This window comes from Chenopodium quinoa, unplaced genomic scaffold (genome assembly GCF_001683475.1).
Source record: "Chenopodium quinoa cultivar QQ74 unplaced genomic scaffold, ASM168347v1, whole genome shotgun sequence".
In the NCBI taxonomy this organism is placed as follows: domain Eukaryota; kingdom Viridiplantae; phylum Streptophyta; class Magnoliopsida; order Caryophyllales; family Amaranthaceae; genus Chenopodium; species Chenopodium quinoa.
Genome location: NW_018744718.1, coordinates 3,731,129 through 3,870,133, shown reverse-complemented (window position 1 = coordinate 3,870,133; position 139,005 = coordinate 3,731,129). Strand labels below are relative to the sequence as shown.

At 37.0% G+C, this 139,005-nt stretch overlaps 11 protein-coding genes and 2 long non-coding RNA genes across 17 annotated transcripts; 10 read left to right on the top strand and 3 right to left on the bottom strand.

Moving 5' to 3' along the window:
* Nucleotides 1-9: 9 nt before the first annotated feature.
* Nucleotides 10-4,626, top strand: LOC110703175 (MORC family CW-type zinc finger protein 3-like; the record flags this gene model as incomplete). The annotated part of the gene is given in 10 exon segments (XM_021880916.1): nucleotides 10-83; nucleotides 85-151; nucleotides 642-743; nucleotides 1,431-1,757; nucleotides 2,064-2,147; nucleotides 2,228-2,386; nucleotides 3,442-3,525; nucleotides 3,798-3,934; nucleotides 4,200-4,272; nucleotides 4,381-4,626. Coding segments are annotated over 10 exon segments (1,353 nt in total), but the record flags the coding sequence as incomplete, so codon positions are not given.
* Nucleotides 4,627-6,877: 2,251 nt separating this feature from the next.
* LOC110703172 lies at nucleotides 6,878-7,587 on the top strand. Its single transcript, XR_002507653.1, has 2 exons — nucleotides 6,878-6,992; nucleotides 7,217-7,587. It is a non-coding gene; the product is annotated as an uncharacterized LOC110703172 (long non-coding RNA).
* Nucleotides 7,588-30,409: 22,822 nt separating this feature from the next.
* Nucleotides 30,410-38,390, top strand: LOC110703474 (mediator of RNA polymerase II transcription subunit 15-like). 2 transcript variants are annotated; one of them, XM_021881294.1, is made up of 6 exons: nucleotides 30,410-31,097; nucleotides 36,775-37,341; nucleotides 37,426-37,480; nucleotides 37,570-37,788; nucleotides 37,881-37,973; nucleotides 38,363-38,390. In XM_021881294.1, exons 2-6 carry the CDS (start codon nucleotides 36,779-36,781, stop codon nucleotides 38,366-38,368), a joined length of 936 nt encoding a protein of 311 aa, XP_021736986.1. In that variant the 5' UTR covers nucleotides 30,410-31,097; nucleotides 36,775-36,778; the 3' UTR covers nucleotides 38,369-38,390. The 2 variants fall into 2 exon arrangements, with proteins under 2 accessions (XP_021736986.1, XP_021736985.1); XM_021881293.1 differs by lacking the exon at nucleotides 38,363-38,390 and adding an exon at nucleotides 38,140-38,297.
* Nucleotides 32,453-36,249, top strand: LOC110703174. The gene is made up of 4 exons (XM_021880915.1): nucleotides 32,453-34,797; nucleotides 34,877-35,144; nucleotides 35,273-35,323; nucleotides 35,431-36,249. Exons 1-4 carry the CDS (start codon nucleotides 32,453-32,455, stop codon nucleotides 36,247-36,249), a joined length of 3,483 nt encoding a protein of 1,160 aa, XP_021736607.1.
* Nucleotides 38,391-44,735: 6,345 nt separating the features above from the next.
* Nucleotides 44,736-45,975, top strand: LOC110703173. The gene is made up of 2 exons (XM_021880913.1): nucleotides 44,736-45,231; nucleotides 45,431-45,975. Exons 1-2 carry the CDS (start codon nucleotides 44,736-44,738, stop codon nucleotides 45,973-45,975), a joined length of 1,041 nt encoding a protein of 346 aa, XP_021736605.1.
* A 277-nt stretch (nucleotides 45,976-46,252) lies between these two features.
* LOC110703144 lies at nucleotides 46,253-47,032 on the top strand. Its single transcript, XM_021880890.1, has one exon. It carries the CDS (start codon nucleotides 46,253-46,255, stop codon nucleotides 47,030-47,032), a length of 780 nt encoding a protein of 259 aa, XP_021736582.1.
* Nucleotides 47,033-56,779: 9,747 nt separating this feature from the next.
* On the top strand, nucleotides 56,780-60,222 carry LOC110703472 (plant intracellular Ras-group-related LRR protein 4-like). 2 transcript variants are annotated; one of them, XM_021881291.1, is made up of 4 exons: nucleotides 56,780-58,127; nucleotides 58,386-59,302; nucleotides 59,414-59,603; nucleotides 59,838-60,222. In XM_021881291.1, exons 1-3 carry the CDS (start codon nucleotides 57,515-57,517, stop codon nucleotides 59,558-59,560), a joined length of 1,677 nt encoding a protein of 558 aa, XP_021736983.1. In that variant the 5' UTR covers nucleotides 56,780-57,514; the 3' UTR covers nucleotides 59,561-59,603; nucleotides 59,838-60,222. The 2 variants fall into 2 exon arrangements, with proteins under 2 accessions (XP_021736983.1, XP_021736982.1); XM_021881290.1 differs by having other exon boundaries at nucleotides 56,781-58,127; nucleotides 59,985-60,222.
* Nucleotides 60,223-60,315: 93 nt separating this feature from the next.
* Nucleotides 60,316-66,216, bottom strand: LOC110703473 (mitochondrial phosphate carrier protein 1, mitochondrial-like). 2 transcript variants are annotated; one of them, XR_002507680.1, is made up of 7 exons: nucleotides 65,796-66,216; nucleotides 64,924-65,273; nucleotides 64,789-64,832; nucleotides 63,672-63,886; nucleotides 63,460-63,584; nucleotides 62,459-62,577; nucleotides 60,316-61,124 (listed from the first exon to the last, which is right to left on the bottom strand). XR_002507680.1 is itself a non-coding variant. In XM_021881292.1 (6 exons), the coding sequence occupies exons 1-6, from the start codon at nucleotides 65,919-65,921 to the stop codon at nucleotides 62,526-62,528; spliced, it is 912 nt and encodes a 303-aa protein (XP_021736984.1). In that variant the 5' UTR covers nucleotides 65,922-66,216; the 3' UTR covers nucleotides 61,625-62,525. The 2 variants fall into 2 exon arrangements, 1 of the variants encoding a protein (XP_021736984.1); XM_021881292.1 differs by lacking the exon at nucleotides 60,316-61,124 and having other exon boundaries at nucleotides 61,625-62,577.
* Nucleotides 66,217-68,326: 2,110 nt separating this feature from the next.
* On the bottom strand, nucleotides 68,327-70,942 carry LOC110703471. The gene is made up of 2 exons (XR_002507679.1): nucleotides 69,537-70,942; nucleotides 68,327-69,431 (listed from the first exon to the last, which is right to left on the bottom strand). It is a non-coding gene; the product is annotated as an uncharacterized LOC110703471 (long non-coding RNA).
* Nucleotides 70,943-77,682: 6,740 nt separating this feature from the next.
* LOC110703470 (monosaccharide-sensing protein 2-like) lies at nucleotides 77,683-82,966 on the top strand. 2 transcript variants are annotated; one of them, XM_021881289.1, is made up of 7 exons: nucleotides 77,683-77,784; nucleotides 78,536-78,643; nucleotides 78,808-79,374; nucleotides 80,048-80,578; nucleotides 81,038-81,402; nucleotides 81,725-81,912; nucleotides 82,038-82,966. In XM_021881289.1, the coding sequence occupies exons 2-7, from the start codon at nucleotides 78,565-78,567 to the stop codon at nucleotides 82,480-82,482; spliced, it is 2,175 nt and encodes a 724-aa protein (XP_021736981.1). In that variant the 5' UTR covers nucleotides 77,683-77,784; nucleotides 78,536-78,564; the 3' UTR covers nucleotides 82,483-82,966. The 2 variants fall into 2 exon arrangements, with proteins under 2 accessions (XP_021736981.1, XP_021736980.1); XM_021881288.1 differs by lacking the exon at nucleotides 77,683-77,784 and adding an exon at nucleotides 77,798-78,166.
* A 945-nt stretch (nucleotides 82,967-83,911) lies between these two features.
* On the top strand, nucleotides 83,912-89,958 carry LOC110703469 (branchpoint-bridging protein-like). Its single transcript, XM_021881286.1, has 2 exons — nucleotides 83,912-86,372; nucleotides 87,239-89,958. Exon 1 carries the CDS (start codon nucleotides 84,056-84,058, stop codon nucleotides 86,336-86,338), a length of 2,283 nt encoding a protein of 760 aa, XP_021736978.1. The 5' UTR covers nucleotides 83,912-84,055; the 3' UTR covers nucleotides 86,339-86,372; nucleotides 87,239-89,958.
* Nucleotides 89,959-92,656: 2,698 nt separating this feature from the next.
* LOC110703468 (RING-H2 finger protein ATL80-like) lies at nucleotides 92,657-93,781 on the top strand. The gene has a single exon (XM_021881285.1). The coding sequence runs from the start codon at nucleotides 93,077-93,079 to the stop codon at nucleotides 93,617-93,619; it is 543 nt and encodes a 180-aa protein (XP_021736977.1). The 5' UTR covers nucleotides 92,657-93,076; the 3' UTR covers nucleotides 93,620-93,781.
* A 53-nt stretch (nucleotides 93,782-93,834) lies between these two features.
* Nucleotides 93,835-102,668, bottom strand: LOC110703467 (MLO-like protein 10). Its single transcript, XM_021881284.1, has 15 exons — nucleotides 101,918-102,668; nucleotides 101,550-101,607; nucleotides 101,169-101,374; nucleotides 99,617-99,733; nucleotides 98,349-98,409; nucleotides 98,144-98,232; nucleotides 97,099-97,173; nucleotides 96,910-96,998; nucleotides 96,744-96,793; nucleotides 96,573-96,613; nucleotides 96,326-96,499; nucleotides 95,323-95,358; nucleotides 95,136-95,203; nucleotides 94,968-95,028; nucleotides 93,835-94,485 (listed from the first exon to the last, which is right to left on the bottom strand). Exons 1-15 carry the CDS (start codon nucleotides 102,083-102,085, stop codon nucleotides 94,111-94,113), a joined length of 1,668 nt encoding a protein of 555 aa, XP_021736976.1. The 5' UTR covers nucleotides 102,086-102,668; the 3' UTR covers nucleotides 93,835-94,110.
* Nucleotides 102,669-139,005: the final 36,337 nt, after the last annotated feature.

Below are 139,005 nucleotides of genomic sequence, written 5' to 3'. Positions count from 1 at the left end.
AAGACTGTAGGCTCTGAGATTCCTATGCTATCTGTAATTGATGATGGTGTTGGAATGAATCACCAAGAGATATTGAGGATGATTTTTTGGGCACAAAGTACCTGACGAAGATAATCAAGATTGTATTGGAAGATTTGGTGTTGGTTTCAAGGTAAGCTTTTCATCAAATGTTTACTTTTACAGTTTTGTCCTTGGCAACTTTCGGAAGAGATAAAATATAATGAATCAGTAGATGAGATTCTCTTGGGCCAAAATGTGTATCTGATCTTCCTAGCCACTGTGTCTTCTGCTGTACTCTATTTCGTTGGACTTCAGAATGGCATGTGTATGCTCAATATTTGCTTGGTAGCTTTAGCTCCCTGATGCATTCTTGTCTGCAGGTGACTTTGATAATGACAGAATTCACAATAAAGTAGATAGTTAGGATTTCCCCATGAGGGAGCATGTTTTTGTTGCATCAGAAATGTGAATAGGCACTATCTGCAGTATCATATTAATTGAACTCTAAGGGTTGTTATGTGGCTTATGTTCATGAAGTTTCATGAACTCATTCAACGTTTTTGGATCTCTTGCTTTTGTCAGTTTGTATTGGGACCTTTCCTCGTCATCTAATGCTAGGTTTTTTTTTTTTTTTTTGTCAGACAGGGTCAATGAGACTGGGCAGAGATGCTCTAGTCCTAACACAGACAACACATTCTCGTTCTGTTGCTTTTCTTTCGCAATCATTAAATGAAGGAAAGGACGTAAGCCATCACAAACTTTTCTCCCCCTGCCCCTCACCCACTTTATTGCTGTGTAAAATCTCTGTAAAACTCCTGACTCTTGCTTTGTGTGTATACAATGTTGTTATGTTGCTTTTCTTTTGCAACCATCAAATGGGGCCGTGGAGTTAAAAATGTACCCCACCACAAATCTCTCTTTCCCTCCCCTTTAATTCCGTGACTTTATGTCAACTTAATTTCTTCTGTGTTGCTTGTGTGTATATGTCATGGAATCATAAAAGGTTTTGCTGAATACAACAGAGTTCATGTTGGATTAACAAGATTCGTATAATTTATTACTACATATTATTAGAGTTGTTACTGTATTAGATGCTAATTTCAGCAGCTGCAAATGTTTGAATATCTCTTTGTCTTGTATGAATAAGTTATGGTCAATTTTAAAGCTTATCTCTAAAAGCACTTGGAAGTAAGAAAAAGACCGTAGTTTCCCAAATTTCCTGCTGAAACTGCCTCAAGTCGCAAAACTAAATTTTCAAGATGACGCTTCTACAGCCCATGGGCATTACTGAGTTGTTCACAATTTTTACCAGGGACTATGTGATGTATATTTGTGTGGTTTTTTTCTTTTGTGGTTGAGTATACTGTGTGCGCAGTTTCTGGGTATTATGTGGGTACTTTTCATACCGGCATGTGTCTTCCACGATGCAGAATGTGGAGATACCTGTTGTCAGCTACTGTCGACAAGCTCAGTGCATGGACATTGATACAAGTGTACAGTCTGAAGCACTAGCGAAGTACAACCTGAATGCGATGAAGCAGTTTTCACCATTCAATGAGTATTTAATTGGTGAAAAGGCTGGCCTATTTAGAGGAAATACAGGAACGCAGATCTATATATGGAATTTGGATAAATGGGGCGCAGAGTACACTTTGGAATGGCAAGCAGGCTTGCGCGGTGGGAGCACCTTTCACCAGGGTGACATATATATTCGTTCTAGACGTGTAAGAAAACGTCCTGGGCAGACAAGTAGAAAGGTTAGGAGCACATTCTCTTCTAATATTTCGTTCTTCTGATGCTATTTACTAAACAGATTGTAAGATCAGTTTTGCAAATTTTGCTTTGTCTTTTAGTCTAACAATAACTTTTTTGTGTTATCGTAACTTATCAAATTAGATGCTTTGCCTTTTTCTGGAATATATTTCTGTTTTTTCATTTTCGATGTTGATATCTAAATTATTAGTGACGTACCTGGTCAAATTTACATATGGTAGATGTGGCTATGCTTTTATGATTACGGTAAATACTTATTGCTTTTTTTCTCCACCTTCGTTCCTTTCCAGGTTTCTTTAGATTATTCACTTCGTTCTTATTTGGAAGTCATATTTTTAGAGCCTAGGATGAAGATATATGTTCAAGGCTCACTGGTAATTCCATTAACTTTCTCTGCTATTATGGGTTATTAAATTCTATCTGTTTAGTGGTGAATTGTAACTCCGCTTGACAGGTTAGAAGTCGACCCTTGGCCAAATCTCTTAATAATACTGCTCACCATAATGGGGAAATAATGGGCAAACAAGTCCGGCTTACTCTTGGTCGCTGTCAGATAGAGTGGGATGAGGCAAACTGTGGAATATTCTTATATTGGCACGGCCGTCTAATAGAGGTCAGCAAACATTTTCATCTAAATGTGGATGGCTGGGGATTTTTTTTCTGAACATTCTTGTTCATTGCATGCTTCCTCATTTCCTTATCATCGTTAAGCTGCAACTTTATGGGTGTATCGTATATGTCATGCTTTAGTGGGATTAAGTGATATTAGTGTGGGTTGGTCTCTAAAATAGCGTAGATGTCATCGCAATATTTTCTTATCAACAAATAGGAGTTGATGTTGATGCGTGGGTGGCTATGTGCATAGATACATGGCAAAGTATGGAACAGTGTTGCCAAATTGGCTAGTATGAGATTGGATATGTGAATTTTAGTCACTACTGAGTATTGTCAATTTAGGCAAAATGTACCACATTCATGTTTAAATGTTCTTTCTCAATTCGCAGGGGGGGGGGGGGTAGGGAATCAGGTAATGTGTATGCCTGGGTTTGAAGGAACATAAAGTAGAATTGTTCACTGTTATTTGGCCAATATATCTCGTAGTTTGTATAGAATGGTTTCTGTTAAAGGGGTTTTACGTTCTGATTTTAAAGTTTATATGGAGCTTGTAAGAAATAAATTAGAAGATGGGTTTCCTTTCATTGACAGAAGTAGCCAATGTATCGGTTGTTCTCAATAGATTATGTAAATAGTCTTTAATCACTATATATATCATGTGTTCTCTACTTCTCTCTTATTTAAATAATTTTCATTGGTTTGAATATGTGCTTAAAGATGAAACTCTGTGATTAAATCCCCTAAGGTAATAACATGTTACCTCTTCTAATGTAGTGTAATTATATTTTGGGAGAAAAATTTATTTTAATAGGAGAACGTGCCTGCTTTTGCATGCTTTTTTAATCACAAGAAAGTGGTTGATGGACTAAACTATTGATCTACTTAAAAGCTACTGTAATTTGTAAGATTTATACTTTCTACTGATCTTTGATCGGTTTTACCGAGAACTCGAGAAGGCCTACGGTTCGAGTCCGTATAGCCCACCCCGTTCTTCCTCTATCCTTAACCAAAAGCTAACTTATTCTCTCTCTTACCGTCTTTCTTTCTTTCCAGGCGTACAAGAGAGTAGGTGGCATGGTTCACAGTGCTGATATGGGTCGAGGTGTAATTGGTGTTGTAGAAGTTACTGAATTGATGGTGAGCCCCCCCCCCCCCCGTCCGTAATTTATATCATTACACCAATGCTTCTGGTGACGCTCTTGTCTGAGGTAGAAAAGGATCTTCTTAGTGGGCTGAGATTCTTTCTGGGTATTCAATATCAAGCAATTATATATGTTGATAATGCTGTACATGTCATTATGTAATCATGTATTCTACAGCCATTATTTATAAGGTTTGTCTTTCCCTTTTTTAAAAAAATTATGATTACTGTTCTGCTAAACTATCGTTTGTTCATCTTTTGGATTCAGGATGATGGGAATGGTGGTGTTTGGGTTCATAACAACAAGCAAGGATTCCAAGATTGTGAGCCATATGCTTTGCTTGAAGAATGGTTGGGAAAGCAGGCAGATGAATACTGGGAAAGTTTTTTGATCCAGTACAGCTGGTATGCTATATATTCTACTTTATGCTTGCATAGTTTTTCTCTCTCTATGCCTACACTTGTTATTCCAGATGAACAATGGTTACATTTACATTTTTTTAATGTCGTTCAAAGTGCTTATTAATTAGGCGGCTTGGAAATTTATTAAGCTTTAGCTCTTGGATAGATTAATATAACGATCGAGATAAAAAGAACTGGAGCAAACTTAGTTTACAAGGTGGAAGTTTGGACCTCAGTAATGGCAATTGTTGTCTTTTGCAAATCCTAGGGGTCCAAGTGGAATGTTGGGCATAAAGCCACTAAGTCACTCTGGTGTTCTTTTTTTTTCCTCTTTCCTTGCTGTACCACTACAACCCTACATGTGCTTTGTCAACTGAAATCTAGTGTCAACTGAAATAGTCTTTCATGCAAAACCTATGTCGGAATTCACTTCTTCTTTTTTTTTGTAGGGTTGTGTGTTCCGGCCTCCCCCTCCTGTTAGCTGTGTTGGCTATTTTAAAACTGGCAATAAGATTATGGCAGAAATAAGTCTTGAACCTTTCTGGGGAAGGTTTGTTGATGGGGTTTTTAAAGGTGAAGGTTGTAGGATCAGAAACAAAAGGAAGAGTGAGGAAGAGAAAGACTATAGATGTAGGAGTGGTATAGATAAATGGGCCATGACGGCCTATGAATGGCCTTGGAGCAACTTAACTTAGGCTTTCCAGTGGCCATTAATCTCTCTCCGATCTATATTTGGCAGATGGGTTTTTTGGATTTTCCCGGGGGTTAGGGGGAGGTTGAACACTCCTACCCCCAAGTAATGAATATTCCTGTAGCTAATTGTTGGGGTGCCAGCTGACTGACACTGGTCAGGTAAAAAGCAGTCAAACAAAGCTCTTTCTTTTACCTGCTATTAGCCTTATACACTTTTGATGGGTTTCAATGTCAGCCTATGTGGTTAAATAATGACAATAATGATCATTTGATGTCGGTGCTTAAGGTTCATTGGAAGAAGAGTTATTACATAGTCATTCCTTTTATTTTGATAATTCTTTTTTTGTTGGTAATGTAGCATTTTTTAGATTGTGAGCCAAGTTTATTTGGTCTTTTTATTGTCTGTTAATAGTATTGTCTGGTGAGGTGCTATGTGTTCAACTACGCTGCATTAAGATCTAAGAAGTATTACTTACCTGGTTTTCTGTATTGCTTTAGCAATGTGACCAGATAAATTGTTGCATTGCTTGTTTACTGCTCATTTTAAGTTTACTTATTATATCAACCCTCAACTGTCTAAATTGCTGACAGTATGTATAGACATATAGTGGTGCTTGAAAGCCAATGAGATTTTTCAGCAGTTTAGGTCATATAACTTGCTTTTTATTTTTTTGTTTGTATTTGTCAGAAAAAAGGCCATGCTCGATACAAGCCTGATAATGAATGGGTGCAGTGTGACAAGTGCAGGAAGTGGAGATTATTAAATGCTGATTTTGACAGCATGAATCTACCTAAAGACTGGTATTTTTCTTTTAATGATTTCTTTGAATTAGAATATACAGAGTAATCAAAATTCTGCTCTCTTGCTTTTCCTGTCGCTCATGAGAATGGTCAAAGTTTCAAAATTTAACTGCTCCAAATTTTTTGTAAGTTGTCTTTGTAGGGATGACACTTGCATAATTGCGTGAGTGATAAATACAAATTTTTTAACAACAAAAATAAGGAAAAAAAATTCTGATAAACTGTACCATGGTGCTGAAGGTGTGATGATAAACTGATACATATATTTGGCTTTACAATTCCAAACTCTCTATTGCTCATTTTGAGGAGGGGGGAGGGAGTCGTCTTGTGCATTATTTACTACACCACATGCAAAAGGAAAAACTACCTACCCATTTGATACAACTCCTAATCAATTTAAATGCGACAAATGGGACAATATTTCAAGTATGGAGGGAGTAGGATTTAAACTAAGACGAATCAGGCTCTTTTCCTAAATTTACAAATGTTATTAATGGTATGGCTCAATTTTACCCTGCCCTTGGCATCCAAGGCAGAAGTATTGCGATATTGATGATGTGTTCTCTTACTAATGCATTTTACTCTTTTCTTCACTCCCCCCTTTTTGGTCTATTGCAACAGGTTCTGTTACATGGATCCTTCAATGGAAGATGTGAAATGCCTGAGCAGAAAGCCTGGTCATGGAGTAATCACAGTGGAGCTGAAGAGGTCATCTGGTCATGATCCAAGCAAAATTGCTGACTCTGAAGGCTTACAGATTTGTAGGGCCCAGTCCTATAGCAGAAGGTATCTACTTAGCCTGCCTTGGCTAATTTTTTTTTTTGTTATGAGGATGGTGGTCCTTCATTTGAATTACTGGCCTTGTTGCCCGATTATTCTAAGAACATGAAGTCAAAGTTATAATTTTTATGCCGAAACACAAACACTATGTTGAACATCCTTACTCCTTTTTGTATTGCCTGCGGGTCCCTTCTGCACCAATTTGTGCTAGTTTCTAACACCTTGAGTCCTGGGGTGCTTTATGGCAGTTAAGGCCACAAGGGGAATGGATCAGTTTGGCTGTATCTGTGTGGTAGAACGAGAGTGGGCTGTGGGGGGTTAATGGGAGGGTTCTATAACTCCATTTTCATAAATCAAGGTATTTGATTAGAAGAAATCCTGTCTCCCTCCTCATCCTCTATCACTTGCCACTGCTACTCACCACCTCCTTGACTCCTTCCCTCTCCATCATCTCATACTCAAGTGCTCCTTGCTCCCAAACTCCTCATGATCTCGCCATACGGCATACCACAACCTAAGAATCTTAAGCCTGAAAGATTATGCTTTCTCATATGTGCTTGATGAATAACATTTAACCTGAATTTCAGCCCACCTGCTTGTGGAATTGTGGAAATGATTGTGTTTCATTTACAGAATTATTTTTTTTCAATTAAATGTGCTTTTTTTGCTTATCCAATCTTGATTTACATTTCATGTGTATTTTATCTTTTAGCAAAGGGTGAAGACAAGTCAACCCAACCAGCAGAAGGTGATGAAAAAACTCCCACTGTTAAAAAGGCCAGAAGAGGTGCATCAATTGCTTGGAATTATATGTAGATATCATGAATTTTGTCACATTTTTAATCTTTTGCAGGAATTTATTTTACTCCCTCCGTTTCATATTTCTCTTCTCAGAATCTTTTTGTAAGACAATGGTCAAAAGTAGGAAGAACAATATAAAATGGAGGGTGTAATAAAATGTATTTTCTTGCATGCCCACTTTTGACTTATTATTTGTGTATCTTATCCTAGGAAAGGGTCAAGACAAGTCAACTCCACCAGCGGAGGATGATGAAGAGATTCCTGTCATTAAAAGGCGTAAAAGAGGTGTGCAAAATGCTAGGAAGTACATACAGGATTAGTGAGTTTCATTTCAGCACATTTTGAACTATACAGAAGATTTGCTAACACACATTCGTTTTGGATTTTCTCGTGTATACACTATTACGGGGTGATCTTTTGCTAGATAGTACTCGCCATTTTGGCTTGTTTTACTAGACTAGATGTTAATATTTGCCATTTTGGCTTGTATATACCGCATGGTGGATGAAAATATTTTGTATAGGAAGGCCATTCACATGCACATTTAATTCATCTGAAGAATGTAAAGCTCATTGCTGTTACTGGATCTTGTTTAGATAGAATCATTTAGCAAGCTCATTTGAAGAATGTTTAGATAGAATCATTTGAAGAATGTAGAGCACATTTAATCTTTTGGAACATATCGTTTTACAGAGTACATGTTTACGATTATTTATGTTTTGAATAGGACCTAATCAAACCTAGTGCTTAATTGCTGTTTATGTTCCTTGCTACAGTAATTACTTTGTGTATTGTGTGAAGGTAGGTTTTCATATTGGCCTTATCATCTTACTGCTTATGTCAACGCTTGCATTGGTCGCATGTCGTGAAGCCAAACCCGCTGCTATGCCATAACCAAGTCGTGCATATTTTGTTCACATTACAGCAAAAATTTTATGAAGAATCTGGCGAACGTGAGCAATGTCCCGCGTTATAAGTTTTTTCACGTTAGGTTGTGTCCAATTAAAGAAAATACTTGTATATTTATTAAAAACTTAAACTCCTTAAGATTCCAAGAACTATCAAACTTATTGATACATTTTATATCCAATTCTGTTATTAAATGATTAATTTAGAGATACATTGTTCGATTTCAATTTTAATCTCAAATCAACTTTAATTTACTCAAATAATCTGTAAAATTATAAATGGTTATATGTGAGTCCTTTTAACAGTTCTTGAGTTTCAGCAACCCACATAAAACCCAAACATCCAAATTTAAAGTTTCAAACAGATTCTATGAATCAAAATTTCCTTTTACCAGTAAAATTTTAAAATCTTGCTAACTTGCAAAATAATTTATTTAAAAAAAATGTAGGTTCCAAATGGAGCAGATGTGAGCATAAAAGGAACAACATCTGTAACGATGAGACCCTGAATTATAATTTACCAGACTCGTAACTGTATCAGCTACTTTGATTTTAAGTCATTAATTCTGATACTTGACTAATGTCTGGTTTTCTATGCAAACATATTCAGTTTCAACTACGATATCAATTTCATTATATGTAACGCGGGCTAACTATAAACATTAAATTAACAAAAAGGTAAAACTATCCCAACCCGGACAGGGATTTTTACCGTAGTAAAAGGGTAAAAAATCCGGAATATTTTGGGCATAAATGGTTGGGATAATTTGATGTAGCTGGTCATGGGAGATGTACAGAAAGGGTTTTTTTTTACTTAATTAAAATTTCTATACACTACATTACCAGCATTTCAAAATTCAATTTTCCAAAAAAATAAAATCACCTTAATTTAAAAATCATCAAAACCCAGAAAAATAAAAACCCTAATTTTTGAGAAAAATTCAATAAAAATGTATCAGATCGGGACAACGGTGGGTTGCTAGAGAGAAAACATCCACCAAGTCAGATGATCGAATTTTAATTTGGCTGGTCTCAGGAAGCATCTAACACTGGATTAATCTAGATACCGCTTTTCCAGCAATTTCATTTACACAAAATTGAAGAGAAATAACAGAAATTTGGGGGTTTTGCAATTAAAATTATTCATATATAATGAATTTGTAGGAAAAAATAAAAAAAAGGATAGAAAGAAATAAAATTAGGGTTTTCAGATTAAGGTGTGAAGATGGAGATTCATGGCGTCGACTTGGTTAATTATGAGAAATGATTAGCATGTATTTATATGAAGACAGGGAGAAAAGGGGTTTTAGGGTTTTGAAGAGAGAGGTTTTATTGGGTTTTTGGGTCGTTTCTTGTTAAGGTTGGTTGTGGGCTTTGTTTGGATTTGTTTATTTGTTACAATTTTTTTATGGGCTTATTGGTGTGTTGTGTTGATTTTCTGCCAACAAAATTATAAAACACTATTATGGACAAATGGTGTATGGTGTTGCAAAAATGCAAAAATGTAGGGATGCGGAATGTGGATGTTGAGGTGTCAATTTTGAATGATCGGATCGGGTCTGATGAGATCGGGTGGGTCGGGTCAATTTTTTAAAGTTGAGTCATGCTAAATTATTATGTTTATACGAGTCCAAATCTAAATCGAATATTTTTCGGGTCGATTTCGAATCGGGTCGGGTGTGGTTTTGACACCTCTATGTGGATGAATCCAATTGTTTGTTTGTTTATTACATTCGGCTAGGCTTATTTTAAGTTTGAGAAATTTGAGTTTAGTTTGTTACTCATTGATTCTTTGATGAGATTTTTACAAGGGACGTGTCAATTGTAAAACGTATATAATTATTGTAGTTTTGATGAAAGAAAAACTTTATTAGTTTAATTTGATACGTTTTTGTTATGTTAAATTCATTCTTAGTATCTTTAACATTTTTCACTAGTCCAACTTTTGATGAAACAAGTTTGGATTTCAAACAAACCTCTTCACAAGGTAATGTTTGATGCGGCTCGGTGGCTGGTTTCCTTCTTTTGCAATCAGTTCCCGTCCATGAGGTCCTTCAAGAAAGAAAGGGTCGATTATCTAATGATAATGAAATTTATTTTTTAAGAAAGAAATCCTATGTCTTTGTTTATTACTACATATAATGGATCACTATACACAAGCAATATGAGTATTCTCTTGCAAAAAATACAATATAAATTTATTATCATGATCATTGTTTACTATCACGTAACAAATTATTCATGTGGGTAGTAGCCTAATAGGTTTATACTTTTTATTTTTTTTTCCTGTAGTCCTTTTTTCTTAGCAGGTGTAAAACACAGAGAAAACACTACAATATACTACCAACCTCGCAATTTATCATTTATCATTCCAACTATTAATTTAAGATTACATTGCCAATTAGGCAATTAGGTCTGTAATTTATAGGTCTGCCTTCTTATCTCTCTTACTTTTCAATAATTTTCTTGATTATAATTTAAAATAGAAAATAGCCATTTTCAGAATCGGATAAGGTTTTCTCTAGCAAGGGTCTTTTACTCCATTATTTACAAGATTTTAGTCTGCCTAAAATCAAGCAATATCACCCGAGGAATAAGATGAATAGATAAGAGCACAAATTTAAGACTTATCTGATTTATAAAACATGTAGGAGTAATTAATTTAATTTTATTGTGGTCAATCTACTTGCATTGATCTTGAGTCATCGAATATAGTCTCCATCACCTATTGATCTTGAGTCAGCGAATATAAGTCTCCATCACCTATCTAGCTACTTGCATATGTTGCACATATAATAATCCATCTTCAATAAAATGTACAATGTGTACAATAAACACAATTAATTAGTTGCGTCATTATCTTTGATTATAGATGGAATTGATATATTTAGATCGATTTCAATTAAGATCAGAAATGGATTCATTACATCAAATGAGAAAACCTAGCTAGATAAGATCACTTAATCATTTTTTTCAATGTTTATAGTGTGTGAAAGAAAAGTCATCTACAAATATAATTCAATGTATATTATGTAGGGATCGGAAGAGGTCACTACGACTCTCACAAAATCACCAACTCAAGACAATCAACCAATAATTCAAACAAATCAACCCAAATTATTTCACAACTAAATAACCACACACAATATCAGCAATAATGCAGTAGCAAAATAGCAATAGCACCAACAATACTAGGAAGAAAAGATAATAATCAACACACTAGACTTTTACGTGGAAAACCCCTTCGATGTGAAGGATAAAAAACCACGGGACCGTTAAGGAGTCCACCCTAACTTCTCTTATTGATAATTGAGGGTAAAATAAACCCAAATCAGTCTACAAAAGGTTTATACACCCACCAACAACAACAAACAACAAGAGATGAAAAATAGAGAACAAGAGGAGTAGAAATCACCCAAAAACAGCACTTCTGTCCAAGGACGATTATGACCAAACCAGAGCTCAAACGACGATCTCCACCGTCCAAAATGAATCCTTGATGTCAGGAACAAGCTGTCAAAATTTGAGGATGATCCAACGGTTGAATTTCCGGAAACAGCCAGATCTGTAAAGGCTGTCCAGAAAAACCGAGAATGAAACTCTCTCTATTTCTCTCTTTTGTGTGTTCTAATTTTTGTGAATGAATCCTCTCATCACTTCACTTGGCTGCTGCCCTAATCTCACAAACATTTTTTACCCCAAAGCTTTCTAAGAAAGCCACCAAAAAAAAATAAGCCCAAAAGGACTTACTACTAACTAGTAAAAATGTAATAAAAATTGACCAAGTAAAAAGAGCCAAATACAAAAAACATTTTACCACCAATTGGGCTGAACCCATAACATATTATCCTTCTTAGGTAGCGTATAATTCAATGGATTTGGTGTCAATCTCTTTCAAAACGTATACAAGTATATATTATGTAATATTTCATACTCGCAACTCGTGGTGTATATATTTAGCTAAATATTGCATGGCGCAAACATGACGCATGTTGAGTCCCTTAGGTTTTGATTGATAGTTTTGAATGATGACAAACAGCTAAGGGAAACAGGTCTTTGAAAGTGTTCAATACAGTTGGGGGAACCAACTAAAATAGAACACTGTTTTCCTAGATAAGTTATTGATTATATGAGTTATCTATTGAACTAACTTATCTATATACAGGAAACAGTTAGATGATAAATGTGCTATGTACTGGTGGGGAACCAGTATGAACCGTTTCCTTGACTGCTATGCGGAAAAGCAGTCACATACTCTTTATTGTGCATTAACCATGTTACATGTGCAGTAGTTGAGTTGATTCCAAGACTTGGAGCATAGAAGCCTTTCGAAGATATTTCGAAGAAAGATTGTTTGCTCATAATAGAAGTATTCAAGGAAGATTCAAGTCTTGAAGATTACATGAAGAAAAGACGATTTATGCTTTAATATGTTATCTAGGTTTTCATGTAATATGCTCCGTAGTATGCTTGCATGTTTGGGTTATATAAGTGCTTAAAAGTATATTGAAGTATGATATGAAATCTGGTACAAAGTTGGAACAGGTTTCATAACATGTTTCAATTCAGGGAACCAGGTTGGGGAACCAGGTTCACTGTACGAAATATTCGAGCTGCCGTTTTGGAAAAAGATTTTACAAAAAGATTTTTTTGAAAATATTTTGTGCAGCTGGAAATAAGATGAAATATTCTTGGTTACCTAAAAACTAGGAGTATTTATCTTAATTGATTCTATCTTTGTGATTAAATCAAATAAGATAAATACTTTCCTAAAATTACAATATATCTTATTCTCTAAGATTGTGTGATTTAAGGAAACTAGGTTTTAGGAATCTAAGCTTATATAAACTCATCTTATTTCACATATTTCGTGTGCCTCTCCAGAAATTAAAAAGAGCAATTATTTGAGAGCATATACTTAAGCACTAATCCCATTCATCAAGTCATATACAAGAGCATTCTAGTACAAAAACATTCTCTCTTAATTAGCTTCGTAGAAGTGAGATCAAAGGAGAGTTCTTGATTCTTGTATTGAGTCTTTAACAAAGGGGTTAAAGGCTGGGTGAGTGTTTGTGAGTTCAAACACATTGGGCTTACGAGTGTAAGTCGAGAGCACACTCGGAGTAGAGTGTGGGGTTTGCTGGTTCCCGGAGTAGGGAAACAGCAGAGTGTTCTTTGTCTTTGTTTTTCGGAGTAGATTAATAAAGAACTTAGGATAGGAGGACGTAGGCCTGAGTTGGCTGAACCTCGTTAAATTTGTTGTCTTCTTTATTGCTTATTTATATTCCGCTGCGTACGGGAACCAGCACAACTGGTTCCTCACACATAATCCGAAAAGAAGCAAAATTAGCCAACGATTACTTAACACTCAATTCACCCCCCCCCCCCTCTTGAGTGCCCATTGAACCTTCAATTGGTATCAGAGCCTAAGCTTCTCGAAAGAGTAACATCTAGAGGAGTTAAGAATGAGTACTCAAGAATTAAGTGCAATCGGTGATGACAACAAGTCACCCAAGTTTAATGGAAATAATTATGCTTGGTGGAAGAACAGGATCCAGAATGTTATCATGGGTATTGATTATGAATGCTGGCTCGTAGTTAAAAATGGTCCTAATATCATTCTCAAGACAGATGTTGAGGGGAACCAGGTTCCCAAGAAAGATAGCGAATTGGTCACTGCTGATCACAAGTTGCTGGAGAAGAATGCTAAGGCAATGTCAATACTACAACAAGCAATAGGTGAGACCGAAACAAATCGTATATCTGGCTGCAGTAGTGCTAAGGAGATATGGGACACCCTTGAACTTGCGTTTGAGGGAACCAGTGAGGTAAAACGGTCTAAAATTGATTTAATCATGTCTAAATATGAATTGTTTGCCATGAATAAAAATGAAAAAATCAATGATTGCTTTCGTAGGTTTATGACTATTGTAAATGATCTTAGATCTCTTGGTAAAAATTTATCTGACGAGGATCTTGTGAGAAAATTATTGCGTAGTTTAACAGATGCATGGACAGCCAAGGTAACAGCAGTATACGAAGCAAAGGATCTGTCTACCTTGTCTCTGGAACAGCTGATTGGTTCCCTTATGACTCATGAGATGCTGATTGACTCTAAGTCTGAGAAGGAACCAGCAAGAGGCATGGCGCTTAAGGGAACAGTAGAAGATGATGAAGATGAAATTAGCATGATTGCAAAAAGATTTGAGAGATCTCTTCGAGATCAAAGAAAGAATTTCAAAGGTAAGCATTTTAAAAACTATAAAAAATCTAACTCTAATTCTTCTTCTACAGGATGTTTCAAGTGTGGAGAAAAAGGACATCTTATTCGAGATTGTCCTAAGTGGAATGACAAACAGTCTAAATTCGGAGATAAACAAGCATACAAGAATGCCATGATAGCTTCCATGTGGGGAGACTCTGACTCAGGGTCAGATGAAGAAGAAGGATCACCCAACTCAGATGTTTGCCTAACTGCCTTTACAAACATCAAGGAAAACAACACTGGTCCAGGAACCAGAGGGGGAACCAGTACATTCAACAAATGCTTTATGGCAAAGAAGGATGTACTACATGAACGCAAGGTAAGCTTAGAGCAAATTAGAGAAGATATGCATGAATATGATAGAGAAAATACGCTTGCTTGTATTGATTCCTTACTAGATGAATGCTATAAATTAAGTGAAACATACATAATTTGCAAAAGAGAATTAAAAGAAAAAAGTGGTGAATGTAATATTGCTATTGCTAGCTGTGATCATCTAGAAGGAGTCTGTTATGAACTAAAAAATCAAGTAGCAGAACTAGAGGTTGAATTGGACAAGTGTAAAGTGGAACTAGAAAAGGAAAGATCGTTTGAACCAATTGATGGTGAAGAGGATCTGACCTCCTGGTTCCCTAGAGACTTATCAACCACTAGCGATACTCTTGATTTTTCAGTAGCTATAAGTAAAGCAAATTCATGTACTAGAACTTCCTTGTTGAAGGCCTTTGAAACATTGGCTTACAACCTGGAAAATTCTCACAAGGAAATTGCTTCACTTAAAGCTGCACAGTTCACTGTTTCCCCTACAGGTACCAGTGTAGATGTCAGTAATATGATTGATAAGTATGAAAGTAATATTTGTGATTTGCATGCGGAAATCAATCAACTGAAAAAGGACAAGCAACCAGTGGTTGTTGACATGTCTATTGACCGTATGGTTTCAAAGCTTAATCTACAATTCGAAGCTTTAAAAAGTAACTTTGATTTTCTTAAAGAGAAAAACGAATTGTTGACTAAGACACTTGAAACCAGAGAAAAAGAACTTAATGATAGTCATAGACATGTGGAAAAATTATTGAATGCTCAAAAATCCTTAAATTACCTGACTTCATCAAGAGGAAACAGAGGAAAAGTTGGTCTCGGTTATACTAGACAGAGAACCAGGACTAACTGGTCTCCCAGAGAAACCACCTGGATCAAAGAATATCAACGAGGCAAGTATGTCATGACTAAAGAGATGCATGTGTGTTTTCATTGTGGTAAAAATGGACATAAGATACATGAATGTCCAGCTAAGAAAATTAGTGCTAATAAGAACAGCAAGGGTGCAAAGTGTGTTTGGAGAAGAAAGGATCAACAAGTTGTTAATATTGTTGAAAAGGGACCCAAGTATGTTTGGGTTCCTAAATCTAATGTTTGATTTGCTCTTGCAGGCTAGAGTGAAGGGAGACACCTATTGGTATTTGGACAGTGGTTGCTCAAGACACATGTCCGGGGATAAAGATCAATTCCTTTCACTAGTGGCCTTTGATGGAGGAAGTGTCACCTTTGGGGATAACAGCAAGGGAACCATCACTGGTTTAGGTAAGGTTGGTAAGACACTTTCTAACGCAATAGATGATGTTTATTATGTTGAAGGCTTGCAACATAATCTCTTGAGTATTTCTCAATTATGTGACAAAGGTAATAGAGTTGAGTTTCAAGCCAACCTATGTCACATAGTTAACTCACAAACAGGAGAACTTGTATGTGAGGGAACCAGGAAGCATGATGTTTACATCACCTTCTTAGATAAAATCCCTCAAGACAAGTCCATCTGTTTGAGAGCTGTTTCTGACAATAATCAATGGATTTGGCATAAGAGGTTTGGACATGCTAGCCTAACACTTCTAAACAAACTTAAAATACGTGACTTAGTTGTAGGCCTTCCTAACATTAAGTATGAAGCTAATAAAGTTTGTTCTGAATGTGTAAGGGGGAAACAGGTCAAAATTTCTTTTAAGCCTAAAACTATTATGAGTACCAACAGACCTTTCGAACTTGTACATATTGACTTGTGTGGTCCCATGAGAGTACAAAGTCGAAGAGGTCATAGATATGTCTGTGTTATGGTTGATGATTATTCTAGGTACACTTGGGTAATGATGTTACACACAAAGGATGAAACGTTTGAAGAATGGGTAACATTGGTGAAACAAGTGGAGAACCAGCTCACCCACAAGCTGGTCTCGGTAAGATCAGACCATGGTACTGAATTTGATAATGCTAACTTTATTGATTATTGTAGGGAACATGGAGTTAATCACAACTTCTCAGCCCCTAGAACACCTCAACAAAATGGTGTTGTAGAAAGGAAGAATAGAACTCTTGAGGAGATGGCGAGGACGATGCTCATTGAGAGTGGTCTCCCAAAGAGTTTTTGGGGAGAAGCTGTTGACACTGCTTGCTATATATTGAATAGAGGTCTCATTAGACCAAAGTTAAATAAGACTCCCTATGAACTTCTTAAAGGTCGAAAGCCCAACATCACATACTTTCGTGTCTTTGGATGTAAATGTTATGTGCATAATAATGGGAAGAATCAACTTGATAAGTTTGATCCTAGAAGTGATGAGGGAATCTTTCTTGGATACTCTTCTCACAGCAAAGCATATAGAGTCTTCAATAAAAGGACTCTTTGTGTTGAGGAGAGTGTCCATGTCATTTTTGATGAATTTAACATGTCTTCTGAGATTGCGCAGGTACAACCTGATGAAGTGATTGGATTGATGGATTTCACGGGGAACCAGTATACTGGTCCCACGGATGAAGTGCAAGCAGATCTAGGCCTACCAAATACTCCACCAGATGATAATGATGAAGTGCCTAGAGAAGAAAATGAAGATAATGAGGACTCTGAAGGGGAACCAAGTCCTGATGGTTCCTCAAATAATAGACAGGTAATGAGTTCAGGGGGAACAGAAGAAGGTACCACCCCTGAACCTGAGGTAAGTAATGATAGAGGAAACAGCATGAATGTGAATCCTCCTGGCTCCTCAGAAGAAGGAGAGATCCATGAACATGCTGGTTCCCAACTTAATGAGAAAGCACAAAACAGTCTTAATTTTAAAAGTTATAGATATCAATCTTCTCATCCCACTGATCAAATAATTAGTGATATAAATAAGGGGATTCAAACGAGAACAAATGTTTTTCAAAACTTTTGTGCTTTCTATTCTTTCCTGTCTAATGTAGAGCCTACTGACTATAAAATGGCATTGACTGATCCTGATTGGGTACTAGCTATGCAAGATGAGTTAAATCAGTTTCAGAGGAACCAGGTTTGGCACCTGGTTCCCCGTCCCAAGGAAAGATCAGTCATTGGCACTAGATGGGTCTTTAGAAACAAGTTAGATGACCTTGGTACTATAGTCAGAAACAAAGCAAGGCTAGTGGTGCAAGGGTACAATCAACAAGAAGGAATTGACTATGATGAGACGTTTGCACCAGTAGCTAGGCTAGAGGCTATTAGGATTTTAATTGCTTATGCTGCTCACATGAATTTTAAGCTGTTTCAGATGGATGTAAAGACTGCCTTCCTCAATGGATATTTAAAGGAAGAAGTATATGTGGAGCAGCCACCTGGTTTTGAAGATGCACTGTTCCCCCAACTTGTGTACAAGTTGGACAAAGCATTATATGGGTTGAAACAAGCTCCGAGGGCTTGGTATGAAAGATTGTCCAATTTCTTGATGGCAAATGATTACAAGAGGGGAACAGTAGACAAGACCTTGTTCATAAGAACCAGGGGGAAACACTTGATTGTAGTACAAATTTATGTTGATGATATTTTATTTGGTGCTACTAATCAGGTTTTATGTGATGAATTTGCTAATCTTATGCAGAGTGAATTTGAAATGAGCATGATGGGAGAACTAGGATTCTTCCTAGGGCTGCAGATTAAGCAAATGGATGATGGAATAATGATCCATCAACAAAAGTACTTAAAAGAGTTGCTGAAAAAATTCGGCATGGAGAACAGCAAAGCTTATGATACACCTGTTCTTCCATCTACAAAATTAGATGCTGATCTTAAGGGAAAAGATGTTGAAGCTTCTCTTTATAGAGGAATGATAGGTTCTCTACTTTACCTAACAGCTAGTAGACCTGACATTGTGTTTTCTGTTGGTTTGTGTGCTAGGTTTCAAAGCAATCCAAAGGAATCTCACTTGAAGGCTGTTAGAAGGATACTTAGTTATCTTGTAGGAACAGCAAATCTGGGATTGTGGTACCCCAAAGGCAGTACCATTGATCTTATTGGATACACAGATGCAGATTATGCTGGTTTCTTAGTTGATAGAAAGAGCACATCAGGTATGGCACACTTTCTTGGCTCTTGTCTAATTTCATGGGGTTCTAAAAAGCAAAATTCAGTGGCCCTATCCACAGCAGAGTCTGAATATATAGATGCAGCTTCATGCTGTTCCCAGCTACTGTGGATAAGGAACCAGCTGAAAGATTTTGGTGTTATTTATAAAAGTGTTCCTATTTTTTTGTGATAACACTAGTGCAATCAATATTTCAAAGAATCCTGTGCAACACTCCAAGACAAAACACATTGAAATAAGACACCATTTTTTAAGAGACAATGTGGAAAAAGGATTGGTGGAGATGTTGTTTTGTAAAAGTGAAGATCAAATTGCTGATATCTTCACAAAGCCTTTGTGTAGAGAGTCTTTTTGTAGGTTAAGAGTCCTTTTAGGTCTAGTTAGATTTTAGGTATTGGCTTCAATTACTTCCTTCAATGATTGGTTAGAATGGTATTCTCTTGTATAGTGTGTGTACATACTTATGTTGATATCTTTCAAGTTTTGTGTAGATGGTTCAAAATCTCAAAAGGATTGAGAATCATTGTTGTAAGAAACAGGTGAAATCAGGCTGAATTGCCAGAAACAGCGTGACATGGTTCTATACAGGTACCAGCAAAGGGAAACAGCAGACCAGCTCTGATATGTCATCCGATAATATCTTTTATTTTCGGAAGATTACTATAAGATATTTCCTTTTGGAAGGAATTTATCTTATTTCAGTTATTTAATCCCATATAAAAGGCAAACATATCATATGCCTTATTTATAGTTGGTTGAGATAATTATGGTAAAAGATAATTACCAAATTTTTGATTTCAATTTAAAAAAAAAATAAAAAAAAATATATCCTTTACAGTTGCTTTTTATTGGCTCAACTAACTCTTTTCTTTCCTTCTTCTCTCTTTGTGCTTCATTGTTAAAAATATACACTAACCCTTTGTGCAGATCATCAATCATCATCACTCGAAATTCTCTTTCTCTCTCTCGTATGCTTTAAATTCATCATTGTTCATTCGGTTACTGTTCACTCAAGGAACCAGCTCAGTCTCAGGGGGAACATCAGAAGGAAGCTCAAATGTCCTTAAGCCCGAAGTTGGAGGAAATTCGGAAAAGTCAGAGTGAAGAGGATGAAATAGAGATTGTTGGTTACAATGAGGAGACACTCATTGTTAAGACCATGGTACGAAGTAGAGTAACTCAATCTTCATTAAAGAAGTTCACTGAGAAGGTGTAGGAGGAACAGTCCATTAATTCTCTTCCGGAAACCAAGAGAAAAAGGGTACCAGCAAGAACCTTTCACACCACAAAAGGGTGGAGGTCTTTGCTTGATTGATGTGATGCTAGTCTTGTACTCGTTATGCAACAAGGAGAACTTTATGAATAAGTGCGGATCTCTCATGATTTATAAAAAAAAAAAAAAAAAAAAAAAAAAAATAGAGGAACCAGCAGGTCAGGAAGTGGTTTTGAAACAGATTGGGGAATCACAAGAATATGCTTAGTAATGTAATGATTTTGGTTTAAGCAGAGCATGGTGACAAGGATGAAGAGGAATCAGATGATAATACAGAAGATGTTGCAAAGTTCGAGGAGGAGGAAGGGAACGAGAATGATGATGAGGAGTGATGCTGTTTCTGTTCTTGTTTCCTCACCCTCATGTTTATTCTAAAATAACTGATTTTGTTGGTCTGTCTACTTCTCTCCATTCCATGAACTTTCTTTTTGGATGGATTTGGGCTTCTTTGGTTGAACTTTGTTGGCTTGTATGAACTACTAACTCTGCTATGGTATGAACTGTTTGACTAATCTCTTTTTGCAGCATAATGCTTGAATGGTGGTTGATGCCATTGTATGGATAAGCACATTAACTTGTGCACATTGCTTTTACTTGTGGATACTTTTTAATGATGCCAAAAGGGGGAAGTAGTTTGAAGTTGAAGCCTAAGGTTTAGCTAGTTTAGATTGAGTCAGTTTGAGGTTTAGCTAGTTTAGATTGAGTCAGTTTGAGTCTTTTTATTTCGTATTTTCTATTTTCTGTTTAGGGGACCAGTTAGCCTAACTGACTTGTTCCAAAGAGTTTTGAGTCCTTGAAGTTTTTGACGGTTTTCTTTTTGAGCATGTCCACAGGTTCAAGAACTTCAAGAGTTTGTCATCATCAAAAAGGGGGAATTTGTTGAGTCCCTTAGGTTTTGGTTGATAGTTTTGAATGATGACAAACAGCTAAGGGAAACAGGTCTTTGAAAGTGTTCAATACAGTTGGGGGAACCAACTAAAATAGAACACTGTTTTCCTAGATAAGTTATTGATTATATGAGTTATCTATTGAACTAACTTATCTATATACAGGAAACAGTTAGATGATAAATGTGCTATGTACTGGTGGGGAACCAGTATGAACCGTTTCCTTGACTGCTATGCAGAAAAGCAGTCACATACTCTTTATTGTGCATTAACCATGTTACATGTGCAGTAGTTGAGTTGATTCCAAGACTTGGAGCATAGAAGCCTTTCGAAGATATTTCGAAGAAAGATTGTTTGCTCATAATAGAAGTATTCAAGGAAGATTCAAGTCTTGAAGATTACATGAAGAAAAGACGATTTATGCTTTAATATGTTATCTAGGTTTTCATGTAATATGCTCCGTAGTATGCTTGCATGTTTGGGTTATATAAGTGCTTAAAAGTATATTGAAGTATGATATGAAATCTGGTACAAAGTTGGAACAGGTTTCATAACATGTTTCAATTCAGGGAACCAGGTTCACTGTACGAAATATTCGAGCTGCCGTTTTGGAAAAAGATTTTACAAAAAGATTTTTTTGAAAATATTTTGTGCAGCTGGAAATAAGATGAAATATTCTTGGTTACCTAAAAACTAGGAGTATTTATCTTAATTGATTCTATCTTTGTGATTAAATCAAATAAGATAAATACTTTCCTAAAATTACAATATATCTTATTCTCTAAGATTGTGTGATTTAAGGAAACTAGGTTTTAGGAATCTAAGCTTATATAAACTCATCTTATTTCACATATTTCGTGTGCCTCTCCAGAAATTAAAAAGAGCAATTATTTGAGAGCATATACTTAAGCACTAATCCCATTCATCAAGTCATATACAAGAGCATTCTAGTACAAAAACATTCTCTCTTAATTAGCTTCGTAGAAGTGAGATCAAAGGAGAGTTCTTGATTCTTGTATTGAGTCTTTAACAAAGGGGTTAAAGGCTGGGTGAGTGTTTGTGAGTTCAAACACATTGGGCTTACGAGTGTAAGTCGAGAGCACACTCGGAGTAGAGTGTGGGGTTTGCTGGTTCCCGGAGTAGGGAAACAGCAGAGTGTTCTTTGTCTTTGTTTTTCGGAGTAGATTAATAAAGAACTTAGGATAGGAGGACGTAGGCCTGAGTTGGCTGAACCTCGTTAAATTTGTTGTCTTCTTTATTGCTTATTTATATTCCGCTGCGTACGGGAACCAGCACAACTGGTTCCTCACACATAATCCGAAAAGAAGCAAAATTAGCCAACGATTACTTAACACTCAATTCACCCCCCCCCTCTTGAGTGCCCATTGAACCTTCAACGCACCTAATATTTATTTCATCATGTACTGAGTATGCTTTACTATATCTTCTCTCAATATAAATAATCTTTATGACTCATTTAATTCAAAGTTTAAGTTTATTACTTTATTAGGTAAAGTATAGTGTCTGACCATAAAATTACAGTGTAAACATTAGGATGAATTTAACAAAATCACGTGTACATTGTTATTATACCTTTTTTTTAAAAAACAATCATTTGTTATTATATACAAGTAATTACAAATAGATATCAAACAAAAAAACACACACAAATAAAAAAAAATTAAAAAAACAGTTTATTATAGATAGATAAGTTCTAAAAGGCTGTCATTAAAGTATGATCTCCATATTTTATACGAGTATAATAAAATACATTAACTATCAATACTTTAATTTCTAATTATAAGTTGCATTGCTTTATTAATTTTGTAGGAAAATACATTATTACGTGAGTAATATATTTATGAACAACAACTTTCCACAATAAGGAAGTTTCCAAGTGTTGACGCAAAAAGTGGTATAGTATGTGTCAATGTGTGTGTTATGTTGATAAATGAGATGAAATTATTAGTATGAGAATCGTAGAGCAGTGCACGTGAGGGTGCATGGGGTGAGATGCACCGGAATAATAACAAGAGATGGATGAGTAACGGTTATTCGGGTGGGTGTAGTGTTGCCAGCTCTTTTACACTTGGATTTCCTCATCTATTCTCACTCTTCCTGTCCTTCTTCCTCCAAGCTAACATCTGGCCCCTCTCTATACCTGCCATCTGCACGTATTACGCTTTTTATCATCAATTAATAGTCGCATATACCGTACTTTTTTATCTTATTATCTCTATTTCAAAATAAAAGCCTCTATTTATCTTTTTATATATATTATTCACATAATCTATTTTGATTCGTGTTATTGATTTATAAAAGTACATAGGAATATTACTATTAGTTAAAACTTAAAAAGATACTTCAAACTTCATAGAATTTAAACTTTAATTTATTACGAGTACTCCTTTTAATGTTGTAATATTAGAAAACTAGGTTAAAACCCGTGCGATGCATGGTTTATACAAAATCTATTTTATAATTTGTACATTTATAAATTAATGGCTATTATACATGAATATAAATAAGAATTATGCACCTTGTACAAAAATATTTAAAAATTTAGATTTTCATCAAAATTATGATATAATACTTATTTAACGTCATGTAATACATATTTCAATGTGGGAGGTCAATTATTAGTGTGCTATTTAAAATTGTTCAATTTCCTATAATAAATTGTTCAGTTGTACGGAGTAGTTGTAATGCAGAAGGTTCTAATATTATTCAAATTTAAAAAACGTTGTATATGGTAGCTCCACAAAAAAAAAAAAAAAAAAAAAAAAAAAAAAAAAAAAAAAATTTAAAAAAATTAAATAAGATGACTTCATCCTTGTATTTAGGTGAAAATTTTTTTATTAAGAGGGTGACATGTAGACAACGACAACGTCAACATATTCTAATTTAATAATAGTTAATTGAATAGATTTCACAATATTATCACACATATTACACTCTTCTATTTGCCATTACCCCCCAAGTCTTTCTTTCACACCGTTATATGGACCATTCAACCTTAACCTACCTAATAGGTTAGCGTAAAATACGGTATGTCTATAATCTACATATATTATCAAATTAATGTAACGGATTAATTAAGCAATATCATCATCATTGTATTAGTCCAAAATGTGAGATATTTACATGTACTTATAAGTATAAGTTAGTTACACAATGATTGGCATTAGCAATAAGATCAGTTAAACAATAATTGACATTTACATAAAGTGTAGATTTTTTAAAAAAATATATAAAAATTAATAATGATATCATACATTAAATTGGCGGGAAATTTTTTAATGAGGAATCAACACATAGGATAGGGAGGGGGGTTGATGATATCAGCAATTTTGTTTTTGTATTAGTTAATAGAATAGAAGAATTAAATATAAAAGGTAAATTGTATTTAAATGTAATTAATTATAATATTTTTTTTTTTAATTGCTTGAATGTTAACTCCGCTGCTATAGAGTCGCGGCGACCGAAACTAGGGTTTCGACTGTTCGTGTGAGCTTCTTGTTGTGTCAAGTTTTCTTCCCGTCGAAAGGGCGGGGTTTCTGGGTGGCGATCGAGTCGTCAAGTATGGCGGAGGATATTATCGATAAGTGGGCGAATTTACACATAACTGAGGAAGAAGGAGAGCTTGCTGATCTTGGTGAACGAGATTCGGAGGATCGAAAGAACACGTTGGACCTTTCGCTCGTAGGAAAGGTTGTGACGAGGAGAACTTATAATTTTGATGCTCTTAAGAAAACCCTAGCGCAAGTCTGGGCGATTGCTAGGGGTGTAGTTTTCAGAAAAATCAAAAACGATCTTTTTATAATCCAATTCTTGCATTGGAGAGATAAAAAAATTGTTTTGGATGGTACACCTTGGAGTTTTGATAATCAACTAGTACTATTGAAAGAAGTGCAGGGGGATGAGCAGCCGAAAACTATTGATATGAAATATTGTCCGTTTTGGGTGAGATTGTACAACTTACCTTTTGATAGCAGGACTGATGAGGATGTAAGGGTAATCGCAACGAAAATTGGCCCGATTATGGAAATAGAGAAAGATGAAATAGGATGGGATACATCGAGAAGAGTTAGGGTTATGATGGATGTTTCGAAACCGCTACAGAGAATTCAGAGGATAAGGAACAAAAAAAAGGACGATTACAATGATCCAACTGAAGTATGAACGACTTCTGTTGGAACAACAAGTGTGTAGTGTGTGAATTTTGTGAAAAAACTCAAAGTCCCACATTGGTGGGAAATGAGAGTTTTACTCTCTTTATAATATAGAGAGTGGGCTAAAGGGGTGTGGCCCTTGGGCTACCCACATTTTGTGGAGAGGGAGGACCTATATGGTAAACCATCTATCACACACACGCGCGCCGAACCGAGCCGGGTTGGGTCGGGTCGGGTTTATTAAATAAACTTATTTTTTGGACAAGGCTAATTGCGTGATTAGTTCCTTGATTTTTGCTAAACGTTTTAGACTGATTACATTTGACTGTTTTTTCAAAACTGATTAATGGAGCGTTAATCATGCAAACGTTTTCACTGATTTTTTGCTAAACGTTTTGCCACGCATTAATCTTATGTAACCGTTTTGAACGTTCAACTTATGACCGTTTTAATTGCGTGATTAGTGCCTAATTAAACAACAGCAGTTACGTTGCAATTTTGCCTATAAAAGGCGTGTTGATTTCCTGTTTTTAAGACAAAAAAAAAAAAACAGAAAGCAATCTTCTTCTCCTCTCTATTTTTCCTCACAAAAAAAACCCTCGAGCAGTTTCTTTTCTTTTTGGTGTTTAGTTGCCCGGTGGTTTTGTGCAGTTCCACCGGTATAATTACAATAGAGAAAGGCTGTTTTATCCTGGGGAACATCCGGTTTAGTACGAACTGCTTGCACATTTTCAGGGCAGTGCCGTGAATGTTCTAAACAGAGCGACATAGTCCGCGACTCAGTCTAATTTTCGGTAACTTTGTTCTTACTGTTTTTGTTCCCGCAGTTCTGTTTTAACAATTTTAGAACATTCATTTTCTGCCTGTCTGAACTATATGTCTACCGAAGATATTACTATGTCTGCTGACCTTAACAAGCCCTTCCGTTTTGAAGGAGCTCACTTTAAAAGATGGAAACAAAAAATGCAATTTTTCTTAACTGTCAAAAAAGTTCATTCTGCTTTAACAGCCCCTCAGCCCTTTATTCCTGATAATGCTCCTGAAGATGAACTGCCTTATCTGAATAGTGAAATCGAAACCTGGAATGAAACTGATTTCATGTGCAAAAATTATATTCTTAATGGTCTGTCTGATAACCTCTATGACTATTATAATATGGAAAACACTGTTAAGGATTTGTGGGATGCCCTACAAAAGAAGTATGATACTGAAGAAGCAGGTGCCAAAAAGTATGCTGTCAGTAGGTACCTAAAGTTTCAAATGACTGATGATAAGTCCGTGGAAGTGCAATCCCACGACCTTCAGAAAATAGCACATGAGATAATTTCCGAAGGTATGGCCCTTGATGAACAATTTCAAGTTGCTGTTATTATTGACAAACTGCCTCCTTCCTGGAAAGATTTCAAAAATAATCTCAGGCATAAGACTAAGGAATTCTCCTTAGAGAGTTTGATCACTCGGCTCCGTATAGAAGAAGAATCCAGAAAACAGGACCTAAAGGAAGAGATTTTACAAATCTCTGCTAATAATGTTCCTAGGCGATCTGCTGCAGTACTTAAACCTGCTGGTAAGAATTTCAAACCTCAGAACCGGAAGAATAACTTCAATAAACCGAATGTTCAAAAGAACAATGGAAGACAACAGTTTCAACCCCCTAAGAATGGTACTGGTCAATTTCTATGCTATCGATGTGGAAAACCAGGCCATATGGCACGAAAGTGCAGGAACATGCCTAACCCTGGGCCTCCGCAGGCTAGCATGATTGAAGAGCCTTTTGTGGCTATGATTACTGAGATCAACCTTACTGGTGGATCAGATGGGTGGTGGATAGACACTGGTGCCACACGCCATGTCTGTTATGATCGTCGGATGTTTAAAACATACACTGAAAAGACCGATGATAAGAAAGTACTGTTGGGTGATTCCCACTCCACTAACATTGCTGGTGTTGGAAATGTTGAGTTGAAGTTTACTTCTGGCAGGACTCTCATTCTGAAAGATGTGTTACACACTCCGGAAATGAGGAAGAATTTAGTTTCTGGTTTTTTGCTTAATAAGGCTGGTTTTATACAAACCATAGGTTCTGATTTGTTTACTTTAACTAAGAATGGAATATTTGTAGGAAAAGGATATGCTACTTATGGCATGTTTAAACTGAATGTTGAAGTTAATAAAATTTCTAGTTCTGCTTATATGTTGTGTTCTACTATTAATGTTTGGCATACTAGACTTTGTCATGTGAACAAAAGACTCATAAAAAATATGAGCAATTTAGGCCTTATTCCAAATATCTCTCTCAATGACTTTGACAAATGTGATTCTTGTAGTCAGGCTAAGATTACAAAAACACCTCATAAATCAGTGATTAGAAATTCAGAACCATTAGACTTAATTCATTCGGATATTTGTGAACTAAATGGAACGTTGACCAGAAATGGACAACGATACTTTATCACCTTTATCGATGATTGTTCTGATTATACTTGTATTTATCTGATGAAAAATAAGAGTGATGCTTTTGAAATGTTTAAGTTGTTTATAACAGAATTTGAGAATCAGTTTAACAAGAAAATAAAAAGATTACGAAGTGATCGTGGAACTGAGTATGATACTGATGCTTTTGTAGAATTTTATAATTCACATGGTATCATACATGAAAGGACAGCTCCTTATTCCCCAGAAATGAATGGAAAGGCTGAAAGGAAAAATAGGACCTTTACAGAATTAGTAGTTGCTATTTCCTTATATTCTGGTGCTGCTGATCATTGGTGGGGTGAAATCCTACTAACTGTTTGTTATGTCTTAAACCGTATTCCAAAAACTAAGAGTAAGGTTTCTCCCTATGAAATACTTCGTAATAAACGACCTAACATTTCTTATTTCAGAACTTGGGGTTGTCTAGCATATGTTAGGATTCCTGATCCTAAAAGAGTTAAATTAGCTAGTAGAGCTTATGAATGCGTATTCATTGGATATGCTATTAACAGTAAGGCATATAGATTCTTTGATTTAAATGCTCGTGTAATTATTGAATCTAATGATGTTGATTTTTATGAGGACAAGTTTCCTTTTAAATCTAGAAATAGTGGGGGTTCGTCCTCCTCTATTATTCCTAAAGACAGGTCTAACTCACAAGACTTGGATGCTGAACCCGAACTAAGAAAGAGCAAGCGGGCTAGAGTAGCAAAAGACTTCGGCCCAGACTTTGTAGTTCTGAATGTAGAGGAGGATCCTTCTACCCTCCAAGAAGCTCTAACCTCAGTTGATGCAGATTTATGGCAAGAAGTTGTGAACGACGAAATGGACTCACTTGAGTCTAATCGAACTTGGCATCTAACTGAGTTGCCACCAGGCTGCAAGTCAATTGGTTGCAAATGGGTCCTAAAAAGAAAGCTGAAAGTTGATGGGACCATTGATAAGTTCAAAGCCCGTTTGGTAGCTAAAGGCTACAGACAAAGGGAGAATGTTGATTTCTTTGATACCTATTCACCTGTAACTAGAGTAACATCTATTAGAGTATTAATATCTCTTGCTTCTGTTTTTAATCTTGTAGTACATCAAATGGATGTAAAGACTGCATTCTTGAACGGTGAATTGGAAGAAGAAATCTACATGGATCAACCGGAAGGATTCGTTGTTCAAGGAAAAGAGCATCTGGTATGTAAGCTAGATAAATCTCTTTATGGTCTCAAACAAGCACCTAAACAATGGCATGAAAAATTTGATAACTTAGTCATCTCACATGGTTTTAAGATAAATGGTAGTGACAAATGCATATATGTAAAATTTGAGAATGACATATGCACTATAATTTGTCTATATGTGGATGACTTGTTAATTTTTGGCTCGAACATTCATGCTGTGAATGATGTAAAGCTATTGTTGAATGCTGAGTTTGATATGAAAGACCTAGGAGAGGCTAATGTAATCCTTGGAATTAAGATTACTAGGACAGAAAATGGAGTTTCTTTGGATCAATCTCATTACATTGAGAAAATCCTAAAGAAATATAGTTACTTTGACTGTAAACCTGCTAGTACACCTTATGATCCCAGTGTTAAATTATTTAAGAACACTGGTGATGCCGTAAGGCAATCTGATTATGCGAGCATCATTGGCAGCCTTCGGTATGCCACTGATTGTACTAGACCCGACATTGCCTATGTCGTGGGATTGTTAGGCAGGTTTACTAGTTGTCCTGGTAATGAGCATTGGCATGCTATTGAAAGGGTCATGAGATACCTTAAGAGGACCATGAACCTAGGGTTGCATTATGAAAGGTTTCTAGCTGTACTAGAAGGCTATAGTGATGCTGACTGGAACACCTTATCAGATGACTCTAAGGCTACTAGTGGATATATTTTTTCTATAGCCGGTGGAGCTGTATCTTAGAAGTCTAAGAAACAGACTATTTTGGCTCAGTCCACCATGGAGTCAGAAATGATAGCACTAGCTACGGCTAGTGAAGAAGCAGGTTGGTTAAGAGGCCTGCTAGGTGAAATTCCCCTATGGGAAAAGCCATTACCGGCTGTCTTGATCCATTGCGATAGTACCGCGGCTATTGCAAAAGTTCAGAACCATTATTACAACGGTAAGAGACGACAAATACGTCGTAAGCACAGCACTGTGAGAGAATATCTCTCTATCGGAGCTGTTAGAGTGGATCACGTACGCACTGAGAATAACTTGGCTGATCCTTTGACGAAAGGATTAGCTAGGGAGAAAGTCCATTTTTCCTCTAAGAAAATGGGACTATTTCCATTGGAATGAACCACACATAATGGTAACCTAACCTATGGACTGGAGATCCCAAGAAATAGGTTCAAAGGGTAATAACAAGTTATGGTGTGATATGAGTTGAATATGTTCAAAAGACATAATTTCCTGAAGCGATCTAGGATGAGTTAATAGGAACTCTTAATGAAATCTATACTCCAATTTGGAGTGGAGTACCAAGCTACAGGAGTACTCTTGATAGATTCACCTATGTGAATGTGGAAGTTAGGCCGCTTCCTATGAAATGTGTGGCAGCATTTCTAGAGCATTCACTACACTGGGATAGACGTGCATGGCCGAAATAGCACGGGTCTAGAACAACACCAAGAGTAGGTTGTGTGTGGTACGTTGTCAGAGATAGGGTTCAAAACTTCGAGTCACCCTTGTTGAATCTGAATCGTACTCACTACGTAGAAGTTCAAGTTGAAAAACACTTCTGTTTATGCGCAACCTATATATGTATGGATTCTGCTCGAAAATGTTTTCAAAAAAAATTCAAGTGGGGGATTGTTGGAACAACAAGTGTGTAGTGTGTGAATTTTGTGAAAAAACTCAAAGTCCCACATTGGTGGGAAATGAGAGTTTTACTCTCTTTATAATATAGAGAGTGGGCTAAAGGGGTGTGGCCCTTGGGCTACCCACATTTTGTGGAGAGGGAGGACCTATATGGTAAACCATCTATCACACACACGCGCGCCGAACCGAACCGAGCCGAGCCGGGTTGGGTCGGGTCGGGTCGGGTTTATTAAATAAACTTATTTTTTGGACAAGGCTAATTGCGTGATTAGTTCCTTGATTTTTGCTAAACGTTTTAGACTGATTACATTTGACCGTTTTTTCAAAACTGATTAATCACTACAAGAAAAACGGGTTTGGGCGACGAACTTCATTAGTATGGGCAACGAAATATGTTGTCGTTGCACAAAAATGTTAATATGGGCTTCTAATCCAATTTCGTTGCCCAAATCTATATTTTGGGCGACGAAATACAATCCCGTAGCCCAATATGACTTTTGTGCCACGAGTATATATATATGGGCTACCAATTTTTGTTTCGTTGCCCAAATTTAATAAAACGACAAATTAATTTAATTCTACAGTCGCCCAAAACTTAAAAATAAGGCGGAAATTTTAATTTTTATTTTGTAATTTCCCACGTTCACAAATTAGTATAGAGTTCTCTCGCGGTTTTTCCCAAACTAATGAACTCTTAATTCTATTCAAAAAAAAAATGAACTACTCTTAATTAATCAGGTATTCAACTCCCACCTCACCTCTAATTCAATCTTCTCCCTAAAACGAAACCCTCGTACTCTACCTCTAATTGCATAATCTTCTCCTCAAATCAGGTTTTTTCGGTGGCCGCTCCGATCTAGTCTGGTTCTCTCCGACGCGGCACACAATATCTTACACTACACTCGCATCTAAAGAGTATCTATTCAGGTAATTCTCATCTACAAATTCGGTTTTTTTTTTTAACATTTCTGGGTGAAATTTGGTCTTTGAATTGATATAATCTGCTATGTGAGTCGATTGATTTAACATGCAAGGTAGAAATCCCATTTTATTTGTCGAATTATAGGAAATTTGAGCGTTTTTATAAAAGTCGATTGATTAATCAATGAATCATGTTAACAATGGTTTTGGTTCGTTGTTTATTCTCTTTCAATTTTGTTGCGATTATGTGTTTTTGGTTCAGATATGTTTAGTTTCTTGATAATTTTGTAGTAAATTGTATTGTTGTTTTATTTACAATTTTATTGTGATTTTCATTGAGAATTTCTTGCAATTTTAGTTGATTGATTATACTTTATATCTAGCAATACTTAAAATGATCATTACATGTAATTTACATAATCAGATTAATATTTGCATTGATAATATTCATTCTGTTGGACATATCTTGGGATTTTTCTCATACAGTGGGTCTAATTTAAAGTATTAAAAGAAAAGATGGATAACTTGACTACCTGCACAATCTTTTGATACTTAAAAATGGAATGAGATTGATGTAATTGAGCTGTCTTTGCCTAAAAATTGAGCTGCTGCCTGTTAAGAATCTTTAAACTATATGTTAGAATATATTGGGATATATTCTGAATTTGTATATTTGTTATATATGTTAGGAGTATAATTAGCTTTAGATGTATCCCTTAATTAGAGCTAATCAGTTTGTATACTCTAGCTAATTCCTAGCTAATCAGTTTGTATACTCTGCCTAACTTCACGCTTGTAATCTTGTATATAAGCCAAGGATGCTTAATGAATTGAGGAAGGAAAGATTCCCCATAATTCTTTCACTATACAATCTCATTCCAGTTAAAACTATAACTTTGTGTCAAAAAAAGTTAAAACTATAACATAATAACCATATTAATATTTGCATTGATAATTAGGTATGTTACATCTAAAGGGTTCAAAAGATATATTTCCCTTTAATTCAAATATCTTTATACTAGGCACTAAACCAAATTTATAATATTCAATTAGAAATGTCTTAAGAAACAATTAAATTGGCACGACATCATTCCATAAGATTTAGTATTAGTTAGTCTAAAGTCTAAACTTTAACAGACCAATATAAATAATGCAAGTAATAAAGTTTCAAGTTTAACTTGAAGTTCCTATTATATAAAAAATTAAAACCTCCAAATTTTTCATCACTTGTGTTGGTATGTTTGTTTTTGTGATGAATCTAATGATGTAAGATTTTCTTGTTCACACGGTTAATAGCTAAACTATCTAATGTGATCATTTTTTGTCGCTAATGTTTTTTTTTTTAATTATTGTTTGTAAGAATGAATATGGATCGAAGTTGGATGAATCATAATGGTGTAAAGGATAGACAAAAAAAGGAGTACATAGCGGGTGTTAATGAATTTCTACGGTTTGCTTTTAGGGGAATAAGTGGCGAAACAATGTTGAAATGTCCTTGTCTTAACTGTAGATTGGTTATGTCACAAACTCGTAAAAATATGCTATGTCACTTGCTAGTATATGGCATTGATCGTAGTTACAACCCATGGTTGAGTCACGGAGAAAGTGTAGAGCAAATTGATAAAAATAAAGATCAAGGGTATGTAGCAGAGGTTTCAGATAATGAGAGTGAGGATCGTCCTTTTGATGACATGGCTTCATTTGTTTTCGATGCAACAAGCGCGTGGAATTCTATAAACTCTACATCAATCAATGAAAATGAAAGAACCACATATATAGGATCAAGTAGTGGCACTAGTGAAACTCCTATGTTGCTCCAAAAATTAGTGGAGGATATGGAGGCTGACTTGTATCCAGGATGTAAAACATTTAAGAGATTGGAGTTTATTATGTCATTGTTGCACATTAAAGTTAGCAACAAGTGGAGTGATAAGTCTTTTTCAATGTTATTGAATGCATTGCATAGGGCGTTTAATTATGATAACAATTTGCCTTCAAGCTCTTATGACGCAAAAAAATATACTAAAGCGCTAGGGTTAGATTATGTTAAGATTGATGCATGCGTCAACCATTGTGTTTTATTTAGAAAGGAGTTTGCAAATGAAGTTAAATGTCCTAAGTGTTCAGCACCTCGATGGAAGCAGGATATTTCTCAAGATGATGAGAATTCAGACGATGAAGATGAGGGTGTCCATAGAAAAACACGAGTACCTCAATTAGTCTTGCGCCATTTTCCACTTATTCCAAGGCTCCAAAGGATGTTCATGTGCTCCAAGCTCGCAATGCACATGCGGTGGCATAATAAAGGACATGCTGGTGATGATGACGACAGTATTATGAGACACCCAAGAGATTCAAAATCGTGGAAGTCTTTAGATGAGCTATATCCCGAATTTGCTGCAGATGCACGTAATGTACGCTTGGCTTTAGCTAGTGATGGGTTCAATCCCGGGGCGAACATGAGTAGTAGATATAGCATATGGCCTGTTATGTTAGTACCTTATAATTTACCTCCTTGGATGTGCATGAAAAGTGACAACATGATGTTGTCATTATTAATTCCCGGCCCTAAATCTCCTGGTAATGACATAGATGTTTTTTTGCAACCTTTGATAGATGAGTTGAAGGAATTATGGGAGAGTGGGGTACAAACCTTTGATGCCCATAGTAAGGAGACATTTAATATGCGAGCAGTGTTAATGTGGACAATTAGTGATTTCCCAGCATATGCCAATTTGTCTGGCTGGAGCACTAAAGGGGCGAAGGCTTGCCCTAATTGCCACAAAGACACAAATTCCGAATGGTTGAAACATGGCCACAAATGGTGTTATATGTGTCATCGTGTTTTTTTAGAACCAGATCATAAGTGGAGACTTAATAAGAGGTTCTTTAATAAGAAAGTTGAAAGGCGCGCACCACCTAATCCATTATCAGGGAATGATGCTTTGGAGCAGCTACATGGATACCCTAATGTGGAATTTGGTAAAGATAATAAAGGGAAACGAAAAAGAGGGGAAAGATATATTGTTCACCAGTGGAAAAAGATTAGCGTTTTTTTTCAATTGCCTTATTGGAGACATCTGTTAGTTCGACACAATTTGGATGTGATGCATGTGGAAAAAAACGTTTGTGAAAATATATTAGGCACATTGCTTGACTTACCTGGAAAGAACAAAGACTCTGTAAATGCTCGGTTGGATTTAGAAGCCATGAAAATGCACGATGATCTTCGACCGAAGAAAGTAAGGGACAAGTATCAAATACCGCGAGCCCCTTTCAACTTGACCTTACATGAAAGGAGGAAAATTGTCACATTTTTATCGAAATTAGCATTCCCCGATGGTTATTCATCTAACATTTCTCGATGTGCTTCTTTGCAAGATGGAAAAATCATAGGAATGAAAACTCATGATTTTCATGTTTTCATGCAAGATTTGCTTACCCCGACCTTTCAAGGTGTCTTAGATGAAAAAGTTTTAGAACCTTTAAGAGAGCTTAGTTTGTTTTTTAAGCAGCTTTGCGCTAAGACCTTAAAAGTAGCCGACTTGGAACGAATGGAAGCAAATATAGCAATCACATTATGTAAGCTAGAACGTATCTTTGTTCCGGCTTTCTTTGATGTGATGATTCATCTTCCCATACACTTAGCTACAGAAGCAAAATTGGCTGGACCTGTGCATTATCGCTGGATGTATCGATTTGAAAGGTAAGTTTAATTTATTGTATGTCTAAATATCTAAAAATAAAGTGAATTTTATTACACTTATTCTAGTCTTTATTATTAGAGCAATGCGGACATTTAAATCATTTGTACGGAACAAAGCGCATCCTGAAGGTTCAATTGCCGAAGGGTATATTCAGAAGGAATTATTAGTATTTTGTGCTAGATATCTCTCTAAGATTGAGACACAATTCAATCGTTTAGATCGAAATGAGGATATGAACTATCCACAACTTCATAGTCTTTCGGTGTTTTATAACACCGGCAAGACATTGGGGAAGCCAAATTTAAAGCAATTGAGTATTGAAGATTGGAGAAAAGCTCAATTGTATGTTTTGCAGAATTGTGAAGAAGCACAACCTTTTTTTGAGTAAGTATATAAAATTATAATTATATTATTATACGATTATACGGACTAAATGTTGCTAAACATTTTTTTTTTGTTCGTAGTGAGTATTAGAATGACATAGGCCATCGAGATGTTGAATTCTGCAAGTGGTTTGAGAATAGAGTAAGATAGTGCTTTATTCCTATATATATATATATATACACACATAAATACATTAAATTCTGCACATATATTCATTTTTTATTTGTATTTATATTGAAAATAATTAGATTATACAACTTTGGGAAGATAAGGATGAACGAGTTACAGAAGAATTATTGTGCTTGGCACGAGGGCCAATGAAGCGTGTTGTAACTTTTGATGGATATGTTATTAATGGGTTTAGATTTCACACTAAAAAGCGTCAAAGACATCGAAAAACTCAAAATAGTGGCGTTGTTGTATTAGGGGATGCAGAGAGTGGAGGGAAGGACTTTTACGGGACTTTAGATGAAGTTATTGTTCTGGAGTATGATGCCTTAGAAAACCGAACAAGTCCTAAGGTGGTATTGTTTAGGTGTAAGTGGCTTGATGTATTCAGCGACGAAAGAGGGATTAAAAAGGATAAATTTGGGTCTACGCTTGTCAATGTTTCTCGTACATTGCAAACAAATGAACCTTTTGCATTAGCCTTTCAGATTGAACAAGTTTTCTTTATCTCTTCTCATGATGAGCGACATTGGAAATATGTAATTAAAGTTAAGCCACGTAACTTTTTTGATTTCCCTAATGATGAAGACGCTGAACAAAATGAAGATCTATGGAATATTGTGGAAGAAGGAGCAACTAACCTTGAAGAGTTCACTGCACTTAGTGATGAGGAAATCAATATGGTAAGAGATGATGTTGAACCAGAGTTGGTTGATGCAGAGGTCATCTTAGAATGTACTAATAACATTGTTGACACGGATAATGACGATGAGCAAGAAGAGGAAAGTGAAGAGGATGATGAAGACGATCTTGATACAAGCTCTAGCGTGCATGAGATAGATGAGAATCTTGAGGATATAGAATCTGACAGCGATAGTTCTACAGATTCCCCTTCTTAGTTTCTGGTAATTGATGTTTTCTAAACTAAAATGAAGTAAATGAGTCACTTAAATCATTTTTTCTACATTAATAAATATATTGTATTGGTATAATTGCAGTTACCCAGCATCCGCGGAGAATGTTGCAATTTAGGCGCTACTACAATCTATAATCAAATCTTTGTTGCTCTTAGTTAGTAATTTGCAAAACTATTTTTATGCATTAGTGGTTTTCAGCTAATATGGTGACAAGTTAATCACTTGACATAAACTAGCTCTAGTCTTTGTTTTAGTCTGTTCTTTGTGTTAGTTTCTTTGTTTTGTAGCAGCTTTCTTTTTTCAATTTGTTTGCTTTTCTTGTTTTGTTCTCTCTTGTTTGGGGTCTTCCCTCCATTGCAATGCAACTGCTAATTTGTTGAGTAAGTCTTTTCATTTATATGTTTCTTTACATAGATTGGATTTGATGGAGTTTAGTTTTTCATAATTTTATGCTGCTTTTATACTTATTTGAATATCACTAATATTATGCACAAGAAATTGTTATAGGAAAATGGCAATTGAGCAAGTGCAGCGGGATGCATCACAGTTGCCTAAGACAAGGCAAGCGTCAAGTACAAGGCAACATGTGCACAATGTGCAACAACAGAATACAAAGCAGCAACAACAACAAAATGCAGAACAGCAACAAGAAACTGTCCAGCAACAACAACTGCAGATTGTGGGGCAGCAACAACAAACTGTCCAGCAGCAACAACAGCAGAATGTGCATCAGCAGCAACAACAGCAGATTGTGGGGCAGCAACAACAACCGAATCAGGAGCAGCAGCATGATGCAGAAGCATCAACTAGTGATCAGTCCAGAGAGCAAAGATTGACATACCGGGAGAAACGAAGGCTTGAACAAGCTGAACATCGACTAAAGTTTCCTGATCGTAAGAGGCGTGGGCCAACTAGGGGTAAGAAATATGTTACTAAGATGTGGAATCCTAATTCTGAAGAAAAGATTAAAATAAATTTCATGGATGAGCTTCGACGGGTGGTTGGTGAAAAGGCAGATGAATTCATATGTGATTGTAGCAATTGGGTGAAAGAATTTTGTCCCCTCAAGTCATTGTATGTGCTTTAACTTACAAGTTTTTTGAATATATGCTGCTAAAGTTAATTTTCATGACTCTAAATTTACTTTATTCATGACAGGAATTGGACTAAAATGGATTCAGGTGCAAAAGAGAGGCTGTATAAAAAGATTCGAGTAAGTTTTGGAAGTATTTGAGACCATGAAAAATGTCTGAATGTGTTTAGCATATATGGATGCATATTTATTATGATTTACGTTGGCAGGCTAAATATGATTTACCTGATAAAGTTGCTGGTGCTGATGTTACTGATGCGTTGAGCTTTCAGTGCTCCATGTTGTATAAACATTGGAGATTTAGGCTTAAAGAGAAATACTTTAGAAACAAGTCTATTGCAGATGCTATAAATAGCAGACCAGATAATATTGATGCTAACCAATGGACATGGCTAGTATGTGAGTATTGGAATGATGAAAAGCAAAAGGTAAAATTCCATTTGACTCTTTTTTTACCTGACCATTAGTTGAATTTATATTATGATAATCTGATAGTGCCTTGTTTTTTTATGGCTTGTAGCGTATTAGTAAAGTTAACACGGATAATAAGCTTAAGCAAACTGAAACTCCTGCAAATGGTGCAAGGTCTACCGCAAGAATTTTCCATGAATTGGTACGGCTTTTATATTTTTACAATGATTTATATAATAATTTGTTTAAAGTGGTGCAAATGAATAATTTCATGGTAGATTAGTTCTGCTAGCTTTTGGACTGTAACTATTATTTGAGCACTGATCACATTTCATTGTATAATTTGGCATTGCTTATCATAAATGCAGATGAATGTGCAACAAACTCAAGGTAGTCAAGAACATGAAGGATCATCAGATAATCCACTTGAAACTCAACAGGATCCTCTGTACATCACCTTATTTGAGAAAACTAAAAAGTAATCAATAGTCCCTTGGTGGTTTTTTTTAGTATTTTTTTATATAAGTTTTTTTAAATTTTATAAATCATTGAATTGAGTTGTTTATTCTTGTGCTTGAATTAATATGCTAGGCATAAAGACAAGGGATTTGAACCTAATGTTGAAAAAGACTATGAAGCGCTTAGAAACCTTCATGAAAAAGAAGTGAAAGAGCATGGTGAAGATACACTAAGTGTCAAAGCAGCATACATGGAGGTTTTCAAACCAAAGTCTGGATATGTCAAGGGACTTGGTCCTGGAGCTCGTCCACCTAAGAAAAGAAGAGTTGAAGGAGAAACTAATGAAGTTAGAGTGAAATTATCAGCTGAGATTCAACAATTAAAAGAGGATGCCGCAACACGTGAGGGTGTACTTGTATCTCAGATTGAATCCCTGAAGGAATCTAATGAAGAGCTTAGAACCTCAAATGAAGAGCTTATAGCATCAAATGATGAGCTTAAAGCGACCGTATCTAGAATCAACATAGAAGCTCAGAAACGTGAAAAGAAGCTCAGAGATGATATGATGAAAATGTTTGAGCAACTTTAGGTATGACACTTACTCATCTTCTATTTGAGATATATATTTTTAGTTATTATAAAAAAAATATGTTGTTGTGTGTTGTTGCTGTTATGGTTCTTGGTAGTGTCTATTAGCTTTTTATGAAGTTTATGAAGCAAGCATACTGCATAGTTGGATGGAGTATGCAGTCAAATATAATTCACTTCTATAAACATGTAAAATATAATATCTCCAAGATCTTACTCTTTCTTGGAATTGGACCTAGTCCTTGTATACTATGTCTATGGTGTCTATCATCATCCCCATCACTCTCCTCTGTAGAGCCTGACTGTTTCTGTAGCATTGGGTTCTTTCTTACATCCTTTTTAGCATAGCACGTGTCTTATCCTTAAACCTCGAACTTTTCCTTCTTTTCTTTTGTTGCCTCTTTTCGACCTTTACAAGCCTACTATCATTAGGACATTGAGAAGCACTGCTGGTTGATTCTGCTTCATATTTTATCGTCCTTTATTTTTCCTTACCACGACTGTGTTCATCTCATTGTCCTGACTATCACCACAACTTTAACTGGAGATAAGTGCATGGAGCTATTATATGAACCTGTGAAAGAGTAGAGTTAATAGATGACTCCTCTGCTCAGCCGACTATATGTATTTTAAGTTGTCGGCTGAGTATGCAGAATCCCCTCTCGCCTTTGTGTTCCTCTATCTGCAACTTTGGTTTTGCATTACTTGTATTTTCATAGGAAGTTTTAGAAACATCAGATTTGGTAACTTACAAGCTATACTGGCGGAAGATGAAGTTATTCTCGTGTAATTTATTGCCATTTTACAATTACAGTGTAAATTCTAATCAATTAGTACTATGTATGATAATCTTATCGATCTTAGACACATGAGGCTTGTTAGTAATGTTAAACTCCATTGATTCACTTAACGTATGTTCAATAACATAAGACAACTCTTGTTCAGAAAGAGGGATAATTATTAGTTGACATAAAAAAGAGTTTTTTATAGGTCGATGTGTATTTTGCAATACGAACTATTACTTTTCTGATTGTGCTATCATATTCTTCTCCTAGAAATTGAATAAACAATTGAAGCAGGAACTTGTGACTCTCCCCTTCGATGAAGTACATATGCTATCCCCTTTCCCTTCCGAAAAATAAAGCTCTGGCAAAATTTAGCATAGTATAGTTTAGCATAACACTTTTCATTTCAGTACTTGCTTTTTTTTATTTATGTAGAAACTTGGCATAGTTTAGCATTCTTTTCCTTATCATTTGTTATTAGGGTTGCTGCTGTGGTAATTAACAAGATTAATTTGTTAATGTGCCATGTGTTTAGAGTTGGGATTGATTTGTCTGGGCGTTTGTACCAAACATCAGATTTGGTTTCTGGTCGTTGTTTGTGCAAGCTTTCTGGTGTTAGAGTACTGATAAAATACCCTTTCAGTTCAAAGATATTGTTGTGTGATGTAGGGATAAATGGTTTTAAATCTGATTTCTATTATTGGGATCTTTGGGCATATGCATATTAGCTTCTTTACCAAGCTTAATTCCGAGCCAGTCACAAAATTTATAGCTTCATCTGAATATAGACCGGTTTTAAAAACCTGATATAACTAGTCAATATCTATTGTGCGTTGGTCTGGCTCAGGTCAAAAAGCTTGACCTAGAGCCTGATAACATAACCAAACCTATAACTGATCCTGTGGCAACTTAGTAGTATACATTTTGAGTGTCGAATTCTAGATTCAGGAAAAAAGCTTGTGGATTTTTTAGGCAAGCATTGGGTGGAGGCCCGTGTTCATCATCAATGAATTTTCGTGAGGTATGCTTTATCATTTGGAATGAATTTTTCTGAGGTATGTTGAGTCTCAAATTTTGTAGGACAAAGGTATATTATTTTTTTGAAAGGAAATGTAAATTCTTCTTGCATCCCCTTTGATATATCCTCATTCGCAAGGTGAAAATAACTAGTATATATTTTTGTGAAAATGATTGCATGATTTATATACTAAAATATCGGATGCTTTCAATAATTATTTTGATGTTACTAACTTATGTTTCACTTACATAGGAATAACATGGGCTAGCAATGAATTCGAAAGATGGATGATCGCAACTATTGAAGGTGGTATATATGAGCAGCGTTGAGAAGGGGTCGATGTAATTAAGTTTGTAATTAGTGTTATTTTATTTAATTTTTAAAGGATCATGTACCTTGTTGACAAAGTGGGATTATCTTATAATTTACACATTTTCTTAATATGTTTTTATAAATTAAACTATTTCATATAATAATTATTCAAAATGTTTGGTATTTGAATTCATTTTCAGATTTATTTGTTTTTTAATAGGTTGTACTACCCATAGTAAGAAAATAATAAAAACACTCGACCCTATTAAAAAGCATATGATCGATACCGACAAATATGGACAACGAGTAACTTTGTTGCACAAAGTACTATGGGCAACGACATAACGCTATTGGGCCATTGGGGCAAAGATGGGCGTCGATTAATTTCGTTGCCCAAAATATTATGGGCAACGAAAATAATTTGTCGCCCAAAGTATCAAATATAGGGCAACGAACTTGGTCGTCGCCCAAAATATTATGGGCGACGAAATGAACAGATCATAGGCAACTAACTTGTTCGTTGCACAAAGTAACCTTTGTGCAACGAAATAAAAATTCGTCGCCCAATATGTAATGGGCTTCGACCTTAGGGCTTCAGACCCATGTCTAGACCCATTTCGTTGCCCAAGGGTTTGGGCGACGAAATACTGGTTTTGGGCTTCGAGTTTAGTGGTTGCCCAAAGTCGAATTTCTTGTAGTGAATGGAGCGTTAATCATGCAAACGTTTTCACTGATTTTTTTGCTAAACGTTTTGCCACGCATTAATCTTCTGTAACCGTTTTGAACGTTCAACTTATGACCGTTTTAATTGCGTGATTAGTGCCTAATTAAACAGCAGCAATTACGTTGCAATTTTGCCTATAAAAGGCGTGTTGATTTCCTGTTTTTAAGACAAAAAAAAAAAACAGAAAGCAATCTTCTTCTCCTCTCTATTTTTCCTCACAAAAAAAAACCCTCGAGCAGTTTCTTTTCTTTTTGGTGTTTAGTTGCCCGGTGGTTTTGTGCAGTTCCACCGGTATAATTACAATAGAGAAAGGCTGTTTTATCCTGGGGAACATCCGGTTTAGTACGAACTGCTTGCACATTTTCAGGGCAGTGCCGTGAATGTTCTAAACAGAGCGACATAGTCCGCGACTCAGTCTAATTTTCGGTAACTTTGTTCTTACTGTTTTTGTTCCCGCAGTTCTGTTTTAACAACTTCCGATTTTTTGTTTCAGGTGTGGGGTTCTGGGCTATCAGGAAAAGGATTGCACCCTAAGTGATGATGAGGAGGATGGTGGTGAGAGACAATAGGGGCAATGGTTAAAAGCATCTTCGAGACGTGGGCAAAACAGAAAGACTAAGGAGGTAAAGCGATTAAAAGCGGCCTCTAAGAAACTAGTGTTTACCCCTAAACCAATGCATGATATAGAAGTGAGGATGGGGGATGAGGCTCATTGCATGAGTAACATGGAGACTGTGACGAGGAAAGCTCAATTGGATATGATTCTCGATGTGAGTAGTAATAAACACATGTTGCGCCCTATAGAGAATTCCAATATAGATTCAGGTATGCATGGGGAAAAGATCCAATTAAATGATAATGTATCTGACCCTACTACCCAAAATTCAATGGCTAGTGCTGAGTTTCATAATGAGGTGATGGGGAAGGATATTTCCAGTAAGGTTAATGAGCAGTATGGTAGTGTGAAGGATACGGGGGAGGATAGTTTGGCAAGCACTAAGGCCACTCTGTTGAAGACTGAGACGAAGCAGAGTAAGAAGAAGGAGGAGTGTAAGAGAGGGTGGTATCGCTATGATAGAATGAAAGAAGGGCACGAGGAGGGGAAAGGACGTGTGGATAATACAGGTGTTGTGGAGCAGTGTGGGAAAAGGAGCTATAAGGAGATGAATATAGATGATCACAGGGTGGAAGAGTGCATGGGGAGTGAAAAGAGAAGGATGATACAGAGTACTTCTTCTGGGGACTGGAATATCCAAGTAGAGGGTGTTGGTATGAGCTAACCCCTCGAACAGCCATGAAACTCCTAAGTTGGAACGTCTTCGGGATCGACAACCCGAAGACGGAACTAGCTCTCCGCGACCTATGCTGGAAGGAGAGGCCAAAAATTGTCGTTTTGATGGAGACGAAATCGAATATTAGTTGCTTGATTAATGTGCAAAAACGGTGTGGGTTTGACAACGGAGTTTATGTGGATAGTAGCGGGCGATCTGGTGGGCTTTATCTTTGGTGGAGGGAGTGAAACGTTGAATTGGTGTCAAAATCTGAGCACCACATTGAAGCTAATGTTTGTGATAGCAATGGTGTTGCACTTTGGAGGGCGATGGGCATCTATGGATGGTCGGAATCGGAGAATAAACATAGAACATGGAACTTGATGAGTACATTGAATAATAATTGCACAATCCCTTATATTATGTACGACGATTTCAATGAAATCCTCTATCAAACAGAGAAGGATGGAGGCCCAACTAGGAGGGAAGGCGCTATGGAGGCATTTAGAAGTGCGATATCTGACTGCGGGCTACATGATCTGGGATATAAAGGTAGTGTATTTACATGGCAAAGGGGGAGGAGTGTTGAGACGCTGGTTCGAGAAAGGTTAGATAGATTTCTTGGTGATAACGAATGGTGTGTGAAATTCACCCAGTATAGTGTGCGACATTTGGTTAGAGTAGCATCGGATCACTCTCCTATTATGCTTGATACAATTAGCTATTTTGAAAGAGGAAAATCAACAAAACTCTTCCGATTTGAGGCCTTATGGCTTTCTAAAGAGGAATGTAGTAAGGTGGTAAAGGAGGCGTGGACTGATAATAATGGGGCTTCCCCTCACGTCAGAATAGCTGGGTGTACCGATAGCTTAAGAAGATGGGCACGGAAGACTTTCGGTGACACTAAAAAGAGGATAAGAGACAAGGAGAAAGATTTGCAAGATGCCCAAGAAGGCCGGGTTGATGCGAGAATGCTGAAGAGGTGTGATGTGTTAGCAAGGGAAATCCACGAGCTAAGGAGATTGGAGGAGTCTTATTAATTTGCAAGGGCAAGAGCGAATGAGTTGAAAGACGGGGACAAGAATACTGCGTATTTCCATCACAAGGCAAACCAGCGAAGAAGGAAAAATCGAATTGAAGGCCTGTTTGATAACAATGGGGTATGGAATTCTGATGAGATGGCGGTTAAGGGGATTATTGCAGAATACTGTAATAAGCTTTTCGCTACGGAGAACCCTACTGATATGGAAGCTGCACTAGAAGGCTTGGAAACAAAAATAACTAGCGAAATGAACCAGTCCCTAGATGTTGTTCCCACGGCTGAGGAGATATCAACTGCCCTATTCCAAATGCACCCTAATAAAGCTCCAGGTACAGATGGTATGTATGCTCTTTTCTTTCAAAAATTCTGGCATATAATCGGTCCTGACATCATTACATATGTGCAAAACTGGTGGAATGGTATTTGGGATTTACAGGAGATTAACAGGACTTGCGTTGTCCTAATTCCTAAATGTAACGATCCTAAGTACATGAAGGAATTTAGGCCGACTAGTTGTTGCAATGTTCTGTATAAAATAATCTCTAAAACACTGGCTAACAGATTAAAGCCCTTTCTAGATGATATTATTTCTGTTAATCACAGTGCTTTCATACTGGGCCGATTAATTACTGATAATGCAATGATTGCTTTCGAGATTTTCCATGCTATGAAGAGGGGTGGTGATGGAAGGACTGGGTCGATAGCCCTAAAGCTGGATATGAGCAAGGCATATGGCAGGGTGGAATAGGCTTTTTGGAAAAGGTGATGTGTAAGCTGGGATTTTCGGATCAGTGGATCAAACGAAAATTACAGTGCTTATCCAGTGTATCCTTCTCCTTCAAGGTGAATAATGAGATATGTGTTTCTGTAATTCCTTCCAGAGGTCTGAGACAAGGCGATCCTATTTCTCCATATTTGTTCCTTCTGTGTGTCGATGCTTTCTCTGGCTTACTATCAAAGGCGACGCATTATAAACTCATACAGGGAGCTAAAATCTGTAAATCGGCTCCGAGGATTTCACATTTATTTTTTGCAGACGACAACATCTTGTTTGCAAAGGCGACTCCTAATGAATGTTCTAAAATAGCTGAAATAATCAGTGTGTACGAAAGAGCATCCGGTCAGAAAGTTAACTTAGATAAAACGGAGATTGCCTTCAGTAAATGTGTTTCTCCTGAGAGACGGTTTACTATAATTGGCACATTGGGGGTCAGGGAGGTCGATAAGCATGAGAAGTACCTTGGACTTCCTACTGTTATTGGCAAGTCCAAAAAGGCTATATTTACAGGGTTGAAAGAGAGGATATGGAAGAAATTAAATGGGTGGAAAGAGTTGTTTCTATCGAGGCCGGGAAAGGAAATTCTAATCAAAGCAGTTGCCCAAGCGATCCCCACGTATATGATGAGCCTGTTTCATATTCCAGGCGGCTTAATTGATGAAATACATACCATTTTGAACAGATTCTGGTGGGGTACGACGGCTGATAAAAGGAAGGCTTCATTGGCAATCGTGGGATGCTCTTTGTCGTCCAAAGGCTCTTGGGGGCATGGGATTTAGAGATTTGAAATGCTTCAATCTCTCGCTTCTTGCTAAACAGATATGGAGGCTACAATCCAACCCGAATACATTGCTGTTCAAGGTACTAAAGGCTCGCTACTTCAAATACTCGAGTATATTGAAGGCAAATAGGGGGCACGACCCTAATTACATTTGGAGGAGCATTTGGGGTGCAAAGGGGTTGTTCAGGGATGGATTGGCGTGGAAAATTGGCAATGGTCGAGACGCAAATATCTGGTCTGGCACTTGGTTAGTCAATAACAGGCTTCCTGTTCATCTTCAGAGGCCCCCAGAGTTTGATGAAGAGATGAAGGTATATGAGCTGTTGACAGAGGATGGGCGAATGTGGGATGCGATGAAGGTACGGCAGGTGCTAGGTGAGGATTTATGTGGCTTGGTCCTTTCTCTTCCTCTCCTAATCCATGAGACAAACGATACAACCTTCTAGTTTCAATCGAAGAATGGTGTATTCTCTGTCATATCTTGCTATCATCTGGCAAGGAAAGGTATCATTGAGGCTATTGATACAAGCAATCTGGATAACCTATGGCATTTAATTTGGAGCAACAAGGGACCTCCAAAACTAAAACACTTCCTGTGGAATGCGGCGAAAGGTAATCTAGCTGTGAAAAGTCGGTTAATGCAACGACACATTATTAAATAGTAAGTGCCCAATTTGCGATTATGAGAATGAAACTATCATACATGCATTATTTGAATGTACTATGGCTAGAGACATATGGCAGCATAGTCAATATAGGGGGTTAGTAGAGGAGGCTCCTACGGAGTCATTTGCAAGCAGATGGGTTTGGTTAGATCAGAAGGTGCAGGGAGATGGAATCAACCAAATAGCAGCTCTTATATGGGTTGTCTGGCGATGCAGAAATCTGTTCCTATTCGAAGGAATTCGAAGCAATCCGATAGTGCTGGCTGGGAACCTCTGCAAATGGGTGGCTGACTACTGTACCTATGCAAAATGCGTGTTTTATCCTCACAAAAGGGTGGGAGTCAAAAGCAATAGTGAATGGATTCCCCCTCCAAGAGGTGTGCTTAAATTGAATGTGGATGCGCACGTAGGTAGTGCAGGGAAGGCAGCTGTGGGTGTAGTGGGCAGGAATGAGGAAGGAACTATTATATTAACTGCTACCCAACCAATTTTCCAACAGTCTCTAGAGATTGCTGAAGCCGTTGCTGATAGATATGGGATGATCATTGCCAGAAGATTTGGGTTTGAGAATATATGGATCGAGTCGGATTCTCTCAACGTGATATCAACCATCTCATCTAGTTCGAAGGGTTATGCCCCAATCTTTAATGTATTTGATGATATAAGGCATTGTAGAGCTGGATTTTATAGTTGTATTTTCTCTCACGCTAAATGTAGTTGCAACACTGTTGCTCATCTTGTTGCTAGGGACTTTACAGGGGATCACACAAAGCTCATACGCTTTGACTCTTTCCCCCAAAGCATTGTATCTTTAGCGAAGATGGATTTACCGAATTAATATAAATGCTCTAACATGCCTTTCAAAAAAAAAATTATAATTTTTAATTTTTTTGGAAAAATTACTTTTTTAAAACTCGTAAATATTTTAAACAAAGGATTGATTTTGTGTCTAACTGTTGTGCGACAGCGGAAGCAAAGGTCGAAAACAAACAAGAAAACAATAAAGAAATTCAATGCAAACAATAAGAACAACACCAAGAATTTACGTGGTTCACTATCGATGTGATAGCTACGTCCACGGGCACCGAGATCGAATGATTTCACTATAAACTGCAAAGATTACAAAGATGATTCTTGTATTTCTCAAGAACGGCTCTCACTCTATCTCTCTTAACCCTAATACTGATATTAGGGAGGTTTTATATTAATCCCTAATTAAAAGATACTTGGGCAAAAAGATAATAAAATAAGATAACCTAAAACTGCAAAATCCGCGTTCCGTATTTTTCCTTCTCCGCCCGGTCAGACCGGGCAAGGTCTGCCCGATCGGGCGCGAGAAGAAAACTCCATACGAATGCTTCAACGTATCCAACCCCCACCGCCCGGTCAGACCGGGCAAGGTCTGCCCGATCGGGCGAAGGCTCGCCCGGTCGGGCGAAGGCTCGCCCGGTCGGGCGCGAGAGCAGCTTCTTCAACGAATTTGCCAGGCACCTCTTCTTCTTCCGCCCGGTCAGACCGGGCAATGTCCGCCCGATCGGGCGGACAAAGCTACGAAGTACGAGTCACCTAATATACTTATCAACAATCTCCACCTTGACGAGAACTCGTAGTCAGCAAACGACCCCATCAAGACATAGTGAAAAAACATCTCAAGCCAAACCCGATGCAGGACTCATGCATAAGCCATACATCCCGATAAGTCTTCAACCAAGACCCATCACATACTCGTCTCCAAGTATAACAACTCATAATGCTCCACCTGCATCACAAGCCCCGGGCAAGCTCCACCTTAATGCCAACACACCTACACCAGGAGCTCCCCAACTTCGCCCCTCAGGGCCTACTACATCACGTAGTAATCAATATTTAGCAAGTCTAAGCAATGTTTAAACTTGCTAAACGGAACAGGCTTAGTGAAGAAATCAGCCGGGTTGTCAGCAGTCCCAATCTTCTTCACCTTAATCCTCTTGTCAGTACGTAAGAAATGATACCTGACATCAATGTGCTTCGTCCGATCATGGTGTACTTGATCTTTAGCTAAGCAAATCGCACTTAGACTATCACAATACACTGTAGCAAAATCCTGTGCAATACCCAGTTCACCTACTAGGCCTTTGAGCCAAATAGACTCCTTAGCTGCAGAAGTTAGAGCCATATACTCAGCTTCAGTAGTTGACAACGTAACTGATGACTGCAATGTAGACTTCCAACTAACCACAGAACCACCCAAAGTGAACACATAACCAGTCACAGACCTCCTGGTATCCACATCAGCTGCATAATCAGAATCACTGTACCCAGTGACCAAGCATTCCCTACCATTCCCGTACACAAGACCAATATCAGTTGTCCCTCTCAGGTAGCGAAAAATCCTTTTCACCCCTTGCCAGTGTTCCCTCCCAGGTCGAGCCATAAACCTGCTTACAACACTCACGGCATGCGCAATATCCGGCCTAGTACAGACCATAGCATACATCAAACAACCAACCGCATTTGCATATGGAACTCTAGACATATAAGACAACTCCTCCTCTGATTGAGGTGACATAGACAAAGACAACTTACAACTAACAGTAGTTGGCGTACTTATAGGCTTCGATTTTTCCATCCCAAAACGAGACAAAATCTTTTCAATGTAGCTTTTCTGAGTCAAGAAAAGCTTACCTCTAGCCCGATCCCTGTAGATCTCCATATCCAAAATCTTCCTAGCTGCACCCAAGTCTTTCATGTCAAACTCCGAGTTAAGCATCTCCTTTAATCTAGCAATATCAGATTTATTCTTTGTGGCAACCAACATGTCATCAACATATAACAAAAGATAAATCATGGAACCATTATCCAGCTTACTATGATACACACAGCAATCATATGAATTCCTGTCAAAACCTTGTGAAACCATAAAAGAATCAAACCTTTTGTACCACTGTCGGGGGATTGCTTAAGTCCATACAATGACTTTAGCAATCTGCAGGCATAGTGTTCCTTTCCAGGAACTTCGAATCCTTCGGGCTGCTTCATCAGAATCTCCTCCTCCAAATCGCCATGAAGGAAAGCCGTTTTAACATCCAACTGCTCCAGCTCAAGATCAAAATGTGCTACAATTGACAATAACACACGGATAGAAGTATGTCGAACCACAGGTGAGAATATCTCAACAAAATCAACCCCTTCTACCTGACTGAACCCCTTAGCAACTAGCCTAGCCTTAAAACGTATTTGCTCAGTTTCCGACAACCCTTCTTTCTTCTTGTAAATCCATTTACAACCCACAAGCTTCCTCCCTTCCGGTACTTTTACCAGTTCCCACACTCTGTTCTTGTAAAGAGACTGCATCTCTTCACCCATTGCGGCAAGCCATTGCGCAGACTCACTACAACTAATTGCTTGTTTATATGTGGCAGGTTCAAATGACTCTACATCATCAGCTACACTCAATGCATAACCTGTCATCGCATCAACACAGCAATTTCTTCCCTCCATCTCTTCAATCAATCTAACAGGCTTCTTGATAACTCGTTTAGGCATCTCAAGAATGGTGTCAGGTTGACTAGATGACCCCTGATTAGATTGCTCCACCTCATCCCCAGAGTTAGAATGAGTAGGAGTAATCTCAGGTTCAGGAGTACCCGGCACTGGAACATCAGCATCATCATCAATATATTGTACCCGAGGTAAATCAGCAATGGTAGACTGATGTACCTCAAGTACCCCATCTGTCTGTAATAAATTGTCTCCTTCCCTTCTCAAATCTGAAATCTCTGCATTTTTAATTGAATACATGGTGTTTTCATCGAAAGTAACATCCCTACTAAGAATGACCCGACCCTCCGAAGGTGAAAAAATTCTAAACCCCTTCACACCATCCCCGTACCCAACAAAACACCCCTTCTTGGCTCGTGGATCCAGCTTACCCTCAATAACATGATAATAAGCAACACAACCAAAAATCTTCAAATTCGAAAAATTAGGCAACTTACCACTCCAGATCTCAAACGGAATCTTGGAATCAATTCCAGAATGAGGACCCCTATTAATGACATAACAAGCTGTTAACACAGCTTCACTCCAGTACCTCCTCCCAAGCCCTGCATTAGAGAGCATGCATCGGACTCTCTCTAGCAGTGTCTGATTAACCCGTTCTGCTACACCGTTCTGCTGTGGTGTCTTCCTGACAGTATGATGCCGACCTATACCCTCATCTGCACAGAACTGATTAAACTCGTCTTTGCAAAACTCTAGCCCATTGTCCGTTCGTAGCTTCTTGATCTTCCTTCCTTGTCGATTTTCCACCAAAGCTTTCCATTGCTTGAAAACTTTGAAGGCCTCATCCTTTGACTTAAGCAACCTAAGCCATGTGTATCGGGACTTGTCATCAACAAATGACACAAAATAGTGGTAACCTCCCATACCTTCAACTCTAGATGGACCCCAGCAATCTGAATGGATGTAATCGAGCACTGCATCAGTAATGTGAGCACCCTTGCTGAACTTTGACCTGTGTTTCTTACCAAACACACAATGCTCACAAAATTCAAGGTTGGCAACCTTGACCCCGGATAGAAGACCCCTCTTGGACAATAGCTGCATCCCCTTCTCCCCCATATGACCAAGCCTCATGTGCCAAATCTTAGTCATCTCCTGGTGAGATACAGATGCGCAAACCGCAGAACTAGGCAGTGTAACACCCTCAAAAACATAGAGGGTGTTCCTTTTGATACCCTTAAGTACCAACTCAGAACCTCTGAAAATACACAACTCCCCATCTGAAAACACACCATTGTACCCCAATTCATCCAGGGTACCCAATGAAATCAGATTCTTTCCTAAAGCAGGAACATGCCGTACATTAGTCAAAGTTAACCTCCGCCCATCAACAGTCCTCAACCTCATGGAACCAATACCTGTGACCTTACATGGAGCATTGTTACCGACTATAACCATACCCCCATTGCGAGGTTCATATGTATCAAACCAATCTCGACGTGGACACATATGGAACGAACACCCCGAATCTAGAACCCAGTTATCAGATAAATCATCAGACCTAGCAGAACTGACTAATGCTAAATCTTCCTCTGAATTATAGCTCTCATTCGGTTTCTCTTCAACTACAGCAGCCTGGGACTTGTTTTTCCTCACCGGACAATTATTCCTAAAGTGACCCGGTTCTTTACAGTAATAACATGTTTTAGTAGTAGTTTTACTAGATCCATCCTTGCCGTTTCCAGCACCCGACCCAGCATTGTTCCCCTTGTTAAACCCCTTATTCTTTTTAGACTTTCCGGACTTAACAAACAACCCACTACCATTATCCCCATTATCACTCGTAGCTTTCATTCTGAGTTCCCTAGTATGAAGTGCTGCCTTCACTTCTTCTAAGGTTATAGAATCCTTACCAACAACAAAAGACTCTACAAAATTCTCAAAGCTAGACGGTAGAGATACAAGTAAAATCAACGCAGCATCCTCATCATCAATTTTAACATCTAAATTACGTAAATCAAGCAAAATAGAGTTAAGTTTTTCTAGATGTTCCCGTAAGGAAGTACCTGACTGCATCCGGAGGCTAAACAACCGCTGTTTCAGTAATAATTTGTTGGTCAACGACTTAGTCATATACAATGACTCCAGCTTCAGCCACAATCCAGCCGCCGTTTCCTGATCAGCAACCTCCGTGATGATTTGATCATCAAGACTAAGTAATATGGTAGAGTGTGCCTTCTCTTCCATAACTTCTAACTGCGAGTCAGTCGGTCCGTCTCCTGACTCCGAAGTAGTACTCTTTGGAGCCAACGGACGCCATATCTGCTGTTGTTTTAACAGAGCCTTCATCTTAATTTGCCATAGCCCGAAACTATTTTTCCCGGTAAACTTCTCAATTCTTATTGTTGAATCTCCTGCCATTGTTATCTTCAAGAAACTCTCCAAGGATTGAACCTGAGCTCTTGATACCAATTGTTGTGCGACAGCGGAAGCAAAGGTCGAAAACAAACAAGAAAACAATAAAGAAATTCAATGCAAACAATAAGAACAACACCAAGAATTTACGTGGTTCACTATCGATGTGATAGCTACGTCCACGGGCACCGAGATCGAATGATTTCACTATAAACTGCAAAGATTACAAAGATGATTCTTGTATTTCTCAAGAACGGCTCTCACTCTATCTCTCTTAACCCTAATACTGATATTAGGGAGGTTTTATATTAATCCCTAATTAAAAGATACTTGGGCAAAAAGATAATAAAATAAGATAACCTAAAACTGCAAAATCCGCGTTCCGTATTTTTCCTTCTCCGCCCGGTCAGACCGGGCAAGGTCTGCCCGATCGGGCGCGAGAAGAAAACTCCATACGAATGCTTCAACGTATCCAACCCCCACCGCCCGGTCAGACCGGGCAAGGTCTGCCCGATCGGGCGAAGGCTCGCCCGGTCGGGCGAAGGCTCGCCCGGTCGGGCGCGAGAGCAGCTTCTTCAACGAATTTGCCAGGCACCTCTTCTTCTTCCGCCCGGTCAGACCGGGCAATGTCCGCCCGATCGGGCGGACAAAGCTACGAAGTACGAGTCACCTAATATACTTATCAACACTAACTTATATAAATTGTGTAGTATAAAACGCAAAATCGTCATTAAGAGTACTTCATCAAAAGCTTGATGCTGAGTTTTTTGAAATAAGTCTCCGCTCGTTTGATTTATGTATAATTTTGATATATCTTAAATATATGGACTAAAGAATACAATAGTATTTTTTAAACGTGTAGTACGTGGTATATATGATTTAAAATTAATTAATATATAAAAATTAGACAAAGAGGTCGAAGCTTGATTATGATACGACTGACATGTCTCGCATAAACTCCAATTGTGATAGCAATGTAGCCTATGTTGTCATTAGAATAACAAGTCATCTTAATTTATTTATTTTTTTGTTTTTACCTAGTACTACAATAGTTTTCATTTTTTACATTTGGGAAGTTGTGTGATTATTTTGCTAATAGTCATTGATCATAACAGATAATAATATAGGTTTGACCTTGCTGTACTTGTGATAATTTTGCTAATAGTCAATGGTCATAACCGTTGATATAAGTTTGACCTTGTTGTACTTATTGTATCGTCATAAGATGTGGTATATGCGGATGTTTGCTGGTCAAGTAGATAGTAATGTTTTGGAGATGTATATCCAAATACTAAGCTATAATTCTACAAACATCAACGTCCTTTATGACTCTTTATGCACTATCGTTAGATCTTAATAAAAAGAACAAATATGCTAATTAAGACCGATTCTATCATTGCATGTTGGTAATGGTAGAAGTAAAACAATCCTTAATATTAAAAGATCATAAGATCAGATATTGTGTATATATATTTACATGTCATACTATATGTCAAAATCCTTAACGAGATTCTGGACCGAGTCAAGTCATACATAAAAATTAAAAAGAATCCATTTATCTAGTTTTATTCAAATCGGGGGCAATTCAAATCGTGCAAATCTAATCCCTTGCATATAAACATTTGCACTTAATTAAGTTGTCGATAGAAGACTCCGTAGCAAAGTAGCAATATTGATTAACTTGGTAACATAAAAGAAATATACAAATTCATATAATACATGGGTGAATCCCACTCGTACTTTTAAATTCACCAAAGATAGAGGTCTTGTACTTACAGTCGTCCTTAAAGTGATTAGTGTAAATCATTATACACGTAGTATAAATTATTAAAGAGAATCAAAGTGGATTGCAATTAAAATAATAATTAAAAATGAAGGAGATAATTGAGAAAACACTTTTATATATTAAGTATCTAGCTAATTGTCGATCAAGGCAAAAGCAAATAACATTTCTCTTTAATGATTTATACTACGTGGTGGGGGTGGGTCTGGGCAGGTGGGGTGGGGGGCTGCTGGGGGTCTATGGGTGGTGGTTTGGGTGTGTGGGGGGTCTAGGTGGGGGTCTGTGCGGGGGGGTGGGTGTGGGCAGGTGGGGTGGGGGGCTGTTGGGGGTCTAGGTGGGGGGCTGCTGCGGGTCTGTGCAGGGGGTCTGTGGTGGGGGGTGGTGGGCTGGTGGCGGGGGTGGGTCTGGGCAAGTGGGGTGGGGGGCTGTTTTTTATTTATTTATTTTATATATTAAGTATCTAGCTAATTGTCGATCAAGGAACCACCACCATCCAACCTCGACTAACCTTGGCCATGGTCTTTTTCTTTGTAATAAAGTTATTAGCACCTCTATTTCAAATTAGCTGCAATAGTTTGACTTTTACATAATTCATACGTAAATATTGTGATGGTAGAATATTTCAATATGTAATAGTCACATGTTACACTATAATTTTATTTTTGAATTAATCTTAATTAATGGAGTACTAGTGTATCATTATTGTATTAAATTTTTTGGGTAATGCTATATGTAACCCTTATTAAATACATTCTTGAAAATTGTATAAATTTAGGAATTTATGACAAAAACACGCGTAAATCAGTGTAATTATTGTTTATATTTTTATGATTTCCTAAATTTATACGATTTTCTAGTGTGTATTTAATGCTTATATGTAGCCCTAAGGATTATGTATAACATTTTCCTAAATTTTTTAATTAAAAGTTAAAAATGAAAAGAATGCAACTTTTGTGAAATAGGGAAAATATTAAATTACAGGAGAAGGAGTTTGGGCTAAGGACAATTAATGAACTTCAAATTATATATGGTAAGCTATGCACATGACATGAGTACCCTTTAGGTTTTAAATGTTTAGATAGTTTAGATTGACTTAACCTTAAAAGGATTTTAATGAGTTGTGTAAAACGTAAAATAACATTAATTGATAGTCCATTTGCAAACTAAACTACATTAGAAGAAAAAAATTATACTTTTTATATGGTATAAATTTTCATGCCTGGCGAATTTCATTATGACACGGTTTTAGTTGATACCCCTTCCCCTTTTTAAGTGCAACAGTTGTATGTGGTGCACTGTTCATTAAATGAATTTGACTTTTTTTTTTTTCTTTTTTTTTTATATCGTACAAGTAACACTTTGTATATGTTATAATATCGTGTGTATGTTGTGGGATTGATTATAATATATATTTCAACATGTGTAATCCAAAGAAATAAAAAAAATTACGAGTATGGGTCAAATTTAAGTATTGGTGATTGATTGTGAATGTGTTCATCAATTAGCTTCATTTAAAAAAAAATATATATAATAACATAGGAAGTACATTGTTGTCTGATATCGATTGTTATTAAGTGTAAGGAACAATGAAAATTTGTGAATATACTTATGAAGATAAATTTTTTTCCAAAAAAAAAAAAAAAAAAAAAAAGGTTGACGTCAAAAGGAGATTGAGAGTAAAAAATTTGTTAATTTTCTCTGTTTTTTCGAATTTGTCCTTTTTTCATAAAAAAAACTCCTTAAAAATGGGGTTGAGACTTTACTAATTAATTTTTTATTTTTATTAAAAAAAAAAAAGAAAAAACAAAGGGAAAAAAAAAGTGGTCTTGAAATTTGACGCTTTAAGAAAACCAGTGGCGGCTCGCAAATGTGTAATGTGTTGATGAATGAGACAGCGGCAGAGGAACGTTCACGAATCACGATTTGTGAGTAAGTGAGGGTATTAACGTAATTTACACAACTTATCCGTATATTAATACGACGAAAAATACCACCATGAAAAGAGCTGTATCTTGTTATGAGAGGCATCAAATAAATCTCTTATAAACTTTCATCATTACTTTCTTTTTCATCTAATAATATCAATTCCATTAATACTCTTTTCTATTTATCAAAATTTGTTGTATATATTGCTTGTCCAAGGTGCTTAAGGCAAATTACGAATATCTTCCCATTATAAGTGGCGGAACTATAAAATAATTTAAAAGGTGATCAAGTTAAAAAAAAAAAAAACCTATTGCTAAGAACTAACAGGGATAACAACACTATTAGACCTTTATAAATTATTTTTTCAAATACATAGATAAAAGTTACTAATCTGTTTTTTCAAGTATAATACTGTATTTTTTGCATTATATATTTTGTCAATTTGACTTATTATTTTTTAAACAATGTATAATAAACAAATGCTATCATATTCATGTAGAATACATATTGTTTAATTAGCATTTTATTATTTGTATCAATTAATTTTTAAAATATTAATAATCAAAATTACATATTGATAAAAATGTTTGGTCAAAGTTTTGCCCTAGAAAAAAGGAGTATATGATATACTTTACTCATTTTTACCCTACTTATAAATTTGAGATATTTTTTGGTGATTTATACATGAGGAAATACATTTTTTTTCCTTTAAAAAACAAAATTCTATATTTTTAAAGATAAAAGTAGTTGAATTTATGCATTGACAAATATTCATATTAATCATATATATATATATATATAAATGGTCAATAAAAACTGGGTAACTTTGATAGTTTGATACAATACTATTTTAAAAATTTACATTTAGACCGATACTCTGTGTTACAAAAATAAAACTACGAGTATTTTGTATATAATAATTTTTTTTTCCTGTATTTATACTAATGATAAATTTATGGATAAAATTTGTAAAGTGTGACACCTAAAAAGCTTTTCATAAAACCCAGATACTAAAATAAGCAATTCTAATATTCTTATCAAAAAAACAAAAATAATTATAAATTATAAATAATTCATTCAATCTGCGAAAATTATAAATTAGCACAAAGCCCTCAATCCAACTGCTGTAATTTGAACTGAAATTCAGTTCTTCTCCTTCTTCCTCTCACATTCTCTCTCCTCTTCCTCATCTTCTTCTTCTTCTCTCTCTGAAATTCGGAATTTCATTCCATTTTCAGTTTCTTCGAATTTCGAGCTGCAAATAATAATAGTTATTATAATAATCATACCAAACAACGAGAATAATTAATCTAATCTCGTTTTAAAATCTCGATTTGTCGGTTTCTTACCTCGTTTTTTTTTTTTTGGTTATCATCTTCTGCAACTTATTTCTTTCCAATTTTATCTTCCTTTTTCCTCCCATAAATTTCTGCATTTTTCTGGATTCTATATTTAATTTCATAATTTTTTTTTGTTTGTTTTTTTTTTCCTTCTGGGTTTTGAATTTTGTTTTCTTCAAATAGTAAACCAAACAAACCCACTTACTATATGAAAATTTACCAATATAGATTCTAACAGCTAGCGGCTTTAATGGAAGAATAGCTTCTTCTTTCCATTTCTAGAAACTTCCAGAAAAAAATTTCATCTGGGTTGGTTTGTTAGTTTATTTGTTGATTTTCTTCTAATTTTCGATCTGGGTATTACTTAGTTTTAATGGATAATTTCTCAACAACGGCGGCGGCGAAGACGGTGGATGGGGTGGTGGGGGAAATTATGAGGATGCACAAATCTCTACCCACTCGTCCAGACATTGAAGAAGTTGAAGCTGCGACAACTTTAATCAGAAACATTGAAAGAGAAGATCAGTTGAAATTGGAAGCCATTGCTAAGCAAACTAAAGGTAGAGCAGTACCAGAAGAGCTGTTCTTTCTGTACCAAGAGATGCAGAAGGCTTTAGTTCAGTTTCAGAGCAAAGAACAGAAGAGGGATGCTGTGAAATTGCTTGATCTTGAGAATGCACACAATGTGTTCGACGAAATGATTCAGAGAGTTTCTCAGTGTATTTCTCCTTCTGCTGATTCTGGGCAATCATCTTCTTCAATGAAGAAGAAGGATTTGAGTGTTGGGCCAACTGGGCCTGTGTTAAAGTCAAGGGATTTGGATTCTTCAGTTGCTTCTACAAGTTTTTATAATTTGGAGAAGAAGGCGCCTGTTAAGAGTGAGCTGTTTACTAGGGATGATAGTTATGTTAAGAAATCTAAAGCTGCTACTGCTACTTTCCATGTTGATGGGTTTGATTCTACTCTCAAGATATCCAATTATTCAGGTAAAGATAAAGTTTCCTTTTTTTGTCATTAATTATAGTCTTTATTGTTGTTTTTTGAGTGGACAATGATATATTTGCTGACTTTGAGGGGTTGGGCAATTGTTTTTGTTGAATTTTATTGGTGGGATTTCATGGTAAAGTGTAAATTTTTTGATTTGAATGAAATTGATTTTGGGGATTGGTTTTTCTGACTTTTGAGGTTGTCTGGGTTTTGCGCATTTATCAAGAAATTTTCTGTTTTGTTTTTGCTGTTTGTAGCTCAAGATGCTGCTGAGAAATTGAGTTTGATTAAGCTAGCTAGCTTAATTGAAGTGTCTGCAAAGAAGGGTACTAAAGAGCTAATTCTCCAAAACAAGTTGTCTGATCAAGTTGAATGGTTGCCTGATTCCATTAAGAAGCTATCAGGTTTAATCACTCTTGATTTGTCAGAAAATAGGATTGTGGATTTACCTGATACTATTGGAGGGCTTTCCTCGCTGTCGAAATTGGATTTGCATTCAAACAGGATTACTGAGCTCCCAGATGCAATTGGGGATCTCTTGAATCTTGTTTGTCTGGATGTCAGAGGAAATTACTTGGTTAAACTCCCTCCATGTGTTGGTAGGTTGATCCGTCTTGAGGAGCTCGATGTGAGTTCAAATAAGTTACATTCGCTACCTGATACTGTCGGGTCTTTGGTTAGTCTTAAGAAGCTGAATGTGGAAACTAACAATCTCGATGAACTTCCTCATACAATTGGTCTATGCTCTTCTCTTGAGGAGCTTCGACTGGACTATAACCGGCTTAGAGCCCTCCCTGAAGCTGTGGGAAAGATTGAGTCCTTGCAGGTTCTTTCTGTTCGGTACAATAACATTAGACAGCTGCCTACCACAATGTCATCTCTAGCAAAGCTGAGGGAGCTCGACGTGAGCTTTAATGAGCTTGAAGCTGTGCCTGAGAGCTTGTGTTTTGCTACCTCGCTTGTCAAGTTGATTATCAGTAACAACTTTGCAGATCTGCGCTCTCTTCCGAGGTCAATTGGGAACCTTGAGATGCTTGAAGTGTTGGATATGAGTAACAACCAGATCCGTGTTCTGCCCGAATCATTCAGGTTGTTATCACGATTAAGAGTGTTCCATTCTGATCAAAATCCTCTGGAAGTGCCTCCGAGACATATTGCTGACAAGGGTGCACAGGTGTGTGGAAATCTTCCCTGCTCTCTCCCTTAATTTGAACTGGATAGTGGTGATCAATTGTGTTTTTACAGTAGCTAATCAGTACTAATTATAATATGTTATGCTATTCAGGCTGTTGTTCAGTACATGGCTGATCTTGTAGCAAATAAGGACGTCAAGCAACAACCCACCAAGCAGAAGAAGTCTTGGGCACAAATATGCTTCTTTTCACGGTCTAACAAAAGGAAGCGCGGTGGTGCAGATTATGTCAAGACATGATCTATTTAGACTGAAAAGAAAACCAACCTCATAATTCTGCTAGGTATGTGAATTCATCACCTTATACTATGTCAATGTATTATCATCATCTGCTAATGGGTAAAAACACCAAGCTTAAAGCCTTAAGGATCCAATTGTCACTGATTATGCAGTCCAATTTCGTAGAGTTAGGATTAATTATTGCATAGAAATAATACTTCGTACATGATTACTAGGGATTATTTACTGCCAATTGTACTTACATATGTTACAAATTATTAAATGTAATCTATCCTAGAGGGTGGCGAAAAACGGATTCTGTGGTGCACTTTCGGAGATGCACGAACAGGCCGACAGTTAGGGGGTATGAAGGGGTGATGTTATGTTAATTGACAATGATGTATATGAAGCAAAGCTCATGTGCCTTTGCCTTGGTCATGGACAGGGAAGCTGAGCTGTTTGTTGAGTCACATGGAAGGAAGTTGAGGCTCTTCTTATTTACCAACATTCAACAATGAATTCAATCCTTTCACAGCCTTGACTAAGCTGTTGTAAACGTGCCTTTGTCTCTCTCATTGTAGATTTTTTTTTTCTTTTAATAATTTATTTATTTATTATGTCATAATTCAATTGTATTTCTGGAGATGGAGATATACGAGATTGTAAAGCTTTTATATTTTTTTATTACAAAACCCAGAAAAGTATGAGTAGTTGTAATTAAAAGTTTCACGTTTATTGTTGAAATGAAAGTGTATCTCTGTTCACGTTTCTTCAGTGTGCTGGCAAGTTTTTGTTGTTGATTTATTCAGATAAATACTGGTTTTTCAGACTTTGGAAATTGAATATTGGATCTGATTATCATGGAGTAAATATAATGGTTAAATATCATAAAAACAGATTCCAGTTGTAATGAAGATATTTTACGTGTTGTCATGTAAGAGGGCGGGAAATATAGTTGCACACCTTGTAGCTAGGTGGATTTTGTTGGATCGGAAATCAGTTTGATTTTATCTAATTTCTCCCTAAAAATAACTAAATCTAATGATTGAAATATAAATGAGTTTTGGTTTAGGTACCCCATAGAATAGATTCTAAGACAAGAGTTTTAATTTGGGAACCATGAAAGGGATAGTTTGTTTCTAGTAATGTGATTTATCTTCAGCTTTATTAGTAGTTGAAAAATTGAAATACTACACCTTAATTATTATTGACTTTTTTTGAAAGATAATTATTATTGACTTTTTTAAACCTTAATAATTATTGAATTTTCAATACCTTAAATTGTTGACAAGAAAAATGATCAATACTACAAGATCTTTTATGTTCAGTTGTTTTTTCTCTTTTTGTGTTGGCTTATATAGTTTATTTTTCTTTTGGGGTGTCCTCAAATCGCAAAACAACGCAAAATTCAAACTTAAAACTGTTTTTTTGGTGTTTAATCAAGTTTATGTTTCTCAAGATCGAACCTTGGTGGTTAATTTTCGAGTTTTGATCTGTTTTGCAAAGGTAGTTTTCGAACTGAACGGTTCTTCCAAAATGACGGTAGAGATGATGTAGTTTGACGTCTATTTTCAAATTGCTGAATCTGCAAGAAAAATTAAACAATTTTTTCAACATGAAAAATTAGAGTAAAAGAATATTATTGACAGTGGGTAAAGTTTGCTGATTTAAGAGACTTAATGTACCACTAGGGAGAATATTACTCAATGTGATTTACGTAGAGAATCTTCTTGGTTCAATCAAGGTTTTAATTAATGATGAATCTACACTAATGGATTTCAGGACCCGTCTAAAATTAAAGTATTAAATTTGAGTAATTTCCTATCTTACCCTTACCATGGGTATAATAATAAGAAAACTAGGCTAACCCTTTTTAGTAAAAGAAGCATGGCTCTCCTTTCTAAGAGTCTAATACCATAGTTTTTGTAAGCACTTTTGGTTTCTGAACTCCCACAAACTATTTGAACAACAATTTGAAAAGTGTACAAATCCCCCTTTATTTTCTTAAATCAAGTAAAATACAACCTTGAGATCTGAGGGAGGAGGCATAAGATTTTAGGTTGAACTCCTCGGAATAATAAACAAACAAAATTTAGATTATGAATATTATTATTCCGAGAAAATATAATATAAATATGCCCTTTTATTTAGAGACGGAAAAATAACAAATATATACATGATTAATAGTGTCATTGTCCAATGAAATATCCATTTGACGGTTGTAATTAAACTTAAAACAAAATAAGAAAAGAGGAAACATGCGGGGATGCCCAACATGTGTGGGATTGTCTAAATTGATAGGGAGTGCACTAATAATGACAGAAATATTGCTCCCTGGCCATCCCCCTCAAGTATCTTTTTTTGTCTTTTTTGTACTTTATTTATTTGGGGGAATTATTATTGGTACTTAATTTATTTTAAAGAAATTATTTTTGGTAAGACAAAGCTTATAAAAAGTGGCTTTATACAATGTGGTGGCTTGAATGGAGCTCTCAAGTGGAAGCTTCTTTGATAGTAGATTACAAACAAAAGTACATCTCATCTGAGAACTTGAGAATATTTTGCATCATAAAGTTCCTGGAATAAAAAAACACTGCTTTCATGGTTTTTATGTTTTACCCTTGAGATAAACAAAAAAACGCAATACAATCAAGTCAGGAATCCACATCGGACCTCATCTAACTAGATCTCATCACAAAATCAAAAATGCCGTCCAGTTTGACTTCGGGAATGTAAAACTGGACGGCATGTTAGATGTTTACGGAGTACAACCTATGCAATAACACATAGACAAGAATCACAAGGTTATGATATCAAACCTGGTAGACAAAATCCAGCAAATGAATGGGTGTAATGTTAATGAAAAAGGAACTTGAAGTATAGTGTTTGGTTAAGGTTTGTGGGAAGTATAGTTCTTACAAGAGTTGCAATTGACGTGTTTTGATGCCAAATGAAAGCTTCCAGTGAATTTCAAAATGGCTTGAAATCATAATGTTGTCTCCAATTCTCTATTGCAGCTAATATCTCCACTAGTCGGTCTGCACGATTTAACACAAGGAATATCATTTATCAGTACATTCAGACATTCAGTAGTAAGCATCATGACAAAGGGGTAGTTTTAACAGAATATTGTCTAATAAATTGAAATGAAACAAAGGTAGATATAGCTAAAAATTGATAACTCACATAAATGAATTAACAAGGAATACGTGGTACTAAAATAATTTTGACCCAATCATGAAGCATTATGTGAAAACTGCAAGGCTCTATGGTTTCACTATGGAGGTAGATTTCAGCTCTACTGTAGTAATTTTTAACGTTTTTAGCGTTTTTTTTTTTTCTTCTTGACAAATGCTTATAGAATACACGTTCTTAGTCAACGCTACCGCTATCATTCAGTGAAACATATGAAGGTTCAAAGTAAAACTTACTAAATTCAGAAAGTGGCCTATTACTTTGGGGCAACCTAAAAAAGAATTGTGGCCTATTATACAGAGATAGCCCAGACAGGAGTAAATTTTTTGCCGGTCACCTCAGGTCATACAGGCATTAAGAACTGATCAATTGATCATAAGATTATGAACTATGCTGCTTATTTAGTAATCAACAATGTAGCTTACATAGTATGGATGCAAAAGGGCATGTCAAGTATATAGCCATATACCGCATTTACCGCGATATCACAATGGCAAGTTGGCAACACCTATTATTAGAACAAATCTATTCTGTACATTGGTTACACTGGTTAGTTGTGGCAGGTTAATAGGCTTCCTCGACAGAGGAGATCTTGGCTCAAAGAAGAATTAAATCTATTGTTATTCAAATTGAGTTATATTTAACTAGCACACTTTATGGAAGATAGTCATAAGAAAGTAAAGGGTCAGATTGATTATATTGTGCAATCATAAAAGAGTACTTACAGCCCATTCATAACTTTTATGCAATCATAGAAGAACCACTGCAAGGTGACTACTGGTCCTACTAGTATTATCCTTATGGAAAGGCTCCTCGTGAATAAGTTTACAAGTCCAATTTTCTTTACAGCCTGCAAATCAGGTAAAAATATCACGTATGTGAATCAAAGCAAGCATGTATGTGATTTAAACCCGGAATAGAGGGTAGTAAGTCTCACCAATCTAATGGTGTCGGCCTTTTTGTTGTACATCGTAGTGACAATGTTATCAGCTGGATTTGATATAAGACTACCAACTGCTCCAGCCGTATATCCTGCTATACATGTTACACTGAGTTGCCTAGCTTTGGAACAATCTTCTTTTCCCTTATTGAGAACACTGGAATACAGAAAATCCACAGTATGCTCAAATGTTGAGAACATCACCATAGAGACTGCAGGAAAAAATTGAAATTAACTCAGACAAACTGGATCAGATTTAAACTAAAGTATTTGCATATATATCAGAAACCAGGGCTCATATACAAATCAAGGAAGAAGAGGGAAGTAAATCACAAAACTTGCACATGACCAATTTGCCGTATACATCATCAACTTAAACTCCTTTTGTCTGGAAAGGGATGTTATTGTCCTACAATCTTAAATTTGATGGTTTTATTAATCCCCTGACCAATTTCCCATGCATGGCCTTCTGAATACATCACCTTTCATCCTCTGTGCTCCCTTTCTCAGCATGTCCATCTCACCTCTATGTCCCATTTAATCATTTATCAGAACCAAATTAATTAAACGGTTGTGTTCTCCTCATCGATAACATAGCTGTTTTCTGCTACAACCAACAATACAAATTTCTGCAGCATGTACACATTGAAATCCACTAGGCTGCTTGAAATCATTCACAACTTTTGCTCACTGACAGTAGACTTGAAAATTTTACTGGATGGTCGCTAGTTTGACCCACTTTCATAAGCACTAATAGGCAAGTTCAGAAGAAGGCTTTGAGGGAAAACTAGCTCGATAATCACCCAACCCAGATTCATTAAGTAGGAAAGACAAAAGTTGAGTATCTTTAGAATTAGTGGGCAATATCTTGAGATTGTAGTGATAATTGATTATTATTATAGAAATTTGACGATTTTTCCTGAACATTCCAAAATAGCACGATTGACTGTAAATCCTGATCACGGGTGTACACAACTATCCTGTGTCAAAGTCTACATCAGCTGATTTCTAGATATCCTAGTTATTATATGAATGATCCTTACAAGATATAACCCTATTTCCCTATTTTTCAAATGACCAGTATACCAAAGTCTAATAGAAAAGCAGAATTTACATGGAAGGTTTCGACCCCAAAGTGGAACAAGCCCTCTGTAAAAACTGCAAATTGAAATGGAAAACAACAACAATCAATAGACAAGCAATTCACAAAACAATTACCATGTAGTAACTGCGGTGGTTAGATTATTACCCATAGACGCTCTCTGATGCATACAGCTTGGGGAATCCATCACGCAACCCTTTGCCAAAAGTAGGTTGAGCTTGCACCCGGACCTTGATGGCTTCAAAAGGACAAAGCACAACGTTGGCAATCACCTCAGCGGAAGCACTACTAGCAAAGAAAACCAGACTCCTGTTGCTGTCTGCGAGCACATTTGAATACAGTTTCTTGAAGTACTCGTATAGACCAAACCGACAACCACCTTGCATCCCGTAACCAATACATTTGGTAGCCCACCCTCTCCAAAGCACTGAAGGCCCTTGTTCTCTTAGCAAAGTAGTTAAACATGATGAAATGCTATAGTACTTGACAGGATTCACCTATGAACAAAGCGTTTCCAATCAGACTATTTACATATCAGCTTGATTAGTTCCAACCAAATTATATTAACGCAACCTGCCACTAACTCGGGCAGAATGACTCATCACCTGAATGTGACCCGATATGAATCGACTCAAACTGAACCTAATTGAACCATGCATTCGGCACTTCTAAATCTCTAACTATAATAACGAACAAGAACACATTTCCCTTAACCCTAGATAGAAGTAACACAACACATACGAGGGCCAATGGAGGTTCAAATTGACAAATAAACCAACAGGAATTTACAGAAAGATTCAACCTTTATTGCTAGAAGGTATAATCTTTATAACCCCAACAATTAAAACATAAATGTACGAGTTACAAAATCAAATTCAAGGTCCAAATGTCGCAATAATAAACAAGAGAAAACCAGAAAATTAAATCATGAAGAATTTGAGATACCCAGTAAATCATATATAATCACAATTGAAAGATAAAATTAAATTGAAAGATAAAAGGGGGTTAAAAGAAGGAACCTGCATATTGACTTTGAGAACATCAAGAGGGGTGACGACGACATGGGCGGTTCCAGCGCTCAATACTCCTCCTACTGTGCATAGCCCAATGTACCCACTTCCTCCTTTTTCTTCCTTCATTTTCATTACTTTTTTATGGTTTCCTTTCCACCATTTCTGGGGTTTTAAGCCATCTCAAGGAAATTACTCCGGTGCCGGGTGGGTAAAAAAGTTCGTATATGCACCCGACTCGTACCTGAAACTGAAATAGGATGATCCGAAACTGAGCCGAATAGAAATTGACTTTAATTGAAATTGATCTAAACTGAACCAAATGAAATGAAAGTGGAAGTGATTTGTTTCCCACAATAAGCTAATTGACCCGACCCTAGTACACTCATCTTGAACTCTTCTTACTTGAGTATGGCGTATCTGATCAAATACACTCAGATTGAAAGAACTTTCACTTGATCTAATCCGACCTTCTAACCAAATGACCTATTTGATACTTCAATGCATACCCTTTAGTTTTCAAATGACATATAAAATAACTACATGTTTCAAAAATCACATAATATACCCTTTAAGGATTTGTTATCTTCACCTAAAATAAGGTGATCTGATATGAACTGAATAAGGTATGACCTGGTCTGATTTGAGCTTTTTTAGTCTAAAATGGTCTGGTAATCTAGAATATTAATTTGACTAAACTTTCACCACATTTTTATACTAATTTAAAAGTAAAAATATTATCAAGTTGAATTTTGTTAAATTCGTTTCACCATGTATTATTCAAAAATCCTAATTAGATCAATTTGGTGTATTGTGCAAAATCCCTCTTATGTTTGAGGCTAATTACTTCCTAATTTTCCCAAGTAAATACGCTTTAAATAATCCAAATACAAATCAATAATAAGGAGCCAATTTGGTAAAATACTTGATTAGTATTAAGATTCAAGTTGTTCACCGAAAGTACATGCATTGCATGTTACATGTCAACTAAATTATTTAAAGCTAGCCTTAGGAATTAGGATACTTGATTACTAGCAATTACATATTTAAATATACGCCCTAATTAGTTTTAGACAAAGGGCATATAACTTGCTTAGCTTAAGGAACCTAAATAAATAGGTCATTATAATCAGAAACTATCTCATCATAATCAGCAAATAATTTTTCATAATCCAAACTATCCTCCACAACAATTTGTGAGTTGATGTTATTGATGCTATTCAAAGCTGTTGCTGGATCAGCCTTCGACGAATCATGTTGTTCAACAACATCATCCCGCTTCCTGTTGTTATTGTTCTTAGGGCGGTCACTTTGAGGGATACGTTCAATGACCGAATGGCGAGTAGGTTGCCTTGGATAAGTTTCGACTATGGAGGAGTTCACGATACGAATGTCGTGGATGCTGGCACGACGTTTTTCGACAGGGGTGCGACACTTGAGACGCCTGTAGTACTTCTGCCCATGGCTAGCTACTTGGGATGCTGTCTTAGTTGGTACGTAGATTTCTGCTATGTTCTTCCATTCTCCTTTTCCAAACATGTCTAGCCCTTCCAAAAATGACCTGTGTAGAATTCAAACATCGATAATTTTTAATTAATAAGGAAAGGTAAACGGAAATTAGGACAATTGCTCTTAAGACTAAATCCTAACTTATCAGAATTTAAATCATAACATTTGTGAAAGGTTATATATATAAAATTAGTTACAAGAATTTTTATTAGTTTATGTTTCTTGTTCTAGTAGTTATAAGTAAATGTAGGGTTTTCCCTTACGGCCCCGTGTATGATCGACCCTTTAGGAAATCTATTTTCACAAAATCGTATCTAAAAGTAAAGCTAGACGATAAATTTAATACAATGTATTAAAGATTTAGGGCATGAAATAAATGAAAACGGCTAATAATGTTAACTAAAATCTTTAATTGCATACCAATACACGACAACCATACGACATAATTGTGTGACACCTAAAGTATTTGATTGGTCAGTAAAAATGCTCTAAGATGTATCTAAAAGTAAAGTTAAACGACAAATTAAATTAATACGATATAGTAGAGATTTAGGGCACAAGGAAAAAGACCTTAATTACCTGATATCTTTTACTCCGTATTTTGTAACTAGGCAAAAGACCTTACCTATAATATTTTATTCTATAACTGCATACAAGTACACGACAATCAAACGGTCTGATTATGTGACACCTTAAGTTTTTTATTGGTCAATAAATATGCTCATCCCAATCTAATTTTTTTCTCTTATTTTCTTAATTACCTAGTTAATTAATTATGAACAGAATCGTATCTAAAAGTAAAGCTAGACGACAAATTTAATACGATATAATAGAGATTTAGGGCATGAAATAATTTTTTTTTATAGGGCACAAATTAAAGATCCGATAAGCTACTTACCTATGCTCTTTTTTTGTCCATGGTGCACCCCTGCATTGCTTGCGATCAACCTTAGCTCCATTATCAACAGTGGCGGACCCAGGAATTTCCGACTGGTGAGTCACAATCGATAATCAAATATGTAAAAAAAAAATTTTACCAAACAACCAAATAATAGTACTAAAAAATACATCCAAATATTCAAACAATACAAAATACAACCAATAGGCAGCATCCTTTTCCACACTATACTCAAGCCAAGTCCAAGTACCAAACCACTTAGCACAAAAGCGACGGTTTTTGCCAAAAATAGAAGTTTGAGGAAATACAAAGTCTTTGGGCTGACAAGACTTTCTTTGAATGTAAATTCTTCTCACTAAATCTCTATCATCTTTATGAAATTCACTCATCTTTCTCCTCTTTCCTGGATCTTGTGGAAGATTAGCAAATTCATGTTCACTTAATCTTTCATCAAAGATTGGGGCATTAGGAGAACATTGGTCTTGTTCATTTTGAGGGGAATTTTAAGTTGAATAATGAGATGGAGATGAATGTTGTTCACTTTCTTGAGGTTGAGATATAGTTTGTTCATTTTGTGTTGGATGTGGAAGAGAAGTTGGAGTAGGATTCTTTTTAGCAAAAAAGCTAGTAATGTTTTGCATTTCATTTGGAATGCGTTTTCTCTTCATTCTGAAATTACAAGACTAAAATTAACAAACTAATAACTAACAAGCTAATAAACACCCTAACTACTGTTCTCCGTGTAATAACAGTTTAAACAATTTACAGCAACAATCACAAGAAAAAACTTAAGAATGATTTAAGGTTTATGTAACCACAATTCAGACACAATGCTTTACAATTCCTGAATCCGCCTAGTCTATACGGAACTTCCAACCGAATATGCGACTAGCACCACTAACCAGTCCACACTGTAATCTAATTATAAATTTATAATCCTCCTTACACTAATAGCTGTCTTATACAATGTCCGGCATCACATAAAATAATAAGTTCAATTTAACAGTCAAAACACAAATAATGCAAATTCAATGAACATTCATCGTATATACTAATTTTAAGCAACAAGTAATGCAAATTTGATCAGAAATTCACACAAAAAAAAAAGAATAAATTGATGATTACCTTGCCAGACGGCAGACGCTGATTGAGGCGAGTAGGCGGAGCAGCAGGGCCAGCAGCAGGGCCAGCACTGGAGGCGACGAGGCGTGAGCCGATGAGCGAAGAGGAAGCGTTAACTACAAATCAACCAAAGTTTAAACCAAAGTTTAATAAAATTAACTAATTAGACTGAATTAAATTGAAGATAAGAAATTAAAAATAAAAATTAGAAATCAACTTACTAGTGAATTAGCAATTGCGTCGAAGCGATTGCGAAGAGCAGTGACCACGGAGACGGAGCAGGAAAGCATCAAGCAGGCAAGCAGCAGAGGCAGAGCAGGCGACTGGAGGGTGGCTGGGTGGAGGCAGTCTGGTGAAGATGAAGCGAAGAGGAAGTCAAGAGGCGAAGAGGGAAGAACAGCTGAGGAGGCAGTGGGCTAGGGCTTGAGGAAGTGTCGGGACCTGAAGTTAGATTTTTTTTTTATTTTTTTTTTTTAAAAAAAAAAAACTTGAAAATTTTTTTTGGGCCCTGGTGAGTCATTTGACCCACCAGGCACAAGGCCCAGTCCGCCACTGATTATCAACTCCACCAAGGCCACCAATTTCATCCTGCTCAATCATTGCGGTATCTGCAACGAGTTTTTCATAGTGGCTCTTGATTTGTTCAAGAGATTTCCATGGCATAATAGCCATGATTTTTTCATAAAAATCAGGAGAGGTAACTTCTAACTCAACTAAAGCATTCTCAAACATCTTGTTTTCAATACAAGTCCACTCTTGATTATTATTACTACATTCACTAATAATAATAATATTATTATTAGAACCGGAAGGATTCATTTTTATTCCTTGATAATGTGACTTTGTGACTTAGATAAAAATTTAAATGACCAAGCTTGCTTCTTACAACTAACATTCTTATTGTCATTTATAATGTACAAGAGTATCAGAAAGGATCCTCTATTTCATTACATACATTTAATTCAATTTCGGCATTATTATCAATAAAGTGATTGAAACCTAGTTTGTGACATATGTAGCTAAAAAAAAAAAAAAAAAAAAAAAAAAAAAAAAAAAAAAAAAGAAAGAGGTGAAACACAAGATGAAACAATAAAATATAGATAAAGTCGAAATAAGATTTATCATTTTGTATATTATGGACGACTTAAAAAGGAATTAAATGTGCTCCAAATGTACTTGATTTGATATCTATTTGGGTTGCCTTGGATTAATTATAAATTTATAACGTTTGAATGTCTCGTTGGATTTTTTGGTTGTTACATTGTGTCATTGTGTGTACTACTCCCTCCGTTTTTTTTTTTTCATTTGCATTACTTTTTATTTATGGATATTTTTTTACATGCATCACTTATATATTTGATAACCTTATATTATATTTTATCATTTCTCTTTCTTACTTTAAACTCACTCAAATTATTTTATATTTCCCTCTCTTCCATTGTCCCCACTTAAATAATAAAAATATATATTCTTTTTCACATACTTTCTCTTTCATGTTCCCCATCTTACTTTTTTATTATAATAATTAATTCACCCACCCACAATATTATATTACTTTCCTAAATTTTTATTGTCTTTTCAAGTGATGCAAATAAAATAAAAATAACGGAGGGAGTATTACTGATGGTATACATGTGGCACGTTTGAGAAACCTCTTCGGGACCTTTATATTTTCTTAATAACGAAGATTAGACATTTAGACGCTTCATTCTTTATAGTTGTCTTGTTGAATACAAAATATTATGTTTGCAAAAGTTGTTACTAGGAGTAGTACGTTTCCTTTTAGTCATGCAAGCTTATGTGATTCAATTCTACTCAGTCCAAATTAAAATAAAAAAAATATTATATGCCGCGTTGTGTATTTTATGTATATATATTGTTTTAGAATTTGTACAATTTTTATCGATAGATCTTTTTAATAAGAAGGTAAAATAACACACAATTACGCGCGGCTTTGTAGATTTGTACCTAAATTATTCTCACTCTTTTTATCAATCATAAAGCTTATTTCTAATTTATGATTTGTATTAACGTTAGGATCATATATATATATACATAGCCATTATGCATCGATTGAGATGAATTCAATTCCATATATTCAATGATAAATAGACATTGAAGTCTAATTGAAAAAGGAACTCATAATATTATATCATTGCAATACATTCAAATAGTGAATAATAAGATTAATTAAGTTGTGAGAAACTAAGGATAATTATATATTTCATGATGAATACAAATGTGTTTTGCATGTTTAATACATATATTATTATTCATGGAGGGGGAAACTTTATAGAGATTTGCATGGTAGAAATAATATATTTCCAACTTTGTCTTCAATTTTATTTTTTGTTAGCAATCTTTTGAAGCTTCTTGAAATACTTTTGGGCATGGCTACCAACTTGTTTGGCACTTTTAGATGGGAGACAAAACCTTGAAATAGCAGCCCAATTCCCCTTTCCATACTACTCCAAACCTTGTAGGAAAATTCTGTGTTGACATTGATCTTCTTCATTAGTGTAAAATAAGAAGAAAAAAAGTAATGACAATATATTATATAATTTACAATCTCTTATACATTTGGGTGTACCGACTTAAGACAAATTTATTTTTTTGACATAGACAATATATATTATGTTTTCAAAGGTGAATGTAATGAATTCATATTAAATTTTGATGCCGCATATATTAGATATTGTAAACATATAGGATGAATCGGAGTGCACGTGTAAGAAAATATGTAGTCGCAAAAAGTCGAAATAGATTTCCCTTAATGCATAAAAATCTAGCCAAAGGCACGCTACATCATTTGATTTCCATTAACAACTAAGGACATAACCTAATGTGTAAATAACCATAATGTACATAAATATTAGTGTGATATAGAAGGGATATATACTCATCACTTCAACTTAAGAAAACGATTGATATGTACTACATACGTAAATATAAGTAAAATTAAGTTCAATTGGTATAAAAATTCATTGTAACTATTACTTTAAATTGGTAACTACATATAGCGTATGACAAAAACCACTAATTATTCAATTTTAATTGATCACTAGATTAAAGCCCGTGCGATGCATGATTTTTTTAATACATAAATTTCACGAAAATATAATATTTTGAATTAGATCATATAATATTTTGATTAATTTGTTATTGCTTGTTAAGGTACTTTTAATTTAATGTAATTTATAATGCAGTTAGGTACTTTTATTAAATTTATGCAATTTATAATGCGACCTAGTTGATGTTAGTTATGTGGAAAAATTTATGATTATATCTAAATTATAAATATTGTAGGATATTAGAATAAACTACTTGATATTAAAAGATAATTTTTTTTTAAAATAATTTCAATTCTAAAATCACTATTCGTAGGTTTTTCTTTTCTTTTCTTTTTTTTTTTTTTTTTTTTATTATTTAACCTGGCACATAAAATATCAAATCTTATTCGTTAATTTTGCTTATGGGCAATCAATTTTTTTAATTCTTAAATAAAATATGATTTTTTTTTTTCATTTAGGTACTCCATATATTTTTGTACGGTCTTAGACTAAAAGTTTTTAAATATTTTAATTAATTTTACTATTTCATTTATTAACTTATATAAAATTTTGATTTATTAAAATTAAAATAAATAATAAAAACACAATCTCATTCATCAGCTATTTATGCAAAATTATTAATCTTAAAAGATAATTTTTAGTTTTTCGAATAACTTAAACCCTAATATGAAAAGATAATTATTAGTTTTTAAATTATTTAAATCCTAAAACACTATTCATTTGACAAATTGAATTTGAATTCTTAAATTTCATTTGTTGATTTTGCTTAGATGGCGAATACATTTTTTTAATTATAATATAGAATATAAATCTAATTTTTCATTACTTGAAATAATATTTTTGCTTGTATGGCACGTCAAATGCTTTCAAAAAATGCCTCTTTTGCGATGCATGTTTTTTTTTATATATTAATTTTTATTTCTGGATCTCTATAATATTTTTATTTTTATTCTAATTTTTTTTACATAAATCAAGTAAATAAATGCCTTTTTTTTTACTTAAAGTTTAAGTTTTTTAGTTATTAAAATTCTATTATATAAATCCCTATGATATTGTGATTAAGTTTTTATTAGAATTGAACAATTTTTTATATTTTATGTAATTAAAAATGTGATTTAATTTGTTGATGACACTTGAATTAATTGAAAGTAAAATAAAAATTAAAAATCTGTTTACATTATAATAGTCGGATATTTGTATAAAATCTCTAATGTTAAAAGATAATTTGTTGCTTTTTTTTATTATTTAAATCCTTAATCACTATTAGTCGTTTTTTGGTTACGTGGAAATTGAATTTGATTTCTTAAATATCATTCGTCAATTTTGCTTAGGTGGCGAGTGGATTTATTAATTTTAAAATAAAATAAAAATCTAATTTTTAATTGGTCAAAATAATACCTTTGCTTATGTGGCGCGCCGAATGCTCTCGAAAAATACCTAATTTTTATATATTAGATTTTTTTACTTAAATTTTAAGTTTTTTTAATTATTAAGTTTTTAGTATTTAAATCCTAATAATTTTGTGATTATATTTTTATTAGAAATGTATAATTTTTATTTATAATGTAATTGAAAAATGCAATTTCGCTTGTTGATTTTGTTGATGACATTAGAATTAATTAAAAGTAAAATAATTTTAAAAACCCATTTACATTATATTTATCGGATATTTTGATAAAATCTCTAATATCCAAAGATAATTTTTGGCTTTTTAATTATTTAAATCCTCAATCACTATTAGTCATTTTTTAGCTATGTGGAAATTGAATTTAAATTCTTAAATCTCATTCGTTAATTTTTCTTAGGTGGCGAATGAATTTTTTAATTCTAAAATAAAATATATATCTAATTTTTCATTGGTCAAAATAATACTTTTGCTTATATGGCGTGTCGAATGCTCTTCAAAAATGCTTACTTTATATACATATACATATACATATACATATATATATACATATACATATATATATATATTATATTAGTAAAATTACTGTAATTTAGTAAAATCGTTTTTTAAATATTAATTAGCTAAAATAAGGTGAAGAGAATGTGTGACACAAAACAAATTAGCAACACACTCATGTTCATCTTTAGTCCAACGAACGCCCTTCCTTTTATGCGCCGGTACAACTCCTTGGCCTGAAGGCGGTGGTACACCATGGGACATCGACGATGATGAGGAATCACCATCATAGATGTCATCAAGCTCTTCATCTAAAAGACCTGCTTCAATCATCACAACATCGTGCAGCAAAACATCAATATGCGTTTGGATTTCCTCAATTGTCTTCCTGGCATTCTTAAGGCAATCTCTTGAGCCAAATTTGGGCTCTCAAGAACCAATTCTGCTATGGTATTTTCAAATACCTTGTCCTCTTCAAAACTCCAAGCCATTATATTTTTTAATTAGTTTTGTTTTGTTTTGTGTGTTTTACTTTGTACTTAACCTTGTTACTTAAATTATTGAATAAATCATGTATATGAATAAGACTAGAAGATCCAATTGGATGATGCAATCATTTTTTTTTATGCAAAATCTCCAAAGCTTTGATATCTTTGATGAATCATTACTAGAAATGTACATACAAAATGACACTTGGTGAAAAACTTCATTGCCAAAATGAAATGGAGGGAGTATTTTGATTTGAATCCATTTTTAAAATCTTTGTATGGTACCATATAGAGTTTTGTAATATAATATGAGTATGACTGTATTGTTTGATGAAAGAAATAAATTAGAATTTAGAATTATAGAGGTAGAAAGAGTGGAGGGAAAATTGAATGAATATTAAAAACGGCGGGTATTAAAAAAACTAACAGTAAAATCATTAAAATAATAATCATGAATCACGCACAAATGTAATTTATTCAATCATCTAATTCATTTATTCACTTGAATAATAATATCTCTATTATATAAGAATATTACCTAGTAGCTGAGCAAAAAGATAGATGAGAGTAAGCTCTGAAGCTCATCAGTTGGTTAGAGCTTCCCTTTAAGTTTTTTTTACACCACGAAATCTGAATGAGTTATATATATTAATTAACTAGTCAGTGTCCGAGCTATGCTCAGCTCGGATTTTAACATTAATAATTAGTTATATAAATTGTAAAGTAGTCGATATATTGGTTAGCAATTGTTTAAAATACTTGTACAATATACTCCGTAAATTTTTTAAGTTTATGGGGTAGATTAGAATGTTGTCATAAATGTTTTTGGGAATTATAAACTAAATTTGTTATTTTCATAATATAATGAAAATTTCCTTAAAAAAAGGTTTTTTCCCCTCCAAAAACAACTCCATTTTAGTATAATATATATAGATGCTTCAAGCATTTAAAACAACTTAATTACTTCCATACGATTACAAGAAAACTTGATGTAAGGCAATAGATCCCAACCATTGTTTTTCCAAGCTAAAACATTCTTAAACAAACTACTTAGTAGTCACTATATAGTAGGCTTTTTTTTTTTTTTTTTTTAGACTACTTAGACTATATAGTAGCATATAAAACGTGCACATCCATCTAAAACTAGGAGATAATAGATTATTACTTCCTCTGTTCTTTTTTACTTGACCTGTCTTTTATACGTTTGCCAATGCAAAACTTTAATAATCAACAACTTTAATTCTCCATAAGTAAAAAATCATAAAAGTTATATGTTATGATAGTACTTATTGAGACGAATTCAAAAAGATCCAAAATGAATATATTTTCCCTTACATATTATTCACAAAAGACGGTCAAAGGAGAGGTGGTGAATAGTGTAAAAGTCAAAGCGGGTCAAGTAAAAAAGAATGGAGGAAGTATCATACAATAATATAACAAGTGAAATTAAATTTGCTTAAAATCGCATGTAAGTCAAAGAATGTCAACTATATATAGACAGAGGATTGAGTACTATTCTTTTGCATGTATATTTCCTCTCTTTTTTAATCTTATTACAACTTTAACTTCTATGATCACTATACACTTGTTTCTATGATCTAATTTGTGGTTTTCACTTAATAGTAGAAAAGTATGTTTATCTAACTACGAAAAGGACTACTGTCCAATTCTCACCTATACATCACATGAATTCCTTATTAGTATATCTAACTCACATGAAATATGGTATTGTAAGAGACATGCACTGAGTATAATTATAAGGCTGTCTTCTGAATAGTAAGAGTATTCAATGATAAAGCATATGCAAAAAGGCGCATCTTATAATAAGGAGTAGGGGCAACTTCTATCAAGTCATCAACATGTGATAAGAAAAGGAGAAAAAAGGTAGGTCAAGTGAGTCAAGTCATGAGTCTTAAGCTATCAATAAATTGACGAAAGTTAGATATCTTTTCCAATAAAGATAGGAATAACAGAATTAATCATGTCAAGGTTTGATTAAAACATCATCTTCTAGACTAGAATCATACTCCCTCCGTTGCACTTAAAAAAAACCGAACAAAGTATATGGAATATTTAATTGTTTTTAATACAGAATTAATCTTTCTTTAATATGAGACTACAGTAAGTTTAAATAAATATGTTAAGACATAATTCTTGACTATAATTATCAATAATTTAGATTATAAGAAGTTAATACCTGAAAATTTTATATTGAGTCGATCTAACAAGCATCAACGTGACTTTATTTTAATTGTAATTTTATGCATAAAAACCAACATTGGCCAAAGACTTAGTGAACAATGGGGATATCAAAATATTGACCCTTAAAGAAAAACCAAAGTCCGTAATAAAATACTCTATGCTTTAATTAGCAAATTACCCTAAGTTGTAACCCTATTTGCTCTCTATCTTTCTCCTCATCGATGATTGTGCATAGTACTCACCCACACGCACAATTTATCAATTTTGCATTCACTGGGTACATCTTAAAAAAGTGAAGTAAAATTTTGAAGCAATGTTTTAGAAACAGACAGAGCACTCCGTAAAATAATTAAATCAGACCCGAACACACTCGACCCTATGTTAAATCATTGTCAAGTTAACTAAAGCCTTGTTCAGTTCACCTTAAAAAAAAATATTCAGTAAAAATAATTTAAGTTCAGTAAAAATAAGTTCAGTTCAGTAAAAATAATTTCAGTTCAGTAAAATTAATTTCAGTTTAGTAAAAATAATTTCAATTTAGTAAAAATCAGTAATTCTAAAGAAGAAATATAATAGAGTATCAATAAAAATAATTTCAATTCTGCAAAATTAATTTCAATAATAATTTTAATTCAGTGAAAATAACTTAAGTTCATATCAAAAATAATTTCAGTAAAAATAAGGTGAACTAATAATAAAAAGAAAAACATCCTCGGATAAACAGAGCACTGAAAAACGCACGTTCTTCGCCTCAAAAACCTTGTCTGTCGTACATCTGGCGGGAATATACCCTGTTGAAGAACTGGTAATTCGACCCCAATTCTCACCTTTTTCACTTTCTGTCTTTTTTTCATGTCAATTAATTACTGTTTGTAGTTTTTACTAAGATTCTTGAGAAGATTCTTTTGTGGGATGATATTTTTTTAGTTTTAATTCCAGCTATCACCAAGCTAAAAGCCAATCTATAATATCAATAATGGCGGTCTTCATAATCTTCTCCTGCATCTGAAATCACAAATCTTGGTTTTCTGTATTCAATCTTTTTTATTTTATTTTAGGCTTATGATTATAATTAAGGGTCGGTGCAAAATTTTTGTATAAATTTGAAATTATATCTTTTGGCAATAATAAAGACTTCGCTTTTTTCCTGTATTTTTTGAGGGGGCTGATTTGCCCATTGCAAAAAGGTACGCTTTTTTTTTTTTTTTTTTTTTTTTTTTTTTCTTCTTCTGAATTTTAGATCTTTATTGATGGGCTTTTAGATCTATTAATATTGCTATTTCTGCAATGTGTTTAGGTGTATGTGTAATTCTGAATTCTGGTATTACCCCACTAAATCTTATTTGAACTTGGTAGTAATTTTATGTAATGTATGTAATTTAGGGAAAAACTATATGGAATTATGTATGGGATTAAGATTAAGCTATTTTTATTTATGCTTTGATGTTGAATTAAGGTTATATATTGTGGTAGTTCATTGAAAGATTTGATCTTTGATTTTGAAAGTAAGATTTAGCAATGTTTACTCGTGATTTTGATGTGATATAATGATTCAGGTTATAGGGTGTGATTTATAGCAAGCAAGATGAGAGGAGCTGTGTTTGCAGCATTAGCTGCTACAATGGGCAACTTGTTGCAAGGGTGGGACAATGCAACTATTGCAGGTAACTCAAATTCTGTTCTTTTTAGTTCTTTTGCTGATTTGAATGACAATTGAGAGGAATAGTTTGTTGGGTGTTTATCTGATTTATCATAGTTGTAGATTTTGAAATTGGAATAATGTATCCTAGAATTTTGAGAGTTGAGATTATGTTTGATGTTAATGTAGGTGCTCTAATATACATCAAGAGGGAATTCAACCTTGAAACACAACCAACATTGGAGGGGCTTATTGTGGCCATGTCTCTTATTGGAGCCACAGTTATCACGACGTTCTCAGGTCCTGTTTCAGATTCAGTTGGGCGCCGGCCTATGCTGATCGTCTCATCATTGTTGTACTGTCTTGGTGGTGTTGTTATGCTATGGTCTCCCAATGTATATGTCTTGCTCTTGGGTAGGCTGTTGGATGGATTTGGAGTTGGTTTAGCAGTTACTCTTGTGCCAGTCTATATATCAGAAACTTCACCCCCGGAGATCAGAGGACAGTTGAATACCCTCCCACAGTTCACTGGTTCAGGAGGGATGTTCTTGTCTTACTGTATGGTATTTGGCATGTCTTTGATGGATGCACCGAGTTGGAGATTTATGCTCGGTGTTCTTTCAATTCCATCCCTTTTGTATTTTGTCTTGACGGTGTTTTACTTGCCTGAGTCTCCTAGGTGGTTAGTCAGCAAAGGAAAGATGAATGAGGCTAAGAAAGTCTTACAAAAATTACGTGGCAGAGAAGATGTCACTGGTTAGTATTCTGTTTTTTCTCTAAATCTTTAAGTGGCTGTTTTTTTAATTTGTATCTAAACAATGCTGACAGTTAGCATCCCTTAGTCTGTGGTCTGAAGAGTTATATCTTGTAAGATTTTCATGGAGTTGCTTGATAGGAGGTGCTCATTGATTTGGGCTTTGTTGCTACCACAATCCCCGCCATTCTGATGCTGGGACACAGTGAAGCAAAAGTATACGTTATTGTTGATAGATATTTGACATAAAATAGGAAAAGAAAGAGTGAGAAGCTGAGTGTCAACTACTAGATGGAGCTATTGTTTGTGTCGATGAATTGACATGATGAGGGAGAAGAAATAGAAAAGGCCGAGTGTATACAACTTGAGGGAGCAATAAAGTATAATAACCAGCTACTACAAACTCATTGTAGCCATCAACTCAACAAAAACGTGAGAAATTATCTAGGGAAATATACCTGATCTATGGATCTTTAATGCTAGTACAGTAGTACAGGGCCATATAGGATTTTGTGCTCGCATGAGTGGCATTAGTTAGTTAGCATTCAATGTTTATTTGTGATCTTCATAGTTGTCTTCTTCCTGGTTGTATAAAAAATTGAGAATACACACTGATGCTTTTGTGTCCAATTAATTCACTCAATATCAATTTTGTATTATTCAATCATCTTGTAGGTGAGTTGGCGCTGCTTATAGAAGGACTTGGAACTGGAGTGGATACTTCCATTGAAGAGTATGTGATGGGCCCAGCAAATGATGAGGAAGCTACCACAGATAAGGATCAAATCAAACTATACGGTGCTGAGCATGGCCAATCTTGGATTGCCAAACCAGTCACAGGACAAAGCACGCTTGGCATGGTTTCTCGTTATGGAAGCATGGCCAACCAGGGAAGCATGGCGAACATGATGGATCCTCTTGTCACTTTGTTTGGAAGTGTACACGAGAAGCTGCCCCAGACAGGAAGCATGAGGAGTGCAATTTTCCCAAACTTTGGGAGCATGTTCAATACTGCTGCTGATGATAATGGTAGAGATGAAAATTGGGAGGTTGAGAGCCGAGGTGAGGATACCTCTTCTGATGTTGGCCATGATGACTCTGATGATAATCTGAGGAGTCCACTGCTTTCACCTCATGCCTCTGGTGTAGCTCCTCCGTCAAATGGCAGCATGCTGATGCAAAGTGGTGAATTAGTCAACAGTACAGGTATCAATTCAGATGATGATAATTCTTACATTTAAAGTTAATTTTTAAAGTACTATGACGTAAATATGGTTTTTACTGCATCCTTTGAAAAATTTGCTCTTTCCACTCTAAGAGATCTTTTTGAAAAAGATGATTTTGACGATGGTTATGTAATCACTATGAAATTCTACTTTCTCTTACTATATCTGAATACTCGGCTTAGAGGGAATCGGAGGAAAGCAGATCATATTACCTCAACTAAATAATTTAGTTTGATAGAATTAAAGGGAAATGCGAGGTTCAAATTGTGTGACCTTCTACCTAAACCCTTTAAAGTGAGGAGAGACTTGGAGGGGGTATTGAGCCTTTCTTCTCTGACTGAATTTTTTTCTTTCCCATTCCTTTTATGGTGTTTCCTGTTAGTCTGTTACTATTTATATGAGCTATATCCAACCTCATGTTTACATTCTTCTTTGACAGGTATCGGTGGAGGTTGGCAGCTTGCATACAAGAAAGCACAAGATGGAACAGGCGAATTGAAAAGGGTTTATCTTCACCAAGAAGTTGGCATGGGGTCTATGCGTGGGTCTATGCGTGGATCTATGCGCGGATCGGTCGTTTCACTGCCTCCATCTGATCTTCTTGATGGTCAGCTTATCCAGGCTGCTGGTCTTGTGAGTCAGTCCACCCTCAACATCAAAGATTTCAAGGGAGAGTCTCCCTTTGAGGATGGTAATGTACAGCCTTCAGCAGCTGCTACTAAAGGGCAGAGCTGGAGAGAGCTTCTCGAACCAGGAGTTAAGCGAGCATTGATTGTTGGTATGGGAATGCAGATACTTCAGCAGGTAAACAGGATTTTTTGAAGATCAGGATTTGAATTTACAGTAGTTAAAACTCAAAAAAACTCAGAAACTCGATTCTTTTATATCCAGGATTTGAATTTTCTGATCAGTCTGCTTTTTGGTAGCTACGATTTACTTCCTAGGCTGTTTCATCTCCCCCCCACCCCTCCCCCCCACCACAAATTCTGTTTCATCTTCAGTTATCATGTTTCCCTTCGTAGTTAAGGGGATGTAGGCAGTAGGCTTGACTATATTCTCGTACTCCTGCTTATATGATTTGTCTGACATAATTTTTTTTTTTTTTTTTTTTTTGTTCTGAATTCAGTTCTCTGGGATCAATGGAGTTCTCTACTACACCCCTCAGATTCTCTCACAAGCAGGAGTGGATGTTCTCCTATCAAGATTGGGGATTGGTTCGGACTCCGCTTCACTCCTGATTAGTGGTTTGACAACATTGTTGATGCTTCCTAGTATAGGCCTTGCTATGAGGTTGATGGATATTTCTGGAAGAAGGTAACAAACTTGCACAATTGCATCATCACCACTTCATGTTTTTAACACCTTCATTACTCTCTTCTGCAGTAGAATGTGCCACATGATTAATATGTAGTATATAAACATGTTTTTTCACTCTGCAGGTTTCTTCTGTTAAATACACTCCCTGTCTTGATTGGATCACTGATTGTACTAGTCCTTTCCAATGTTATCGAAATGGGAACTGTCTTACACGCAACATTATCTACTATTAGTGTTGTTGTCTACTTCTGCTGCTTTGTCATGGGATTTGGTCCTATCCCCAACATCCTGTGCTCCGAAATCTTCCCTACTCGAGTCCGTGGGATTTGCATTGCCATATGCTCTCTTACCTTCTGGTTTGGAGACATCATTGTCACATACTCTCTCCCTGGTTTGCTCTCCTCTATAGGCCTTGCAGGAGTGTTTGGCATCTATGCCATAGTTTGCACCATTTCTTGGTTCTTTGTTTACATGAAGGTACCCGAAACAAAGGGCATGCCCCTAGAAGTTATCAGCGAGTTCTTCAACGTGGGAGCAAGGCAAGCTGAAGCTGAGAAAGATATGTGAGTTATGTAATATTCAGAGTTTTGATTTGCTCATTGCTTAAGGCGTTGAAGTAGACGCCTGGAAGAAGTCAGTGATGACGAGTCTGATCAACCGAGAGAGAGAGAAGAAAGCAGAGCCTAACATTATTTGCAATACAAATTTGATGCTGCTACATCAGTTAGAGGAAAAGGTTACTGTGGGGGATTACACTACTCCAATCACCCCTTCTTCTAAAAACAATAGTTCTCGGCGATTGGATTTGCAGTTTTGTTCTGTTTATTGGTAGTATAATGTGTAATTTCTATCGTTAGTTTATTTGATTGTCTAATTTGTTTCTCTTTATCCATTGCCATTGTTTACTGGTTACAATATGGAGAAATGGTTAGCTTTTACTTAAACCTTTTGAATCCTAAGACCATGTTAGTTTCTTGAAACACCTCACATAAATCAAGAAGGAAGAGGTTACTTTGAATGTTCAAAGACATGAAGTTTCCTTTACTTTTCACTCTTCAGCTTTGACCTATCTCTTGCCTTACAAAAATTTCATTCATTCATACATGTTTTTTTTTTTTAGTCAGCATAGGTGCACGTTTGTTCTTGACCTTCCAAAAGATGCATCCCATTTGTGTCATCAAGCTCTTTCACAAATATACTTACATTGAGACTATGAGAGAGAAGAAGAGGTACAATATGGAATTTGATTTATCTTGATTTCACAAGAATCGAGTATCACGACCTGATTCACACTCACAAATAAGTGATGTTATATTGAAAATAAGTTTGAATGACTTTAAATTGTATAATTGCCCATAAGTTCAAATAATGAAAATATATACAAGTTAAATTATTAAAGATAAGTCTAAATGAGTCGAATAAAATAAACATAACTTATAATCACGTGAATCTAACTCTAAACACTCAGTTCCTAATACACACCAAGTAGTACTTGATCTATTGGTAAAGATCATGATATCAATCCCTCTAGGTGCATTAGTTGGCAAGGATTCTCTACCCTTTCGGTTTTTTTTTCCTGGCTGAAGCACTACCAAGTTGGGTTAACTTTTTCGAAGTTGTGATCTAAAGAAGCCTTTTTCGTTATCTACTACTCCCTCCATTATTAATACTTAATATTCCAATAATATAAATTAAAATAAATCAACAGCTTATTAACATTATATATATTTTTTTTTTGAGGGAGTTTATGATTGATCAAAAAAGTCAAGCATATCAATTATTTTTACAAAACTGAAATTATTTCCGCTGAACTTAAATTGTTTATACAGAAGTATAAAATATATGCCATATTTCACGAATACTATAGAAGTACGGAGTAAAGAAATCCTATTATGGGTACCCGTTAACCCGTATAGCCCAAAGCAAGATATCTTGGATATCCGAAAAGTAATTGGATATGCCGCCTTAAAGTTGACAACTGTTTTTTAATCCAACCCTAAATTCTTCAATCGAATACACTCCATTCACTTTCACTTCAAACAAACCAACAAACTCTCTCTCATTTCTTCTTCACTTTTCCCTCTTTTTTTCTGGATCCTCTCTACTCAATCTCTTCGATTCACGCCATTAATCTTCATCAATGGAAGCTCAAAATCTCTCTGAATCTTTACCCCAATCTTTAGATTCCTACTCTTCTCAACCTCCTCACCAAACCATGGCTTCTTACCAAGAACTCAACGACCAAACCCTAACCCTAGCTCCCACTCAATCTGACCATCAAACCCTAGATTCTTCGCTGTTTCAGAACAATAACAACAACAATCACCAGAATGGAAATGGGGTGAGTGAATCTTTGCCGAAAACCCAAAGTGGGACTACTACGGCCGACAGAGATCAATCTGGCGGCGAAGAGGAGACGACTAGCCGTCGAAAACGCCGGAGTAGGTGGGACCCGCCGCCGTCTTCGGATGATGGAGCTGCTGCCGCTGCTGCCGGAGATGGTGCCGGAAGAAAAAGGAAATCGCGTTGGGCGGATGACGAGCCGAAGCCGGCGTATCAGTTGCCTGATTTCATGGGAGGTATTGAATTTGACCCTGAAGTTCAATCTCTTAATAGTAGACTTCTTGAAATTAGTAGGAAATTGCAATCTGGATTGCCTTTAGATGATAGACCTGAAGGGGCTAGATCCCCGTCTCCCGAACCAGTTTACGATAATATGGGAATTAGAATTAATACTAGGGAGTATCGTGCTCGTGAGAAATTGAATAGAGAGAGACAGGAGATTATATCGCAGATTATTAAGAAAAACCCGGCTTTTAAGCCTCCAGCTGATTACCGGCCTCCCAAGCTTCATAAGAAGCTTTATATTCCTCAGAAGGAGTTCCCTGGTTATAATTTCATTGGTTTGATTATTGGACCGAGAGGGAATACTCAGAAACGGATGGAGAAGGAGACAGGGGCGAAAATTGTGATTCGGGGTAAGGGTTCTGTTAAAGAAGGGAGGTTGCAACAGAAGCAGAATTTGAAACCTGATCCTTCGGAGAATGAGGATTTACATGTTTTGGTTGAGGCTGATACGCCTGAATCACTTGAGGCTGCTGCTGCTATGGTGGAGAAGCTATTGCAGCCGGTGGATGAAGTGCTTAATGAGCATAAGAGGCAGCAGTTAAGGGAGCTTGCTGCTTTGAATGGGACTATTAGAGATGAAGAGTTTTGTAGGCTTTGTGGTGAGCCTGGTCACCGACAGTATGCGTGTCCTTCGAGGACTTCAACCTTTAAGAGTGATGTGCTGTGTAAAATTTGTGGTGATGGTGGACATCCAACTATTGATTGTCCAGTTAAGGGGACAACTGGGAAGAAGATGGATGATGAGTACCGCAACTTTTTGGCAGAGTTAGGAGGTACAGTCCCTGATTCTTTGGCCAAAGCTGAAGATTCTTCGTCCCCTGTTGGGTCTGGTGGTGCTGGAAGCAATCCACCTTGGCAGAGTAGCAGTAATGCCAGTAGCGCACATGCGGGTTTGGGCTCTAATCCTAGTAAACCTAAAGATTATGATGATACCAACTTGTATATTGGCTACTTGCCACCTACGCTTGATGACGATGGCTTGATACGCCTATTTACTCCTTTTGGTGAGATTGTGATGGCTAAGGTTATAAAGGACCGTGTTACTCAGTTGAGTAAAGGGTATGGTTTTGTGAAGTATTCCAGTGTTGAACAGGCCAATGCTGCCATTAACGGTATGAATGGCTATCGTTTAGATGGCCGGACTATTGCAGTTAGAGTTGCTGGGAAACCTCCTCAACCCACCGCTCCCCAGCCTCCTGCTGCTCCAGCAATGCCACCATATCCAGCTGCAAATCAAGCTCCAGGCGCTTTTCCGTCTCAGCAATTCACATCTGGTGGGCCTCTGAGTAGCTCTGCTCCTGGGAGCTACGGTACTCCTGTCCCTTGGGGGCCACCTGTCCCTCCCCCTCCTTATGCTTCCTATCCCCCTCCACCACCTGGATCAAGTTATTATCCTCCTATGCAGAATCAGTCTGTGTCTCCTTATGGTGTTCAGTATCCTCCTCCGTCTGTTCCAAGTAGCACTTCCACACAAACTGTGCCTCCTGGTGATGCACACCAAAATTTCCCGCCTGGTGTGCAATCTCAGAGTAGCACATCTGGTCAACCCCCTACATCTAGTGTATATGGTTCAGCAGCTACTTTGGCACCGCCTGCACCACCTGCCTACTTACCTTCTTATGGCTATGCACCTTATTATGGAGCACCTCCTCCCCCACCTCCTGCTGATCAGCCACAAAACATGCAGAATGTCCCATGGGCTTCAAATCCTCCAGCACCACCTGTATCAGCTTCAGAACAGTCAACCCAGGGAGTAGATATGGAGTATGAGAAGTTCATGGCAGAGATGAAATAATTCTGGTTTTGGCTTACTGCTTAAATGCAATGAGGTATTGATACTTATCTTATATTGTTCAATTTACAGCTAATTATGTTTTGCTTAGCTATCTTTTACTATATTGGGCTGACAACTATAGAATTTGTTTCCTGCAACTAATCCTCTCTGCAATAGCTTTCTAGCTGAATAATATCTCAGCTTCTTTGGATTTGTAAAATGTAAGATAGATTTGTCCATAGCATTGTCATATACCTTGTAAATATTGAGTGTTGGAAGATTTATACTGTGCTGAAATTTATGTCTTTTAATTAAGATGCCGTGAATTGAAATCAGGCTGAAGTATTACAGTATCGTTTTTAACTCTTCAATGAGTTGGACAGCAGTTTGTTTATTATCATCCATTACAGGAGATGAAGTTCTTTAGAGAGAGCAGTTTGAGGAGAGGGCCATAGAGGCCCTCGTTTTTTCATGAAACTCGTGCTAATTTAAGTGTAGTGACTAGACAGACAGTATCACAGTAGGTTGAGGAATTTGATCTGTTAAGTATTGTGGAAGGAACTAGGCAGATATTTTAGGAAACTTTGACTTGGTAGTTAAGATGATAGTGTTGAAGAGAGGATTGTGAGTTTGTTTTATGAATCCTTTCAATTTAATTTTCTCTATTTTTTGACATCTTATCCTTGTCAATTCTTCACTGTGGTTTGTCATGAAGTTTGGTGTGCAGTTCTCAGCTTCTGCTGTCTGTCGGTGTCCATTTCTGCTTCTGGTAGATCTATACGCTTCTTTTGTACTAGTATCATATTAACTTGGTGGGAAGTTTTTTCATAGAATGTGTCCATGCTGCTGTATCTTTTGGCTTGTTTCCATATTTTTGTTTGCTAACCTTTGTCATTGTTATTGTTGTAATATTCTTGACAGGCATCATGTTTCTTGGAGCTCTTGTGAACCTGATTTCTTACATATTGCCATGACTTGTTGGAAGTTTAGGACTCACCTCTTTAACCTTGCTGTACTGTTATGACATTTGCAGAGACATGGGATACAAGTTGAGCTCCTCCAGCCTCTATTATACTAGCAACTCTGAAGTTCATCTATTTTTACGTTTTCTTATGCAGGACTTCTCTGTACTGGGATTTCATGGCATTCATGGATCTGCTTCTATTTTTGTTTGATATTATTTTTGCTGTCAAGATAGCTAATATGTTACCTGGATAAGACTTGCTGATCCTGTTTTGTATTTTTTTTTTGTCAACTATAATGTTTCATCTTCATACATTTTCTTAATATCCTAATTTTTTTCAAGTGATTACCACGTGTTCCTCACTGTGGTGGAAGTTTTCTTGTTGACCATGCTGCTCACTGCTGGTATGTTCTGAGCCTCTCATGCCCTATCAGGTAGCTGTTCCTGCAGGATGGAAAAGGCTCCTATTGGGGGTTTTTGATTACTTGACATTTATAAATCTACCCAAGCCATTGATTTTTTCACATGCCAGGTGACATTGCTAATGTAATTATTGAGCTGTTATTGGCAGGTTAAATAGCAATTCCTTGTGGTTGTATGCTTGGATTCTGCAAGGGAGAATGTTGCTGCTTTTTGGATGATCCAATGAATTGTGTGACTTCATAAATTCTACTTCTAGTTATTGATAATTAGTCCGATTCTACACCACTCTAGACGTACTATGATAGCTCAGATTATGTTATAATTCCACTGTTATGCTTCATTAATTTTAGTAGAAGTCTCTACAGAAGTTATACCCTTTGAGGTTTGATCATTCCCTGGGTATTGGTGATACCTAGAGAAGATATACTATTAGGATAGACAACCAGTGATAATTTTGGTATAGACTTGTGTGGTTGAGAAACTTGAGATTTAGAGAAGTATTATAAGGATAGGTAAGGTACATTAGAGTCATCGATGAAAGGGAGAATGAGATGTTTAAAGAACTACATCATTTAATGTTCATATTAAGGGTATGGAACAGCATGTTGTCTCATATTTGTATGGAAATTGAATCTGGATTCCGTAATTATCAGGTTAACCTTGAATAGTTCTGAGGGCTGTGTAGCTTTCATTTTGCAGGAGGGTGTTATGAGTCATATTGCTGTCATAGCATATATTGTGCTCTTGGAATGTCCTTTCCTTGTGAATTCATCTTTGTTGGTAGGCATAGCATGATGTGACAGAACTAAGGCTTTTCTTTGTTTGTCACTTAGGTGGCCTGTTTTTCTTATAGCCTTAATTTCATTGTCATAGGTGTTCTAGATAAACTGGCCTAGTTTGTAATCCTCCAATCACCTTCCTTACATAGTATCAAGCTGAACCATGTACAAGTGTACATGCAATGGTTGATATTGTTATGTGTGTTCATTGCTTTCTTTTGTTGTCAAAGTGAGCCTTCAGCTTCAAATTCTAGATGTTCTTTTGTCTGGTATGTAGATTTTGTAGGTATAATTGATGAAATACGAGCATTGATCTTTTGATTGGTTTTTCTGCCTTCTCATTTTCTTATGCCAATCACCTGCCTATTTCTAAAATTTTCCCCCATTGACGATCTGATTACACTTTTAAAATATCAAGTGGAAATCATTTGATTGAGTTAATGGGCATACTGTATACACGTACACGAGCACACACACTGACATGTTCCAGTTACCGTGATAGTTTTTTAGGCCATGAACTACTACATGATTTTTGCATGTTGTGCGTAGTATATAGTCCATCAATAAGCTGTTTTACTACTCACTCTCCTTGATCTTTGTTCCTGATCCTTATCTCACTTGTTGACTTTGTGGTGACCTAGAGATCTCACCTTGTGCCTTTTTGAGTGTGGTGAAACATCAAAAATTGTTATTTGCTAATTTATTCTGTGCCTTGTTTTCCTTCTTGCTTGTTATTATATGTTACTTCGTGACTGGTTTCTATTACTTGTATAGGGTTTTATTCAACTGTTCTTTTGTTGTGGGGCTAGTCTACCAAGTTATTAATATTAGATGGCATTTTCTTATTTTACCTTCATATGTGTGTGATTATAATCCTTGATGAATGTCCTGATGTTACAGAACCTTTTTTGTTCTTGTTGATCTATTGATATTTGACTGATAATATCATCAGCCTTCTATCTCCTTCTAGAATTTCTAGTGTTGAAAATTTTCTAAAAATAACCTACTAATATTTTGGCTGATAATATGTCTATGTTAATCTTTGTACAACTAGTATAGTATGTCAGGGGGTAGGAGGCCTTCAAAAGGAGTATGCTGCTGTTGCTAATCTGCTGGACATCTGTTAACCTCATCCTTTGAAGAAGTTGGTATTCTCGTCTGATTGCGAACAATGGATTTAATTAGGGGGTGATGTTGAACTGCTAGGTATCGATAAGAAGGCCAAGGGTTGGGTTTTTTTTTTCTTTTTTAAATTCTAATATTTATTCGGATTTGGGGGTTGTGGTGTGGGCTTGATACAAGCATCTATTGCTACTAGGATATGGGTCTGGTAGGCAGATTTTTTTTTTTTTTTTTTTTTTGTTTTTTTGTTTTTTTGTAGGAATTTTGTTAGAGGTAGCTGCTTTATGCTTTGCATTTGAAATTATGAATTATCCTCACTTTTGTGAAAAACTGTGTCTAGTTTTCTTGTTTAACCTTTGGCTATGTTGTGAATTTGTGATGGCGTGCTTTGTTATTTATTTTTCTGATTTTATCATGTATTCCTGAGATTGTAAGACTTCTTGTGGTTTATACTTGTTGCCTGTTGCTGTCATTAGTGTCCACAGAATACAGGTGAAAACTACGTAAGACCTTGGTTGAGTTGTTGGTACAAGTAGTCAAACTGGCCTTTATGTTCTGGTAAGTGTAGTAAGTATACTAGATTCTTGAGTGCATGTTGTCATGTACATGCTGTTTGGGCAACATGGAGACGCTTTGCTCCTTTCTGATGGCGATAGTGGTGTGGAAGAGAGGTACTGGGGGTAGTTTTCTAAAGGGATTTTCTCCCTTGGTGCATCTGCATATGTGTAGTTTCGTTGAATCGTTGGAGGGGGGCTTGAAAGACATTTAATTACGTAACCTGGTAAATAATAGGGACCAATGGCGGCCAGTTTGCCACTTTGATTGTTTCCCACTTACATGATACAGAGTAGTGCCTATTGCTTTGCTCTTGAGTCATCTGAAGCCATTTCTAGGACACCTGGGAAGTGTTACTGTTATTATTGAGGGAGTTCGCGCACTAGGATTAGTCTGCTTCCATATTTTGAAGCCCTGCACTTTATATCTGGTTGAATTTGAATCGTAGAGCTTTTTTTTTTTATGAACTATGGACACATGTTTATGATGTTTACTTTGCCCCAAATTATTACCAAATTATTACGAGTATTATACTATCTTGTGATCTTTTGGCGGGAAATTATGTATGTATTTAATTTGTAAAATACATGGACAAGGTGTCGAGTAACACCGGGAGAAAACATGCTATGATCTTTAAACCTGGTAAAAAGTAACTTCATTTTATGCTTGCAGTTTTGGGAACGATAGTTTGTTAATTTAACTTTTAAGAAGCAATCACTTGTGACTCGTATTGTTCATCTTGATCACAGCTAATATTTCAGGCATTTTAACTTGGTCTAACCCAAATCAATCTAACCGAATTTGGACAGCTAATATTTCGGACAGAAAACATCTAAATTAATTATTGTTCTTATTGTTGAGGAGTACTGTCGCATTTTAAAAAAAGGTTCTGTTAATGCAAATTAATATGCTTCTACTCATACAGTAATAATGTCATGCTCTTTTTAATTATTGAAGATGTAGTATGAGCACAATATATTAAGAACGGAAAGATATGTAAAGTTAGACTAATTTTCTCTCAAGACCGTAGAGTACGAGCACATATGCACCTATATGAGAGTTGCATCATTGCATGACATGAGAATTATGAGGCTGCGTTAGATTATGTTTAATGACGTGAAAATTTCATGCATGGGATATTCTTACCTCTTTCTCTGTTTTCTTTTTGCTCTCAATCTTACTTTTGATTATTATTACAATTATTATTGAGAAAAGTGGATGAAAGTTGACAACGATAATACCATTTCATATAAATTGAATATGGACGAACATGGAGGACGTGTCTCTCGTGTGAAGTGATGAAACATAAAAGACCAAAAGTGGTATTCAGTCAAAAATACCTAAAAAAAGAAAGAAAAGGGTAGGTTGAAAATCAAAGATGAAAACTGCTCCCAACTTAATATGAGTTGGTGGACGATATTATCACTTACAAAGTACTACTCACTTGGTGTATATATTGTCCTCCTATGAAAACATGGTTTTGATATAAGAGTGAAATAATTTATGTTCACATAATAGGAGAAAGAAATATTATTGCATTTTAAAAAACCATGACAGACGACAAAGACGAAATGTTAAACTTAAGAAAATAGACAGAAAAAGTACAAAAAAAATTTAGCTTAATTTGCAATTTTCAATTGTCCCATGCTCCCATCTATTTGTTTTCCAAAGTAAAATACTCTATACAATTTCTTCATTACAAAGGATACAAAAGAGAAAAACATGTTTATCACTTCAATGTTGTTTCCCACTTTAATCCTTTTCATCATTACCGGTTCTTGTCCTGTCTAAGACTAAGGACTTCTTAACCACATCACACATAGAATGCACATGGCAAAAAAATGTCTAACTTTACCCAAAAAAAAACAAAAAAACCAAAATGTCTAACCCAAATTTTGCATCTCATTAATACAATATTTTGAAGGAAACAATTACTATGGATTTTTATGGTAACTTTAACCCATTAAAGGATAACTTTTAATTTGTCGTTGGTTTGAATTTTATTTTAATGTGTAATTTCTTATAAATTCATGATTACATACTATAAAGGCTAATATGATTAATCTAATACATTATAAGTTTTTTTTTTTTCGTAAGATGAAATTTATTATTAGAAACTTTAAATATTTTTAAGATAACTTTAACTCGTCTTACAATAAATTAACGCACACCCGCCTTTTTGGAGAATTTGTGTTACCCGTATCATTGATACCTTACCAAAATGAAAATTTAAAAAAAAAAAAATTACTTATCTTTTTTTAGAAGCATTCTCATTAAAAAATATATATTGGCATATAAGTTAAGTAAAAATTATAGAAAGTTGATATTCAACAAAATATTTTGAAATGAATCTAACAAAATTTTATGTAACTAAAATTTTGCTACATATAAATCACAAAACATAGTCAATTACCGAAGAATAATCTGAAAAATTGTTAAAGTACAAAAGCAAGTAATTTATAAGAACATAGGAGTATATATGAATATTCTATACTACATTTAATAACCTAGACAGTCCTTGCTCCTAGCAAAGTATAGAGTGTAAGAGTTTAAGTAATAAACTTGAATAAATAAATAAAATAAAAAAATTGTTGGTTTTTATAACGGTGTGGCCATTCATTATAGGGATTAATTCGTTAATGTTATAGAGGTTACTCAGTCAATGTTACAGGGGTTACTTCGTCAATGTTTTAAATTTTGCTCGATCGGTATTATAGGATACTCGATCAGTGTTATAGGGGTTACTTTGTTTTTTTTTCTAAAAGTTGACTAAATTCACAATTATTAGGATGCAAATGTTTTTATTTTTCTATTTTCCTTTCAAAAATCCTCAAAAAAGCTAACTTCACTTGATCCACTGCCCTACTCCTATATATAGACATACAGTTATTGCTCCAAAGTATCGCCTTGCAATTTATGGAAATTAACATCAATAGAAAATTCTCACACCTCAATACAGCAAAAGCAGCATTCTCAGTAAACTCGAACATGCTGATCATCATAACCTGCATTCTCTGTGCCCTCATTTGTGTAATGGGACTCATGGCAGTAACCCGCTGCGTGTGGCCCTGCCCTCAGCCTCCTACTACGCGGGGAACTACTGATGAAGTGGTTCCCAACGAATGCTTGAAGAGGGAGATCATTGACTCGCTCCCTAGAAAGGTCTTTGAGTCTGGCAGTCTGACAGCTGCTGCTGATGCGGCTACAAGTGAGAATGATAAAGCAGCATCAGAGTGTGTGATTTGTTTGGCTGAGTTTGTGGAAGGAGAGGAGGTTAGGGAATTCCCAGGATGTTCCCACGTGTTCCATGTTGAATGTATTGACACGTGGTTGATCGGGTCCCATTCCTCCAGCTGCCCTTCCTGCCGTCAAACGCTGGTTGTTGTTAACCAGTGCCAGACCTGCAAGACCGGTGTATCTGTGGTGTTTCAACAGCAAGAAGCTGATTTCTTACCTTAATTTAGCATCTTACTCTACAATATCATACAAGTAGTATATATACTGTTCATAAAATAAGATCTCTTACAAGAGAGAATTCTATTACCACTGCCACTCTGCAAGTTTTCAAAGTGGTACAATAGATAAAAATTTTAGGTTACAGTGTCAAATTATACTCCACCATCAAACTTTCACGTCCAAAAAAAAAAAAAAAAAAAAAAAAAGCAGAGTGAATATATTGCAAGGGAATGCAACTATGTACTGCCTCATTATGTAAACAATAGTATGTAAGATGTACAAGAAACGCTAGTACAATCCATGTTCTTCCTTTCACCTTTCTGAAGAGTAAAGACTGAAGTGCCCTACTAAATTACTAATAAACAAACCTCTTAAGCATTACATTTGTATTTGGCCTTAATAAAACCAAACTATCAAAATTAAGGAAAAATTAGTCTATAATACCTGTGTAGGCTGTTTACATGGGTAGCAATCAACTAACTTCACCGCTACTGTCAATTCGGGCTGGGCTTGTCAAACAGGTCGTCTCCCTGCTTAATTTCCTTCCTAGTAGACAATAAAGCCATTTCACTCTCCCCGTGATTATCATCAACCTTACTTATCTCATCACCTTCACTATCCGTCACATGAAGCTCAACATAGGATGGCAAATGCGTTGAGTGGCCTGTTGTCATGAATCGGTGTAGGGTGGGGCCAGATGAGTGCCGCCTCTTGGAATTCCTTAAGCTCTTGGAGCTTCCTCCCAGGGTTTGGGTAGAAGGAGACTTCTCTGTGGTCTCCTCTTGCTTCCTCTTAACTCCCATGTGCCATTTCGTAAGAGCTTTGGATGTTAGCTCATCAAAGATGGACTTCTTCAAGTTTGATCCCATCTGCCAAAGTTTTTATCACCAAGTTTCATTCTTGAGGCTGTTCTAAAATCTAACATCAACTATGATTTTCAGACTGGGGGATAGCTACTAAGAACTGACAACTAATGTAAATTAAAGATAAAGGTATGTCCAATTGTCAGGTCTTAACAAAATTTTTGATGGGTGAAACTAGACATTTTAGGATGAAATAAAGAGTAATGTAGAGTAGAGAAACCTTGAATAGAGAAGGAAAACCAATTATTCGTATCGAATTTGAGTCACATGTAGGTAATAAATCATTACAGGTTGTAAGGTTTGGGTCTAATTAAATCGGATCATACTCCTATTGTACATAATCTTGTCAAAAATCAATCAATCATAGTCACACTAACTCTCGGGCTCATTTGTGTTAGATTTAGATTACAACAAAGCTTAAGTGACTTAAAGCTTTGTTTTTTGGTTGTTCAAGAGGAAGTGGTAAGCAAAAGAAAGTATGATGATACCTGGGTCACAAGAGCATAGAGTGGAAGAGTACTATAACTGCAAAGAACCATAGCACCAATCCTGTAATCCCAAGTTATACTCCATTAATCCAAAGAGAGAAGATGATGTAACACAAATTACAAATTATGATTTTCATGCGGAGTTACCAGAATTTATGGAGACATTACCCGATAATTATTTTAATAAGCACAAAGATGTGTCTATCATGGAAACAGGACTTCAATCCGAATTCATACTACAACCAAAGTAAAAAGTAAGGGGAAAAAAAAATCAGTATTTCATTATGATCTTTTGAAATTTGGTGAATTTGGGTCGAGTAGTATACTAGTATTTCAAAGGATGTTAAATTAATACCAGTATCCACAAGAAGTATGTTATCTGGAAGGCATTCTGCAGAATATGAAACCAAAAGGCAGAATATGTCCTCGTCAGATAAACAGTTTCCATGCAAAAACATATTTTAAATGCTCAACAGCTTTAAAGTAGCAATTTATGATTTATAAAATCGTATGTTAAGAAGCAATGCTAAAGAAAATAATCTACCATAACTTGATATTACAAAGCTATATCAAGTACTAAGCAATGCACAAGCCTCTTGTCTTATTTAGAACTGTCGAACACTGGCCTGCCAGCAACCCACCCAAAACTAACTTTAAATCTTGAAAACCTGTGAAAAGTTATTGACCAACCTGAACCAAATTCAACCCACTGGCAAAAATTTTGAGCATGAAACGACTCAACACCCAAACCCTGCAAATTTATACTCAAGAACTTGAAAGCCACATTTAAAATTGGTACACATATACACTTCAATCAATCAATCAAAGCCTTAATCTCATAAGTGGGGTCGGCTACATGAACTAAATTTGATTATTCCGTGTAGTCATCGACATAAATCTTCCTCCTCCATCCCTTACGATCCAAAGCTTCATCATCATGCAAATCCATATACATCATACACATATACACTTCAAACCCGAAAAATTAAACCAACCCATTTGGCACATTACTCTTGTCAACAGTAATGCAGTGAATTTGTATTTGCCAATCCAATAATAATCCTCTTCTCAAAAAAAAAAGAAAAAATCCAATAATAATCCACTTATGGGATTAAGGCTTTGATTGATTGATTGAATCCACACTACAGAAAATGTGAGACAAAAGACAGGAGAGTCTTTTGATCGAATGAACATGCATACCCTGAAGTTCAGCCTACATTTTGAGATGATGATGTATAATAATGTCATCATCGACAATGACATCTGAAATTTTTGTAATAAAGACTTCCATTGAAAAGCAAAATTCAATATGCTTTGTAGGATACGTGTGTGATAAAACACTAAGACATAGTTTATACCTGAAACAGAGCAAAATGGAGGAGATGAAGAATGAATTGAGGCCGCGAGAACCAAAAGTATTCATCTGAACCTTGCACAAGAGGAATCCCTTGGACCACAGCATGCCTCTCTGTGATTTCCAAAGCCATCCTTGTCAGAATGGCTTGCAGCTTTGTTCCAACAGCTAATATAACCTAATGCAAACTGTAGTCTTAGAAAGTTCCTCTGGTACCATTTCACAATTCATTTCTGAAAACAATGTCTTACCATCAGCGGCAGTATAGAAGCCCAGAAAAGTGTGTGCCATCCTGGAAATGCAACAGCACCAGTGGAAGAAGAGTAATCAGTAAGCAGATAAAAAATCGATAGTAGCTCCGTCCTTGAATTGTGGCTTCTAGACAGGATACATGGAGAATCGAATACAGAATAGTGGCTCACCTTTGACATTTAGAAGCAAGAAAATCACAAAAGATGCCCATAAAACTGGACTGCAAATAACATAAATTTTAAGGAAATGTTAAAAGATTTAAATTTGACATTAAATGATGAATGAAGGTTTAAATTTGTAGAACACATATCAACTACTCCATATGTAAAACTTCACCTGACACCAACAACCACTATAAAATCATCTTCCAATGACTTTTTGATATACTTCTGGAAGTTGAATTGGCATCCTGGAGCTATATGAGCCTAAAAGCCATACCAAGCAGAAATCAGAATTAGGTAAGGAAGATTATATATGAATGAGAGTAAAACAGCTCCAATCAATAAAATATTAAGAGGCACTCACGGTTATGAATCCATTTCTTAATGTCATGTAATCAGCCCTAGTAACTGATCTGTAGAATTGGCGAAAAAAACATCCCTGCAAGATTATGAAAGGAGAAATTACAGTGCTAGTAGTTAAGGTATGACCTTGTGGTAAACAGCTGATTAATGTAGCAATAATACGATGAACAAGAGGAGCATAACAGGTCCTCGACTTTCAGCCAAGCAAACATTTACAAAATCCTCCTATTAAAGTTTAATCTTCCTTTTGAATATCTCACTTAATTATTCTGCAACTACAATCCTCTATAAGCTAAAAAACTTGAGGAAAACATTCAAGCATCTGACTTTCAAAAAACACTTTCCAACTTTTCTTCACCCTTTAACATCCTCTTGCTTTTGAATCTGTATTACTCCCTCCGTCCCAGATTTGCAACACCTGATTAAAGAAAAGAACCGCTAATACTTTATATTTTTTGGTACTTACCACTCCTTTGGACTCACTCTCTCTTTTTACATTACATTTTCATTTACAATAATGATCTACATTTACAACAACAACAACAACGAAAGGAAAAATAAAACTCAACAAATGGTCCAACTAACTCTATGCAAAGGCTAGTGACCGATTATTCAGGAGCAAAGGGCTAGAGAGTATTCCACATGCACAGGCGTCGGATCAGAAAAGGCTAGATCTCAATCATGATTCATGAATGCTCTTACGCGTTGTGACTGACAGCATGGAAGGAAGAAATATTGAAGAATATATTCCCTTCATCCCAAGAATCCCAACTCAGGGTAACAAATGAAGTGAATTTTCTACATTTACCCATTTTTCCTATCTACTTTTCTCCCTCCTTAATCTCTCTGCCCCTTATCAATGTTATCCTGAGCTGAAATGGAGGGAGTAATATTTTGATAAATCCTTTGTGCGCATTTAAAAGGACAGATTAATTCACCTCTCTTTCTGATGATATATGCTTAAGCACTAAATCAAAACTGGAAAGATTTACATTAAATGATATCTACTCTCTTTCAATAATTCATCCAAAGTTTCTATTGCTTACCACATAAAAGAAGAATGGGATCCTTGTCCAAAAGCTGTTGTGTGTTCTTACAAAAGTTGTCTGATGCGTGAGCCTGAATCTTGAAGGATCTAATACATATTGGCAATAAAACACACAGTCATAAACATGTCATGGAGAAACAAGAAGAGAAAATAAAGAATAAATAATCAGTTCATGCATCCCTCAGGGGGAAGAAATAATGTACCGTTCCTTAACTCATAGTTAATTGATGATGTCTCATACTCCCATACTTTCCAGCCTCTTATCTGCAGAAAAAGCGTTATAGTGGGGAGAATCAACAAACGACGCATATTTAGTATGATCAGCTACCCTGATTTTTTCCAAAAGAATCAACAGTTAAAAAGTCAGTTAACCACAGGAATAAAACATAGAATAAAGGAAATCTTCTGAGAAGCAGGAATTTCCAATAATGAACAGGGACATGTGAATACAAGTGACTCTGGGCCATCAGTCAAAACCCAGCGCCATGCATAATTTCATTGATGTAGCCGATAAGGCACTACAAGAACCTCGTCACTTCTATTCAAATGATCTAACGATGGACATTGAAATTACAAAATCGCTGGTCAAACATGCTAGCACAGATGGATCTACCCACTCCAAATTTTCCAAAATTAATCCCCAAACTACAGTTCAAACGTGATAGCATGGTATCAAAAATTCCTATTTTGGCCACATAAACCCCTAGTCATCTTTAAAAAGGTTTGAGCTGTTCATTCATGAGTAGTGTTGGGTAACTTGGGTTGATTGGTTATATTGGCAGTTGCAGTCAGGTCATTATCATCGTCGTTGATGGATACAAGCATCGACTTTGGTCATCTATCACTATTAGCTTGCTTATTACTGTCGTTTCAATTTAAGTTTTGGAATCCAACCTTTTAGTCCCAGTTCTCTCCTAAAAACAACAATAACAACAGCTTGGTGCAGAGCTTTCCTGATTAGGTAATGACACTATTGAGACCTCACAAAAAACAATTTTACAGGTACTTTTGCAGCTAGCATATGAACAATCTGTGAAATATATGATGGTCTACTGAAGTTATAATGCACCTACATTCAGAGAATTATGCCACAACCACTTTTGACACGTCAGCTCGAGGTGGTTGAGAATTAGTTACAATAGTGCCAGCTGTAATAAATACCTTAAGCATATTCATTGTAATAAGTAGCAAAGTAGTATAAATACTACTGCTACCTAGCGTTTCACATTTATTCTTTCTTTTTGCTTTCTTCTTCATTCGTACACTTGTAATAACTCAGAGATTTTCTCTTACCTCCATTAATGAAGTTTTAGTTTAGGACCCGAGCTCAAAGACTCTACGGATAGAGCTATGAGGGTAGAAAAATCATGTGTTCTGTTTTGATTTCATCTTCAAATTCATAACACAATCACCCCAAAAATTTAAATAAATAAATTTCTGGCAAGGAACAGACTGGTATTAGTCAACTTACCTTCAGCCTTCCAAGCATCATTGTTGCTGCACTGTATAGCACATGAAAGACAGCTAAAAAGAATATGAGAATGTGTAGCTGATGAGCAGCATCAACTGTAATAAGTGGCACTTGATCCTGGTAGCAGAAAAATGAGTAGTGTTGGAGTAAGTAATAGGAAGTAATAAAGAAAAAGACAGTTTACGTAACCTAACCAAATGATAGGAAGGATAAAGACAAAAAGTTTTAAGTAACAAGCTACTAGACTTGAGATGATTGAATCTTGCTTATTGGTGCAGTCAGCAGACTGAAGCTGCAGCAAATGAGCTCATACTGAAAATATGTCTTACTGTTCCAAATTAAGATTAAATCTCTAGAATATACTGGCTTTTAGTCTCATAATAATATTAAATAGTAGCATTTCTATAAAAGCCTCCCGCCTATTTCTTAAGTAGTGTTGGTTGGTTCAAATTGTACAAAGTATAATTTATTCTGCTGGTGTCAATGACTGGCAAGACTCTAGAGATCAACAGGTAAAGTATAGTTCAATAACTATCTAATCACTACAATTGTTGAACCCTTCCGAGATATAACACAGAAAACATGAAACGAAAGAGCAACTATTGAACAAATAATACTCATTACAAATTGTGTCTAACAAGGTAATCAGAAAAGCTCAAAGTAAATTTCAAATTTTGCCAGATTATTTAAGATGAGTACACCCAGTGCCATAGATTCATAGTAATGTAGTATCACTGAGGCAATCAAGAAATGGTACCAGCACTCAGAATTACTGCACATATTTGAAATGCAGTCCAAATATACATCCAAGGTTGTGCTACAAAATGCTAAATCTAGTGAGTTACTCCCTTGGTCCAGAAACAAGTGGTACTTGAATATTTTATGTTCATTTGTAAACAGAGAGAGGAATCGGCATAAACTAGGATTTAATACGGGATCCTGGATAGGGTATGGCCCGTATGGGAATGGACCAACAACTATAAAGTGTCTTATACGAGTAGTAGTATAGTTGGGACAACTTAACAATTATCTGTAGACAGCAAGAGATGAAACAATGAATTAACTTCATCTCTTATTAAAGGTTATTAAATTCAAGAACAGAACCTAGGTACTTGGAATTTCTACATATACAAACAAAAAACAAAACAGATTTTAAAATTGTAAACTCATGATTGAAGTACTCTTGTATGGAGTACATAAAAAATCATACTAAAATCGCACGATACTTAATATAAATAAAATAAAGGTCAGTCAACTACAAATAAACCCGGATTTAAATAGGCTTTATAAACCGACAAGAATAGCTTGCTGAACAAATGCAATCTAGCACCTAGTTGGGTACTTGGGTAACTGCAACATGTCACTCGAATTAACCACTCTAATTATCATAATCGCCATAGAGTCAATGTATATATCAAAGCAAACCATAATCACCAATTCACCATTAGAAATAGCTATGACATCAGTATCTTACTATCTTTCCTTAAGAAAGTTAATCAATCAACTTTCAAAAGCATTAACATACCAGTATACCACGACTTAACAATCATACCTTACGACAATGATGAGAGACGCCACCAGATACTAAAACACGGCGCTTGTTCCAGAGCAGCCGCCTTCGATTTTCTTCACCTGAGTCGCGGCTTTGGAGTTCACATGGTAACATATGGTCTGCAAAGTTTGAAGGGATACAGATTTTCGCAATGTATCCTTGACTAAATGTCAAGAGAAGTGAAATGAATCCCATGACCATCAACTCTGTAATAATTAAACAGCTCCTTAGTAAAAACATCACCCAGTGTATAGCTCAATCACAACTTTATGAAATTCAAATACTATCATAAACTCTACTATAATATACAAGTATATTTCTGTCCGAATTAAAAATTAAAGTATTTTTACTCCAATACAAAAGATTAAAAGAAAGAATTACCCTCTTTAACCTTGTCCAAGGCCTCATAAAGTGCCCTCTTCTGTTTTTTCGTTAACCACTGAACAACCAATTCAACCACAATTTCAGATTTTCAGCAACAATACTAATCAAATTCAACCACAATTTCAGCAAAAATACTAAAAAAATCCCTTATTTTAGTAGAAATTAGACTAATGTGCAACACCATATATAATCTAATTCAACAAATTTAACAAAACATACAAATTGTAACACCCACATGAAGGAAAATAATATAAACCCATCAACAAAATTCCCCATTTTTTAAATTACCACCAAAAAAAAAAAAATTAATAATAATAATAATTTTACTACCATTGAACAGTATAAATTTGGAGAAAAAGACAAACCGTTCCAATTCTGTGAAGACCCTTTTCCAGAATGAAGGAAATGAGAATAATAAAAGCACAAACTCCAGCAACAGCCCAAGTTGGAGTTTGATGAAGCATTCTCTCACCATCTCCAACTTCCTCTCTATTATTTTTACTACTACTACTACCATGGCTTTCATTCTCCATTAAAATCTTGATTTTCCAGAATTTTGTTATTATGGAAAAAAATCAAAACTTGCAGAATTTAAAATTATCTGCTCAAATTTCAATGATTTAACAGGTTGAATGGTTGATTGATTGCATATTTGCATACATGACCAAGATTATAGCGGGTCCACAAGAAAATGTAATGGGGGATTCGGTTGCAAAATGAGGCATCAAAAATGGGTGACAACTGATAGTAGGGACATTTCACAGTTTTGAGCATACAAGACTACAGACTAGTTCAAGGGTTACAAAGTAGGAATCGTAGATTGTATAATTACATAATGTTGAAAATATTTGACAAATGAAAGTGACAAAGTGTAGGGGCAGTTTCTTTAGCCATTCACTCCTTTAATGAAGGGATTACTTGTCTGTTTTTCTAACATCGATATTTTAGCACCCCGGTTTTTTTTTTTTTTTTTTAAGGAAATATTTTAGCACCCCGTTTTTTAAAACCTCTTTTAATTTAAAATTTAGATAAACCTACTTACATCTTTTAAATTCTTAATTTCTTTTCAATTTTAGTGATAGCCTTTGTGCTTTTCCTCAAAAAATAATATACAGGAAAAAATGGATTAATCTCGAATTCTCGATTAATAGTTTTGTTCAACAAAAATAATTTTAGTTTAGCAAAAGTAATTTTAATTCAGCAAAGATAAGGTGAAGTGAATAGAGTTTTACTCCATTAAGTTCAAATTTAAGGTTGGACAATTATTTTTGCCCTTTTCATTTCTACGGTCTTAAATGCTCCATTAGTCCATTACACAACATGGAAAAGGTTGTTTTTAAAAGCACCCTTAACTTATCAAAATGTCCAATATTTAATGTGCTTACAGTTATTAATTCATTACGGAGTATTTCGTATCAAACAATCTTAATGTTAAGTGCCCCGTGCAAGATATGCTCTTTTTATAGATATAGACATATAGTATATTAGTATGTATAATTATTGACGAGTACTCTGTAGTATTTTTAGATATTTACATATTTGTGGGAAATACTCTTTCACACAATCACACATAGTAATGTCAATGGATCGAATTTTGGTTTAATTAGGCTTCATTCATCAAAATCACCACCTACTACAAACGTCGTTTACATTAAACATATTAGCACCTACATTTGATATAGAACACGCCATTAAAGTTATCTTTATCGCTAATATCAGCTAAGATTTGAAAAAAGAGAACAATGAATTAATCAGAAGTTCGATACATATATCCGCATCATCATGGATAATAAAACTAACACAAATATATTACCCCACTTCTGGTAAAACAAAGTGAACTTCATAAATAAAAGGGTAATTACAATCTTGTCAAAAAAAAAAAAAAGGGCAATTTCAAAGCACTCAAGGTCAATTGATGTCTTATGGGCTTAGGGCCACTATTTCTTGAGTACTAGTATAGAGTTGTACTCTACTACGAGTACTAGACAACAAACACTTCATATGGTTTGGATGAAGGAGAAAATCGACGAATTTTCGGGTATAATTGCCCACTCTTACATTTTTTATATATGAAAAAGTGGTCATACTCTGTATAATGTTTAGGCGGTCTTACCTAAATATTTTTTTAACCTTCTAATTAAATAATTAGAACAACTCTCTTATCGGTTGTGTATTTAAGTGGTGAAACGGACATAAATCGAGAATCTAAATTAGGTGTTGGTTGACAAGACTAGAATTTTTTTTTTTTTTGACACAAACAAGACTATAATATTAAGTACTTCGTATTACGGGGTAACTCATCAATACTATTATTTTAAAACAGGAAGTTGGAGGGACACTTGTCCTCTTGTTTTTCCTGTTTTAAAATAATTTTTTTTAAGTTACATCCCAATCCCCTAATCATGCCTATTCAAGAAAATTATTTTTTTTCATCAAAAAAAAAATCTATACTAATATTTTAAAACATGAAATTTAAAGGACACTTATCCTCTTCCTATTTTCCTGATTTTTGCTCTTTAAAAAAAAACTCCTAAAAGATTCAAACCCCACAGAAAAGATAAGTACAAGTATCAATTTCCATTTGTGTCTCTTTGGTTTCACTACATCTATACTATTATTTTAAAACAGGAAGTTGGAAGGACACGTGTCCACTTCCTGTTTTTCCTGATTAAAAATAATAATAATAATAATAATAATAATAATAATAATCTCAGAGTTGTGTCCTTTTCTAATTTTTTTTTTTTTTTGGTTTTACAAAAATTTAAGCCCTATTAATCTTGCTGAAACGTCCTTTCCCAAATAAAAAAAAAAAAAAAAAATGAGAGTGAAGTGTTTCAATATTTTTTGCCCTTTTAAACCTATTATTTCTTTTCCTCTTATCATTGTTCTTCATCTATTTCTAAAATTTGTTTCTTTAATAATCAGTTCCACATTCCCTTATCCTATTTATATCACAATACACATACAATTCATCTCTCCAACCAAATTTTGAGTTTTTGCTTAAAAATTGGGTTTTCGTGATCGGTTTCGTCAAATATGTTACAACAAGGTTTGTATTTTTACCAATTTACATTTTTGGTTTCAGATCTAAAATCAGGTTGCAGTGGTGAATTTATTTGTATAGATTTGTGATACTATGAATTATTTCTTTTATTTTTTCAGAATTTATATTTCTTCTATCATTGTTAATTGATGCTTCTTTCTACTGTGTTTTAAGAACTTATGGATCGTCAAGTTTGTGGGATTGTTTTGGCTGATTTGGTCAGATTTTAGTTTATTTGCATGACAAAAATTGGGTTTATGGCATCTGACGACTAATCTGTTTGTGGGACGTTGAGAAGAAGTTAATTTATTTTCCATCTCCAATTGTCACAAGTTTTGTATTCAATTGTTATAAATTCCGTCAAAAATTGTGAGTATTAGACAGAATTGTTGTGATCATCTAATTATCCTTTTTCTTTGCAATTTTTATTTGGTAAGAATGTACATCTTTTCTGGTTTTATGAAATTCGCTTACATATATTAATAATTTTAGGTAAAAATTTACATCTTTTCTGATTTAATGAAATTCGGTTTCATATATTAATATTTTTGGGGATAAAGTTTAAATGGTATTGTTGAATTTTTAAAAATTTATGAGTGTTTTTAGATCAATAAAACACTCTACGTTCAAATACAAAAAAATACATTATAATACATTAGATAACCGTGCATCGCACGGGTTTAAGACTAGTTTCATTATATAAGTTTTCAATTACACAAACAAATTAATAATAGTTTATCTTCCTCCTCTCTAACTTTTTACTCTTTCTCTATTTACCCTAATTATACCATTTCTCTCTTTCACCCTAAATTACAATTTATATCAAGTAATTAAAAAAAATTGTCAAGATGTATACAAACTTTTAAAAAATAATAGCGGTATTGAATTTAAGGGAGCAATCAAAGGTATATTTTCTCAACTGTATTTACAATTTGGTTTTTTTTTTCGTTTTTTTTTTAACTTTTCCGTTGTTTTAGTATTTTATCATTTTTTAACAAATTGTGGTTTATAATTTTGTCTAGGTTTTTATAAAACTTTGTATAATTTTTTTTTTTCCCTTTTAAAATGTTTAAGATAAGTTTTTCTATTAATTTTAATATTTTTTTATTTTATCACGTGTCACTTTTTTTTTCTTTTTTTTTTCTAGATCTCGATTTTTATCAAGTTTATGTAGTATTTTAGTATTTTTAAAAAAATTCTAAATTTTGTTTTTGAATTTTAGGGTGATTGGTGTTTAATCATATTTTTTTTTAAAGAAGAATTGTGTATCAAAATTTCACTTGGATTTTTTAAAGATTTGCATAGTTAAATTTCTTTTACACGAGTTTTTTTAATTCTATTTTCAATATTCTTAATTTTGTTATATATTTCCTTTTCCATTTTTAAGATCCAATTTTTGTTTTTATTTCGCTTTTGTCTATGATTTTCGATTATTGTGTTTTTAATACCAATTTTGTAAATTTGAACTAGATTTGCAAAACAATTCTTTTATTTGATCTAATTTTAATTATGCTTTTTAATTGTTCAAAAAAAAAAATTAGCTTTTGAATTGTCATTTTCACTTATTACTAACATGATGCTTTTCATGTTGCAGAGTAGTTATTTGTATTCTTTTCTTGATATTACATTGTACTTTCATTCTATGATAAAATTACGAGTATCTACTTTTCATGTTCAAAATGTTCGATTACACATAAGCAGATTTTTTATTTTATTTTTTTTAAAATAATCTTTTTCTAAATTTTACATTCTACTCCACTATATATTTTCGCTTTAATAATCAATTTTGATTTTGTTTTCTATTTCTTTTTAATATTGTTGATTTGATTTATTAGTTGGTGATTTTATGTGTTTTGCAGGTGAAATTCAATATTCAACAAAGGAACAATATATTTGGATGGAAATTATAATACGAAGTATATCAATTTTTGAAGAGACATTCGGAATAATTTAATAAGAATTTTATATGATTAGTTTTGTACTAATAATTTTATTTTCATTGTACTCTCATAGTGTCTCTTGATTGATATTAACTAAAGAAACATATATAATAAATTTTTTAATCAAAAGTATTATTGTTTGATTAATGTTTAGTGATTTTATTATAAATTATTTTGTATTATACAATTTATCATTTAATGCATCCACATATACAGGCTAATGTTTTCCATCACATGTACGTTAGGTCTGGGTTAAACCTGTATTAGTAGATGGCTTTTTAGTTGATGTACTTTGTATGTCTAAATCTCATATTTAATATGATGTATTTTTATTTTTTTTAGATTAGAATATATTGCATTACATTTACGTAGTATTTTATGTTACTAACATAATACAATTTATATTTACACATGTTTTGATTTGAAAAAAAACCTAAGACCAATTTAAATACACAATAATAAATTCTTTAATTGAAAAACATATACTTTGTATCTAGCCAACAAAATTAATCCGTGCATTGCACAGGCTAAATACTAATTCTATTATAAATTACTTTGGCGGAGTTTATATAAACATTGCTTACGGGCCCAAAAGTACATAGGGGAAGTTATGTTTTGGACCCTCTTAATCAAATCACAACATGGTTTTAAACACATTTTCAACGACTGACTATGGGCCTCTGAAACTTCTGTCCATCAGCCCATCTATGCACTCAAATTTTAACAATAAATTTCTGATTCATTCCTAATACGAAGTACTTCTGTAGGTGTCCTGACATAAATTTCTTTTGGATCTTGCTAATGAACGCCTCCGAGATATTGGGTATTCCCTTAAACTATTTTTTAAAATGGTTTTAATTTGAGAATGCATGTCAAAATCATGCGTCAATCAATGTAATTAATGTTTATTTCAAGTTAATATTTCTACTTTTAATTATATTATCCAACGCCCTTGGGGCGTTCGTTAGCTTTTGCCAATTCTTTATTTCTAGGTTTATTTTTCCATTTTTTTTTTGAGAGGCTAGTCCAATCATAGTTGACTAAGGATTTAATGAATTTTATGTTAAATTATTACAATAAACACTAATAATTGATTTTGTTAAATTCCTCTAAATGTTTATTTTTCAGAATTGACAACATAAATGAAAAATGTCGTAGGAAGTACATGGAAAAAAGAAAATATAATTAGAACATACTTCGTAATTTTGTATATATTAATTAAGATCTGATATGTACGTTTGAGTTAAACAACATTGTTTGGGTCCAATTTAGTCCAATTGGGCCTAGTCACTAAATGATCCAATTAAAAGCCCAGGGTCAAGGTTCAACTCTCCAATTGTGCTAAAGTCAAAGATCAATCCTCAAGGAAAGCCAATTGGGCTAAGGCCCAACTTCTCCATATATGCAAAGGTATAAAAGTCATCAATATTACATTTGTACATTCATTCAACAAAGCCTCAAGCAATTAATTCTCTTGCATAGAGTTCTCTTTCTACACACTGTACTGACTTTAGCATCGGAGGGGCCTTCCTCGGCAACACCCCCGAGGCTAGTTTACGTGTGTTTACTGTGCAGGAAACCTTCGGCCCAACATCACTTGGACCGAATCCAGTCTTCTCCACCTCATCGGACCTTCGACAAGGTCCCATTGTTTTCAACCGAAACAATTTGGCGCCGTCTGTGGGGAAGACTTTCAAAAATCTTTAAGCCAAGTTTCTAACCAAAATCATCTTGCAATTATCTCAGTAGCAATGGCTAAGAACCGCAAGAGCAAAGGCCTCCGTCAAGGAGCAGGTGAAAAGCCTAAAACCCCTACACCATCACCCTCGCCGGACCGGAACTCTCCCAAGGGTGCCAGCTCGGGGGAGGATCATACAGGGAGGATTCCCTTTCTCCCGTAATTCATAACTCTCATCATAGGCCGAGTCACTCTCGGTCTAGCAGGGGTGAGTCCGATCATAGGACACATTCAGTGCCCCAAAGCCAACCATCGACTGTGCGCTCTCATTCCCATACTCAGCCGAGGATCCCTTTGACGGGGCCCAGCTCGGAGGAGGTGGCAAGAGCGCTGGCCGTGCTCATAGAGGCAATGAGGGCACAAAATATGCCACCACCTCGTGATCGAACTCCTCCGCATACTCGGCATCAGCGGAGGAAGCTAGACCACGATGGTGGGAAGCTTCCTTCCTTCCGGGAACTGGAAGAGTGGGAAGAGGATACCTGGAAAACTGAAAAAGAGAGGAAAAAGAACCCTCAATTTTTCAAAGGATCCTCAACCTCCCGATCAGAAACGCATAAGAGCAGCAGCTCAGCTTCTCGGCCAGAATCTACTCACCGAGAGCAACCTGAGACTGTTCGCCGAAGCATCCTCGACCGACTCGGCGGCAAGGAACCGAGCGTGCACAGTCGCCTCTCGTTCCCTGCGGCCGAGGCCCAGACTTCCCAGCCAGGGACGAAAACCACTCCTACCTCTCTAAGAGGGCGGAGCGCGGTCCCTTCGGCCAGGAACAAGGGCAAGGCCGTTATGCTACCCGCCAGTTCGCCATTCGAGCAATGGATACTGGAAGAGCACGTGCCCACGGTTAAAATACCGTCGCACATCACATATGACGGGACCTCGGATCCGAAGGACCACGTGGCCTCGTATGAGACTCATATGCATCTTTGCCCCAGATCCGAAGCGACTTGGTGCAAATATTTCCCAACCACTCTCAAGGGGGTCGCGCAAGCATGGATCTCCAAGGGAGTAAAGCAAGGCTCTATAACAGGGTGGGATGATCTGTCCTCCAAATTTAGGAGCAAGTTTTCCACGGCAAACCGCCGAGAGAAGACTACTGCAGAACTTATGGGTCTGCAACAGGGGGAGACCGAAAGCCTCCGAGACTATCTGACCCGTTTCAGCAACGAGTCATCCAGCGTCTTTCAGCTGGACCAGGGGCTAGCCATTTTTGCAATGCAGAATGGCCTTCAGCCCGGGAAGTTCCTAGACTTCATGGTCATGCATACCCCGCAGACCTTGGAGGAAGCTCTGAATGCCTCGGATAAGTTCATCCGAGCCGAAGAGTGGAACAAGACAAAAACCCAACCTCAATCTGGGGGAGGGAAGCAAAAACAAGCACCCTTGTCTGAAGGCCAAGGCCATAGGGCAAGGGAAAGCAAAGGCCTCGGAGCAATCTTCGGCCAGCGACCCAAAAAAGGAAAAATCTGCCTCATACACGGGCAGATATGAGTCTTACACTCCGCTCTCTCTTCCACGCGCCAAAATTTACAGCGTGACGAAGGAGGAGCAGAGTTACCGAAAGCCGAGACCACTCCCAGAGTGGTATCAGCGGAAAAATAAAAATCAATGGTGCGAGTTCCACGAATCTCCGGGACATAACACTGAGGAGTGTATCCAACTGAAGGACCAGATAGAGGACATGGTCCGGAAGGGATACTTGAAAAAATACATCGCGGATCACCGCGAGAAAAAAGAGTCCGAGAAGTTGGCAAAGGACTCTCGGCAAGATCTCGACTTCCCCCGGAAGAACAGTAAAAAGCCAGAGGGAAAATTCTCTCCGATCAATGTTATCTCGGGAGGAATATGCTCTCGGAGGGAGCATAAGCGACACCTTAGGGCTCTGACCCACCAGGTGAACAACGCTGACATTCAGCCTCCCCAGTCGCCGGTGCCGAACATGACGTTCACAGCCGCCGACTGCCGGGGGGTAACGTTCCCTCACGAGGATCCGTTGGTGATAATCGCCACAGTGGCCAACCACGACGTCAGTAAGGTCCTTGTTGACGGTGGCAGCGGAGCGAACATTCTGTTCCGAAAGGCCTACAATTAAATCAAGCTGAAGCCCAAGCACCTTACGCCGGTACCCTACCCGGTATCCGGGTTCAATGGGGCTTCAACTTATCCAGATGGGAAGGTGACACTTCCTGTCACCATCGGCTGCGATGAGGCAGCCAGGAATGTCATTATTGAATTTTTGGTCATTGACGCTCCTTTAGTGTACAACGTGATTTTGGGGAGACCCATAATTCATGAGATCCAAGGGGTCGTCTCAACTTATCATCAACTGATGATTTACGTCTCAGACGCTGGCTTCCCCGAAAGGATACAGGGCAACCAAAAGGACGCCCGAAGGTGCAACTACCTCAAGTCATCCAGTAGTCGCCCAGATGACGACAAGGATGAGGAGGATAAAGAAAAAGAAAGAGAGCCAAACACAAAAAAGCCGAAAGGCCTAAGTGCTTCGGCCCAAGGATCTGTGCCCAGAGAAAAAGGGCTCTAAAGGGAAAAGGCTAGCTCTTCAGCTGAACCGAAAGATTCAGAGAGCCAGCCGAAGAACAAAAAGACTGGGACACCTGCTGACATAGGCAGCAGGCCAGATTCTGAAGAGTCCAGTCCATCAGCAATGGATATGGACCAACAGACTGAAACAGTTCAGTTGGCCGAAGGAGACGTTGAGAAATGTGTAACAATCGGGATGGACCTTGATCCGAACACCCGTTGTGAACTTATTCAACTCCTTCGGGACAACAGAGATGTGTTCACTTTCTCGGCAGCTGATATGCCCGGGATAAGTCCAGACCTCATCTCCCATAAGCTTAATGTTGACCCGAAGTGTCGACCAATTAAGCAAAAGAAGTGGAATTACTCCGCTAATAAGAACCAAGACATCGCAGCCGAGGTCAAAAAGTTGCTGGAGGCAGGCTTCATCGAGCCTTGCCAATATCCAGAATGGCTGGCAAATGTGGTGATGGCTGCCAATGGTACCTGGAGGATGTGCGTTGACTTCACGGACCTAAATAAGGCTTGTCCGAAGGATTTCTATCCCTTGCCGAGGATCGATCAGCTAGTCGATTCGACAAGTGGCCATGCCTTGCTAGTTTCATGGACGCATTCTCGGGGTATCATCAGATCTTCATGCACCCCGACGATCGAGCAAAGACGACATTCGTCACGAACGCTGGGGTGTACAATTACAAAATGATGCCCTTCGGATTGAAAAATGCGGGGGCAACCTATCAAAGGCTGGTGGATCAAGTTTTCGCCGATCAAAAGGGCCGAAACATGGAAGTCTACGTCGACGATTCGATCGTCAATAGCAAAAAATCTGAAGACCATGTTAAAGACCTGGCTGAAACTTTCGCCACCTTAAGAAAGCATCAAATGAAGCTGAATCCGAAGAAGTGTGTCTTCGGCGTGAAGTCAGGGAAATTCCTTGGGTTCATAGTCAGCAAGAGGGGGATTGATGCCAATCCCTCCAAAGTCAAAGCAGCGCTCGACCTTCCTGAGCCGAAAACAAAGCGGGATGTTCAGCGGCTCACCGGAAGAATGGCAGCCCTCTCGAGGTTCATTTCCAGAGCTTCGGATAAGGGGTTACCTTTCTTCAAAGCCCTGAAACTCCCGAAAACAAAAGAGCTCGTTTGGGAGAAAGAGCAAAAAGAAGCCTTTAAACAGCTTCGGGAGCATCTGGCTCAACTCCCAACGCTGGCTAGCCCAGCAGAAGGAGAAACTTTGTACCTGTATGTGGCCGTTAGCCCGGCCACCATCAGTGCAGTACTGCTGAAGGAAGAAAGAAAAAGTCAGCAACCGATCTACTTTGTCAGTCATACACTGACGGATGCCGAGACTCGCTACCCTCTACTCGAGAAAGTCGCTTTTGCGGTAGTAGTAGCTGCTCGGAAGCTGAGGCCCTATTTTGATTGCCATCAGATAGTGGTCTTAACTGATCAGCCGTTGGAAAAAGTTCTCGGCAAAGTTGAAAAATCTGGTAGGCTAGCCAAGTGGGCTTTCGAGCTCACCGAATCCAGCATCAGCTACCGTCCGAGGGCTGCCATTAAGGCTCAAGCTCTAGCGGACTTCTTGGCCGAATGCTCATACCAAGAAGCGCTAGATAACGAAAAGAAAGTCTGGACCGTGTTTACGGATGGATCTTCCACCGAAAATGGTTCGGGGGCAGGAGTAGTGATAACTTCTCCCGAAGGCAAATCCTTCGAATATGCACTAAAATTTTCTTTTAAGGCCTCGAACAACGAAGCCGAATATGAGGCAGCAATCGCTGGCCTATAATTGTGCATCTCCCTGGAAGCCGATCATGTCTGCCTGAAAACAGACTCTCAGCTAGTTTCATATCAGATCAGCGGCAGCTACGAGGCCAAAGATCCCTCCATGATAGCTTATCTTGCCAAGATCAAATCAGTCATTGCAAAGCTGAAAACTTTTGAGGTTCAGCTGATCCCAAGGGGTCAGAATACTCAAGCTGATGCACTCTCCAAACTCGCCAGTTCAACTCTTACTGAGCTGAACAGATCTGTATATGTGGAAGTGTGTCGAGAAAGAAGTGTCGACGAAGCACCTGAAGTGTGCTGCGCTGATCCAGAGCCTAGTTGGATGGACCCCATCCTAGCTTTCAAACTTCGGGGAGAAACTCTCGAAGATAGAGCTTTGGCCTCCAAGATGAAGAGAACCAGCTCAAGGTTCATTGTCTTCAGAGGGGAACTCCTGAAGAAGTCCTTCTCAGCCCCATTGCTGAAATGCGTGGGACCAATAGATGCAGATTATATCCTACGGGAGATTCACCTCGGCATCTGTGGGAACCACATCGGGGGAAGGACCTTAGCCCACAAGGCATTGAGGGCTGGATATTACTGGCCCACCATGATCGCAGATGCTAAGGAGCTGGTCCGGAAATGCGAAAAATGTCAAAAATACGCACCAGTTATCCACCAGCCAGCAAGGGATCTTCAGCCGATCCTTAATCCACTCCCGTTTGCCCAATGGGGACTGGATATACTAGGACCATTTCCAGAGGCTGTGTACTAGAAAAAATGGCTAATAGTTGGTGTTGACTATTTTAGTAAGTGGATTGAGGCCGAAGCAGCCTCGAACATTACAGAGCAAACTGTCAGAAAATTTATCTGGCAGAATATCATTAATCGTTTTGGCATCCCGAGAGTATTTGTCTTCGATCATGGGAGGCAATTTGATAACTTACCACTGAAGCGGTATACAGATTAGTTCGGCATCAAACTGGCATATTCAGCGGTATGCCACCCGCAAAGTAACGGACAAGCCGAAGCTGCAAATAAACAGATCCTAAATGCCCTCAAAAAGAGGGTGGAAGACCAAAAGTCCAAGTGGCTGGAGGAGCTCCCTGGAACCCTTTGGTCCCTTCGGACAACTGAAAAAGAGGCAACGGGCTATTCACCTTTTAAACTGGTGTATGGTGCCAAAGCCGTTCTTCCAGTGGAAATTGGCTCTGAGAGCCTACGAGTGCACCACTTCTCGGCTGAGAATGAGCAACTGATGAAGGAATCTCTCGATTTCCTCGACGAAGTAAGAGACTCGGCCCGATATAGAATGGCTGCTTATAAACAGAGAATCAGCAAATTTTACAACCGAAGGGTCCATGCAAGGCCTCTTAAAATTGGGGATCTTGTCCTTCGGAATGCTGCTGCAGTTCAGAAAGGCCGAATCCATGGGAAACTCTCAGCTGCATGGGAAGGGCCCTACGAAATCTATGATGAGCTTCAGCCAGGGACATACCGACTTCGACAGTTGGAGAGAACTGAGCTGAAAAATCACTAGAACGCTGATGTACTGAAAAAATATCATGTGTAAACCCTTCAAGGCAGAACAATCCTTGTAAGTACATTTTGAATTAATGAAAGGCCTTGGAGCCACCATTTACATAAATATTTGCAACTTTTTATTCTTTCAAAGTTTTCTTGGTTCTATCTACTCTTTAAGGGTTTTTTTTATTCAGCCTCGTCTGAAACCTTCGCCTTCGGGTAACTGGGTTTCAGATTGCTGACAAAACTCGTCTTTTTAAAGAACACTGGTCTTTCAGCTGAAGTCAAACTTTAGTAAGACTTGTTCTCCAAAGGCATGAGTCCATGGACAATTCTGGAATATTGCCTTAACTGAGCCTTGTATCCCAGAAAGCCATTATCCGAAACATTGCCTTCAGTTGGCCCTGTGTTTCGGATATCCATTTTTTAAAGATAGCCAGAAAATTAAGGATAACAGCAACTATTGGAAACTGTTTATTCAGCCTCGTCTGCAACCTTCCCCTTCGGGTAACTGGGTTTCAGATTGCTAACAAACTCGTCTTTTTAAAGAACTCTGGTCTTTCAGCTGAAGTCAAACTTTAGTAAGACTTGTTCTCCAAAGGCATGAGTCCACGGACACGTCTGGGATATTTCCTTAACTGAGCCTTGTATCCCAGAAAGCCATTATCCGAAGCATTGCCTTCAGTTGGCCCTGTGTTTCGGATACCCATTTTTAAGAAATAAAGAAATTGTTTATTCAGATGAAGTCATACTTCAATTTCTGGGGGGGCAAGAGGCACTACCAGTGCAAGTTTACGTTCAGCAGAATTGAAGAAACAGTAAAGCATTCAAAATAAGACAAAGCAGCTGAAGAAAAGAACATCAGTTTAATAATTCATGCTCAGAAATTGAGCTACAAGTTCAAACAAATTAAAAACTATATCGGCAGCCGCCCACAAGCGGAAAATAACAGCTGCCGAAATACGTACAGAAGCAAAAAATAAACTGTGTACGACAAGGCAAGCTGAAGCAAAAAACAAACAAGGCAAAAATTCAGAAAGCGGCAAGTCTAAAGTTGAGCGCATGATGAACCGCAAGATTCTGAAGACGACTGCCCGAGTTCCTATGCTTCAGCCCGAGGATCAGACTGATCAGCATTGTTGGGCCCCATGGTGGTCTCAGCCCCAGCAGAAAAAAAAAGCAGGCTTTGCACTCTGCCGAGCCTCCCTTTCCCTCTATTCAGCCTCCAACTCTATTCTCTCAGCTTCTTCTTCGGCTTCCTCAGCCTTAAGGATTTCAGCTTCGATTGGAGTTGCATATTTCATATGAGGGTCTTCGGGATCCTGGACCCATTCAGCACATTTGGACCAGTCCAACTTCGGCTCAGCATGTAGGCAGACTCTTCGGCACACTCTGAACCCGTTTCTGAAACCCATTTCATACTCTTCCTGGGTATAGACACGGACTTTGAGTAGAGCCTCAGCATCAGCCAACTTCTTCTTTGTCTCCTCCAAGTCTTCCTTGGATTTCTTCAGCTCATCGGCGAGCTTGGAGGAGGAACCTTTCAGCTCATTCAGCCCCTGCTGAACTTGGGAAGCCTCTGTCTGAGCCTGGGCCACTTCTCCTTTTTGACCATCAGCTGATCCTCAGCTTCTTGGAGCTTAGCTCTCTGAGCTTCAGCAGCAGCAGCATCCTCTGAGAGTTGGACATTCCTGGCTTGAAGCATCTCTTCAGCAGCCATTCTACTGACTTCAAGAGCTTCTAGCTGTTGCTGCACTTCAGCTTGTGCAGCAGCTCCTTCCTGGATTCGGCTCTCAATGGTAGCCTTGAATTTGGAGATGTCCACTCCCATGTGCTCTTGGAGGAATTTTTCCCCTTCCATCAGTGGGGGAAAAACTTCCTTCTCCATAGCATCGCAGAAGGTTTTGAGGGCTTCAGCAGCTCTTTTCTCATATTCTTCACCCTTTCTGCTGCTTCTCTTCAGCTGCTGCTTGCTTCAGCTTAGCAAGCTTTAACTCCTCCTCAGCTACCTTTTTATCGTGCTCGGCAGCGTCCACCCTATCTTGTAGGGTATCTATCAGCTCTACAGTGAGAGTCTGATTGTGTACGAACTGAAAACAGGAGCACAAGTCAAAAATATAATGATAATAATAATGATAATTGAAGAGCTGAATTGAAAAGGAGATAAAGGCAAGGAGAATCACCTGCATCATCAGCAGTTGGTTAGACCTGGCTGGGTCAGGAACTGATCTGCTGGATTCGCCCATCCCAGCAGTGGCCTTCAGCGACCAGATTCTTGCCCTATCTACTTCGGACATGCCAGCAAAATCGCCGAATTAGGCTGCAGCACCTTCTCGGTTCTGACCCCATATGAGGTCCCATATGTGATCTGGGATTGGAATTCGGGGGGCCGAGAAACCCATTTCTCCAGACTGCAGCGTCAGGAAGGAAGGAAAGGATGACGATGGAGCTTCTTTAATCTTGGATGGCTCAGCATCCCCCTTCTTCTCAGAAGAGTCAATTATTATGACTTCTTCTTCTTCTTCAGGTGTGAGGACGAAGGCCTCAACCTCTCTTGCAATGTCTGCCGTGAAACCCTCAGCACTGGGCATCACGGCATCCTCATTCCTGTGCTCAGCAGTACTCTCTTGAACTTCCTCTTGGACCCCTCCCTTAGGTTCGAGAGTCTTCTGATCCACCTCCATCTCGGGAGGTGGCGGATGGGTCTTTGGAGGTGATTGAGGTGGTGGCCGGGGAACCCTCGACGATCCATTGCCTTCCTCGGGTTCCCTTATTTCGACGCCGATGGTCATCGGCCTCCGCTGAAAGTCATGCGGGCCGATGATGGCCATTCTTCGGCGCCTTTTCTGAAGCGGCTGCTCGTCCATGTCTGAGTCTGAAGACTCTTCTTGTATCTGGTCTTCGGGGCGAACAGGGGCTTTCCCTTCTCCGTGTCTGTTACTCTCTTCGGACTGTAAAAGACAGGGGGGAGGAAGAATGTGAGTACAAAAAAAAAAAAAAAAAAAAACAAAAACAACAATAAAAGCAGACAAAATTAAGTCTAAAAGCTCACCGAGGTCTTCAGCAAAGCCTCGTCTTCTTCAGCTGCCCTAGCTGCAGCTTCTTCTTCAGCAGCCCTGGAGGACCCTTCTCCTCCTTCACAAGCTTCAATAACCCGTGCAACCTCTTCGGTCGTACGGGCAACTTCAGCTTCTTCGTCCAGCAGCTGAAACCAGGGATCTCTCTTCTTCCACCAAGGCTTCTGCCTCTGATACAGAGCAACAACCTCAATTTGGAAGTGGGAAGAGTCTAGATGAACTTCCCTATGCCTCGGTTCAGTGATAGAGGGGGCCCGATCAGTTACAACTCGTTCTCGGTTGACGCCAAGACGAGCGTAGTTAATGCCGACGTTGGTCTCGTCTCGCTCTGAAAAAGAAAGAGGGAAAAGGTCAGTTCAATTAGGTTGGCACAGCGTAAAAGAGCGAAGTGAAAGAGGAGGAAAAGAGATAATTAAAAGGCCTCGGCCCCAGCCGAAGAAGCTTACCATCCTTAAACTTTCGGCTGAGGCCGACAGCTGCTAGCATGTTCTCTTGGAAAACATAATGCGTATCGGGGAGCCAAGTCTCCGGGATATGCTGCATTCGGCCACTGCCCCCCCGGTTCGGCAGCTTGCCGAAGATGTTCTGTTGATTAAGGTTCGGATCTGGGCCGTTATCTTCGGGGGACCTAAACTTCCCATGTCGGGATCAGGCTCAGCAAGATACCTGGGAGCGCTGAAGACGCAAGGGTGGCCCGGGTCCGTGGGTGCCCTAACCCAAATCCATTGACCTCTCCAGTCCTTGTCTAAAGAGTCGTTCGGCCACATGGTTAGGTACTGGGGCCGAGACTCAATCCGGTACCACCCATAACCATGACTTCCGTGCCCATTTTGAATATTTGGCACTAGCCGATGGAGCTTTTTGAAGCAGTGCAGGTTCGACACATACCTGAAGAACTTGCAGACCCATAAGTATGTCATCACCCTTCGGATGCTAATGGGAGTTAGCTGACATAGGGAAATATTGTAATGGATCAGCAAGTCTCAGACGAATACGTCCAAAGGGAACCTCAGCCCATACTGAAGTTGTCTTGTGTACACCCCCACATACCCCGTAGGTGGACGATGGATTCTATCGGATGCCACGGGCATTCGACACCAATACCCATCAGCTTCAAGGATGCCGTAATGCAACTCAATTTGTTCGGCAAACCGATACTGTTCGGCATTCTCCACCCACCATGAATAAGGGCGGTTCTTTATCATGGTCGAAGCTACTTCGACATCCTCCCACTCTGAAAACCCGGGAAGGATATCCCAAAGGACAGCGGGAACTTCGTCGTCCCGCCCAGAAGCGCTCGGCCCCTCCGTTCTCTTAGGAAGAGCCGAAGAAATGGGAGTCGCCCTAATCCCTTCAGCAGGGTCAGACTCTGCTCTTTGTCCATTCCAGGTCCCAATCCTGTTCCTGGGATCGGGAATTGGCCTTGCTCTTCTTGGAGCACGGGCTCTACCTCTAACTCCTCTCACCATTGATGAATTTCGAAGAAAAAAGTCGAAAAAAGGGGAAGGAGTTCAAATTCGAAGAAAAATAAACTAAAATCAAAGGAATTTACCTTAATCTGAAGCGGAAGTTGCCGATTTACGAATTGGTAGTGACGAGTCTCGGTTTCTAAGCTTAATGCTCGGGGAATTTGCGAAGTTTTGATGCGGGTTCTTGGGTTCTCTCGAGAATTCTGGGTTTGTGTTGGTGAATGAGTGAGGAGAGATGACGCGCCTCTAATTATACCTCCAGAAATGGGAATACGGGGAGTCCGCGTTTCAATTTCTCTTAAATACCCCACTAAGTAACCGTTAAACACACGACCTTGCGATTAAACCGCCCATTATCCGTCCAACTTCCACAATTATTCGCCTTAACTGTTGTTATCTCATTAATTACGGTTTAAATTCAAAATTTTGGATTAATTAAATCATTCACTTCCCTCCTTTTCTGATTAAATCAAACCCGACCCGTCATCCTTCCAAATCGGGTCTGGGGGGCAAGTTGTTTGGGTCCAATTTAGTCCAATTGGGCCTAGTCACTAAATGATCCAATTAAAAGCCCAGGGTCAAGGTTCAACTCTCCAATTGTGCTAAAGTCAAAGATCAATCCTCAAGGCAAGCCAATTGGGCTAAGGCCCAACTTCTCCATATATGCAAAGGTATAAAAGCCATCAATATTACATTTGTACATTCATTCAACAAAGCCTCAAGCAATTAATTCTCTTGCATAGAGTTCTCTTTCTACACACTGTACTGACTTTAGCATCGGAGGGGCCTTCCTCGGCAACACCCCCGAGGCTAGTTTACGTGTGTTTACTGTGCAGGAAACCTTCGGCCCAACATCACTTGGACCGAATCCAGTCTTCTCCACCTCATCGGACCTTCGACAAGGTCCCATTGTTTTCACCCGAAACAAACATTAAGTTACATACTACGGAGTAACTTTTTATTTAACAAATTACAAAATAACATAAAGTGAAGAGTTTGAAGACAACAAATAAATATATATATATATATATATATATATATATATATAATATATATATATATATATATATATATATATATATATATATATATATATATATTAAGCTAACAAAATAACATAAAAAAAGACAACATAATTTAAATCGAAAAGGAAATTAAACTTTCCTCATTCATCTATCAATTAAACGCAAGTAAACATACTTGTAAAAGATAAAGCATGAAAAACGTGGACACGTACAATAAACTATAATGAAAAGTAATGTAGATAATTACTTGTATTAATTAGCTGCGTTACTTTTAGAAATGTCCCATAATCAAATGTGGCCTAGCTACTCCATATTTTTTAAGGAGGTAAAAAGTACATTTTTAAGCTAAGAAACATAATGGTTGATTTTGCAATGTATGGTAATTGCTTACTTCAACGAGTTTAACCCAATTCTAATAATGAAATAATTATCGACGGTATTCTTAGATACTTCGATTACATAGATATCTCTTCCTCATTCCAAATAATTCTATGTTGTGATACCCTAAAAACATTTTATCGAAATTTAAAACTTTGTATTAGAGATGTGTGTAACATCTCTTAACTAGAGCTGTCAATTCAGGTAATTTGATTAGGCTCGGTAAAGTCGGATCGGGTCTGTATGAGTAATGCTAAATTTATGTGTTCATATGGGTCGAAAATCCAAATCTGATTTTTTGAATCAGATCAAATTAGATTAGTCGGGTCAATTTTTAACATCTTAGACAAGATCCTCATCAGTCATGCATGCAATCTATACTAATTCAGTCATTTTGGTTGTCAACGATTCATTATAGTTTTTTTTGTTGGGTACAGAAATTCCATTAGAGAACCGATCGAATGGTACTTAGGCAGTGATGGATATTTGCATGCGGCATGCCTCTTTTTGTCCCCGTTCATACCATACTATATTAGTGAATCTAATACCCTTAACCTAATTTTGACTTTTAATTCAAGTCTCAAGATCGAGGACATAAAATTCATCATTACGAAACTACGAAGTATATTATTGTTTTCTCTTTTGTGGCTATAAAGGAGGGCCTAATGATTTACGTAAAATGTGATAGCTGGCCATTTTTTGGCTCCATATAATTAAGCGAGGTGGGGATTGAAGAGATCTGATGTTTGTTAAAGAGGATAGAGATTGTTTCGGGTGAAAACAATGGGACCTTGCCGAAGGTCCGCTGAAATGGAGAAGGCTGGATTCGGTCCAAGTTATGCTGGGCCGAAGATTTCCTGCACAATAAACACACGTAAACTAGCCTCGGGGGTGTTGCCGAGGAAGGTCCCTCCGATGCTAAAGTCAGTACAATGTGTAAGAAGAAGACACTATGCAAGAGAGTTTGTTGCTTGAGGCTTTTATGGAATATATCAGAATATATGAATGAACATATGAATCTATGAATGAATCAGAATGAATCTCGAATGAATCAGTATGAAGGCTTTTATACCTCATCATACATGGAGAGGTTGGGCCTTAGCCCAATTGGCTTGCTTTGTGGGCTGACCTTTGACTTTAGCACAATTGGAGAGTTGAACCTTGACCTTGGGCTTTTAATTGGATCATTTAGTGCTTAGGCCCAATTGGACTAAATTGGACCCAAACAACTTGCCCCCCAGACCCGATTTGGAAGGATGACGGGTCGGGTTTGATTTAATTCAGAAAAGGAGGGAAGTAAATGATTTAATTAATCCAAAAATTTGAATTTAAACCGTAATTAATGAGATAACAACGATTAATGATTGTGGAAGTTGGACGGATAATGGGCAGTTTAATCACAGGATCATGTGTTTAACGGTTACTTAGTGGAGTATTTAAGAGAAATTAAAACGCAGACTCCTCGTATCCCGTACCTGGAGATATAAACAGAGGCGCGTCATCTCTCCTCACTTATTCACCAACACAAACCCAGAATTCTTGAGAGAGAAACCAAGAACCCGCATCAAAACTTCGCAAATTCCCCGAGCATTAAGCTTAGAAACTGAGACTTGCCACTACGAACTCGTAAATCGGCAACTTTCGCTTCAGATTAAGGTAAATTCCTTTGATTTCAGTTTATTTTTCTTCGAATTCGAACTCCTTCCCCTTTTCTTTCGACTTTTTTCTTCGAAATAATCAATGGCAAGAGGAGTTAGAGGTAGAGCCCGTGCTCCAAGAAGAGCAAGGCCGATTCCCGATCCTAGGAACAGGATTGGGACCTGGAATGGACAAAGGCCGGAGTCTGACCCTGCTGAAGGGATTAGGGCGACTCCCCTTTCCTCGGCTCCTCCTCAGAGAACGGAGGAGCCGAGCGCTTCTGGACGGGATGATGAAGTTCCCGCTGTCCTTTGGGATATCCTCCCCGGATTTTCAGAATGGGAGAATGCCGAAGTTGCTTCGGCCATGATAAAGAACCGCCCCTACCCATGGTGGGTGGAGAATGCCGATCAATATCGATTTGCCGAGCAAATTGAGTTGCATTACGGCATTTTTGAAGCTGATGGATATTGGTGCCGAATGCCCTCGGCCTCTGATAGAATCCATCGTCCACCCCCGGGGTATGTGGGGGTGTACACAAGACAGCTTCAGTATGGGCTGAGGTTCCCTTTGGACGTATTCGTCCGAGACTTGCTGATCCATTACAACATCTCTCTATGTCAGTTAACTCCCACCAGCATCCGAAGGGTGATGACATACTTATGGGTCTGCAAGTTCTTCAAGTACGTGTCGAACCTGCACTGCTTCAAAAAGCTCCATCGGCTAGTGCCAAATATTCAAAGTGGGCACGGAAGCCATGGTTCTGGGTGGTACCGGATTGAGTCCCGGCCCCAATACCTAACCATGTGGCCAAACGACTCTTCAGACAAGGACTGGAGAGGTCAATGGATTTGGGTTAGGGCACCCACAGATCCGGGCCACCCTTGTGTCTTCAGCGCTCCCCGGTACCTCGCTGAGCCTGATCCCGAAATGGGAAGTCTAGGTCCCCCCGCAGATAACGGGGCGGATCCGAACCTGGATCAGCAACATATCTTCGGCAAGCTGCCGAACCGGGGGGGCAGTGGCCGAATGCAGCATATCCCGGAGACTTGGCTCCCCGATACGCATTACGTTTTCCAAGAGAACATGCTAGCAGCTGTTGGCCTTAGCCGAAAGTTTAAGGATGGTAAGCTTCTTCGGCTGGGGCCGAGGCTTTTTAACTATCTCTTTTTCTTCTCTCGCTTCGCTTTTTTATGCTGTGCCAACCTATCTGAGCTAACCTTTCCCCTTTCCTTTTTTCAGAGCGGGACGAGACCAACGTTGGCATTAACTACGCTCGTCTTGGTGTCAACCGAGAACGAGTTGTAACTGAACGGGCCCCGTCTATCACTGAGCCGAGGCATAGGGAAGTTCATCTAGACTCTTCCCACTTCCAAATTGAGGCTGTTGCTCTGTATCAGAGGCAGAAGCCTTGGTGGAAGAAGAGAGACCCCTGGTTTCAGCTGCTGGACGAAGAAGCTGAAGCTGCCCGCACAGCCGAAGAGGTTGCACGGGTTCTCGAAGCTTGCGAAGGAGGAGAAGGGTCCTCCAGAGCTGCTGAAGCCGAAGCTGCAGCTAGAGCAGCTGAAGAAGACGAGGCTTTGCTGAAGACCTCGGTGAGCTTTCAGACTTAACTTTTTCTCTTTTTTTTTTTTTTTTTTTTTTTTTTTACTCACATTCTTCCTCCCCCCTGTCTGTTACAGTCTGAAGAGAGTAACAGACACAGAGAAGGCAAAGCTCCTGTTCGTCCCGAAGACCAAATACAAGGAGAGTCCTCAGACTCAGATATGGACGAGCAGCCCCTTCTGAAAAGGCGCCGAAGGATGGCCATCATCGGCCCTCATGACTTTCAGAGGAGGCCGATGACCATCGGCGTTGCAATAAGGGAACCCGATGAAGGCAATGGATCGCCGAGGGTTCCCCGGCCACCACCCCAATCACCTCAAAAGACCCCTCCACCACCTCCTGAGATGGAGGTGGATCAGAAAACTCCCGAATCTAAGGGAGGGGTCCAAGAAGAAATTAAGGAGAGTGCTGCTGAGCACCAAAACAAGGATGCCGTGATGTCCAGTGCTGAGGGCTTCACGGCAGACATCGCAAGAGAGGTTGAGGCTTTCGTCCTCACCCCTGAAGAAGAGGAGGTCATAGTAATTGACTCCTCTGAGAAGGATGATGCTGAGCCATCCAAAGCTAATCAAGCTCCATCGTCATCCTTCCCTTCTTTCCAGACTCTGCAATCTGGAGAAATGGGTTTCTCGGCCCCCCGAATTCCAATCCCAGACCACATCTGGGACCTCATATGGGGTCAGAACCGAGAAGGAGCTGCAGCCTACTTCGGCGATTTTGCTGGCATGTCCGAAGTAGATAGGGCAAGGATCTGGTCGTTGAAGGCCACTGCTGGGATGGGCGAATCCAGCAGATCAGTCCCTGACCCAGCCAGGTCTAACCAACTGCTGATGATGCAGGTAATTTTCCTTGTCTTCATTTCCTCTGAAATTCAGCTCTATATATATTTTTTTTTTTTTATTTATATATATTTTTTTTTTGTCTTCCTGTTTTCAGTTCGTGCACAATCAGACTCTCACTGTAGAGCTGATAGATACCCTACAAGATAGGGTAGACGCTGCTGTGCACGACAAGAAGGTGGCTGAAGAGGAATTAAAGCTTGCTAAGCTGAAGCAAGCAGCAGTTGAAGAGAAGCAGCAGAAGGGTGAGGAGTATGAGAAAAGAGCTGCTGAAGCCCTCAAAACCTTCTGCGACGCTATGGAGAAGAAAGTTTTTCCCCCACTGATGGAAGGGGAAAAATTCCTCCAGGAGCATATGGGAGTGGACGTCTCCAAATTCAAGGCTGCTGTTGAGAGCCGAATTCAGGAAGGAGCTGCTGCACAAGCTGAAGTGCAGCAACGTCTAGAAGCTCTTGAAGCCAGCCGAATGGCTGCTGAAGAGCTGCTCCTGGCCAAAGATGTCCAACTCTCAGAGGCTGCTGCTGCTGCCGAAGCCCAAAGAGCTAAACTCCTCGAGGCTGAGGATCAACTGATGACCCAGAAAGTCGAAGTGACCCAAGCTCAGACAAAGGCTTCCCGAGTTCAGCAGGAGCTGAATGAGCTGAAAGGTTCCTCCTCCAAGCTCGCTGATGAGCTGAAGAAATCCAAGGAAGACTTGGAGGAGACCCAGAAGAAGCTGGCTGATGCTGAGGCTTTACTCAAAGTCCGTGTCTATACCCAAGAAGAATATGAGATGGGTTTCAGAAACGGGTTCCGAGTATGCCGAAGAGTCTGCCTTCATGCTGAACCGAAGCTGGACTGGTCTAAGTGTGCTGAATGGGTCCAGAATCCCGAAGACCCTCATATGAAGTATGCAACTCCAGCCGAAGCTGAAATCCTTAAGGCTGAGGAAGCCGAAGAGGAAGCTGAGAGAATGGAGTTGGAAGCTGAACAGAGGGAAAGGGAGGCTCGGCAGAGTGCAAAGCCCGCTTCTTCTGCTGCTGGGGCTGAGGCCACCATGGGGCTCAACGCTGATCAGTCTGATCCTCAGGCTGAAGCATAGGAACTCGGGCAGTCGTCTTCAGAATCTTGCGGTTCATCATGTGCTTAACTTTAGACTTGCCGCTTTCTGAATTTTTTGCCTTGTTTTTTTGCTTCAGCATGCCTTGTCGTACAGCAGTTTTATTTTTTTTTGCTTATGTACGTATTTCGGCAGCTGTTATTTTCCGCTTGTGGGCGGCTGCCGATACTGTTAAATTGAACTTGTAGCTCAATTTTAGAGCATGAATTATTAATCTGATGCTCTTTTCTTCAGTTGCTTTATTTTTGAATGCTTTACTGTTTCTGTTTCTTCAATTCTGCCGAACATACTTGCACTGATAGTGCTTCTTGCCCCCCAGAAATTGAAGTATGACTTCAGCGGAATAAGCAATTTCTTCACTTCTTCAAAATGGGTATCCGAAACACAGGGCCAATTGAAGGCAATGCTTCTGGGATACAAGTCTTACTGAAGATTGACTTCATCTGAAAGTTGGATATCCGAAGCACAGGGCCAACTGAAGGCAATGCTTTGGATATTAGCTTTCTGGGATACAAGGCTCAGTTAAGGCAATATCCCAGAATTGTCCATGGACTAATCTCTTTGGAACAAGTCTTACTGAAGTTTGACTTCAGCTGAAAGACCAGTGTTCTCTTTTTTTTTTTTTTTTTTTTTTAAAAAAGACGAGTTTTGTCAGCAATCTGAAACCCAGTTACCCGAAGGCGAAGGTTTCAGACGAGGCTGATATAAAAATTTTCAACTGTTGCTGTTATCCTTGATTTTCTGTCTATCTTTGAAAAATGGATACCCGAAACACAGGGCCAACTTAAGGCAATGTTTCGGATAATGGCTCTCTGGGATACAAGGCTCAGTTAAGGCAATATCCCAGAATTGTCCATGGACTCATGTCTCTGGAGAACAAGTCTTACTGAAGTTTGACTTCAGCTGAAAGACCAGTGTTCTTTAAAAAGACGAGTTTTGTCAGCAATCTGAAACCCAGTTACCCGAAGGCGAAGGTTTCAGACGAGGCTGAATAAAAAACCCTTAAAGAGTAGATAGAACAAAGAAAATTTTGAAAGGATAAAAAGTTGTAAACATTTATATAAATGGCGGCTCCAAGGCCTTTCATTAGTTCAAAATGTACTTACAAAGATTGTTCTGCCCCGAAGGGTTTACACATGGTATTTTTTCAGTACATCAGCGTTCCAGTGATTTTTCAACTCAGTTCCATCCAACTGCCGAAGGCGGTATGTCCCTGGCTGAAGCTCATCATAAATTTCATAAGGTCCTTCCCATGCAGCTGAGAGTTTCCCATGGATTCGGCCTTTCTGAACTGCAGCAGCATTCCGAAGGACAAGGTCTCCAATTTTGAGAGGCCTTGCATGGACCCTTCGGTTATAAAATTTGCTGATTCTCTGCTTATAGGCGGTCATTCTATCTCGGGCTGAGTCTCTTACTTCGTCGAGGAAATCAAGAGATTCCCTCATCAGTCGCTCATTCTCAGCCGAGAAGTGGTGCACTCGAAGGCTCTCAGAGCCAATTTCCACTGGAAGGACGGCTTCGGCACCATACACCAGTACAAAAGGTGAGTGGCCCGTTGCCTCTTTTTCAGTTGTCCGAAGGGACCAAAGGGTTCCAGGGAGCTCCTCTAGCCATTTGGACTTTTGATCTTCCACCCTCTTCTTGAGGGCATTTAAGATCTGTTTATTTGCAGCCTCGGCTTGTCCGTTACTTTGCGGGTGGCATACCGCTGAATATGCCAGTCTGATGCCGAACTGATCTGTATACCGCTTCAGCGGTAAGTTATCAAATTGCCTCCCATGATCGAAGACAAACACTCTCGGGATGCCAAAGCGAGTGATGATATTCTGCCAGATAAATTTTCTGACAGTTTGCTCTGTAATGTTCGAGGCTGCTTCGGCCTCGATCCATTTACTGAAATAGTCGACACCAACTATCAGCCATTTTTTCTGGTACACAGCCTCTGGAAATGGTCCCAGTATATCCAGTCCCCATTGGGCAAACGGGAGTGGATTAAGGATCGGCTGAAGATCCCTTGCTGGCTGATGGATAACTGGAGCATATTTTTGACATTTTTCGCATTTCCGAACCAGCTCCTTAGCATCTGCGATCATGGTGGGCCAGTAATATCCAGCCCTCAATGCCTTGTGGGCTAAGGTTCTTCCCCCAATGTGGTTCCCACAGATGCCGAGGTGAATCTCCCGTAGGATATAATCTGCATCTGTTGGTCCCACGCATTTCAGCAATGGGGCTGAGAAGGACTTTTTCAGAAGTTCCCCCCTGAAGACAATGAACCTAGAACTGGTTCTCTTCATCTTGGAGGCCAAAGCTTTATCCTCAGGAGTTTCTCCCCGAAGCTTGAAAGCTAGGATGGGGTCCATCCAACTAGGCTCTGGGTCAGCGCAGCACACTTCAGGTGCTTTGTCGACACTTCTCTCTCGACGCACTTCTACATATACAGATCTGTTCAGCTCGGTAAAAGATGAACTAGCAAGTTTGGAGAGTGCATCGGCTTGAGTATTCTGACCCCTTGGGATCAGCTGAACCTCAAAAGTTTTCAGCTCTGCAATGACTGATTTGATCTTGGCAAGATAAGCTATCATGGAGGGCTCTTTGGCCTCGTAGCTGCCACTGATCTGATATGCAACTAGCTGAGGCTCTCTGAGTCTTGCGGCTCAGCTGAGGAGCTAGCCTTTTCCCTTTCGGGCCCTTTACCTCTGGGTACAGATCCTTGGGCCGAAGCACTTAGGCCTTTCGGCTTTTTTGTGCTTGGCTCTCTTTCTTTTTCTTTCTCCTCCTCATCCTTGTCGTCATCTGGGCGACTACTGGATGGCTTGAGGTAGTTGCACCTTCGGGCGTCCTTTTGGTTGCCCTGTATCCTTTCGGGGAAGCCGGCGTCTGAGACGTAAATCATCAGCTGATGATAAGTTGAGACGACCCCTTGGATCTCGTGAATTATGGGTCTCCCCAAAATCACGTTGTACACTGAAGGAGCGTCGATGACCAAAAATTCAATCATGACGTTCCGGGCTGCCTCATCGCAACCGATGGTGACAGGAAGTGTCACCTTCCCATCTGGATAAGTTGAAGCCCCATTGAACCCGGATACCGGATAGGGTACCCGGCGTAAGGTGCTTGGGCTTCAGCTTAATTTGATTGTAGGCCTTTCGGAACAGAATGTTTGCTCCACTGCCACCGTCAACAAGGACCTTATTGACGTCGTGGTTGGCCACCGTGGCGATGATCACCAACGGATCCTCGTGAGGGAACGTAATCCCCGGCAGTCGGCGGCTGTGAACGTCATGTTCGGCACCGGCGACTGGGGAGATTGAATGTCAGCGTTGTTCACCTGGTGAGTCAAAGCTCTAAGGTGGCGCTTGTGCTCCCTCCGAGAGTATATTCCTCCCGAGATAACATTGATCGGAGGGAATTTCCCCTCCGGCTTTTTACTGTTTTTCCGGGGGAAATCAAGGTCCTGCCGAGGGTCCTTTGCTGACCTCTCGGATTCTTTTTTCTCACGGTGATCCGCGATGTATTTTTTCAAGTATCCCTTCCGGACCATGTCCTATATCTGGTCCTTCAGTTGGATACACTCCTCAGTGTTGTGGCCCGAAGACTCGTGGAACTCACACCACTGATTTTTATTTTTTCGGTGATACCACTCTGGGAGTGGTCTCGGCTTTCGGTAACTCTGCTCCTCCTTCGTCACACTGTAAATTTTGGCGCGTGGAAGAGAGAGCGGAGTGTAGGACTCGTATCTGCCTGTGTATGAGGCAAATCTTTCCTTCTTTGGGTCGTTGGCCAAAGATTGCTCCGGGGCCTTTGTCTTTCCCTTTGCCTTATGGCCTTGGCCTTCAGACAAGGGTATTTGCCTCTGTTTCCCTCCCCCGGATTGAGGTTGGGTTTTCGCTTTGTTCCATTCTTCGGCTCGGATGAACTTATCCGAAGCACTAAGAGCTTCCTCCAAAGTCTGCGGGGTATGCATGACCATGAAGTCTAGGAACTTTCCTGGCTGAAGGCCATTCTGCATTGCGAAAACGGCTAGCCCCTGGTCCAGCTGGGAGACGCTTGATGACTCGTTACTGAAACGGGTCAGGTAGTCTCGAAGGCTTTCGGTCTCCCCCTGTTGCAGACTCATGAGCTCTGCGGTAGTCTTCTCTCGGCGGTTTGCCGTGGAAAACTTGCTCCTGAATTTGGAGGACAGATCATCCCACCCTGTTATGGAGCCTTGCCTTACTCCCTTGGAGATCCACGCTTGCGCGACCCCCTTGAGAGTGGTTGGGAAATATTTGCACCAAGTCGCCTCGGATCTGGGGCAAAGATGCATATGAGTCTCATACGAGGCCACGTGGTCCTTCGGATCCGTGGTCCCGTCATATGTGATGTGCGAAGGGATTTTAACCGTGGGTACGCGCTCTTCCAGTATCCATTGCTCGAATGGTGAACTAGCGGGTAGCATAACGGCCTTGCCCTTGTTCCTGGCCGAAGGGACCGCGCTCCGCCCTCTTAGAGAGGTAGGAGTGGTTTTCGTCCCTGGCTGGGAAGTCTGGGCCTCGGCTGCAGGGAACGAGAGGCGACTACGCACGCTCGGTTCCTGGCCACCGAGTCGGTCAAGGACGCTTCTGCGAACAGTATCAGGTTCTCGGTGAGTAGATTCTGGCCGAGAAGCTGAGCTGCTGCTCTTATGCGCTTCTGGTCTTGAGGATGAGGATCCTTTTAAAAATTGAGGGTTCTTTTTCCTCTGTTTTTCATTTTTCCAAGAATCCTCCTCCCACTCTTCCAGTTCCCGGAAGGAAGGAAGCTTCCCACCATCATGGTCTAACTTCCTCCGCTGATGCCGGGTATGCGGAGGAGTTCGATCACGAGGTGGTGGCATATTTTGTGCCCTCATCGCCTCCATGAGTACTGCCAGCGCTCTTGCCACCTCTTCCGAGCTGGGCCCCGTCAAAGGGGTCCTCGGCCGAGTGTGGGAATGAGGGCGCGCAGCCGATGGTTGGCTTTGGGACACTGAATATGTCCTATGATCGGACTGACCCCTGCTAGACCGAGAGTGGCCCGACCTATATTGAGAGTCATGAATTACGGGAGATAGGGAATCCTCCTTGTATGATCCTCCCCCCGAGCCGGCACCCTTGGAAGAGTTCGGGTCCGGCGAGGGCGATGGTGTAGGGGTTTTAGGCTTTTCGCCCGCTCCTTGACGGAGGCTTTTGCTCTTGCGGTTCTTAGCCATTGCTGCTAAGATAATTGCAAGATGATCTTGGTTAGGAATTTGGCTTAAAGATTTTTGAAAGTCTTCCCCACAGACGGCGCCAAATTGTTTCGGGTGAAAACAATGGGACCTTGCCGAAGGTCCGCTGAAATGGAGAAGGCTGGATTCGGTCCAAGTTATGCTGGGCCGAAGATTTCCTGCACAGTAAACACACGTAAACTAGCCTCGGGGGTGTTGCCGAGGAAGGTCCCTCCGATGCTAAAGTCAGTACAATGTGTAAGAAGAAGACACTATGCAAGAGAGTTTGTTGCTTGAGGCTTTTATGGAATATATCAGAATATATGAATGAACATATGAATCTATGAATGAATCAGAATGAATCTCGAATGAATCAGTATGAAGGCTTTTATACCTCATCATACATGGAGAGGTTGGGCCTTAGCCCAATTGGCTTGCTTTGTGGGCTGACCTTTGACTTTAGCACAATTGGAGAGTTGAACCTTGACCTTGGGCTTTTTAATTGGATCATTTAGTGCTTAGGCCCAATTGGACTAAATTGGACCCAAACAGAGATAATGTTGGGGAGGGGGGGGGCGTTGAAGGGGATAGAAGAAATCTTGTGTTATTTAAGGGGAAGGTTAAGAAGATGGTATTTAAGAAGGAATACATCAATATTATACCTAGCCACCTAGGGACAGGGATAAGGATTATATTAGAAAAAGACAATCTTATTCTTAGCTTAATGAAAAGAAGGTTAAAAAAGAGAGAATTAGTAAGGATAAAATAAGGAAAAAATAATTTTCTACATAACTTTGGCTATGTTTTGTTCACATGATTTAATCTGATCTGAATAAGCTAATTTATACTCGTAAGATAAAAAATTTATCAAATAAGATTTCGTTAGATTTGTATTGATACTGTATATATTTTTCAAATATTATATTTTCATATGTGTATTATTTTTGAATTACTCCGTATGAAAATAAAGATATCACAAAATTTTTATATGTGGCTAGCCACATGGTGTGGTCACTTCACATAATCACATATAACGCAATTAATTAAGTAATAGGGGTCACGGTGATGAGCAAATGGGGTTTTTTTTAACGTATATGTAGATTCCTTAAATGAGAAAAAGGGGTTACTCTCTTAAACAAATGGAATTATTCTTTCATTTTTTAAAACAAAAGAATAAGGGTTACTTGAATGAACAAATGGGGTTACTTATTTCTAAATTACTTGATTTTACTCGCATAATGAATTTGGGTTACTTTTTATGGACAACATGGGGTTACTCTTATAAAAAAATGAGTTTACTCATACCATTTTTTTTTTTGGTGTTCCACCCGGTCCCTTTTAGGTTCCAAACCTCTCTCATTTGTTGTTACGGGGGATGGAACACGCAGTCCCCCCTACCAAGTGTAATCCCAATCACCACTACACCAACAGCCAATTGGTAGGTTACTCATACATATAAATTAAATTACTTTTATAAACTAATGTGGCCACGCCGTGTGGCTAGTCACATACAACACTTACCCTAAAGATATTTATGATAAAATAAAAGCAAATAAAAAAAAATTTGATCTAATTTGAAATAAGTTTATTTATTTATTTTTAATGTGATTTGAAACAAGTTGTAAAATTTAATAAGTAGTAAATTGAAATTGAACATAATCTTTGTTACTCGTAAGTTATAACAATAATCTTGACTCTTGAGGAGATTGATGAGGTTGTGATAAGATAAGTGGGATGGGCTTTAATGCATGGGCTGGGTTGATACCAGGAATTAAGATGGCTCAATCCAGCCCACATGTACTAAAAAAAAAAAATTACTTGTATATTGAACGCCGACTTTGTTTGGAATTTTTTGGTACAGAGTAGCTTATTACAAGCATAAAATAATTCTTCTTCCGTTTTAAATTAGATGACAAGTTTCTTTTATCACGTTTGCCAATATAAAGGTTCAGTCGAAAATATCTTTATTTATATGATTGTAAAAAAAATTAAAAATTGAATTTTAATTAAGTACACATTAAAATGAATATAACAAAATCTCACATGACTATGTTTTTTATACCTATAAATCTCAAATGTTAGTTAAAGTAAAGTTAATGAATAGTGTCAAAAGTCAAAACGTGTCATCTAATTTGAAATGAAAGAAATACATATACAAAGTATAAACCATACACATGTGTCATGTACACATAAAGTAAGTTAAGTTGATCAAAATAAGGCCTTTGAGAATAATTGGTGATGTTTTATTAGACGAAAAACAAGTAAAAATAAGGTGAAGAGAACACCACCTTTAATTATACGGATTATTATTTAAGCTTTATCTTTAATCTGTCAGTGAGGTATTGATGAGTTGGTGATATTTATAACATGTATGCTATGATGAATTGGGTCTTATAGATCTCTATGACTATCTCTATCAAATCTTGCATGTTCAAGTTAAGCAAGTTGCTTGCCACATGCATGCACAGTCAGCATGGATCTTGATGCCTTAATGCCGCATATATTCTTTTTAATCAATTTTATCCCCTAATCATATTATAATACAGTTGGATCTTAGCTGATTAAGACTTGGGGGTTGGCACTAATTAATTTGAATTTGATTTCAATTAATACTGAGGTCAATAAAAAAAAAGTTGCAGTAGTAATTTAATGTTTGATGAGGAAAATTCCTTAAAAAGGGTTGGTGTGAATTGAACTAGGACCTACACACTCCCTTGATTCAAGGGATCCAAGTTAATTACCAAGTTAATCTACCTTCGAATTTATTTTTATTTTTTTTTAAGACTAAATTTAATTCACCTAATTTTTGCTTAATTAATTTTACATGAGCTTTTTATTAATCTACTTTGATCTAATTTTATTGCTTAAACTTTGACCTTATATCAAGAAACAGACGAAATGAGATAGACCATTTCCAAACACATGCAACTTTTTACAATAGACCCATTAAATATCCTCTTACAATAATGTGTCTAATTAGTACAAATTTAATTTAATTTATAGATTGAAAAGGTACTCGAAACATAATGATATAATAATCGATAAGTGTACAAATGCATGAAATGAACTCTCCGAGTCTCTGCGTATACCAAATCCGTCGGATGTCTGCTGGTTGCTAATGTTTTGATTTTGCATAGGTTGAGCGGTTCATATTGTCAATGCGTTTAATAATATTATAATATGACACTAGTTTATCTTAATATGATTCTGATTAAAGCAGTGACATCATCTAAAATTATTTTTAATGTTGCGTTATTCAACAGTATTTACAAAATTTGTGATGATGAAATATGGGCCTTTATTTTCCTCAAAAATAAATGAATGGTTTTTGCTCAATCAATTCATAGATACAACCTTCCCTGAATGGTTCTTTCGTGATGGCTTGCTGCTGTACGTACACTCACTCAACGTGCATGACAATGATTTACAATGAAATATCTTTATTTTATTTACAACGAATTTTTTTGTTTTTTATTTTTTAATTACCATTATCTACATATAAATAGGTTTTTTTTTTTTTTTTTTTTTCTTCTTCTTCTAATTGAATCGCACCCAAGAGGCTAGGACGCTTCAACCCTACCTATTAGATCAAGCTTAAATTAACTTGGTTATTATTATTGTACATTGTGTAAATGATAATGTAGAAGTGTATAACGTTATGTTATACAAGTATAATATAAACCGGTGCAACACACCTAATGAAAACCGTTATATTAAGTTCCACTTTCCTAAAAAAAAACAAATTGAAAGTAAAAAAAAAAAAAAAAAATGTTCAACTTCCCTTTATTTTTGGTTGCACCTAATATTTATACATGTTTTCAAGCATATTGTTAATGCATGTCGCCGTATAAGTTCAACTATTAAAGTATTAATTAATATATTAATAAAAATTGGATTTTTTATTTTTTTTTTTTTTGTCGGGAAAAAAATTGATATCTTCTTACACTTTGTTTGAATAGAAAGAAATGGAAGGAAAAGAAGAGAAGAGAAAGGAAGAGGATAAATTCTCTTGTTTGGGTAAAGGATTGAGGAAAGGAAGGGGAAGGAGAGGGAGAGGGAGGGATCCATTTCCCCTCTTTCTTTAATAAGCATAACCTCTCCAAAAAATTGGAGCGATTTGGAGGGAAAATGGACCTCACATCCCTCTCCCTTTCTTTTCCCTTTCCCTTCCTCCTTTTTTCCCTCCCCTTTTCCTTCCTTCTTTTCTATCCAAACAAAGCGTAAAAGTACATACTCTGTTATATAAAACAATCATATATTTTGATTTACAGTTAAATTATAGTGTGATGAATAGTGTAAAAATGAAAATGGTTTAACAAAAAAAAAAAAAAAAACATATGATAGGAAATGTATTATTATGAAATTTGATAAGTAGAAGTATAAAATTTGAATGATACTAGTAGTTAAAAAGATGAGTAAAATCAATTTTATTTAATCATATCTATCCAATTTAATACAGTACATACTTTATACCATGTTTTACTAGAGAAGGTTACATTACGAGGATAAAGATTACATGTTTTACTAGAGAAGGTTACATTACGAGGATAAAGATAACTACGATCCTATACAATCTCATATTCTCATTATATCCGGATGATAGTTACATCTATGTTATCAATCTAAACCAAAGAGGATGTATACAAAGTATGCATGACTCATTCAGTAGTACGAGTATAAAACTTGGGCATATGCAAAGAAAAACAATGTTGTAGGTGAGATTTATGTAAGAAATTATTTAAAAACAAATAACTTATTTTCTGTGTGGCCGGCTGACACACGAGTTATAAGATTTTGAATCTGTTTTCATTGAGTTCCAAAGTAGAGATTACAATCCTATTTATAGAAGAGATAAGCTACGGTACAACTATGTACAAGGCTAGAAACTGTAACAATCTAAAGTACATTTGACTAATAATAAAAGATAAACTTAGAAGATAAAACAGAAGCTAAGAATAAAGGGAAGAGATAACTACAGCTATTAACAAGAAAAAGTGATTATCCTTTAACACGAGTAATCTCTGATCAGGTAATCTCTAACCGATCGAGTAACCTCTGACCGATCGAGTAACCATTGACCAAGTAATCCCTAGCCGACCGAGTTAGTCTCGACCACACTTAAGTTTGGTTGGATTTGAACTCCAACTAGCGACAACTAGAGAACTACAAAATAAATACTAGTAGTACTTGTACAAAAGACTCGTAAAAGGTAATACCGAGTATTAATAATGATGAACCCCAGTTTTTTTGGAATATATACGTGGCTTTGCATTTTATTTCCACGGTCTTTAGTTTTCTCTCTCAATAATTTGTTTTCTCCACCTCCAAAGAAAATAATTTTAATTTATAATATATATACAAATTTCATATATTATACGACTATATATATAAGATTATTATTTATCTTCTTCTTCTTCCTAACATATAAATTCCAACCCCAATAAAATAGGAATGGCATGAAATTTTGAAGGCCAACTTCAATTCTTTTTTTTTGTGCAGATTCGTGAATACAGGTTCGTTTTTTCCTTCTTAATCAAATTATTTCTGCTTGATTATCAGTTTTGCTTGCTAATTATTCAGGCGTTTATGTTTTTATGCATCATTTTTTTATGTGTTACGTTTTCCTGTTTTCTTGCGGTTTTGTATGGATGAGATATAAAACCAGCAAACTAAATAATGCTAATGAATTTGATTCTGCCAATTGTTAGCTGTTACTGGTTTTTATTCATAACGCAATAGATGAAATTATATATATTATATATATATTATTTTTTTTTTTTTTTTTTTTTTGAGAAAAACAATTGTGAGATTTTAACTTGGTAACTTTTTTTTATTTTTTATTTTTTTTTAAACAATCTTAATTGAGCCAATAAAATTATCTAAATCATATAGAACTTAGCATAGCTAATTTATATAAGACATTTTCCATTTAATTTGATGCGGAGTTACTTTTAATTAATACTGTGTTGACATTCTGTTTTTTTAGCGACTTCGGCCAATAAATTTAAATTTGTACATATAAGTAGTACAAAGTTGTATATATGAGTAGTACGAAGTATGGAGTGTATAATTACGTGATTCTAAAAATTTGATATTCCGTATTAGAGAATGCCAAATTTTCCTTATTATTTGTACGGAGTAATTAATTATCAAAGTTTAATTCTTAAATTGAGATGTTTGGATTGAAATAATATATTCAGACAGAGAGAGTACAATATATAAGTCACACTAATTAATACAAAATAATAGTTATTAATGTGAGTGAGAATTAGGCACACTAATTAATTAAGTGATTATGAAACCATAAGAATTTGCCTACGCATCTTTTTTCGTTCTAACAACAACAACAAAAATCCATGGAGAAAACTTGCAATCATGTTGTTCTATATAAACATGCTTATCATGCTATTTTTTTAGTGTGCTTCCGTGGAATAAAACTTTTTTTTTTTTGGATATGAATGAATTACAACTTTTGACAACGTAGCGTTGTCTTTAATCCTTAAAAACAATACTTCCTCCAACAACGCTGTACTCCCTATCTACTCTCTCCCTCCTAGGCTCCTACCAAAATAAATAAATAAGAATTCATTATTCAAAAAAAAAAAAAAATCAGTATTTTGTTTGAAGATAAGAAAAATGAAATCTCATCATACATGAAATTAAGGTTATTCCTTTTCCTTGAATGCATCGGTAGAAAAAATAGAAACATGTACGTAGTAGAATTATTACACTGGTCAATATTTTTGCTATCGATAATCAAATGATATTGCTCGATTAGCCTCACAATATATGAAGTATATGTTTTTTTTTTTCCCCTTTTGTAAGACTCAAAAAAATATATGCGAAGTATGTTGAATTTGTAAAATTTTTGAGTTAAGGATATGTAGTTTTGCAATGATAGGCTGATAGCTCTATTCGCCAAGTTGTGCCAAGTTGTTAACCAACTTTTTTCAAAATAAAAGTCTTTTGGGTATACATTACCTTCCTTTCTATTTAGTTGCACTTTTTTTAGTGCAATAATTATTTAGAAGAAAAAAAGTAGGGGTCATATTGAGGGTATTGTAAGAAAAAAAAAAATCATAAATTAAGACAAGTGGGAAATGGTCACCAATTCACCATGTGAAATGTAGGGGCAAAAAGGTCATTTAAAGAAAAACCATAGTTATTTACAAAGTATTATTGTTTAAAAAAAAAAAAAAAAACTAATGTTATTGATAGAGTATAAAATATATTTCTGGCCTATAAGAAACTTAAGCTTTTGGTTGAGAATTTGAGATAGTTCTTTAACATGATATCAAAGCCGTGACACAAAAATCACGGATTCAAATCTCATCCACTTCTCACTTTCAAGTGGAATACTTGAATAGGTTAAGTCCACATCCTTGGTCCAACAAGCTAAGTTCTGGAAAACTGTAGAGGAATATGGACGTGGGCAGGTATATATATCATCAGTCGCTACTAAGAATATGGCATTTATTTCAAGGATACGCTAAAGAAAACGTAAGCCAATTCATTGGATAGGATTAAATTATTGGAGTAGTGCAATCAGATCAAAGGCCGCCAATATTGTAGACGTAGTCACGTAGATAGATCTTGTTCTTCTCTTGATTATTGACCAATATTAAATATTGGATCCAACTTTATTTATTTATTGGTTGGCCAACTACTAAAAAAATATGAAACTCGTTTAATATACTAATGATGAGCTGTAATTACACTGGACGAACTAGCTTAACAATGTGAATGAACGTAATTAATATTGGGGCTAAGTGTTATTATTCCTGTCTATAATTGGTGGTTAGTCGTCATCAAACTTGTTAAACCGACGGGATTTGGTTATTGATTACTCCGATTCCTCTCATTATCGTTATACTACTCTGTAATTATCAAAGGTGTATATCAATAAATAGATATTATTGTTTCGGGGGTTGGGGAAGGGAGGGGTGGTTCGAGGTGGCATAGGGATTTTTTCGGCGGGGAAGGGAAGGGGCAATTTTTTTTTTTTTTTAATTTTAATTTTTCATTTTTTTTTTAGTAATTTTTAGATCAATTACGGTTTGATACGTGTTCAGGTAATCTGGTATAACAGGTTGTTAACCAATTGGGCCTATTAAAAAAAAAACGCAGTTGAGATTATATTTCCTAATCTTTTTCAACCAAAGAAATACTTATATAAAGGTATGATAAATCAATAGTACAAGTCTACATTGGGAATTTGTTTGAATAGGTGATGTATATCCAGTACTGGATCATGTATTTTTACTATTTATCTACTTCCTCCTAGGGGTGGGACTTTTCAAACCGAACCGTAAAACCGTCCGTTATCGAACCGAACCATCACGGATCGAACTGTTTAAAACCGCTAGTTTTAAACCGAAAACCGAACTGAACCGTATAATGTCAAACCGAAACCGAACCAAACCGATTAATGTTAACCCGTTACGAACCGTAACCGATAACAAACCAAACCGTTTATAACCGAAACCGTTTGAACCGATTAATGTTAACCCGCTAACTGTTTAAACCGAACCGATTATAAACCGAAACCGTTTGAATAGTAGGAAAAAA

What these genes read in the sequence shown, in the direction of transcription:
- LOC110703174 (XM_021880915.1), top strand. Translation starts at nt 32,453, where the DNA reads ATGAATATGGATCGAAGTTGGATGAATCATAATGGTGTAAAGGATAGA. An exon ending in TGGATGTATCGATTTGAAAG is followed by an intron (nt 34,798 to 34,876) that starts GTAAGTTTAATT and finishes CTTTATTATTAG; the next exon opens with AGCAATGCGGACATTTAAAT. An exon ending in GCAAGTGGTTTGAGAATAGA is followed by an intron (nt 35,324 to 35,430) that starts GTAAGATAGTGC and finishes GAAAATAATTAG; the next exon opens with ATTATACAACTTTGGGAAGA.
- LOC110703474 (XM_021881293.1), top strand. Translation starts at nt 36,779, where the DNA reads ATGGCAATTGAGCAAGTGCAGCGGGATGCATCACAGTTGCCTAAGACA. An exon ending in GGCTGTATAAAAAGATTCGA is followed by an intron (nt 37,481 to 37,569) that starts GTAAGTTTTGGA and finishes TTACGTTGGCAG; the next exon opens with GCTAAATATGATTTACCTGA. An exon ending in GGAATGATGAAAAGCAAAAG is followed by an intron (nt 37,789 to 37,880) that starts GTAAAATTCCAT and finishes TATGGCTTGTAG; the next exon opens with CGTATTAGTAAAGTTAACAC.
- LOC110703173 (XM_021880913.1), top strand. Translation starts at nt 44,736, where the DNA reads ATGTGTAAGCTGGGATTTTCGGATCAGTGGATCAAACGAAAATTACAG. An exon ending in TGGACTTCCTACTGTTATTG is followed by an intron (nt 45,232 to 45,430) that starts GCAAGTCCAAAA and finishes CATTTTGAACAG; the next exon opens with ATTCTGGTGGGGTACGACGG.
- LOC110703144 (XM_021880890.1), top strand. Translation starts at nt 46,253, where the DNA reads ATGGCTAGAGACATATGGCAGCATAGTCAATATAGGGGGTTAGTAGAG.
- LOC110703472 (XM_021881291.1), top strand. Translation starts at nt 57,515, where the DNA reads ATGGATAATTTCTCAACAACGGCGGCGGCGAAGACGGTGGATGGGGTG. An exon ending in CAAGATATCCAATTATTCAG is followed by an intron (nt 58,128 to 58,385) that starts GTAAAGATAAAG and finishes TGCTGTTTGTAG; the next exon opens with CTCAAGATGCTGCTGAGAAA. An exon ending in TTGCTGACAAGGGTGCACAG is followed by an intron (nt 59,303 to 59,413) that starts GTGTGTGGAAAT and finishes TATGCTATTCAG; the next exon opens with GCTGTTGTTCAGTACATGGC.
- LOC110703473 (XM_021881292.1), bottom strand. Translation starts at nt 65,921, where the DNA reads ATGAAAATGAAGGAAGAAAAAGGAGGAAGTGGGTACATTGGGCTATGC. An exon ending in TTGGGGTCGAAACCTTCCAT is followed by an intron (nt 63,887 to 64,788) that starts GTAAATTCTGCT and finishes TTTTTCCTGCAG; the next exon opens with TCTCTATGGTGATGTTCTCA. An exon ending in AGGCCGACACCATTAGATTG is followed by an intron (nt 63,585 to 63,671) that starts GTGAGACTTACT and finishes CCTGATTTGCAG; the next exon opens with GCTGTAAAGAAAATTGGACT.
- LOC110703470 (XM_021881289.1), top strand. Translation starts at nt 78,565, where the DNA reads ATGAGAGGAGCTGTGTTTGCAGCATTAGCTGCTACAATGGGCAACTTG. An exon ending in TGAATTAGTCAACAGTACAG is followed by an intron (nt 80,579 to 81,037) that starts GTATCAATTCAG and finishes CTTCTTTGACAG; the next exon opens with GTATCGGTGGAGGTTGGCAG. An exon ending in ATGGATATTTCTGGAAGAAG is followed by an intron (nt 81,913 to 82,037) that starts GTAACAAACTTG and finishes TTCACTCTGCAG; the next exon opens with GTTTCTTCTGTTAAATACAC.
- LOC110703469 (XM_021881286.1), top strand. Translation starts at nt 84,056, where the DNA reads ATGGAAGCTCAAAATCTCTCTGAATCTTTACCCCAATCTTTAGATTCC.
- LOC110703468 (XM_021881285.1), top strand. Translation starts at nt 93,077, where the DNA reads ATGGAAATTAACATCAATAGAAAATTCTCACACCTCAATACAGCAAAA.
- LOC110703467 (XM_021881284.1), bottom strand. Translation starts at nt 102,085, where the DNA reads ATGGAGAATGAAAGCCATGGTAGTAGTAGTAGTAAAAATAATAGAGAG. An exon ending in TGATGCTTGGAAGGCTGAAG is followed by an intron (nt 98,410 to 99,616) that starts GTAAGTTGACTA and finishes CTTTTTCTGCAG; the next exon opens with ATAAGAGGCTGGAAAGTATG. An exon ending in CTTATTAAAATAATTATCGG is followed by an intron (nt 95,029 to 95,135) that starts GTAATGTCTCCA and finishes TTGGGATTACAG; the next exon opens with GATTGGTGCTATGGTTCTTT.